General features: G+C 38.2%; 6 protein-coding genes and 1 pseudogene across 8 annotated transcripts in view; 4 read left to right on the top strand and 3 right to left on the bottom strand.

Moving 5' to 3' along the window:
* Positions 1 to 2677, top strand: part of LOC132155729 (interleukin-12 subunit beta-like) — a 3354-nt gene extending 677 nt beyond the window's left edge. Inside the window, exons 3-6 of the mRNA XM_059564445.1 lie at positions 942 to 1044; positions 1130 to 1293; positions 1987 to 2150; positions 2460 to 2677. Of these exons, the coding sequence (XP_059420428.1) occupies positions 942 to 1044; positions 1130 to 1293; positions 1987 to 2150; positions 2460 to 2594 (566 nt within the window). The 3' untranslated portion in view covers positions 2595 to 2677. The remainder of the gene's footprint in view (positions 1 to 941; positions 1045 to 1129; positions 1294 to 1986; positions 2151 to 2459) is intronic.
* A 3096-nt stretch (positions 2678 to 5773) lies between these two features.
* On the bottom strand, positions 5774 to 6934 carry LOC132155778 (cilia- and flagella-associated protein 161-like; annotated as a pseudogene).
* A 1602-nt stretch (positions 6935 to 8536) lies between these two features.
* Positions 8537 to 15565, bottom strand: LOC132156335 (major intrinsically disordered Notch2-binding receptor 1-like). The gene is made up of 5 exons (XM_059565305.1): positions 15070 to 15565; positions 14257 to 14633; positions 12050 to 14110; positions 11022 to 11210; positions 8537 to 10120 (listed from the first exon to the last, which is right to left on the bottom strand). Exons 3-5 carry the CDS (start codon positions 14009 to 14011, stop codon positions 9938 to 9940), a joined length of 2334 nt encoding a protein of 777 aa, XP_059421288.1. The 5' UTR covers positions 14012 to 14110; positions 14257 to 14633; positions 15070 to 15565; the 3' UTR covers positions 8537 to 9937.
* A 1216-nt stretch (positions 15566 to 16781) lies between these two features.
* LOC132156334 (CD9 antigen-like) lies at positions 16782 to 26142 on the bottom strand. Of its 2 annotated transcripts, none has more exons than XM_059565303.1 (8): positions 25851 to 26142; positions 20090 to 20192; positions 19903 to 20000; positions 19735 to 19809; positions 19561 to 19662; positions 19241 to 19330; positions 18019 to 18102; positions 16782 to 17255 (listed from the first exon to the last, which is right to left on the bottom strand). In XM_059565303.1, the coding sequence occupies exons 1-8, from the start codon at positions 25917 to 25919 to the stop codon at positions 17190 to 17192; spliced, it is 687 nt and encodes a 228-aa protein (XP_059421286.1). In that variant the 5' UTR covers positions 25920 to 26142; the 3' UTR covers positions 16782 to 17189. The 2 variants fall into 2 exon arrangements, with proteins under 2 accessions (XP_059421286.1, XP_059421287.1); XM_059565304.1 differs by lacking the exon at positions 25851 to 26142 and adding an exon at positions 22206 to 22413.
* Positions 26143 to 46597: 20455 nt separating this feature from the next.
* On the top strand, positions 46598 to 75564 carry LOC132156333 (von Willebrand factor-like). The gene is made up of 52 exons (XM_059565302.1): positions 46598 to 46728; positions 47281 to 47344; positions 47906 to 48052; positions 48337 to 48439; positions 49074 to 49282; positions 50331 to 50452; positions 50536 to 50752; positions 50855 to 50977; positions 51448 to 51559; positions 51671 to 51717; positions 52087 to 52223; positions 52303 to 52441; positions 52578 to 52678; positions 53370 to 53565; positions 53819 to 54034; positions 54689 to 54929; positions 55127 to 55221; positions 55334 to 55488; positions 56156 to 56259; positions 56367 to 56505; positions 56583 to 56717; positions 57076 to 57222; positions 57932 to 58072; positions 58164 to 58262; positions 58380 to 58536; positions 59305 to 59460; positions 59554 to 59689; positions 60587 to 62010; positions 62924 to 63034; positions 63112 to 63255; positions 63356 to 63499; positions 64161 to 64325; positions 64424 to 64470; positions 65569 to 65746; positions 66088 to 66302; positions 66384 to 66573; positions 67696 to 68025; positions 68316 to 68563; positions 68677 to 68779; positions 68904 to 68975; positions 69384 to 69485; positions 69578 to 69783; positions 69898 to 70047; positions 71158 to 71241; positions 71341 to 71524; positions 71981 to 72021; positions 72123 to 72230; positions 72682 to 72780; positions 73718 to 73846; positions 74072 to 74111; positions 74824 to 74921; positions 75004 to 75564. The coding sequence occupies exons 2-52, from the start codon at positions 47281 to 47283 to the stop codon at positions 75193 to 75195; spliced, it is 8442 nt and encodes a 2813-aa protein (XP_059421285.1). The 5' UTR covers positions 46598 to 46728; the 3' UTR covers positions 75196 to 75564.
* Positions 75565 to 78151: 2587 nt separating this feature from the next.
* On the top strand, positions 78152 to 111064 carry LOC132156332 (anoctamin-1-like). Its single transcript, XM_059565301.1, has 26 exons — positions 78152 to 78374; positions 79456 to 79622; positions 80573 to 80878; positions 82943 to 83035; positions 85505 to 85656; positions 85756 to 85810; positions 86512 to 86563; positions 86662 to 86717; positions 86831 to 86878; positions 87062 to 87126; positions 87949 to 88083; positions 88261 to 88421; positions 88551 to 88633; positions 89720 to 89797; positions 92601 to 92666; positions 94031 to 94105; positions 94181 to 94382; positions 94527 to 94638; positions 96374 to 96431; positions 96519 to 96619; positions 96844 to 96995; positions 104949 to 105101; positions 105204 to 105256; positions 105384 to 105565; positions 105669 to 105774; positions 108231 to 111064. The coding sequence occupies exons 1-26, from the start codon at positions 78338 to 78340 to the stop codon at positions 109314 to 109316; spliced, it is 3834 nt and encodes a 1277-aa protein (XP_059421284.1). The 5' UTR covers positions 78152 to 78337; the 3' UTR covers positions 109317 to 111064.
* A 6750-nt stretch (positions 111065 to 117814) lies between these two features.
* On the top strand, positions 117815 to 124102 carry LOC132156331 (ceramide synthase 2-like). Of its 2 annotated transcripts, none has more exons than XM_059565299.1 (11): positions 117815 to 118041; positions 119218 to 119385; positions 119670 to 119787; positions 120721 to 120839; positions 120955 to 121012; positions 121702 to 121752; positions 121968 to 122060; positions 122399 to 122527; positions 123027 to 123133; positions 123212 to 123365; positions 123481 to 124102. In XM_059565299.1, exons 2-11 carry the CDS (start codon positions 119222 to 119224, stop codon positions 123589 to 123591), a joined length of 1104 nt encoding a protein of 367 aa, XP_059421282.1. In that variant the 5' UTR covers positions 117815 to 118041; positions 119218 to 119221; the 3' UTR covers positions 123592 to 124102. The 2 variants fall into 2 exon arrangements, with proteins under 2 accessions (XP_059421282.1, XP_059421283.1); XM_059565300.1 differs by having other exon boundaries at positions 117817 to 117964.
* Positions 124103 to 144179: the final 20077 nt, after the last annotated feature.

Genomic DNA, 144179 nt, shown 5'->3' with positions numbered 1-144179 from the left:
AGATCAGTGATCCTTACTAATGGTGTCCCCACAGTCATGAACAGCAGGAAAAAAAGATGCTCATCATATGCAAATCATAAAATACAGCGAATATCAAACGAGGAGAAAATGCTTTCCACACAGTTAAAAATAAAGGTTCAAAAGGGTGTTTAACAACAATGTCATAGAAGAACAATATTTTGGTTCCTGAAAGATCCTTCCAGTGAACAGTTCTTACAATAACCATTTTTCTTGGTGCGAATACCATTTTAATAATCTAAATAATCTTCTTCCAATATGAAGAACCTTTTGTGGAATGGAAATGGTTATGGAACCATTGATCTTAACATCAAACCTTTATTTTTATTTTATTTTTCGTTTTTGACATCAAAGACTGCATTCAAAACAAATTGTACAAAATTTTGTGCAAATTCTGAAAAATCTTGCTGTAATCAAGAACCTTTATGGACATTTTCATTTTCTTGCTTCACCTATCTGAATGTAAACATCTGGGTTCTGAAGCAAAACTAGTTGGGAACCATTGATCTTAATAATTATGCTCTTTAAAATATATTTTAAAAGTGGTGTAGCCTTCTTTAATGACATCAATGCCCCCTTGAAGAACCTTTAACATCCAACATTTCCTTTTCGTTATAGTGGACAAATGTTTGTTAGATCATGTTCTCACTGGCTCTATTTAAGAACAGTTCACTGAAAGATTCTTCATGGAACCCACCTTTCAAAACTTTATTTTTAAGAACGTAGATGTGATTTTATGGTTTTGGAATACAGTTTTGAAACTAGTTTCCTAGTGACTTCATAAAAAAGCTGCATTGAGTCATTGTCTAGGCCACAAAGCAGGAAGACAGTTACTTTCGGTTTTGGACATGGTCAGAGTACTCAAGCTTTGTCTGTTCAGTGTCAGGCCCAGCTTTTCAGTGTATTTCTCTCTTGCTTTTCAGCTTTTAAAATCAACTGCACAGCTGAAACCTTTTCCTGCACTCAAAAAATCAAATGTGCCTGGACATCAGATGAATTTACTGCCTTAAGACTTCGCAATACAAGGTATCAGAAATACAAACACACCCACAGATACATTGAGCTTATTTTAGCATTGACGCAACCAAGTATGCTAATTGTATCTATTTAGGGATAATGGTGACTGGGTGTCACAGTCCGTGGATGGGGATTTTTTTCTCCCACATTCCACCAATTCATATTCTGAAGAGTCTGAGCGGCTGCTGATAACAGGGGAGGCAGTTTCCACATGCTGCTATATGAAAACGGACTACAGCTTCTATCTACGAGACATTGGTGAGTGTGTGGGTTAAAGGAAATTATGTCGCTTACTCATAAATATGAATTAAGAAAAACAAACATTAACTATAGCATAACAGAAACTGGGAGAAGCTGTATATAAAGGGGGCATTTATACCCTGATGCAAAGTGTAGGTGGAGTTATGTTTACACAGAAGAAAGCCCGGTACGGGTTGAGTCGAGCTTTTCGTTAGTCTAGTTGTTCAGTGAGTAAAAGATGAAATGTAAGTACAATAATTGCATTAAGAATCCATACAACTGCAGCAGTGGAGGACTATTATTCTGCTGCGCAAAACTGAGGAAGAGCTGATGATGGCATAGGTGTTCGGGCGTTTCAGGACAGAAGTATGCTAATACGGGACAGTCCGTTAGTGGTCGTCGCTTGATAATTTAGACTGTTTAGGATTTTTTTGGAGATTAAAAAAAGAGGAGTGAATGGATTCTAGTGTGGTTGTGTCCACACAATGCTAAGACACATTTATATGCAAACACCGTGTAAAAGGGAATTTAGCATCCAACATCCCCTTTAAGAACTGAGAAAAAAAATTCAGTTTACATCTTGATTGTATATTTTGATTAATATTTATATCAATCATTAATCTAAATTTGTTGAGGCCCTCTAGTGGCTCTCTAGTTGAAAACCACTGATCTAAAGCACATCTGATTGAATGTTTTCTCTGTTTTTCCTAGTTAAGCCAGCAGATCCAGGCATTTCAATCTGCTCTATAGAAAATGAGGGGAGTGATGAACAAATCATTGAATTAGAGGTGAAGCCGCCCTCGACCTGGCCGCAGCCCCACAGTTTCTTTCCTCTTAAGCATGAGATTGAGTATGAGATACGGCACAATGGGGAGGTACGACATGCTCTCCTGCACACACACACACACACACACACACACACACACACACACACACACACACACACCCACACATAATGAGAATGATTTCATCTCAAACCTAAATGACTTTCTTTCTTCCATGGAGAAGTTTATTATAATATTGACTTACTTAAGATATTCAAATCACTGGAATTGTGTGAGGAACAAACAAAAAATTCAAGTCATGATTCACTGGAAGTCATCATTTTTATTTTAGGATGAACTGTCCCTTTAAGAATGTTGCAGTAATTAATTGTCTTGTTTTCTGCTTCTTTGTCTTCTCAGCTGAAGACTGTAGAATGGGAAGAGGGCTCAAAGATCAAAGTTCAGGACTCCATCACGAAACTAAGGGTCCGCTGCAGAGACCTGCTACTCCTCTCTCAGTGGAGCGAGTGGAGCAAGTGGAAAAATGTAAACTAGCGATTTCCTCCTGAACCCTTTATTTATATCTCCTGTCCCATTTTTCTATTCCTTATTTATTATTTTTTATACGTGTTTATGTATGAATGTTGGTTGCATATGACTGATTGTATGTACCATTTCTCTGTCCTATTAAAAACATTTGCTCCTCTGTTCTGTCTCTCGCTTCCTTCAGATTAAGCAATATCACAGTTGCGATCATGGTGTCGCATGGCTGTGATTCACTGGCCATGATTTACTGACAGGAATTACAATGAAATGCTGATTTTTGTGCAAAAACGTTAAAAAACTTCAACATACTTCCTCATATCGTTCACTAAATCCTAAAACCACAAACTTTAAAGAGCTTCATTCTATTTACACAATTCATAAATTCATTTCATAAATCATATTCATTCCTGTAATGGAAAAATGTCTTTACCTGTCTCTGATCAGTTTACTGCATCCTTGCTGAGTAAATGTATTCATTTCATTAATCTTGCTGACCCCAAACCTCTGAACACTAATGAACATATGAGAGAGAAGCTCAGATAAACAGTATGAGTGTGTGCTTACAACAGAATGCACATGATTTCTTGTTCTCCGTATAGGTGCCCAAAAGGACAAAAAGAGGCTGTAACAAAGAAAATAAAGTGGAAGCACACTCAAATCCATGCAACAAGAAGAAAAATAAACAGAAAAATCGGCAGAAGAATTGGAAACGCCTGAATTGGGCATTTTTTTGATTTTCTAAAAGCATACAGTACAGACCAAAAGTTTGGACACACTTTCTCATTCAAAGAGTTTTCTTTATTTTCATGACTATGAAAATTGTAGATTCACACTGAAGGCATCAAAACTATGAATTAACACATGTGGAATTATATATTGAATTATATACATAACAAAAAAGTGTGAAACAACTGAAAATATGTCATATTGTAGGTTCTTCAAAGTAGCCACCTTTTGCTTTGATTACTGCTTTGCACACTCTTGGCATTCTCTTGATGAGCTTCAAGAGGTAGTCACCTGAAATGGTCTTCCAACAGTCTTGAAGGAGTTCCCCGAGAGATGCTTAGCACTTGTTGGCCCTTTTGCCTTCTGTCTGCGGTCCAGCTCACCCCTAAACCATCTCGATTGGGTTCAGGTCCGGTGACTGTGGAGGTCAGGTCATCTGGCGCAGCACCCCATCACTCTCCTTCTTGCTCAAATAGCCCTTGATGCCTTCAGTGTGACTCTACAATTTTCATAGTCATGAAAATAAAGAAAACTCTTGGTTCCAAACTTTTGGTCTGTACTGTATTTTATATGCTGATTGAAACATTGTAAATAGAGACAGTGAATGTGTGTATAAGATGTCTTGAATAAATTCTATAAATACTAATGCTGAGCTGAGCATGTTTATGAAACTTTTAGTGAACAGCAGGAGGCATAAGTGAGGATGGAGGGGATGCCGCCTCCTTTTGGGAGCTTTATGGAACTTGTAAGAAATACAATATTGTATTTTCAAACACATTTATTGGTATAATTGTTATTTAAATATACAACCCGAATTCCGGAAAAGTTGGAACGTTTTTTAAATTTTAATAAAATGAAAACTAAAGGAATTTCAAATCACATGAGCCAATATTTTATTCACAATAGAACATAGATAACATAGCAAATGTTTAAACTGAGAAATTTTACACTTTTATCCACTTAATTAGCTCATTTAAAATTTAATGCCTGCTACAGGTCTCAAAAAAGTTGGCACGGGGGCAACAAATGGCTAAAAAAGCAAGCAGTTTTGAAAAGATTCAGCTGGGAGAACATCTAGTGATTAATTAAGTTAATTGATATCAGGTCTGTAACATGATTAGCTATAAAAGCTTTGTCTTAGAGAAGCAGAGTCTCTCAGAAGTAAAGATGGGCAGAGGCTCTCCAATCTGTGAAAGACTGCGTAAAAAATTGTGGAAAACTTTAAAAACAATGTTCCTCAACGTCAAATTGCAAAGGCTTTGCAAATCTCATCATCTACAGTGCATAACATCATCAAAAGATTCAGAGAAACTGGAGAAATCTCTGTGCGTAAGGGACAAGGCCGGAGACCTTTATTGGATGCCCGTGGTCTTCGGGCTCTCAGACGACACTGCATCACTCATCGGCATGATTGTGTCAATGACATTACTAAATGGGCCCAGGAATACTTTCAGAAACCACTGTCGGTAAACACAATCCGCCGTGCCATCAGCAGATGCCAACTAAAGCTCTATCATGCAAAAAGGAAGCCATATGTGAACATGGTCCAGAAGCGCCGTCGTGTCCTGTGGGCCAAGGCTCATTTAAAATGGACTATTTCAAAGTGGAATAGTGTTTTATGGTCAGACGAGTCCAAATTTGACATTCTTGTTGGAAATCACGGACGCCGTGTCCTCCGGGCTAAAGAGGAGGGAGACCTTCCAGCATGTTATCAGCGTTCAGTTCAAAAGCCAGCATCTCTGATGGTATGGGGGTGCATAAGTGCATACGGTATGGGCAGCTTGCATGTTTTGGAAGGCTCTGTGAATGCTGAAAGGTATATAAAGGTTTTAGAGCAACATATGCTTCCCTCCAAACAACGTCTATTTCAGGGAAGGCCTTGTTTATTTCAGCAGGACAATGCAAAACCACATACTGCAGCTATAACAACATCATGGCTTCGTCGTAGAAGAGTCCGGGTGCTAACCTGGCCTGCCTGCAGTCCAGATCTTTCACCTTTAGAGAACATTTGGCGCATCATTAAACGAAAAATACGTCAAAGACGACCACGAACTCTTCAGCAGCTGGAAATCTATATAAGGCAAGAATGGGACCAAATTCCAACAGCAAAACTCCAGCAACTCATAGCCTCAATGCCCAGACGTCTTCAAACTGTTTTGAAAAGAAAAGGAGATGCTACACCATGGTAAACATGCCCCGTCCCAACTATTTTGAGACCTGTAGCAGAAATCAAAATTGAAATGAGCTCATTTTGTGCATAAAATTGTAAACTTTCTCAGTTTAAACATTTGCTATGTTATCTATGTTCTATTGTGAATAAAATATTGGCTCATGTGATTTGAAAGTCTTTTAGTTTTCATTTTATTAAAATTAAAAAAGCGTCCCAACTTTTCCGGAATTCGAGTTGTACATCTCTGTTCTTTTTAACTGCACTCTTTTATTAGCTTCTTGTTTGTCTCTGCTCATCTGTTGTTTCTGAGTCTTGCTGCAGATGCATTTTGATCAGCAGGATAAGTCATGAAAAACAGCCAATGGTCACTGTCCCACTCAGCTTTATGAGAGTCCAAGAAGGTGTGAGCCGTGACTTTCAAAAGGAGTTCTAAACACACAAAACACAAACAAACCAAATAAATGAATTAACAATAGCAATTATTCTTCACAGAATTAACATTAAACTAGACAGACCTGTTCTTAGACTCAATCGAGTATTTTTCTATATATAAAAAATATTTAAAACAATATTATACTTAATATATCATATTATTATTTGATTGCTTTAAATCTATACATATATATATATATGAGCAATGACATATGTCTGAGTGAAACATGATTTATAACAAGAAAATGAGAACGGGAGAATTGGAGTGGATTCATTATGAACTGAGTTTTTGACTGTCTGTGATATTTAGCTGTTTCCTGCTCACTTGAACATAATCACTTACTCTCACAATATGAAATATAGCATAATACCATAGAATGTGACTGCACAGAGCCGCCAGATACAGTATTGATTGGTCTTACAGTGCGAAATCAAAACCTTGCTGTTGCATTGACTCCACATTATTATATAACATCAAGGACATCTGAAAAAGATTTAATTAAAAGTGTGTGAATCTGAACAGGGTATCCTTCATTTTAAAGCCAATTTTGGGAGTCAAAGCAGATCACCATCCACAAGCACAGGAAATCCAACTCAAGCTCAACTCCTGTAGTCGAGACTTCTTAGCACACTTCAGGAAAGTTTTGTGATCACTGGCGAGGAACAGCTATGTGGAGTCCAACAGATTGCAAGATGAGACTGAGCAATTACATAAAACTGTGCATCGATGCCATTTGTTTGTTTGCCTCTCCGGCAAAGCCTGCAGTCATTCTCAGAGCAAAGCTGTAATCGTTTCCGAGCACCTCTCCTTCTGAGGTCACATCAACACTGAATCACAGACTACAGATGATAAAACTGGTGAGCAACTTTGTGTGTGCGAGTGAGTGAATTTGAATGCACATGCGTGATACTTTGTAATGATAAAGACATTTCTAACAGAAGGTGTCATGCTGCGGGCTCCCCCTACTTGGAGGGGCCTGAGAAGGTGGGGGACTGAATTATTGTCAGACTGTGATGCCATTATGGCTTATATATATTTCAGTCAGTGAGTTACTTGCAGTTTCTCTGTAATTATTTGTGAAATATACACAATTTCTTTTTTTTCTTTTTTTTTTATAAATGTGAAAAATATTTTGCAAACAGTAAAGCTCAATGAAATCTATTTTTGGATGTTGAATATATATTACGTTTCAACCCTCATATACCAAAATCTATTTCAAAATGTATTTCAGGGGCAAGAGTACATTTGTGAACAGAATAGCCTTCTAGAGGGGATTGTTGCCATTTTGCTCCATGCTTATGCGTTTTAAATTCAAGTGTTATAGAAAAACAAATAAAGTTTTTCTTAAAATATGACATGTTTTTTTCTTGGATTGAAATATATAGAGGGTAAAATATTAATTTTTTAATACATAATTATATTTTTAAACTGTATTTCCAATATGGTTGCAAGTATTTTTACATATATTTACACCTTTTGAAAAATATTTTAGATTTGTTTTTTTATATATATTTTTAAATATACTTAAAAGGGTGTAAATATTATGCTGATTATGGTATTTATTACAATTTCCAATATTTTATCTGATGATTTATTCATATTGCAACATTGTTAAAAACACTCTCATATAGCAGAAAAAGAAAAAAATATGTACTGGTTTCAGGATGTTTTGTCTCAGAGCTCCTCCTTTCTGAACTGTGAGTTTTTTTGCAAGATAAAGTTCTTTCGAGATTCCTGCAGAGACACTGCTCATTTACACATGTGCTCTCGTGTAATTGATTTTAAATGCAATAAATGTAAGTAATAATTTGTATAATTATAACTACAAATGAATCATTTTAAATAAAATAAAAAATACTAATGCATCCCTTTTTATGTAACATTACATCACAATTTAAAGATTCAATACTGGCGTCCTGCAGAAATAGAAAAACTAATCTGCATTTAGATAAATTTAATAATTATAATTTAATAAGCTTTCTTATAGTACACTGGCTTATAAAACAATCCCAGTGATCACTGTTGTTCCCAAGATATATAGCATTGAGGTGCATGTCTTCACTAAAAACTAAATATTATTTTATACATTTATAGAAACTCCTTCATTAAATGAACACATCAGTAAAATGCACCCAAACACACACAGATCAGCTGAAATTCAATTATGAGAAATTATCCAATAATTATGATTCAGAAAGACTCTAATTTAGTATAGTTTCATTTCAATATCTTTTATATAATATTGGATTTTATTTGATTTTCACTCTTCAAATACAAAACCAAATCACTTTCATGGTGTGTATGCAGAAAGAAAAGGGCAGTGGAGATTTTAGATAAACTACATTAGAAGGAAGAGAGACTGTGTAAGTGCGGTTAAGTGCTTTCACGTCAATAACGGAACTGACAGATCATAAATAGATAATACACATTTATGAGAGCTGTGCTCTGAAATATTAAAACTGCATTGGGGAAAGCAACAAGCAGCAGTGTGAAAAAGTACTGCTGATCTTATTAAAGAAAAACTCTCACTCCAATCAGATATTACAACTGACATGATCCACCTGCTTCCTTTGCAACTTCCTCCTTCTTTAACTGGCGTAAGAAATAACACACAAGACACGGTCCCATTGAATAACCCAAACCAGATTTATGAAGAAACAAAGGAATATTTTCACAGTCGAAGGTGCCCTGAAAAAGGAGGAATCCCAATCCAGAAATGTATGTGTTCATACAGTCATAATTGAAAAACAAAAACAGGTATGATGCTGAGGAGAAATGCATCGGCTCTTTCTACAAGATGAACAGAAAAAAATATCAAACAAAATAATGTCAAAAGTCAAAACTTTTCCAACATTGCCTCCTTAAATTAGGACATCTCATTCAATTGTCTTCACATTGCAGTATTCAGATAACTTGGTGCTGCTTAAAGCATTGCCCAGGCTTTCTATTTGCTTGCTAAGTTGGTCTGAGCGCCTGTCAGTACTTATGCTGTGCATGGTTGCTAAGATGTTCTGGGTGGTTGCAAGGTGATCGCTTACTAGCCTGTGATTGCAAATCTGATCATTTAGAAAAGTAATTGATTGAGGTATCATTCATTCTGTAGTCTGTAGCACAAGATGAATTACGATTTCATGGATCATAGATCAAACTGCATGTAAAAAACCCATCGGTTCCAATTGGAAAATCACTCATTAATCATCCACATCAGACAGAAGTGGGACTAAGAAAACATCAGGCTCAAAGTGGACAAACACTCCTTTCTCTCGATCTCTCCCCTCCCGCACTCACTCAGTCCCATCACAGCCCATTAAAAGTTGCATGCTGTTGTTTGTCAGCAAATGGAAAATGCGTGCTGGTATTGATCCACCATCATGCATCCATTCTAGATCTCTGGAGGCTCATTTTCCTTTTCTTTCAACCTTTTGTGAGGGAGGATATTACGTCTTGGAGCACTGTGATGGAGTTCACAACAAGTTCAGGTCAGTAATAAAGAATATCAAACTAAAACAGAGACGAGATTCATATCACTCACACATTAGCATTTCCTCCAAATACGGGGACATTTAGCAGATTTAAAGGGCAGTTGCATGCAAGTTTGCAACTACTAATGGATTTTCCAAGCATTTAAATGGAAAGAGAGCAGAGGTGTGGGAGAGAGAAATGTATGCCGCTGTGCGAGCAAGTGGATGTCGTCTCAGGTTTCAGCAGAATTAGATTAGACTAATGGGAACTCCCCAGTATCCGTCAACAAAGAGGGGATACCGGAACGTCTGCAGGTATGCGACTGCCAAATAAACATTTAACTGAGAAACTGCTTAAACTCAAACAAAACTAAAGGTAAGGAAACTCCAAAACGGCCCACTGAAGGTTTCAGGAAATGTAGTCTTTTTTGCATATGTTTTAAAGTCTGCCATGCTTCAAGCTTGTCAAATTGGGTTCCTGAAGAATTCATGCATTCTTTAAAATCTTGATAATATTATCAAATAAACACATATAGGTCCATTCAATGTGGCTGCATGTATGTTACATGGTGCTGACTGGAATGACGATGATGAGGATGAGGATGATGGTGGCAGTGACGCTGAGGGCAGCGATGCGGTACGCCTGGTTCCTGCTGCAACGTGTGTACGAATGCGAACGCCGCAGGAGCGTGTCGGAGGCCGGCGTGTAAATCTCATCCGTCCAGAACTCCAAAGACTCAGGGGCCTGCAAAATATATATAAAAAATATCAGAGTTTGATATCAGAGCTGGTTTATCTGTATTAATGCATGTTTTGCAAGGTTTCATCATCGGTTTTCTTTCATGTTCTGTTAAAATTGATTTAATCTTTAGGGTTCCAAAGAACCCAATAATGTATAAGTAAAAACAATTATAATGATAATTTTGATAATAACTATTATTATTCTTATATGATCCTCTGAAGTGAATGGGTGCCGTCAGAATTATAGTCCATAATAGTAATCCACAAGTAATCCACACCACTCCAGTCCATCAATTTACATCTTATAAAGTGAAAAGCTGTATGTGTAAGAAACAAACTCATCATTAAGACAACTTTAAACTTTTGCTTCTGGCAAAAACACGAGTCCATAATCTATAATAACCCTTCCTCCAGTGAAATACTTTGATGTGCTGTCCTCTCACATCAAAATTAAAACTGTTAAAACTTGTAATTGGTGCTTAATCTGTGTGTATTTCTCTCCTGATTCAGACAAGACAACTTTTTCACTGGAAGAAGCAATATTATCTGATAGAGGACTCATATTTCAGCCAAAAAAGTCTAGACTGATTTGTTTACTAAAAGTCATGTGGATTATTGTGATGTTTTTTTTATCAGGCTCTTGATCAGGTGAACTGTTCCTTTAACACAGATTTATAAAACATGTTTTGCTAACCTCATAAGAACCTATAGGTTAATATATAATGTAAGCACTTTAGAAAACTATATTGCCATCCAATATAAAAATGTTATTCTAGTTTTGGTCTATTTGAAGCTAGCAAAAATACACTGTAAAAAGATACAGATTGTTATCAGGTGAACTGTTCATGAACCTGAACCTGAGGTTACAATGATTTCAATCAAAACATTACATTTGGAGGCGTTACCTGAAAATCCAGCGGTGTTAAGTCTGACTGGCTCCAGGTCACTTTGGGACGTTCAGTCATATGCTGAGTAGTGCTATGGACAGATGTGCGGCGTGGTGCATTCTGGGTCTCAGGTGGCATGAGGTGAAAGCCCGTCACTTCCTGCACTACAGAGCCCTCTCTTTTATGCACTCCACCTAAATGATCTAACTGTGGAGCCAAAAAAGGTTTATATTATGACCAAATATTCACCCTTATATCTATACATATACATTAGGTCTAAAAGAGACTACTAGTCAAAATACATAACTAAATTCCGTATTCAATTTTAATACAATTTCATAATATTCTGCATTGCAATTTGAGTGCAAAGTTGAATTTCTTTGCCTTTTGCTTTAATGACAGCAGCACTCACTGCATAAAATCCACAAGTTTGCATAAAACCTGTTGATCATGTTCATGAAAATGAGGATCTTGTGCTTCAGTTCAGTGTAGCAGCCCTAAAGTTAATATTATCCTGGTTACCCCAGCAAAACCCAAACAATTTGTTTTCATTAACTTTCTGATTATTTCAGGTAATAAGCTCTGTGACCAGCAAAAGTGTAAGATTCTTACAATATAATCTTGTGAAGAAAAGGAGCTGAATATTTAAATGTGCTATAACCAATTTCAGCTATTTTGCTAACTTAATGCACAAAATGATTGACAAGCATAGAGCATTTCTGATTAGTTAGTTTCCTATTGATACAGACTTTCTTATTGGCAATTGACTCTTATTTTGTTGTTTACAGGGGCTAAATTCAGAATAACATACTACTCTTACTGTTTTTGTCATATGTTATATACTGTACCTTTATGTGGCAGAAATAGTGTTCTAACATACTAGTCTGAATTCAATCAGAGTCTAGTTCTGCCACAAAGACAAGTATGATTTCTCAAGACACATATTTCAGTGATTTAAAGTCATAGGGACATTTAATGTGGAAGAGATATCACTAATAGCACATTTAAAATATGTTTAAATATGTCGATGTTTCTTATCCTGTTACCTTAGCAGGCTGTATGTGGGGCTCCTTGCTGAAGCTGATGCTCCACTCTCTGGGGGCTTCTGATCCGCTGCTCTCCGTGTGGCTCCTTGAGGTCCTGCGTACAAACAGATGCCTGCGTTTCGCCGCTGCCTCGTTGATGGCCTCTGTCCCTGGATTGGTCCTTGGGGACCCCTGCTGTTGCTGCACACTAGGCCGTGCTGTGAGCTGTGGCTGTATGTGCATTTGATGCAAGCATGCGACCTGCTCCCGCTGCTCCAGGCGGTTTAATGTGGAGAGCACGAGGGCCAGCTGCTCACGTAGCTCTGCAATTGGCTCTAGCTGTTGCTCCAGTTCCGTGACCCGTTGGAGCAAGCGCCCCACGCCCCATCTCACGCCCTCTTCTGGTGCCTCCAAGGAGTGAAACAACCTCCGTAACTTTCCCAAACGTTCACGCCTCTCTGGCAGCCCAGCCCCGCCCCCTTCCTGAGCCCCTCCTCCTTCCCCTGGCAGAACTGCCATGGAGCCACACATGCTAATATCATCTAGGAAACGGAAGATGGCGCTGATGTCATCCTCGCCGATGTCAGGGTTATCAATGGAGAGTTTATCGGCAAGCATGAGGCTTCGTAAAGCGCGCCGATCTGCAGACTCTGTTTGGGTGCCTACGCTTACCATGCCCTCGATGCTTGTTGACCAATCGTACCATGTGTCCAAACTCATGCCGCTCAGCCGTTTGAAAGTATCCTGCACAGTATTGATGATGCGAGGATCAAAACCGGGAATGTCGAAGCTCGATCTGTCGATGCTAAGTTTAACAGATCCTGGTTTTCTTAATCCAGACTTCTCTAAGACAGACCGCTCTGATCTGGGTTTCTGCAGGCCGATCATTTCAGGCTCAGGTCTTTCGTCCGCTGTCCTGCTGTCGATGTCCAAGCTGTGGCTTTTGATTTGAGGAGCGGAGGTTTGGTGCTTTCGGCTGGAGACAGAAGGGCCGAAGTAGGTGGATGTCTGTAGTTCATCCAAACTCTCATGCTTTGCCTGATGCCACTGAGTCTGAGGGTCATAGGGGTTTGCGGAATCATTGTACGATTGCATGTCGGCCACGTGTGCATCCAGTTCAGGTGCATTTGAATGAGTCATGTAAACATACGAATGCTCATTCGCATGTGATGCCGGGTTGTGGTGGTCTTTTGCGTATGTTGCAGGGTCTGGATAGGGGTTCTTTTGGGGAGCGTAAACCAAGTCCTCTCCATCTGATCTTGGTCCATCTGGGCTTTGATCTGACTGGCCACCGCCTTCCATGGATGTGAGTGGAACATTGTGGATCCCTTCTTTAAAGGCACTCCTCTTCTGCGAGCAGGAACGAGCAACGTGGATTCCCTGATTGGTCACCGGTGTCTTGCCAGCCTCCTGATTGATTTCATCAATGGAAATGTCCCCAGAATGTGCGTTCTGCATGCTGTCCCGTTTGTGTATATGTGAGCGAGGCTCAGTGACCAACGCAGAGGTGGTCTGAGCGTGTGAAGCCTCTGTGTTATGACTGAACACTTCACAAGGGAGGTTCTCATATTTACAGTCCTCAGAGGCGGTCCCTCCTCCTGTGACGGGTAGGGCTGCTGGCCAGTCGTAACGCACAAATCCCTTCCCACAGACCTGACAGGGTGTCGGAGACTGCAGGTTCTGCGTGTATGTAGGAGCAGTACGGGTGTGCATGAGGAGGTTGAACAGGGAGACAACATCGGCGGCAGCTGAGAGCCGGTTGCTGCAGGGCGGGTGAAGTCGCTCTCGGAAGAGTGTGGAAGGGAAGCAGGGGTCTCTACAGGCAGTGGAGTACAAGAGACTCCGTAATTCTAGAAGCGGCTGCAGGCTGAAGCGTCCACTCAGATAGACACAAATGTCTGCGTACAACACGCTCCCACGGCATGCACCTAACACCTCCAGGATCTCCAACAATACAAGGGGGTCTTCAGGGTTTTCAGCCATATTTGCACCAGATTTGAGCTTTTAATCATGGATACTACATATAGAAATTTAAGCCCACTGTCCTTTGCTTTCCGCCCTTTGTCAAAGGCAAATGCAGCTCTGCAAAAGGGAGCACAGCCATAAAATCAGGTCAGCCAGAGGAGGATTTCCACAAAAATGACTTTTGCATTGACGTACATATAAATACTATGCAAGTTAAAACAGTCCAAGAAAGGAAAATGCAATAAAAAACAACAACCGGTTACCTCTTGCAACTGGGATATGGTGCTGAGAACAAAGCTATTCATTGCTGACCTTATTCAAAGCCTTAATATAGCCGCTGATCGGAGCATTTGAAAAGCGCAGAAACCATTAGTGATGGTATGAAATCATCCATCTCCGCTGATCAGGGTCCCACCAGAGAGACTATCATAGGTAAAGCAACAGTCAGTGGTCAGGCAGCAGTCAATCCTATGGTTAGTGCATAAAAAAGGTTGTTTGGGGTCTCAAGGGATTTTATGAAACCCGGTTCTCATCCCTCATGAGCTAATGCCCTGCACATGAGAAGCAGCATGGATAGTTTCTGCTTCATGTGTGACAGGAGTGTTGCATCCTCTAGTTGGTGTGTTTGCACACGGAGCTGCTGTGGTGAAAGTCACGCATGACGTTAGTGACTTTTCTAGAGCAGGACAATAAACAGCTAACAGAAGGAGTGCATTATAAAGTACAGAGAAATGCATAGAAGAAACCTTTTATTATTAAATATTTCCTTTGTGCACTTTTTTGTTTATATATATATATATATATATATATATATATATATATATATATATATATAAATTAAATTACGGTAAATTAACCAGTTATTTACATATTAAATGGTTAAATAAAATGGCATAATCATAATCATATTTGATTCCTAAATATATTAGCAATGTATTTTTATTTACTAAAAAGCCTCAATATAAAAAATGCATTAAAAAATATTGAAACCAAGCATAGTTTTACATACAGCACCTTTAAGCATACAGCATTTGTTGAGTAAAATCTTAAGAAATAACTTGAAAATAGAAGCCTACCTGTACTATCTGAGGATTTGTCCTGATGCACACAGACTGTCCTAAATCTCATGCAAACAAAAGCGGAGAAGTCAAACAGTCCCAGCATCTGCTCAGTATCTTACTGAAGTGGATGAAGAGAGATTTACAGACGATAACACACTTCCTCTCTCTCGGTTTTAGTATAGCCTACAGCTACATTAAAGTGATCAAACCTTTTAAAAGTGTAATGGAGCTTGTTCCCTTCAGACATCAGATAGTCTGCACTGTTAAGACTCATCAGGAACTCAAAGTTATTTCTCTGTATCTAATTGATGAGCATCTGAAATACATCAGGTTTGACTTCAGGACTTGAAAAAGTTTGTTGTTGAATAAAAAAGTTTGTTTAGTCGTCTCAGGTTAAAAATAATTCATAATAAAGACCACGAGGGGGCAACAAAACTCAGATTGCATATGAATAGGAAAAAATCTTTGAAGGAGGAAATACTGACTACTACCAATAAGCAAGAGAAAAAATGTCACATTGCTACAATACTGTTCAAGTGAAATAATGAACAGTTAAATTATAATAATTAATCCTGTATTTTTGCTGTAATTCGTTTTGATAGACAAGATTGTTATTGCATAATTGCATATAATACGTCAATAATTTTTTGTAATTTTTAATAGCAATAATATATAATAACATATATATATATATATATATATATATATATATATATATATATATATATGATATATATAATAACAAAATATCAAACCAAGTGGCAATTTTTCCTTAAAAAAATTCACTTTTTAGTATGTTTAACTATTTCACTGCACTTTTATTAACTCAAACCAAAACCATATATATATATATATATAAACTTATTTCAGCTAGTTTATTTCTCATTTGGATTTAGTTTAACTTGAAGTACTAAAATAACAAATTTAATAAATAAAAAATATAGACATTTTAAAAACAGTTACATATTAAAAATGGGGGTGGGGGGGGGGGGGGGGGAGTCAACAAAAAAACTAAAAATCAAAACAAATTAAAATCTAATTCGAAATTCAAAACTATAACTAAAAACAGCATTAGTTAACGTGGTACTCAACAACAGCCACTTGGTTTATGATTATATATATATATATATATGTGTGTGTGTGTGGAAGGAGTTTAAGTCATATGTATGAGTGCATAACTCTTCAGAATTTTGATTTTGATAAATTTAAAGTAAAGGAAATGTTTTGATGGGTGTGCCTCTGCGTGCTTTAATATAATTTTGCACTCTCTGATCTCTTTGTTGCTCAATCAGTTTGGGTTTGTTGGTGAGTCATACTGTTACTTATTATGAGAGTCACTGTTGTGTTTGAGAAACACAGAGAACACATGAAATCAAAGGGAGGGAAGAGATAGATGTGGTTTGTAATTATACAACCACTTTTCCAGTGTACAAACTCGGCATTAGGGTGGCTTTGCCAAATTTTGGCCTAATTGAGATCAGGCAAACAGGAAGAAGTGGGGAAGAACGGAAAGAGAAAATTATACGGACAAGATTAAGGAAACTGAGAGGTTGTGCATGGTCACAATGGATTGACGCTGTGTTTATGGGAAACGGGATGATGTTTTGGGTATCAGCCCCTTCACAGTGACTCTTATCATCCTGTTGAGTGAAGGCTGTTAAAACAGATCCATACAAACACACTTCATCCTGGATACTGTAAAAAAACATTCCATCACAAAATTCATTAAATCATTTGGCTTTTATTTGAGTCATATACACTGATGTGGGTCGATTAATCGACCTTATTCACAAATCATAAACAAAACATAAAAAAAAAATAATATCAAGCAGTACTGCAAGTACATTAAAGCGAACAAATCATTAATCTTTCAAATCTATTATGAACAATAAAAAAATATAAAAAGTCAGATTTAAAGGCCTTTTCCATTGGGTTTGGAATGCTAAACCAACCCTTTTCTCTCATTACTGACAGCTGCACTAAGAAAAAGAGTGAATTCCAGTCAATCAGAGTTGTGAAGAGATTGTGTGCCTGATGATGTGGTCTAACTGGCTCTTAGCTGATGAGGTCAGGCTGCTTTGGGACAGACATCATGCAACACAAATATACTGGCAGTTTCCCAGGCAACCGGACCCTCACACAATCTCCCGGGTTTTCCGGATGGCACAGCACAGCATCATGCTAAAGATCATGCCGAAGATCTGCACACACGGAGAACACATTCCTTCAGTGACACGTCAATCAAGTGACAACTACTGTTTCCTAAAAGCCTTATGATCAAGGAACATAATATATACTTTTTTTTTTTTTTTTTTTTTTAAACCATAGTTTGTAATCGCTGCACTTTTAGCATTACTCAAAAACATACATGCACAACATTTAAAAGTTTGGGCTTCGTAAGATTTTTATATTTTTGAAAGAATGCTCACCAAGGTTGCATTTATTTGATCAAAAATACAAAAAAACCCAGCAATATTGTGAAATCTTATTACAAATCAAAAGAACTGTTTTCAGTTTGAATATATTTTAAAATGTAATTTATTTCTGGGATGCAAAGCTGAATTTTTAGACTTCAGTGTCACATGATCCTTCAGAAATCATTCTAATATGCTGATTTGCTGCTCAAGAAACAATTATTATTACCGGAAAGTTCAAAAGAACATGATTGATTTGAAATAGAAATCTTATGTAACATTATAAATGTCTTTGCGGTCACCTTTTGATCAATTTAATGCATCCATGCCAAGTAAAAGTACAAATTTCTTAAAAAACAAAAACGAACCCCAAAATTATAAATGGTAATGTTTATATATAAATTGTCATTCAATTAGGCATTTTTAATTTATAATATATCAAATAAAGCTTTTACAGTTATAACATGTATATATCTTTATCTAAGGTTGATATGCTGAACAAGTCTTGACAAAAAAATATCAACACACAGTGAAACTAAATCTAATTTACCATGATCACTCCAATGCCGATTCCAATGCTTCCAATAATATGAAGTTTGGAGTTAAGGAATTCATCAATGGCGTCAGGGCAGCTCTGAACACATAAAACAAGACAAAAGGATTTATGGTCTTAAGGTTTATCAGTGGTTTATGCTCTCTTGCCATATATCTATGCCCAGTTAAACTGAGCCAAGATCCAAAGAAGTACAAGAATGAATCTTTATTTGGTGGAAAACATTCTTATGTCTGATGTAACAGGGCTGTGTAAACACTTTACTCATTAGCTTACTTACACCCTGCTGGATCTTTAGCACAATCTTTGAAAATAAACATTTCCTTTCACTTAGTAAATGCTACTCTTTTCTCAGTTTTGTGAACAATAACTACATTGCAATCACCTCTTACTTGACCTTCTACTGGTAGAGTAACAGCGTGCTTCACTGACTCGTTCAAACTGAGCCGTACACAGGCTGCCTCAGGACAGAAACATTACCAGTGCATGAAATCTGAGCTAAACTGGTGTAAAAGCACTCCAAAATCAGACCTGCTGCCTAAAAGAATCTAGTACAGTACGGTCAACCGTAAATAACTGCTAAACAATCGCTGACTGATATTTAAAGGAAGATATTTAAAATATGTGGACAAGAAACTTATAAACTGAATCACAATTGGAATGAAATACTAATTTGCCCTGCCTTGGCAAAAACCAGGTGTTATTATTAACTAAAACTAAAAGTATGTAGCAAAACAAAACAAAAATGTAAAAAAAGTAAACTTAAGCTAAAGCTAAATATACTTTTTTTTATATATATATCGTGAATATTCAATATTTAAAATATTAAAATGACAAAAGACAAAAAACTAACATTTAAAATTAAAAATTAAAATCTAATTCAAAATATGAATAAACACTAAAAGTATATAAAATAACACACATTAAAATAATTCCTTGAATGACACTTGTTTAATTTTGGCTGCACAAATATTAAATAAAGTTCATATTTTGTTTTTGTCACTTCTTTATTTCTCACATTTATGCTTTTTTTTTTTTTTACATCTAATTCTGTATTTTTACATTTATTACATGTTTTTTCTTAATTGAATCAAAGTCACCATAGTCTACATGGATTTTGTCCAATGATTTAGTACAAAACTCAGTTTTGTCAGTAGCATCTACATATCAAATATAATAACTACCAAAATGCAGCATTTTAGTCTGTAAACGCTGTTACCTTTGTAATGAAAACCTCAAGCTTCTCTTTTTTAGGGCAGGTCTCATCAGGAGCATTCGGCTGGTTTCCTGATGGTCCACAGCAGTCAAGCTGAGAGATGAGGAACAGACGTCATCACAAATTAGCAAGGCTTCGGAGTCAACAAGCTAGGAATAACTAGTGTTTTAGAGACCATCTGATGCATAGAGCACATAAAAGCAGCAAGTGCTTTCTGAAGATCTCCCAGGCTGTTACGACGAGTGCTTCTGAGGAACAACTAGCAGTTGATGTTCACAAGACTCACAGTATTGTATCTTTGCAAGAAAGAAAAGAGATCTTACTCCATGATGGATGAGACTGATTGTTTCTTTCAGAGCTTCTTGATTCGTTTGTTGGTATTCATTGTATGTTTTCTTGTAGAAATTCGTTACATCTTGAGTAACCTATGGGCACAAACATGAATTAGGAACACCACTGGTGTTTGTACGTGTGAACTGAGCATTTGGGACGCCCACCTTGGTCTGGTTTGAAAAAGCCCAAATTCCAGCAGCCACCTCGACCGCAAAGATAACCAACAGACAGGAGAAGAACTGTGGGGAAAACAACAACAGTCAACCCCCACAGCTGATGACATCATAATACTACAAAGTGATATTTGAGAAGATAATAATGTGGGGGATTACCAGTCCAAGCAAGCAAGGGGATTCCTGGATTGCACCACAACATCCAAAAAAACCAACGACCATAATCAGCGCGCCGACCCCAATGAGAATGTACAAACCTACAACACACACACACACACACACTTTACTTTAACAGAATGATCATCACAAGCAGCAACACAAAAAAGCATGTTAAAAAATGACTTACCTGTATAGAAGATGAAAGATGAGTCCTCTCCATCAAACAAGATTTTAGTCTTGGGATCAAGCCTCAGCCAGAGTCCAACAGCCATGACGCATGTTCCTGCAATCTGCAAAAAAAAACAACAAAAGATAAATCACAATGAAATGCCTGCAAATGGAATAAAATGCACACAAATCAAAATGATTTATTTAATATTAGAAAGACACAGCTAAAAATTAGTGCACTAAATGATCTCCGCAGAGGTTATTGATTTAAAGAGATCTAAAAGCCATCCGTTTACATTCCCATTCATCTAAATGGCAGTCACTTGGCTGGCAAACCTGCTTGCTAACATCTTTGCTTATGGGTCTTGGCCTAGGCTTTTTTTTATATATATTGCCATGAAGGCATTTCTATAAAGCCATAAATGCCACATAGAAAAATCCTGCCACAATAAAATTACATCCTGACTACCCTGATCACACAGTCCCTAACCCTTCACTAGCAACTATTCATCACGTAAGTGTAATAGAGATTAAATTAAAATACAGTAAAATTAATACAATTAATTAAAATACAGTACAATTAAATAGGATTATTATCATATTATCTATCATTATACACAACCAGTCAAAAGTTTGGGATCAGTAAGACTTGTGTTGTTTTTTAAAGAAGTTTCTTATGCTCATCAACTGCATTTATTTGATCAAAAAAAAAAAACTGGCAAAATATTTTTACACTATAAAATAATAGTTTCTATTTTCTTTAAAATATTATTTATTTCTGTGATGCAAAGCTGAATTTCCATCAGCCATAACAGGCTATCTTTTTTTTTTCTCGCAAAACTGAAATACTTTTTTCAGGATTCTTTGATGAATAAAAAATAAAAAAGAACAGTTTTAAATCGTTTAAATCGTTTCTAACAATATAAATCCTTGCTATCACTTACTACTGTTTTAATAATTATTTATGTAAGGATATGTAAATGTAAGGATTTTAAGATGCTCAAGTCAGTAAACTAAAACATGATGGAATCGTATCGTGAGGTGACTAAAGATTCCCACCCCTTGTGTACAAGTTCAGTAAAACACAAAAGTCCCAGAGTCCTTGATCTAGCTTTCTGAAACCAGCAAGCAATATTACGTGACAGAATCCAATTATAACTGGCAGAAGTTTTGCCAATCTGTCAGACGTGTGATGCTATATACAGCATGTACAGGTGCTGGTCATATAATTAGAATATCATCAAAAAGTGAAACTTGTATATTAATATTCATTCATTACACACAGACTGATATATTTCAAATGTTTATTTCTTTTAATTTTGATGATTATAACTGACAACTAAGGAAAATCCCAAATTCAGTATCTCAGAAAATTTGAATATTGTGAAAAGGTTCAATATTGAAGACAATATTTTCTTAAGTTGTCAGTTATAAACATTCAAATTAAAAGAAATAAACATTTGAAATATATCAGTCTGTGTGTAATGAATGAATATAATATACAAGTTTCACTTTTTGAATGGAATTAGTGAAATAAATCAACTTTTTGATGATGTTCTAATTATATGACCAGCGCCTGTGTGCATGTTTATCTGCCATCTTGGCAAAACTAACCGCCGTCACGTGGAAACCCCCCCCCCCCCCCCCCCGCTTGCCATCTTGTTTAATACATCACATATTGCAGTATGTGCAACTCATTTGAATACACAAACAAACCGTTGCATCACACCGTCCAATCAACTTTAATCGTTTGATTTAAAAATCTGCTGAACTTTCACACATGCTACCGCCAGTTTCCTCATTATATCATGACTTGTCTCATTATTCTTTCTAGTCATGTCCTGCTCATACACTGAACACAACAGTTTCATGTTTACAAGGTTCATGTCCTGCTCTTTGATACATTCTCCCTGACCCAGATCTTTTGTTTGAAAAACTGAAGGTTGACAAATCTGTTCCAAATCTCCAATGCCAATTCTTAACTAAACAAACACCCTTAAAACAACCCCACTTCACCTCCTCTCACCCCATTCCACACACAAACTCCACAAAACATCAAAACACTAACAAAAAAACATTGACGTGCTACTTTCACACAATCACACACAAAAACTAAAATATGAAATTGCACTTACCCAGAAGATTAAGTTTATGATAAACATGGCATATTTAATGCATTTTGGACATCCATAAACACCCATTTTGCTGCTGTTCAAGTCACTTTTGTGTTTAGGGAAACAAACTGTATTTGATCACCTGCACAGTCACAGCTAAATAGATCAATTTCAGGAAAGTTTGCTCACAAACGTGCTGTTTTATGTCATCCTCTCTTTGTTCGAAGAGAAAGAGAAACTGAAAAATGTTAGCAATATTCAGTGCGTGTCAGTGGGAGGAGCTCATAGGTATGTGAGAGTCAGCATGCTGTGCGCTCAGTACAATTCTTGAGGAGACTTTACACTGCATTCTGTTCTAATGCTCTAGCTGGGACAAATTTCACACCAGAAACAAAATGTATATGTGATGTATATTTTGCTTTATAAATAAGATGCATGTTTTTCACTGCAACATTTTCATGATGATTAATCACATTTACCTCTCAATTCCCACAATAATAATAATAATAATAATAATAATAATAAAAGAAAACTAAGAAATAAAATCTCATGCTCATGACTACGATGTAATTGAAATAATTATCTGAGGAAATTAATAAAAATTTTATTAAAATTAAATTCAGTACAACACATGCTACCATGATGTATAAATACTTCACAGTATTTATATAAATAATATATAATAATAGATAACATATATAATTATATAACATTTAATATTTTTTTCAAGTTGTGGTAAGAAGAATTTAGGCAAATTTAGGTGCTTAATTTCTTGAAAAAAATATCACAGATATTTAAAAAAAATTATAATAATAAAAAATAAAACCAAACCTAGTTGTACATGGTCTTAAAATATGTTTCATTTTATATATTTTTCTTCTAAAATATAATTTTAATATAATTATCTAGTAAAATATTAGTCGTCACACGTGTGGTATATTTAACATACACATGTATAATTATTTATATTTAAATATTACATTATTCACTTTGCAATAATTATATATATATATATATATATATATATATATATATATATATATAATTTATACAATACATAAATATAAATGAATATTACACATATTTTTATAATATATTACACTTGTATGTGAGTGTATTTAATCAATTTGACAGAAAATTTTTTAATTTTTATATTAAATATTACATAATGCACTTTGCAGTAAAGAGAATGATGCCTTTTCACATTATTGTACTGTGAAGTGGAGGGTGAATGTTTAATTATATTGAAAATATAATTTTTTTTAAATACACTTTATTGTCTTTATATAAACTATAATCTAAACTATAATGTAAACAATATACAGTATATATATATATATATATATATATATATATATATATATATATATATATATATATATACATATCACTACCAGTGTAAATAATGAATTGTTCAGTGTAAATGCATTTTATCCTATCTTAAAAACATTATGTCACACATATGATAAGTTAAAATTTCTGGTCACTAAATAATAGGGCAGTGAAGTCTCTATCCAGGCAGGAAAGAAAGCTGAAGAGCCTGTGGAGAGCATAATTTCCTCATTAATGCAACGGTTCAATAGACCTGCAGGTTCTGTGTGTGTGTGTGCGTGAGCATGCTCAGAGAAGGTGTTAAGTAATGATGATATTACGCAATATTTACAGAGAACAAATGAATGAGACCAAATCCAACACACACACACACACACTCACACATACACACAAAAACACAATTTTATGATGTACATATTATTCTCCCATAAAAACCCAACAAATGTAGTTTACAATGAGTTTATCCATGAGATTATCATGCTCTATAAATAGGCCGGCAGATTAAAGACAAATCTAGGACGTGTGCTCACATAAACCCTCGGCCTGGACACACACACACACACCATACGGCTCTGGGTTGTGTTCACTGTGTTGATGAAGTAGTGATTCATTTAGAGAATCAGTTCACTTCAATGGAATGGTTCAATAATGAATCTAGTCTTTTGTTTTACTACAATGTTTAAAAATATTTTTTTTTCAGTTTAAAGTGAACAGAAAACAAAAATAAGCTATCCGTAGGCTGGCTCTCCCGTAATGTATAAACACTATGGAGAGACCAAATCATTGGTCTGTTTGCAGAGCTCCAGACTATGAGTAAAAGGCAATGTTTTGTGGCAATTTTCCACTGGTGCAACTTTATTTTATTTGAGATGAGAGTACAAATATTCTCCATTCATTTTGATTAGGCATATGCTGCAGTTTGCTGAATTCTGGAATGAAATGAAATATCTGATTGAACATTGCAGTATGATGCGATCTGTATTGCCAAAAAAAAAAAAAAAAAACAGCAGAGCAGACCCAACTGAATTTAGGCCCAAAACATACTGTGCAAGCTTGATTGCATGTGGTTGCTTTCTGAAATATAACATGTTAGGTGACAATTTATAAGACAAACTGCATGCTGTATGAATTATGCGCATTTGATTTTGCAATGATATGTAGTGGCAATAATATAATTTCTTTGAATTTTTAATGCAGTTTTGAATAAAAATGTCTTAATTGTTTGAACAAAATTGAGTCAAGAAGCAGATTTCAGAAAGTGTGACATATTACTTTAACTGTTCATCATATCACTGAAAATGGAATTAAAGGTCAGCTGCATTGCATTGTGGGATACATTATTCTAAAGTGTGCTCTGGTTGCATACTGCACATGGTAGCATGATGCAGTGGTTCATTCAGGCATTCTATGCAAAAAGAGTGCATTAATGTTTGCCCACTTTTTGAACTATGTTTCTCATTCATTTTTTCCAAAGGAATTCGAGTTTTCGTTAAAACATTATAATCCATGAATTAAATCAACCGGCTACAAGGTTAATCACAATTGCAATAAATCTAAAGCAAAACGTATTTGGAAATCAGCACACTTTGTTCACTGTGATTTTCTGAGTAATGTTTTTCACCAGAAATTTTGCTATTTAAAAATGCAAAATTATTTTAAAATATAATTCGAAATAATGCAAATTAATGTCTTCAACAAAAGCATGGATCAACAACCTCGGAGCTCATAATATGTGTTTAGAATCAATTTGAATATGTAGAAAATAAATGAGATTTTACTTCCAGAACCCAACTGCTACGCACTATAAAAATCTGGATACTGTGTACAATATACAAACTGTGTAAGAGTAGTACGATAAATCGAACGCTAATTCGAATTCGAGATTGAACACTTGGAGAATCGGTTCATTCATTAAGAAGAACCGGTTCAAAAGGATTTGCTCACGAGAACGTTCACGAGAACGCGTCTGTCCAGTCGAGAGAGGGAACAGCTGACATACAAAAAACGAACAGTGGGGAGTCAAAGGAAACACTATCAAAATGCAGTGCTTGTCCCACACGCACGCTGACTCTCAAAACAAACACAGTAGCCTATTTTAACTACACGACCAGGGTCCTGAAATCCGAGCTGAAAACCTTCAAATTAGGTCAGCCAAATGGTTGCAGTCCCGTTGAATCGCTTCACACAGGCGTCTCTACGTCATTAATTACAGTCTAAACGGGACGCTGTGTGCACACGGATTTATCAATGAACCTTTGAGGAAAATCTTGAGCAATCATTAAACAACGTCCAGCGCGGACCAACATCTGCACATATCAATCATTTCTCACTCACCCAGAATATAAAATTGAAGACGAACATCAGATACTTGACGCACATCTCTCCCCCGGTCAACGCCGCCATCACAGCAGTCTGTTCTTCTCTCACACAATGCTGAATGAATGAGTAGAGAGTCCGTCCGTGTCCCAGTGTCTGTGTGTGACTTTACGCGCTGTGAGTGTGTAGAGCGCGTGCACGGAAAAACTCCCGAAAGACAAACTCACTGCATCATCGAATGACCAGAAGATACACGGACCCTCATCCCTCCTGCCAAAGATCAACTTTGCAATCGTTTGCTCGGTGAGGCAAAACCGAGCGTGCCAAAGGTCGAACACCTTTTGCATCGACCCAGTTGCAATTTTTGGAAGATTACTGAAAATCGTACATACGCTTTATTTAGTTATATTTGTTGGGGTTTTGCAAGGCAACCTCTTTTATTATTATTATTATTTTTTTTTTACAATTTATTTTATCGTAAAATCCACTCTTTATTCTATGGGAATTACGTCATGGAATGACGTCACCACAGTCATAGCAAAGCCCAGATGTTTTTTTTCTAGATAAGTTTTTTTTATTTTCCTAAATAAGTTTTTCTTTATAAATGCATTTTTTTGGTATGTTATACCTCTATTTAGATTTTGTTTATTTTTTGTAAAGACCTGAAATAGTTGGATACTATCTCTTCTTCCAGCAATGTTAAAGCCATGGGTTGTGCATGAAGTATAATACTTATGCTTTTTTTATAATATGCTATTGACTATGTGTTGGATGTGTAAGGGAGGCAAGGATTAAGCAAAGGTTGTTTTCTCTCTCTTTCTTGTTTGTTCTTGAATTAAATTGAATTTGAATTATATATTACCCCTGGCTTAATGTTTTGTATATATATATATTGTTGTAATCAGTTTTGAGCTGTAAATGTATTTATTAGTGGTGGGCATAGATTAATTTTTTTTAATCTAGGTTAATCTCACTGTGATCTTGAAATTAAACTAGATTAATCTAGATTAAAATGGCTCATTCGAATTCTGCCGAAGGCATTCAGAATATGTGTGTTACCCAAATAAAGTTGTCAAACAGTAAGTCTTTGAGAAGAGGTTTTATCAAGCTAGGTGGTGCATTAGAAAAGGGGCTCATCTCCTGTTTCCAAAATGCATCACAAAGTGCTTGAAAAAGCTGTAAACTAATTCCACATTGCACAAGGTGCAAACAACCTTATGCATGTTTCAAACATACACTTGTACCAGTGGGCCATGTTTGAAATTGTTTAATTTGTATGTTTGTTTATTTGTATTTATTTGTGCTATTTACACAATGTTTAAGTTTTTTTCAAGTTTGTAGGTGTCAAGGTACAGAAACCAAATAATTAAATGTAAAATAGCACTGGATAGTCTTCAATGTAAAAATGAAATATACAATCAAACCTACATTTATTCAGACACCTTCAACATTTCTCACATTATTACAGTTTTGCTATTTATATAAAAAAGTATATGTGGTCTCTGCATACTGCATATTAGTTTGACTGTTAAAACTGCAAAGTAATTCAGTCAAGAGCAGTGAGTGATTTTCATTTTCTTGGATTAACATTACAGCAGCCAGTAGCTAAATTAGGCGCGGTCACTTTAAGAGACGATGAACGCATCCAATATAATACACATCCCAATTTTTCCTCAACTGTTTACTTTCACTTAAGAAATAACTGACAGTTTTTTCGAGCATAGTTTCCAAGGTGGATATTTTGACACATTTTTTTGTATGTATTTGTCGGCACAAGAGCAAAAATAAGCAAATTTGATGTTCAAGTGTTTTGAGACGCCTTTCTCTGCGTGAGCCCTGAACACCAGAACACTGCGAGTACTGAATTGGGCTCTTTCACATCTTTTTGTTTGTTCAAACTGCGATTTGTATTTGTTTGTTCAGGTGCAGGAGGGACTTCGAGGAGAACTTCGCAGAAGAGAGCTCGGTTCAGTGTCGCTGTCCGTGATACGCGGCTCTCTCTCTCGTGCTCACCGAGCACAGCGCGTGAGTAACGTAAGTTATGACTATAACTATGGATTTATGAGACCGAATGATGACCGTCACCACGGTCTTACCTTGAATGACGCCATTCTGCTAGCTCTCCTCGAGACCTAATGTAAACAATGTCAGATGAGTGACCCCTAGTGGTTGGTTCCCTATAAAACATCCGGATGAACCGAACACTTCCTCTTGCCTGGAACGCCTCAGTTCATCCCGAGTGACAAGAAATGGTGACGGTCATCATTCGGTCTCATAGATCCATAGTTATAGTCATAACTTACGATCTATTTTGACCTCACTCAGACCGTCACCACGGTCTTACCTTGGATGACTAGTGCCATCAAGGTCACGAGGGAATGTAAGCCTCTCCTTCTTCACATCCCTGCTTAGCGGCCGAGAGCAGAATTGTGGACCCAATCATAACTGGGTCCGTCACATTGACACTGTAATACCAGGCAAAGGTACAAGGTGAGCTCCATGATGCCGCTGCACATATGTTCGTCAGTGCCACCCCCTTCAGTGCTGCTCAGGATGTGGCCAGACTCCTGGTAGAATGAGCTACCAGGTTCCCTGGGACTGGTAAGCTCTGACTGGAGTATGTGTGTGCAATAGTGTCTACTATCCAATGTGATAGGTGCTGTTTCGAGGCTGGTTTTCTGATACTTTTCTTATCGAAACACAAAAACAACTGAGTGTGTAAATGTCGTAATGACTGTGTCCGCTCAATGTATGTGCGAAGTGCTCGAACTGGACATAAGGTAGCAAGATCAAGTTCTGTACAAGAGAGATCAGGATCAGGTTGAAACGCTGAAAGTTCGATTACTTGATTGATCGTGCAAGTATTAAGAACTTTAGGCAGTAAGGCGGGTTCGGCCAAAGAGAGACACCTGAATAGTTTGCTTTCCATCTCAGACAGTCTTCACTTACTGCTGAAGAATGTAACTCACCCACTCTCTTTGCTGAACAGATAGCAAGAAGAAAAACTGTTTTCCACATCAGTGATTTAAGATCCGCTTGGGCCAATGGTTCAAATGGGGCTCTAGTCAATGACTGTAGAACCATGGGAAGATCCCAGGATGGTGATCTCAGCCTTTTTTCTGGATAGAGGCGATGTGCACCTTTGAGAAATTGAGTAACCAACATGTGTTTACCAACTGATAAACCTTCCACAATACTGTGGAAATGAGAAATAGCCGCCACATAAACTCGTACTGTGTTGACTTTTTTCCTGAGTCTAAAAGTGACTGAATAAAGCATAAAATAGAATCAAGACCTCAATTCATGGGATCTAAGTTTTTTAGATCCACCATTTTGAGCACTTGAGGAATCAATGGTAGGGGAGGAAAAGCGTATAATAAACCTCCCAGCCACTCGTGAGACAGTGCATCCAGTCCCAAAGGCTCTCCTTGGCCGCTCAGAGAGAACCACATCATGCAATGTGTTGTCTCGGCTGATGCAAACAGGTCGGTGTGGGCTCTTCCAAACCGGGTCCAAATCAGATGCACCACCTCCGGGTGTAATCGCCATTCCCCCGGGAGAGGTCCAGTTTGGGAGAGGAGATTGGCTGCCCTGTTCACTTCTCCTGGTATGTAGATTGCCCTGAGAGAGGCAAGTCTCGGGTGAGCCCAAAACAGAAGTCTCCTGGTTTCCTGGAGGCAGCGCAATGACCTGTTGCCTCCTTGGTGATTGATGTAATAAACTGCCGACATATTGTCGGTTCTTACAAGGACATGCCTGTCCTGTAGGAATGGAATCAAGTGTCTCAAAGACAGATAGATTGCTCTCAGCTCCAACACATTGATGTGTTCCATGGTCCATGGAAACATCCATGAGCCTCTGACTGATCTTCCTTGCCAGACAGCCCCCCAACCTTTCAGAGAAGCATCGGTTGTCACCACCATTCTCCTTGCTGGTATATTCCCCAGAGGAACACCTTGATCCAACCTGCTTTCTTCTTATCCATGGACGCAGAGCCTGAACACATTTCTGTGTGACCTTCAACTTCACTCGCCTGTGTAATTTGGGGTGGAGTTGAAATTTGTTGATCCACCATTGCAATGGTCGTGCTTTGAGCAGTCCCAGAGGCACTACCTTTATTGCTGCCGATATCATCCCCAGTAATCTTTGGAACTGTGCCAACTCCATCCGCTTGCCTAAGCGGAAAGATTGTGCCAGGGCAGATAACCTTGCTACCCTCTGTGGGGACAGAGATGCGGTCATTGTTAAGGTGTTCAAAACTAACCCTACAAATACGGTTTCTTGCCGTGGTTCGACATTGCTTTTTTCGTGATTCATGCAGAACCCAAGCTCTTGTATATGGTTGATAACAGCCTCTGTATCTCTTAAAACCTTGTGACGGCTTGGTGCACAGATCAGCCAGTCATCCAGGTATGGGAGGATCTTTATACCTACTGCCCGAAGAGGGTAAAGAGCGGCTGACACCACCCTGGTAAATACATGGGGAGAGAGGGAAAGGCCAAAGGGAAGGACCTCGAATTGATATTCAATTCAATTCAAGTTTATTTGTATAGCGCTTTTTACAATACAAATCGTTACAAAGCAACTTTACAGAAAATTATGTTTCTACAATATTTAGTAGTAGCTAGTAGTTTGTGCACGTTTGACAGGATTTTAGAAAAATAAAAATAATAATAATAATACAAGACGTAGTCAGCTAGATGATGAACTATCAATATTATTAATTAATAGTAATTATATGATGCAGTCACACATGTAGCAATAATTGTTAGTTCTGTTTGTTGATTCAAGGTTAGGATCATCTGGGGTCCTCTGAGGGTCAGCATCATCTCTTCTCAGGTGTTCTGGATCCAGACTGGAGCTTGTGTAAATCCTAGTTACCACGGGATGTAAATCCCGTGGCAAAACATAGAAACAAAATAGAGACATCATTAGCAAAGCTGCTGATCCAACAAAGTAAAATTAGTTTAACCCAAGCTAAAGAATAAAAATGCAGATGCAACTACACTCACAATTTAAGAGATACATTATTCGAATGCTTGGCGAAAGAGATGAGTTCTAGCTCTAGCTAGAAAAAAAAAGCTCTACCTCCTTTAGTGGACTTTGCTATCCTAGGAACTACCAAAAGTCCAGTGTTTTGTGACCTTAGGGTGCGTGATGGGTTGTAGCGTGGTAGAAGGCTAGTTAGGTACGCAGGAGCTAAACCATTTAGGGCCTTATAGGTAAGTAATGATAATTTGTAACTGATACGGAACTTAATAGGTAGCCAGTGCAGAGACTGTAAAATTGGGGTAATATGATCATATTTTCTTGACCTGATAAGGACTCTAGCTGCTGCATTTTGGACTACCTGTAGCTTGTTTATTGACGAAGCAGGACAATCACCTAGAAGTGCATTACAATAGTCCAGTCTAGAGGTCATGAAAGCATGAACTAGCTTTTCTGCATCAGAAACAGATAACATGTTTCGTAGCTTGGCAATGTTTCTAAGATGGAAGAATGCGGTTTTTGTAACATTGGAAATATGATTTTCAAAAGACAAATTGCTGTCCAATATAACACCCAGATTTCTGACTGTAGAGGAAGTAACAGTACATCCGTCTAGTTGCAGATTGTAATCTACAAGATTCTGTGTGGTGTTTTTTGGTCCAATAATTAATATCTCTGTCTTATCCGAATTTAATTGGAGAAAATTATTTGTCATCCAATCTTTTACATTTTTAAAACACTCTGTTAGCTTAGATAATTGGGGAGTTTCATCTGGTCTCGTTGAGATATATAGCTGAGTATCATCAGCATAACAGTGGAAGCTAATTCCGTATTTTCTAATAATATTACCAAGGGGCAACATGTATATTGAAAATAGAAGGGGACCTGGACGGATCCTTGTGGCACTCCATATTTTACTGATGATAAATGAGATGACACCCCATTTAAGTAAACAAAATGGTAGCGATCGGACAGGTAGGATCTAAACCATCTTAGATCCTGCCCTTGAATACCTGTATAGTTTTGTAATCGATCTATGAGTATGTCATGATCTATGGTGTCGAACGCAGCACTAAGATCAAGTAAGACTAGAAATGAGATGCAGCCTTGATCTGACGCAAGAAGCAGGTCATTTGTAATTTTAACAAGTGCAGTTTCTGTGCTATGGTGGGGGCCTAAAACCTGACTGAAATTCTTCATACAGATCATTTTTATGCAGGAAGGTGCTCAATTGAGCAGACACAACTTTTTCTAAAATTTTAGACATAAATGGAAGATTTGAAATAGGCCTATAATTTGCCAGTACACTAGGATCTAGTTTTGGTTTCTTAATAAGAGGCTTGATAACCGCCAGCTTGAATGGTTTTGGGACGTGACCTAAAGATAACGACGAGTTAATGATATTGAGAAGCGGTTCTTCGGCTACAGGTAACAGCTCTTTTAGTAATTTAGTGGGTACAGGATCTAATAAACATGTTGTTGGTTTAGATACAGTGATAAGTTTATTTAGCTCTTCCTGTCCTATATTTGTAAAGCACTGCAGTTTATCTTTGGGTGCGATGGATGAAACTGAAGTGTTAGACGCTGTAGAATCTACATTCGCTATTGTATTTCTAATGTTATCTATTTTATCAGTGAAGAAATTCATAAAGTCATTACTATTTAACGTTGGTGGAATATTTGAATCAGGTGGCGTCTGGTAATTTGTTAATTTAGCCACTGTGCTAAATAAAAACCTTGGATTGTTTTGGTTATTTTCAATGAGTTTGTGGATATGCTCTGCCCTAGCAGTTTTTAGAGCCTGTGTATAGCTGGACATACTGTTTTTCCATGCAATTTTAAAAACTTCCAAGTTAGTTTTTCTCCATTTGCGTTCAAGACTACGAGTTACTTTCTTGAGAGAGTGAGTATTACTGTTATACCATGGCACAGTACGTTTTTCTCTAACCTTTTTCAATTTGATGGGGGCAACAGCTTCTAATGTATTAGAGAAAATAGTGCCCATGTTGTCAGTATTTTCGTCTAATTCATGTGTATTTTTGGGTACAAATAGCAGTTGAGATAGATCAGGCAGGTTATTTGCGAATCTGTCTTTGGTGGCTGGAACAATAGTTCTGCCCAGACGGTAACGCTGAGACATATAGTTAATATCAGTTATACGCAGCATGCACGATACAAGGAAATGGTCTGTAATATCATCACTTTGGGGTACAATATCTATAGCAGTAAGATCGATTCCATGCGATATAATTAGATCTAGTGTATGATTAAAACGATGAGTGGGCCCGGTGACATTTTGCTTGACTCCAAAGGAGTTTATTAGGTCAGTAAACGCAAGTCCTAATGTATCATTTGCATTATCAACGTGAATATTAAAATCTCCCATGATTAGCGCCTTATCAACTGTAACTAGAAGGCCTGAGAGGAAATCTGCAAATTCTTTTAGGAATTCTGTATACGGCCCTGGTGGTCTATACACAGTAGCCAGAACAAGAGATACATTAGATTTCTTTTGCATGTCTGACAGTGTAACATTTAGCAGAAGTATTTCAAAAGAGTTAAACCTGTATCCTGTTTTCTGGGTAACATTGAGAATATCACTATATATTGTTGCAACACCTCCGCCACGACCAGTCTGACGGGGCTCATGCTTATAACAGTAGTTTAAGTAGTTTAACAGTTAAGTAAATCCCTGAAAACGAAGGAGGTCGTTGCCGGAACTGGATTCTGTATCCGCTTTTTATCGTAGCGAGTACCCAACGATCTGAGATTTTCCTCTCCCAGCTGTCCAGGCATAGCTGAGAGCAGATTTCGGCATCTCTTCCAGGATTGCTACGCAGTTCCCCCATAGGGGCCTGAGCCCCTGGGGTTTCGCTTCTTTTGTGGTGCATCTCTAACTGATGTACGAGACCGAGCCATTTGTGAACGCCGTGGTGCTTGTCTGGCACTTTGGCTGCTATCAATAGTGATAGTATCAGGTAGGGAAGTCTGTGCTAACCAAATCTGTCTACGAGAAAGGATTGCAGATGACATAGAAGCCCCAATGTCTCTAGTGAGCTGGGCGTGTGTAACAAGGGCTGCATCGACCAAACCCATAATGTCCCGATCCTCTGGATTTATAAGTTTCCGTAAAGAAGCCAGAATTATGGCTAAGGCATTACCAGATCGGGCTGCACGTGTGGCTGAGTTGTAGGTTCGACACACTAGGTCATCGGTCTTCTCACACTCTTTCCGGGGACAGCGTGGGTCATCAGTCACTCAGTCTAGACCAAAGGATGTTAAAGATGCCATTTCACGCTCCACTGCTGGCATACCGCCCATGCCGGTTTCTGCAGCATATTGTATATTAGCAAAGCATCTACAACCAGCATTGAACTGGGGTACAGCTTTGGGATGATTCCAGGCTTTGCTTAGCATTTGTGAATAGTCCTCCCTAACCCCCTATCGTGGGGTCTAAAATTATCCATTTTCCCAGCCAAATCCAGTAAAGTTGCTAGCATTTGCATCTGGGTGTCAGCTTGAGGTTCTGAAGCCCTTGACCTTCTTCCATCAGAACAGCTAGGTCCATCATGGACTTCAACAGGAGAATGTTCCCTTCTCCATTTAAGAGAGCGTGCATCAACCACTGATCCTGAGCTGGCCGTTCAAAAAGGCTAGCTCTTTGCACCCTCTCTTGTAGGAAGAACTCAGCTGCGGCCGGGCATGGTTTTCCAATGTCCTCCAGTAAATGGGCCATACCCAGACATGATGGACACTCGCGATGTCCATCCCGAGGATGCATAGTAGCACGACCATAATGGCACAGAGGTTGACTCATGATTGTTAGACAGCTGCGTACAGTTGTAGCTCGGATAACACATAAAAATATGAATACTCTACTTTGCCAATGATATGTAAATGTGTGTATACACAATCAAAAATCATATATATATCTACTTAATTTCACTGAGCCGCTGCGAACAGTGGAGTCAGTGTGATAACTACATTCCTTGATTCAAAAAGAAAATATATATATATTTTGTTTTTTATGCAACACCATGCGCGAACGCACAGATCAAGACAGGTGACTGAGCTCAGTCTCTCAGCTGCGAACAGCAGATCAACAGGTAAACAAATAAACCTCCTTTCAACAGATGTGAATATAGAGCAAAAAGTTATTCACCACATCCGTCAATTCTTAAGTGTCGGAATACAATCCCTACAAAACAAATTTTAACATGAATTAAATTCGTTAAAATCTAAATAATACCAACCACTCACCTGAAATATAGAAGAAAAAGGAAAAAAATACCGCAATCCTCAGGGTCACCAGGCGCCTGCACTATAGTGATTGATTGAATGGGTAAAGATTTCCAAATAACAGCGTTATGATCAGCAACCAATCAGATATCTCCCTTGTTTTAGCCAATCACAAGAACGCACCCCAAGCGGGGGATTGTTTACTTCTAAGCCAATCACATGAACGCGTTCACACAGCGCGATATGCCTGTGTCACGAGCGCGAGCTAGCGCGGTGGAGTTCTGTCTTTTAGTTGGTTGAGACCTCAACATGGCTTCTGGCAACGACAGGGGAGCGGTATAACTTAAAGTGTTTAGCTAGTTATCTCCTTGTTGTGAGATGTTGTTTAATTGTTAATGTTAACCGGTTTAATTGTGCAACTATCAACATAAGCTAGCGAGCTAGGCTAGGGTCAGGCTAGTATCTTTCCATAAAGTTGACATTCTTGTGAATTAAGTGACTGTTTGACAGGGTCTGCCGTGCAGGGCTTTTGTGCAGTTATTGGCCCCAATTTTGTGTTGTAACATTAACTTATGTGAAACAGGTGTTTCTAATTCTGACTCCCCTCGAGTGCACGCGCATGGCGTCATACAATGTCGCCAGTTGCGAAAACAGACAGTTGTAAGTAATACATTGCAATTTGTGTATCGGTGTTTGATCGTGTTTTTAACTAAACGTATCTGATTTACCTTTTGGACTGTCTACCTGTGCTTTTGTCGTTTGTGTGTTTTACTGCAGTAAAAAAAAAAAAAAAAAAAACTGCTCGTTTTCTCTATTGCAATATTCCTTTTCATGAAACAAAATGTGTTTGTTAGAGAGCAGAACAATTTCAAGAGTTTTGTTAATAAATAGAATGTCATATGAATACAGCGAATTCATACTTCCCTTTATTAAATGCTTATTATTGAATCTAAAAACTTTTTTGCAGATATTCTGCAGGATGAGATGTGTCTCCAGAATGAGTTTATTTGGCTCCTGACCCAGTAAACTTGATGCTTTTTTATTTATTTTATAGTTTTATTTGAAAATATTATGTTTGCTTATTGTAATTTCTACTTGATTGTAAAACTGTGTAAACTGTAAATAAAAACACTTAATGATTTTCCCATCTCATGTTATTCACAACAGAACTGTGAAATCATAAAAATATGATGAAAAGGTGGTACTAAAAGTACATTTATTATGATAACTGCCAACAGAAGAGTAACATAACATGAATTGGGGTTGTGTAAATGGTTCTGTGATGGACAGTCAGTGTTATCAGTGTTAGTAGCAAATAAAACAGCTTTTGCCTGAAAACAATTCTAAATAGTTAAATATTTTATAAGGGTCATCAGGACACTACAGTCTATAGTCAGAGGTAGCAGAAAGACCTTTATTGCCAAATATGTTTGTAAAGATAATTAAATAATTTCTTGTAACAGAAAGTGCTTTCAAGTACACAGGTACAACAACAGCAGTACACTGAACCAATTACAGTACAGTAAAATAAAATACACAGATATAATGTACATGGTTGTATGCACGTGTGCTTCCTACAGCATAACAATATAATTTACATGAAATGCATTATTTGACATTTGTCAACTGCCAAATTCATAAATAAACTCATTCTTGAGACACATCTCATCCTCAACACCATCAAACACCAATACACAAATTGCAATGTATTACTTACAACTGTCTGTTTTCGCAACTGGCGCCATTGTATGACGCCATGCGCGTGCACGCGAGGGGAGTCAGAATTAGAAACACCTGTTTCACATAAGTTAACGTTACAACACAAAATTGGGGCCAATAACTGCACAAAAGCCCGAGCTGCTACCTCGGATTGGGGCGAGAGACCCTGTCAGTCACTTAATTCACAAGAATGTCAACTTTATGGAAAGATACTAGCCTGACCCTAGCCAGCTCGCTAGCTTATGTTGATAGTTGCACAATTAAACCGGTTAACATTAACAATTAAACAACATCTCACAACAAGGAGATAACTAGCTAAACACTTTAAGTTATACCGCTCCACTGTCGTTGCCAGAAGCCATGTTGACTTGAGGTCTCAACCAACTGAACATCTCGGTTACATATGTAACCTTGGTTCCCTGAATAGGGAACGAGATGCTGCGGTGAAGTCACCACTATGGGAACACCTTCGGTGTGACAAATGTCTGAAGCCCTATACCATCCCGCCAATCCTATTGGCCAAATAGCGCGTGGCACCGCCCATGCATGCGTACGCATATATATACCTGGTGCCGGGCGCCATTTCACTCAGATTTCATGACTGAAGAAGAATGCTATCAAGGTACGGCACGGCCAGAACCGCAGCATCTCGTTCCCTATTCAGGGAACCAAGGTTACATACGTAACCGAGATGTTCCCTTTCATAGGTCACTTCAATGCTGCGGTGACGTCCCCACTATGGGAACGCTATACCATAACGCCTGACGTACCTGATAGCTGGGATCCAAGGAAGCATCTGCTCAAACGGAGAGAACCCGGGAGCCAGGAGCCATCCTCACATCCAGACTGTAAGTCTTGATAAAAGTGCTCGGTGAGGACCAGCCTGCCGCAGCACAGATATCATCCATAGAAGATCCACTGAGAAAGGCTTGAGAAGAAGCCACTGCTCTCGTGGAATGACCTTTTACTCCTAAGGGCGAAGCGAGCCCGCGCGCCTCATAGGCTAAATATATTGCCTCCACCAGCCAATGGGACATGTGTTGTTTGTAACCGCATGGCCTTTATTCCTTTGTCCAAACAGACAACAGCTGGTCAGACTCAACCATGGGGCAGTACGATCCAAATAAGTCTTAAGCTCTCACAGGGCAAGACTTAGATCTCCAGACTTCGCCACAGCAGGGGAAAAAGCCTCCAGGACCACCTGCTGAAAGCGAAAGGGATAGATGCGATCTAGGGACATAATTAGGCCTTGGTCGCAACAACACTTCCACAGAGCCCGTGTTATAAAAGTCAGGATTATCCGGAACAAATTCCAAGGGCTCAAACAGATGCCCTGATAAACCATGCAACACAATGGAAAATCCATGAAGAAACTCGCACGGGGCGGAAAGGCCTCAGCCGTCGCGCACCCTGTATGAACGAGAAACCAGTGGATGATGGCCCACTGAGGCACCATTTATATATTCGTGGTAAGCTGAATGGCTGCCACGTAAACCTTAGGGTAGCTGGTGTCACTCCATCTGAAAAACGTTCCTGAAGGAACTCCAGTACTGACGCCACTGGGCAGTAAAACTGGATCCATATTATGAGTTTCACACCAGGTCGTAAACAGTCTCCACTTGAAAGCATATAAGCGTCTCGTAGAAGCTGCTCTAGAATTCAGTATAGTCTCGGTAGTTTCAGCAGAAAGACCGGGACATATGAACTCACTCTGCTCAGAGGCCACGCCCACAGATTCCATAGATCTGGCCTCGGGTGCCAAATCATTCCCTGTGCTTGTGATAATAAATCCTGTCTGAGGGGAATCTCCCATGGAGAGCCCGCTAACAGATTGATCAGATCCACAAACCACGGCTGTGTGTGTGCCACCGCGGAGCCACCAGCAGCAGCTGTTCCACCCTGTCCACCCGTATTCTGCATAATACCACCGAAATCAGACGGTTTGGGGGAAAACGCATACAAACTGGTCCTGGGCCAGTTGTGGGCTAATGCATCCAAGCCCAGGGGTGCTGGAGGGCATAGGGAGAACCAAAGCGGGTAATGCGTAGTCGTGTTCGACGCAAATAAATCCACTTCGCTTCCCCGAAAATCTGCCATAGGAGACTCACCGTTTGGGGGTGCAATCCCCACTCCGCTTGCTCCAGAGTCTGCCTGGATAGCAAATTCGCTCCGAAGTCCAACGTCCGGGGACATGAACAGCTCGGATCGATAGAATTTAGTTCTGAAACCAAAAGAACATGTTTCACCAGCCTGCACAGGGGGCGAGAGCATAATCCTCTCTGATGATTCAGGTATGACACAACCGCTGTGTTGTCTGATCTGAGCAGCACATGACGGCTGATCAGCAGATTCGAGAAATACTGGAGAGCCAGAAAAAAAACCGCCAGTAATTCCAACCTGTTTATGTGCCAACTCCCTTGACAAACAGCTCCCCAGTTGGTCAAAGACGCATCCGTCGTGACAGTCTCTCGGGAAGCGCAAATCCCCAGCCGAACTCCGGTCAGGAGAATTCGGTTGAAATACATAGTTTTAGCGACATCACACACCGCCGTGTCACCGGAATCGTCCGATGCGGAGACAACGGGGTGAAACAGTCCATCTTTTCGTCCACCACTGAAAATGGCGCATGTGAAGTAATCCCAGACGAGTTACAGGGAATGCCATTGCCATAAGACCTAAGTCTGAGGCACAATCTCACTGTCACTGTGCGACCCGCTCTGAAGCGCCGCATGCATGATGCAATCGACTGAACGCGCGGGAGAGAAAGCTTCGCTGTCATCGCGCGAGAGTCTAACTCTAATCCCAGAAGGTTATCCGTTGAGAGGGGATTAAAACACTTCTCTTGGATTTCATGCGTAAGCCCAGGCTGTTAAATGATTCAGCACAAGATCCCCATGAGAGTGTGCTTGAGTCTGCGATTGCGCTAACACCAGCCGATCGCCTAAAATAGTTCAAACACGAACGCTCTGGGGCCACAACGGGGCCAGAGATCCATCCATGCACTTTGAGAAGTACTGATACGCTTTGCCCTCTAAAGCGAATCTGAGGAACTTCCTGAGTCTCCTGATGATCATCAAAATCTTGAATTTCCTCGGCCTGAGTGCAAGATTCAGATGGTGTAAATCCAGAATGGGTCGTAATCCGCCGTTTTTTTTTTTTTTTTTTTTTTTTACCACAAAATAACGGCTGTAAAAACCCCGCCTCCATCTGAGAGGGGTGTACTTACTCTATAGCCCCTTTGCTCAGCAGAGTTGACATCTCCTGTCGCAGCACCGCTATTTCCATCGGTTTCGCCACTGTGGAAAGAATTCTGTGGAAAGGAGGCGGGCCTTATTGAAACTGAATGGTGTATCCGTGACAAATCGTGCGTAACACCCATAGAGAAATGTCGGGCAAGCGTTCACACACGGCCCGAGACCATTCAGTGGGCTCAAAATTCCCGCTTCCTGCAACGCTGTCATACATGTTAAAATGTCTGGGCACGAAAAGCTCGTGGCGTTCGTGCACAGGGGAAGTGTATGCATAAGAGCCGTTGCGTCTCGTTGTGTATAATCCTGAAACGTGTCCACGGCAGGAATTAGGCCAACAGATTGAACACCGGGCTCTGCCGCTAGCGAAAAGCGGCGGCTGTGCGAGCCGTCATAAATGGGTCGTCTGTGCAGGACCCTTGAATCGCCCCTCGAATTCTGAAAGCTGGATTGTGCAGAGTGTCTGAGGGAACGTTTGGCATTACAGCTCAATCCAATGCTGCTCGAAGCACTGTTTGCTGCGAGGCAGACAATGTAGAGTGTGGGGACTGCAGTGAGTTAGATGTGCATTAGTAATCCAACAGCACTCTCTGGTGGAGGGCACAGTCCCTGGCAAACATTAAGGAAAACGCATGCGTCAAACTCGCTGCGTTCCGTTGTGTATAATCCTGAAGCGTATCCACGGCAGGATTTAATCCAACAAGATAAACATCGGGCCACGCCGCTAGCGAGAACGCGGCAGCTGTGTGAGCCATCATACACTGGCCATCTTTGCCAGCCTCCGCGCTGTCCCTAAAACTCTGAAGGCTGGATTGTGCAGAGTGTCTGAGGGGGCGCGCGAATGATAGCTCAGTTCAATGACGCTCGAGGTGTCTTTGCTGCGAGACAGTCAATGTTAGAGAACATGAAGGAAAACGCATGCATCAAACTCGCTGCGTTTCGTTATGTATAATCCTGAAGCGTATCCACGGCAGGATTTAATCCAACAAGATTAACATCGTGCCACGCCGCTAGCGAGAACGCGGCGGCTGTGTGAACCGTCATACGCTGGCCATCTTTGCCAGCCTCCGCGCCGTCCCTTAAACTTTGAAGGCTGGATTGTGCAGAGTGTCTGAGGGGGTGCTCAAATGATAGCTCAGTTTAATGACGCTCGAGGTGCCCTTGCTGTGAGACAGTCAAATTTCAGAGTGTGGAAACTGCAGTGAGAGGATTAGATGTGCATTAGCAGTCCAACAGCGCTCTCTTGAGGCGGGCACAGTCCTTGGCAAACATGAAGGAAAAACGCATGCGTCACACTCGCTGCGTTTCGTTGTGTATAATCCTGAAGCATATCCACGGCAGGATTTAATCCAACAAGATAAACATCGGGCCACACCGCTAGCGAGAACGCGGCGGCCGTGTGAACCGTCATACGCTGGCCATCTTTGCCAGCCTCCGCACCGTCCCTCAAACTCTGAAGGCTGGATTGTGCAGAGTGTCTGAGGGGGCGCACGAATGATAGCTCAGTTCAATGACGCTCGAGGTGCCTTTGCTGCGAGACAGTCAAAGTTAGAGTGTGGGGACTGCAGAGAGAGGGTAGATGTGCATTAGCAGTCCAACAGCACTCTCAGTGAAGGGCATAGTCCCTGGCATATTAACATGAAGAAAAGCGTGTGCGTCAAACTCACTGCGTTTCGTTGTATATAATCCTGAAGCGTATCGACGGCAGGATTTAATCCAACAAGATAAACATCGGACCAAGCTGCTAGCGAAAACGCGGCGGCTGTGTGAGCCGTAATCCACCATGCGAGTAGCCACATAATAGCTCACTGAAGAAGGAGAGGCGCGTTTCTCCTGTCCGCTCGGAGGGAGAGAACCGCGTATGCCGGCCAGAGCCTACTCAGAGTTCGAGGCCGCAGCTCGGACAACATATTTTGAAGAGCAAACTGCTGATTAACGCGCTCGAGTGGGGGAGAGCGAGCACATGGAACTCCAGTGCATCACTGTATTCGTACTGTATTTTTTATTTTACTGTAGCCGTAGGCTATCAAGGAGAGAACCTGTAGAGAGGCTGCAACGAACCTCTCATAAGTGCCTCCTCGTGATAACCCATCATACGGCTCCTACCTTTCGTTGACTCATCGCGTCCGCGGTTGAGGAGTATACTGCTCGTGACGATCGCTGTTGAACGCGAGATAATAGGGCACAGAAGATTCGCTTCGTTACTGAAGGAATGAAATCTGAGTGAAATGGCCCGCAGCACCAGGTATATATGCGTACGCATGCATGGGCGGTGCCACGCGCTATTTGGCCAATAGGATTGGCGGGATGGTATAGGGCTTCAGACATTCGTCACAACGAAGGTGTTCCCATAGTGGTGACGTCACCGCAGCATTGAAGTGACCTATGAAGGGAAAGACAGAACTCCACCGCGCTAGCTCGCGCTCGCGACACAGGCATATCGCGCTGTGTGAACGCGTTCATGTGATTGGCTTAGAAGTAAACAATCCCCCTGCGTGGGATGCATTCTTGTGATTGGCTAAAACAAGGGAGATATCTGATTGGTTGCTGATCATTCCCCGTTTAAAAAAAATGCATTTGTGTGTCGAGCCAAGTCAGGGGAGTCTCAAAATTCACACACAAATGCAGTGAAGTTCACAGACAGAGTGTGTGCATCAGAAATACAATTCTGAATCTTGTCCTGTGCATTTCTAAATCTTGAGTGCATTTGTAAATGTTGTTTGCATTTCTGAATTGTGTGTGTATTTATGAATTTTGTGTGCATTTGTGAATTTTGTATGCATTTGTGAATCTTCTGTGCTTTTTACATTTTGTGTGTGCATTTGTGAATTTTGTGTGCATTTGTGTATCCTGTGTGTGTATTTATGAATCCTGTGAGTGCGTATGTGAATGTAGTGTGTGCATTTATCTTTTTTGAGACTTGTCTAGCTCCATACTCTCTCTCTCTATAAATATATACACACTAAACAATAAAAAAATATAGAACGTGTCCTCATTCAAATGTACCATCTGTTTCTGTTTCCATTGACACTGGGAACCATGCAGCTTTTTTTTATTATCTTTTAAATATGTATTATATAAAATAGGATGCTGCGCTACGGCTAAAATTAGCACTTCCTTCATTTTTTAATTTCTGTACAGAGAGGTCACGCAGTGACGTATCGATCATCTACTGGTCACAGGACTTAACGTCATGCGAATTCGCAGGTCATAGTTCACCAAACTTGAACTTTCGAATGCAGCGAAAGAGAAGAGCCTGCGTTTCCGGTCTGATGCATTCGCATGCGTATGAATGGAAGTCAATGGAACGAAAAGTGCAGTGTGACCGCCCCTTAAGACCGTGGTGACGGTCTGAGTAATGTCGAAATAGATCCAGCTACTCTGTTCAGCTTTTCCTTGTCTTGTGTTTGGATGCTTTAATGTTTAAAAACACGTGAAAAAATAAGCTTTCGTGACAATGTGCAGCAGTGGCCCGTCAACTGTCCTGAGCATCTTTTTAGGCTGGCCTCAGCCAGTCGGTTATATAAAATATCAAGGTGAAAGTCATCATAGCTTGCTTAGTATAGACCCAGCTCCCAACCCAACTTTGAGAATAGATTAACGGCGATATTTTTTTTTATCGCCCGATAAGAGTCTCACGTTAAGGCAGCACGTTAACGCCAATAACGGCCCACCACTAGTATTTATCTTTATATATGTTTAATACAAAAATAAAAAAGGTTTCTTCCACTGATTTTTCTAAATGAAGATTAAGTGAATATTAATGTATAATAGAAAATAATTTAGTTTTACTGAATCACTTCAGATAGATCATTGTGATTATGTCCATTTCTTCATTTTATATCATACATTAGTTTCGCATTTGTCTCACTGACTTTCTACTCTTCTTCACTTTTAATTTAACCAGACTCATTTCTCATACTAAAAAAATAAATAATAAATAACAACTGGAGCACCACAGCAGCTCTCATTGAGTCACAATTTTCCCACACATGAATTCATAATCAAGAATTACAGCATTATTAGAGTCATATGCATCCACTCACATTTTATATCTGATGATCTGGAATGTGCAAATATACACACACACACACACACACACATATTGGGACGAAAGAGACGAAATACAGGGCATTAAGTAGGCTGGTGGAATGAGCTGCAGCTGCCGCTGATCAGATGAACAGCGGTAACACCCAGATGAAACAATCAACATGACGTAACATGAGACGAGCAGGAAACGGTGCATTCATGAACCGTGACAGTACCCCTCCTCCTAAGGACACCTCCTGGCGTCCCCAGACTCTCTTACCTGTCGATTGTAATCATCGATAAGAGAGTGATCCAGGATGTCTCTAGCAGGCACCCAACTTCTCTCCTCCCGACCGTAACCCTCCCAGTCCACCAAGTACTGAAATCCGCGTCCCCTCCGTCTTGAGTCCAGAATACGATTGACCGAATAAGTAGGTTCCCCATCTACAAGTTGCGGCCGGGGTGGGACCGGGGCAGGCGGATTAATCGGAGAATGAAATACAGGCTTTATTTTAGATACATGACAGGCGGGATGAATTCTCCTGTACGCTGGAGGAAGTTTAAGGCGGACTGCCACCGAACTAATGATCTTGGTGACAGTGAACGGGCCAATAAATTTGGGAGCCAGTTTATTAGAGACAGAACGGAGAGGAATGTTCTTGGTAGAAAGCCACACTTTTTGACCCACGACGTATACGGGAGGCCTAGACCGGTGGCGGTCAGCTTTAGCCTTGGTGCGCGCCCCCACTTGTAGTTGAGTCTCGCGGGCTCTAGTCCAAGTACGGTGACACCTCTGGACAAAGGCATGAATGGAGGGGACCGCGACTTCGGATTCCAGACTGGGAAAAATTGGTGGCTGGTATCCTACACTACACTCAAACGGAGATAGGCCCGTAGCTGATATTGGTAATGTATTGTGGGCGTACTCCACCATTGACAGTTGTTGGCTCCAGGAGGAAGGATTCTTGGAGACCAAACATCGCAACACCCTTTCCAAATCTTGGTTGGCTCTCTCGGTTTGACCATTGCTCTGGGGCTTAGACAGACTTACAGTCGCTCCCAGTAATCTACAAAACTACGCCAAAATTTGGACACAAATTGGGGTCCTCTGTCGGAGACCACGTCTGTCGGGAGGCCATGTAAACGAAAGACGTGATCTATGATGGTAAACGCTGTCTCCTTGGCTGAGGGTAATTTGGGCAAGGAAATAAAGTGGGCCGCCTTCGAGAAACCGGTCCACCACGGTCAAAACTACTGTGTTGCCTGGGAGGGCGGTGATAAAATCTAGTGCGATATGGGACCAGGGTCTCGAAGGGACCGGCAGCAGTTGAAGTAACCCATCAGGGGGTCGATTGGAAGTCTTACCAGTGGCGCAAACCGAGCAAGCCAAAACAAAACTGTGAATGTCGCGAGCCATAAGTGGCCACCAGAATCGTTGCTTGACCAAAAATTTAGTACGGTTAACTCCTGGATGACAAGCCACATTAGAGCAATGCCCCCACTGAATGACGTTGGACCGTAATCCCTCCGGCACAAATAATCGATTCAGTGGGCACCCGGGCGGAGGCGTTACCCCTTCTAAGGCCGTCTTGACCTTTGATTCGACCTCCCATGTGAGTGTGGAGACCACTAATGTCTCAGGTAAAATACACTCTGGAGTAGACGGGCGTTCAGAACGGTCAAAAATGCACGACAAAGAATCGGGTTTGATGTTCTTGGAACCCGGGCGGTACGAGAGAGTAAAATCAAAACGAAAAAAAGTGCCCACCGAGCCTGCCTGGAGTTCAACCTTTTGGCAGTACTAATGTATTCTAAATTCTTGTGGTCAGTCCATACTATAAAAGGAACCCCCGAGCCTTCTAACCAGTGGCGCCATTCCTCCAATGCCATCTTGACTGCCAACAATTCTAGGTTACCAATATCATAATTGCGTTCGGCAGGGGATAATTGATATGAAAAAAACGCGCATGGGTGCATCTTGTCGTCTGAGGGAGAACGTTGGGATAACACCGCACCTACCCCCACCTCAAACTGACATGATGGATCAGGGGTGATTAGGATAGGGGCTGAAATGAAACAATCAACATGTTCATATATTGTTAGGCCTTTGTTTAAATTACTATTCAGTACAATAAATAATCTGGAAGCAAGGATATGATGTAAGACTTGAACTCATGTTTTTTCCAGTAAGTTCAGGGTCAACAACGAAAGGTAGAATGAAACATGGACATGGAGTTCATGTGAACATGCTCTGATTACGCTGTTGCAGTGAGGTTTTTCAAACAATTAATCAATCAATTTCAGAGAAGGCTTAAATCAGAGAGGCTGCGAACTCACTTCATATGCTGCGGTTTGTGTGCGTGTGTGTGCTGTTTTGCTTGGCACTAATGTACTCTTTTAGTTTGTCTTATCTGTCTTCACTGCCAGACTAATCCTTCAGTTGCTCCAGTGCCCAGACTTCCTCCTATTGTCCTCTCTAAATGAGTTTAGAAACGGAAATCACACCATCCCTCCCTCTCTCATTCTTATAAAGCAGTCCTTTCCTTCTAGACTGGATTCCAGTCATGTCTTCAGGATTGTAAGACACTGGACACCGAAGACCTTGCACAGCGAAGAACTTCAGAGAACCTGTTGCTGGGAGCCTGCAGCTGGACAGAGGTCAGAGGTCAAAGGTAACAGGTGTCACACTATCAGCACACTATCTTAAAAATGCATTTGTTTCTGTGATTATGTCAAATTCTTGTATCAGCAAGTCTGAAGCATTGCACATCTGTTTTCTTATTTAAGGCTGCTGTTTTGCTCTTTAAGCATGTATGGTAATATACAGTGCATGTTTGTGAATATATTGTGATCAGTTTTCCCATTCTAGTCTTATGCTCAAGAATAACAGCATTCTTTCTGTGCTAGTTGTCTAAAACTCTCTTGACAGATTTGTAGGTGCTCAGAGATTTCTGCTTTGTTTTTCACTTCCAGCTGAACTCTTGCTTTGGCTCCTGCTCTTATTTTTTACTAAATGAAACCCCCACATGCTCACCTCAGTATATTGTTGATGGCCAGCAATTGTGCTGCAATTAGACTTTGACAATTTGTGGGAAAAAAGTACAGGGTCCCTTAACATTGCAATGCAGGATCTATTGTATGCTTTCTAGGGTGTTCTGGGTAGTTGAAGGTGATTACTAAATTATGATTGACTCTTTTGATTATTGTTTATTTCTTTAATCAAGATGGAACCGTGCAGATGGAAAGGATGGAGTAGAATCCTGTGGGTTTTCGTCTTGAATTTTTCAGGTTAGAATTGATGCTCATGCATGTTTTTTATCTCCTGACTGTTGATTTTGTGTAGATGTTTCTTAAATATTACAGTGTTTTTTTTGTTTGTTTTTTTACTTTTACTTTTGCAAGGATGCATTAAATTGATAAAAAGTGATAGTAAAGACTTTTTAAGTAAATGCTGTTTTTTTATTTTCTATCCATTATTCAATCCTGAAAAAATATATCAAGATTTCAACAAAAACATTAAGCAGAACAACTGTTTTTAACATTATAATAATAATGCATTTAATCTTGAGCATCAAATTAGTCTATTAGAATGATTTGTAAAAGATTATTTGACAGATCGCAGTAATAAATTACATTTTTTTAAAAAAAACATTAAAATAGTAAACGGTTATTTTAAATTGTAATATTTCCCAGTATTACTGTTTTACTGTATTTTTATCAAACCAATCCAGGCTTGGTTCTTTCGAAAACATTTCAAATCTTACCGACCCCAAACCTTTGAACATTAGTTGTTACTTTGATTAAAATGGTGTGCAAGTGCTCAACTCTCTTTACTTCTTTGATCTGTAGGATTGGTGTCAGTCGAGGGGTCTGGTCGCTGTAGTCTGTTTAGCCGGCAGCATATACAAACATTTGATGGTGTGATTTATGAGTTCCCTGGAGACTGCAGCTACATGCTGGCGGGAGACTGTCAACACAGAAGCTTCTCCATACTGGGTAAAAGCCAGTCTCTCTCTCTCTCTCTCTCTCTCTCTCTCTCTCTCTCTCTCTCTCTCTCTCTCTCTCTCTCTCTCTCTCTCTCTCTCTCTCTCACACACACACACACACACACACACACACACACACACACACACACACACACACACACACACACACACACACACACACACACACACACACACACACATATAAACATAGTTTTTTATGAATTAAACAAGCTATGGCAAAGCTTGTACACTGTCAGTAATAAAATGCCTTCTTTTGTGTATGTTTATGTCTAGGTGATTTCTCTCATGGAAAGAGGAAAGGAGTGACTTTATTTCTGGGAGAATTCTTCGAGCTTCACCTCTCTGTTGATGGGACACTGTCACAAGGAGCAGAGAGGTACAAGTTGTAAATTTCCTAAAACAAATATAAAACAAAATGCTTCAAAAAGGTGATTCTACACTGAAGAAAAAAATGGTGTAAAATTTAAACAGTTCGCCAGTAAATTTCCACCAGGTTGTAAATTTCATGAATAATTAAATAAGTAACACACTCAATTAAACATGAAATTTTGAAGAAGAACGACTGAAATAGTATTTTCGTTTAAAATGTGACCCTGGAGCACAAAACCAGTCTTAAGTCACTGGGTTATATTTTTAGCAATAGCCAAAAAAAATCTTAATAAACCATACATCAATGGAAAGCTTATTTATTCAGCTGATGATGTATTAATCCAAGGTCCAAGGTCACACACACATTTTTACTCATCAAAAATTCTTCCCTTATTTGATTTTTATTTTAGTTAAAAATCACGATAACAATTAATTTGGCATTCTTTTTATATACATTTTATACCCCTATACCCTGCTGAAAATACCAGTTTAAAGGGCTGGTTTATTCTGGTTAGTGCTACTGTTGCTGGTTAAAGTAGTTAAGCAGCCTGGTTTGTGGTACCAGCATATAAAACACTACTAGTTAGTCTTTTCAGCAGAATAGAGCATATCAAATATAATTCAGAATTTTCCCCCTTCAGGCTCCCATTGCCGTATGCATCGAGCTCTGTGTTCGCAGGCTATGAGCTGGGGTATGTTCGGTTATGGAGCGAAGAGTTCGGGTTCTCCATCCGTATAGATCCCTCGCATAACATTCAACTAATGCTCGCCAAGCAGCACAGCAACCGTACGTGCGGCCTGTGTGGAAACTACAATTATTTGATGGAGGATGAATACACAGCACAAGAAGGTGAGACACAAATTCAGGAAAGATCCAGAAACATACCTTTCAAACTCTCTTTCGGTAAGATCATGTGTTAACACAGGATGCTGATTAATAAGAGCTGGGGAAATAGGTGGCGTCAGTGTTCATCCTGAAGACAAAACATTAGAAAGTTTTAGTAGAGAGCTCTTTGTTTCAGAGCTTTGTGTGTGTGTTTGAAGGGTACAGTATGTTAGTGCCCTGTCATTATTCTTTTGTAGTTGATGGTGCACTTATCAGCTGTTTAAATTTAGAACATAATCTTTCACATGAGTCAACCGCATGATAAGGAGAGCCAGGGAAACTAGAGATAACAGAGCTGAAAGATAACACGTTTGAACAGGTGAAAACTAATAAGGTGTTATGGTCAAATTTCACCCTAAATATAAAGCATATTTTTGATTAGTTGACTTCTAAAAACAAACAAACTTATAATTAACTTAATGCGTCTGGATAATTTATTTTTTAGTTTTCCTGTATGGACTCAATCAATTTTTTTAAATTAAAATGAGCACTTAGTTTTTATTTTTTTAAATATTTATTTAATTAATTAGCGATTTTTGTTTGTTTGCCATCCCCATCCCCCCTCTTTCCTTTTCAGTAGTGGTTGTGTAATATCTTTGTTTTTGTGCTAATATTGTGTAAGAATTTGTTTTCTTGGAATGTTTGTTCTAATAAAAAGTTTCAACATAAAATTAAAATGACCATAAATGAATTAAACAAATTGTATAAAATACTAAAATGAAAATAATAAAGTGTACTTACCTAAGAAAGTACTGGTAATACAAGGTAACTACATGGGTAGGGTTAGATTTTGGGCTAGGTTCAGGGTTAGCACCTAGTTATTACCTAGTTATTGTAATTACTATAATAAGTACATAGTATGTACATGAGAAAAGGGACTGTAAAATAAAGTGCTACCATATATATATATATATATAATATTTCAAAAAAAAAAAAAAAAAAAAAAATTCACATTATGGCAATGAAAATAAGAATCAAATATTAAAATACTAAATATAGCTATGTATTTTAGGTTTTCTGGCAGATGAACCATATGACTTTGCAAACTCCTGGGCCATGAAAGGAGCAGATGAAGCTTGTAAACGCGTCTTGCCACCGTCTCAGAGCTGCAACAGCACCGGAGAGTCAGCTAAAGTCAGACGCTTGCCAGCAAAACATTAACAACCCTCTGTGTGCCTTATCATATAGATTTCTAAGTGTGTTTGTGTGTGTTTCAGGATCAGATGTCACGGTGTGAAGCCTTGAGAAGCTCTGCACTCTACCTGCGTTGTGCTCACCTCGTGGATGCGGCTGCGTTTGTGTCCGTGTGTGAGTCTGATGCCTGTCATTGCAGTACAGAAGATGACTGCGTGTGCCAGGCCATGCTGGAATATGCCCGTACCTGTGCCAGTCGTGGCATAACACTGTCCAACTGGCATGTACAGAGCCAGTGCTGTGAGTAATACAATGATACTTACTTTCACAATTGTATAAATACATTTCACATAAGTCTGATATTGACTGTGTGTAAATAAATATATGGTTCCATTTGCTCAGCCCCTAAGTGTCCTATTGGCATGGAGTACAGCGACTGCACCCCGACCTGTTCCACTTCCTGTCAGAATATAAACATCCAGGAAGTCTGTAAGGAGGAGTGTGTTGATGGCTGCAACTGTCCAGGTGAGAGAGACATTTGTCCGCCAGTCTAGAAGAGTTTAAATAGTAAAGTGACAGTAAAGACATTTATAATGTTACAAAAGATTCCTAATTCAAATAAATGCTGCTCTTTTAAACTTCCTATTCAAGAATCTTAAAAAAAGTTTCTACAAAAATATTAATCCACACAACTGTTTTAAACATTGATAATAATATGAAATGTACCTTCAGCACCAAAAATCAGAATATTCAAATGATTTCTGAAGGATCATGTGACACTGAAGACTGGAGTGATGATGCTGAAAATTCAGCTTTAAAAATTCAGGAATTAAAATTTTCCTTTCCTCTGATGCAATCTTTTGAAATTTAGCTTAAGTAAATGTATCTTTAGATATTTCTACTGAAAAACAAGAAACAGATACTGACCACGAAACGTTATTTTTGTAGTGTGGTTTTTCCTGCTCAGTGTTGAATGTGTGAACTGTGTGTGTCAGCGGGTAAGGTGCTGGATGGAGATCGTTGTGTTGATGTCTCTCAATGCTCCTGCATGCATGCTGGACACCGATACCCTCCTGCTTCCTCCATATCACAGGAATGCAACACATGGTGGGACACACACACAAACACATACGTGCACTTTACAAAACAATGCATTCAAATATTTGTGGCTGCTGTATCTGTACACATTGTCTTAACTTGACTGACCTTAACTTTTAGCGTCTGTCGCCATGGATCATGGGAATGCACCAATGAAGAATGCCCTGGTAAATGTGAATTTGTAACTTAACTAGTAATTCAATGTAATTTACAAAAATACTAAATATCGTATTTCACCAGGAAATATAACACAATATGAAACAAAAGTGTATAGAAAATGCAGTTTCATATTGACGTAAAATATTTCAGAATGCCTCAATTAGCAAACATTACTACAGTATAGTGTTATTATATATACTGTATACAAGTAATATAGTTATAGTTATATAGTTTTTCTGTAATATTTTGAATTAGATTTAATTGAAATAAATACTTTTTTTATTTCAGTTGAACTTTATTTAGTTTTAATTAAGAGAAAATGTTTTTTTTTTACAAACACTGTTATCTAATCTGTTTCTTGTTCTGTGTCTCCTTAGGGGAGTGTCTGGTGACAGGACAGTCCCATTATAAGACCTTTGACAATAAGTTCTTCACCTTCAGTGGTATTTGTCAATATCTGCTGGCCAAAGACTGCCAGAGCAACTCTTTTTCTGTCATCATTGAGACTGCACAGGTCTGAAATCTTCCCTGTGGTATATGCACTTGTGCTTGTTTGTTAGGATGTCTGCTTATGTTTGTATTTTCTCTTCAAGTGTGCTGATGACCAAGATGCTGTCTGCACACGATCAGTTATACTGAGGTTCCATGATCTGTCCAATCAGACGGTTCGCCTCAAGCATGGGGGCGTGGTCTCTGTGGATGGAATGGATGTGCAGACACCTCTAATAAATGGTTTGTCAGCATGAAATACACAGAACATACAGATGCTGTTTTCCTTTCAAATAAAAGAGCAGTGTAATGTAATAACAAAGGTGTAAATATCATAGCACCTTATAACAATAATGTGTTTTTGTGTGATTGTGTGTAGGTGCATTAAGAGTTCAGAATACTGCGTTGTCATCTGTGAGACTGCGTTATGGTGACAATCTTCATCTGGAATGGGATGGCAGAGGACGTGTTTTACTCAGAGTAAGTGCGTTCTGCTGGTAAAACCAGGCTATACCAGCTTAACATGGTCAAGCTCAACCAGCTCTAACCAGGTTAAAAGAAAAGTTTACCAAATAAATGAAAATTGTGTCATCGTTAGTGTTACCATTGTTAAAAAATCTAAAAATAAAACGACCAAAGCTTTTGTGCAGAATTTAAAATCTTTTGAAACCATATGATTGTTTTGTATGAGGAAATGGCCAATATTTTTTGTAATGGATTTATACTGGAATACATTCAAATATTGCAGTTTAATGGACCACCTGTATAATAACTATGATATCAGTTTTATGGTGATTTCTTGTCTTTTTTAAAGTTTTTTGCCTCTGTTTCCATTAATTTTCACTGTATGAAAAAAAGCAGTGTGAACATTCTGCTGAGCATCTTCTTTAAACCAGTTTAATTTAGATAACAACCACCGACCATCTAATGTCCTGTAAATCAACCTACCACCTTGAACTGGTTTTAGCTGGAATTTCCAGCAGTCAGGATCAGATGTGTATGAGAATGCTGGAAGCTTTAGGTGCTGAACATAATGTATAAATATATCCCTATGCGCTTATAATAGAATCTGTGTGCGAAAAGCAGACTCTGGGACGTGTATCAAATACTTCTGTGCTGCAAACCTGATATGTGAGCATATGTGTGTGTGTGTGTGTGTGTGTGTTTGCAGCTAAACCCAGCCTATGCCGGGAAAACGTGCGGTCTGTGCGGTAATTATAATGGTAACCAAGGAGATGACTTCTTAACAGTGGGCGGGCTGGTGGAGACACGCGTCGAAGGATTCGGCAACGCATGGAAGATGAACGCAGACTGTGACAATGTTCAATTGCAACCCTCAGATCCCTGTATTTTAAACCCTAAGAGAGGTATAAACACTCACACACTCATACAGATACATGTATATGAACAATGTTCAAAATCAGGGGCACCACATGTAAAAGTTAAAGAATTTTCATACAAAAACACAACCCTGTAAAGATGCATATTTAAAGCGCATAAATGCACTTTTAGGAATTACCATCTAACTTCAATGCTGCCAGTATGAAATCATGATTTATATATGCACTGAATACTAGAGGGCAACATAGACCATCAGATAACGTGTCGTATTGTCAACAGTACGTTTTGCAGAAGAGGCCTGTGCCGTGCTGCTCTCTGTGAAGTTTGATCCCTGTCATAATGTGGTCAACCCTGAGCCATATGTAAAAAACTGCCGCTATGACGTCTGCTCCTGCGCAGACGGCCAAGTGTGCCTGTGCAATGCTGTTCGCAGCTATGCAGCCGCCTGCGCAGCCAAGGGAGTGGTAGTCAACTGGAGGGGACATGGATACTGTGGTACATCTCATTCTGTGTCTAAGTGCCATACAAAATATGTTTTTATTTCTTAGTATTTTATATTATTTTTCAGTACAAATATATTTTCATTCTGAAATTGAGAACTGAGAAAAGATATTATGTCTTGTTATTTGAAAAATATATCAAAACTAAGTAAAATTTTGATTAGAACATGAAATCTGCTAATGTGGTAAGAAAAATAATTGTAAATGATTACATATTATTAAAATATATTTATTATATATTATTAAATTATGATTAATGTATGATTAAAAATAATTAAATAACTAATTTAAATATATTTTTTACTTTTTGAAAGTATTATTTTTTTCTTTTGTTTTAATAAGTATAAAATTACTTTAGTTGTTTTTTCAAAGCAAACTCATTATGCTTCTAGAGTACTGTAAATGCATGTTGATTTAAGAATGTTTAGATATTTGTTCTGGAAAACAAGACAAAAATACTGAACAAGAAAATCATTTTTTGCAGTGTATTGTATGTTAAGACAGCAAAACAGCTGAATAAACATACTAAATAATATGTTATTGAAAATCTAAAAATGCATTTTGAAGGTTTACATAACCAAAGTCAATGGAAGGTCTCCTTCAGGACAGAGGAGCAAACACGTGTGTGTTTGTGTGTGTGTTTGAACAGAACTGACCTGTCCGGATGACCAGGTGTATGGGGTGTGTGGGAGTGTGTGTAATCAGACGTGCCGCTCTCTGTCGCTGCCTGACGATGATTGTGGTGGCTTCTGTGAGGAAGGCTGTTTCTGCCCCAAAGGACTGTTCCTCAGCGACGCGGGCGAGTGTGTGCCTCCCGAACACTGCTCGTGCCACCATAAGGGAGAGATCTTTGAGCCAAATGACATGATTGGGGACCATCACTCTATCTGGTTAGCTGGAAAAAACAGCACGGTTATTGATTAAACAGATGCACAACAGTTTTCATGTTTGGTCAAATACCTGTAAAAAAAAATTTATTTCACATATTATTGTTTTTACTGTATTTTTGATCAAAGATGTGTGTGTGTGTATTCATTATTGTTTTAAATGTCAGTGGTAATGTTTTTCTGTGTTTGTTTTCTTGTAGTGTATGTGAGAGTGGATCCATGAAATGCACTTCTAACGAAGCCACTGGATCTACTCTGTCTGACCTCTTCTTTGACGAACATTCTTCTTCAAGAGGTATTCCTCCTCACTTTCACATCTCTGTGCACTTGCTCAGTTGCACATCAGTGATACAAAAGTAGACATATACACATATAATGAATTCTTTGAGTGTGTTTTTCACCTGTAGGGCGGCGCTCTATCACTTGTCCTCCTCCACTGCAGCGGTTTGAGTGTGAGAGTGTGAGGGATACTGGGATAGAGTGTGCCAAGACCTGCCAGAATCTGGACCTGGAGTGTGTCAGTCAGGGATGTGTGTCTGGCTGTATGTGTCAACCTGGAATGGTTAGTCTGAGAGTGAACACTAGGAAACACTGCGATGAACTGTTGGACATTTTCTCTCATCAAAATTGTGTTTACATTAATGAAACTCATTAATATTCATGAGCCAGGGTTTCGACTAATTCAGATCAGAACAGCTTTATGTTTCCTTATCTGTACTACATTAACTACAACCTTTCACTGTTTTCATAAACATTTCTGAAAATACTTTTGAAAAATACACTACAATTCAAGAGTTTGGCCATTTTTTTTTAAGAAAAAACCTATTCTCACCAAGGCTGCATATATATGATCAAAACTAAATGAAACAGTAGTATTGTGAAAAATTACTACAATTCAAAATAACTGTTTTCTATTTAAATATTTATTAACATGAAATGTATTCCTATGATGCAAAGCTGAATATTTAGCATCATTAATCCAAGTGACACTTTTGAACTTTATATCTATCAACTTCATTGCATCTTCCAAATACATAAACTCATGTGTGAAGTTTGATATAGTATGTCAAATGCCTGCAGGAGGAGCACAGGTTATATCATGAATGCACATCATAAGAAATTCATATTTTAATATCCGATAAAGTTCAGTTTGCAACTTTTTAATGGAATATACTTCTGAAACCATAAAAAATAATAATGATCAGGATTGATTTAATGGTTGTTTGCAGGTTCGACACAAAAAAGAATGCATTCCTCAAGAGCAGTGCCCTTGTTACCATAACAACCGTCCCTATGCCTCAGGACAGAGCATTAATGTGGACTGCAACACCTGGTAAATCAGCCAATCAGGGCTCATCCTGACACTGTAACGTCATTTTGTTAAATGTATAAACATTCCGATCATTCTATTTCAATTACATTTCCCTTTGTGTGTCCCAGTGTTTGTGAGAAGCGTCAGTGGAAATGTACGCAGCGTGTGTGTGACGGTGTGTGTCGTGTGATAGGAGAGACACACTACATCAGCTTCGATGGACTGAAGTTCTCCTTTCCTGGACCTTGCCAATACGTGCTAGCTCAGGTAAAGCCAATATTCTCTCTCTCTTCCTCTTTCCCTCATATTCTCGTTTTGCCTCATTCTTCTGTCTGTCTGAGCAGGATTACTGTAACGGGTTGGACGGCACATTTAGGGTTATGGTGGAGAACTCGGCTTGTGGGATCGCAGGTTACCGCTGCAGTAAAAGCATCACAGTGTTGTACATGGGAGGACTAATTGTCATGGAACACAACGAGGTAAAACAAACACTTTCAGTGAGTTATATTTTACATTAATAAACAGATATCTACAGTCCTGGATGATGACTTGTCAACACAATAGCAACAGCTTTTTTTGTTGGAAATTGTCTGAAATTAAAATATATTATTTAAATAAATAAATAAATAAATAAATATCTGTTGTATAAAATCACACTTATAATATCAGAAAGGTTGTGATTAAATAATTACTAAAATATTGAACATATTTTGTATAGTGCACTGATTCTGTTATTCTTCCACCATGTTAACAAATATTACTTACTGTAAGCATTATATGTGAAGTAAAAGCATACAGGTTTTGTCTTTCTTACGCTGTTGTCATCTTCTTCTGTAGGTGAGGATGAAGAGGCCTGTGCTGAAAGAGACAGCGGTTGAGATTGTGCGCTCGGGACAGTTTTACATCATCCTTCTGGGTAAACACATCTCCATCACCTGGGACACAGGAACCCGAATCTCACTGCAGATCAGTGGACAGTACAGGGTAACACACACACACACATACACACACACACACACACACACACACACAGTCATACACACTCATCTGCCTAGCTATCTTAATGAGCACATACCATAGACTTAGTTATTTATGAATATTTTTAGCAAGAGTTAACTCAATTAAAAATAATTTTAAATTATGTTAAAATATTTTTTTTTATTTATGAATCCAATTTTTTGAATAAAAAATATTTATTTATTTTATCTTTAAGCATTTCCGATTTATTAGGAGTTCACACAAATAAAAAAAAATTGTTAAATAAAGACTTTTGAATTAAATTTTATGAATAAAAACTATTTATGAATGATTTCTTTTTACTTTGGTTTTTGACCTCGGTTTTTATTAAAGAAAATAATTTATGAATAAAATTTTATGAATAATCGTTTACCTTTGAGCATGTCCTTTGTCACGTTAACTCTAAAAGGTAAAAAAGATTTTATACGTGAAAAAAAGTGAGATATAATAATAAGCAAAAGGCTAACCCTGACAAAAATCATCTATGAATCAAAATGTATGAATTAAATATTATTTATAAATTATTTTTACCTTTGAAAATGTTCCAGAATTGAAACAAATCCAAGTTGTTTCCGTAGTGCAGTTAAATGAAACACACACACACATTCTCTGGTTACACAAACTGCGTCTCTAATTATGAATAAGCTTAAAATAAATTTATGTATGTGTGTTTAAGGGGAAAGTCTGTGGCCTTTGTGGAAATTTTGATGCCATTCAGAATAATGACCTGTTGAGCAGCGGTAACCAGATGGAGGTGGATGCTGCAGACTTTGGAAACTCATGGAAAGTTCGACCCAGCTGTGCTGATGCTGTTCCGGTGAGTTCATGGTCTGAACTTAAGTGTATTCTTACAGCGACTCAGAATATAGAAGCATCAAATGACCTCATATTTTGACGTGTGTGTGCAGGTTGTGTCTCAGTGCAGCACAGACATGGTGAAGCTGGTGACGGTGGAGCAGTCCTGTCGTGTGCTCACTAGCACCATCTTCAGGGAGTGCAATAGTGTGGTTGGTAACATTTATACTCAACAGTCAGTCACAACTAAAACTAGGAAAATACATTGCCATGTGGTCATTACTCCTATTGCTTACTCTTTTTTTTGCTTATTTCTCTGTCTGTGTCAGGTGGACCCTGAGCCGTACTGGGACATCTGTACTCATGACACATGCTCGTGTCCGTCTGTGGGTGATTGTGCATGTTTCTGTAACACTATTGCTGCCTACGCTCACGAGTGTGCTCAGAAGGGACTGGTGGTGAACTGGAGGTCCAACAATTTGTGCCGTGAGTCTTACTACTCATTTACTCACCCACATGTCATTTCATGTACATGACTGTTCATATTCTGTAATACAATAAAAGTGGATGGTTATAAAAGCTGTAAAGCACCAGAAAATGACAAAAACAGTAAATGTACCCTAAAAGTAGTTCAAATCTATCATTCACAGTGTTCCAAGTCTTTTAAACTGTTAAATAGTTCTGTCGTGAAAATATGATTTTATTAATAGCAAATTAAAGGGCAAAATAAATTTTAGCATTCCCAGTGTTTGTGCGAGTTCAGAGTATGATTTACAGTTAACTGTAATATATATTTCAGAGTTAGACATTATTTTTTTAAACAAAGCTTTGACATTCAACTAATTATTGTAATCATTTATATATATATATATATATATGTGTGTGTGTGTGTGTGTGTGTGTGTAAAAAGTGTAAAAATTTTGTTTTATGGAAATAAAAATATATAGAACTCTGTTGCTAACTGTATTGGCCTATACTACAATATAATAAAATACGAAATAATTAAAAAAACAAACAAACAAAAAAAGTAAATACAATTATATAAATACATAAAACTGCAGTAAACCTGTAACTGTAAACTGTATAGGCCTAAATGCAATGACAAATATCTAATGTTGGCTCATTTCTGAGCCTGGTGAGAACAGATGTTTATTGATGGTTAAACTAGCCCTTTAATCCCAAGGGGCAAAATAATGCTATGTACTGTAAGTCACTTTGTAGAACAGTGTGTTGTAACTGACTGTTTACTTGCAGCACTGAGCTGTGAGGAGTTGAATAAGGACGCAGGGGTGGAGTGTGAGTGGAAATATAACGCCTGTGGAAGCGCTTGCCCTCCCAACTGCCAGCACCCTGAGTCTCTGAGCTGTCCTGTCACATGTGTGGAGGGATGCCATGCTGTCTGCCCACCTGGTAGTGCCAATTCACACATACTCGCGAGTAAATGAACTTCATAGACTTCTAGTTCACTTTCATTCACACATTCTGTCTGCTTCTGTCCCTAAGGGCAAGTTTTAGATGAGATGTTGATGAAGTGTGTGGAACCGTCACAGTGTCAGGTGTGCATGCATGACGGAGAGAGAATCTCCCATGGAAAACATTTCATCATTAACCATGACGATCCTCATCTCTGCCAGATATGGTACGCCATGTTTATAATCTCCATCACTCACTATTGTATGCAGTGTGTGGGAGAATCTCACAAAGAAAAGTTTTAATATCAAACTTAAAAAAAAAAACTACAAATATTACTCAAGACAATTTTTGTTGTTGTTAGGGCCATGAAATAGTTTTGCATTTGTACATTATTTTCATGATTTCACCACAAATTTGCATTAATATAAAGCAAAAATACCATTCAGTATCATTCTCTGGAATTATGAGTTATGAATCATGATGTTTAAATATTTTACAATTTAAAGGTAAATTACATTATATATATATATATATATATATATATATATATATATATATATATATATATATATATATATAATAATGTTTATTGATATCTGATATTTTAATTCCAGTTTAAGCTTTAGTAATTTTATTGTGGGCTTTTGCTTTTGTATTATTTTTAAATAATATTTAGATTTTTTGTTTTGGTTGCAGTCATTTCAGTACTTAAACTTTTCTTTCAGATGTTTTCTTCTAATATTTATATTTGATAAAAATATACATGATAAATGTTTTCATTTATTTTCTTATTTTAATTCAGTAGTTTGCTATCAATAACACAGATATGCACACAATAAAGCTCTTTCTGATACACACAAAGACAAATATTATATTAATAATACACAATATTATTTAAATATTTCATTAATATTTATTGTATCATTTAAACGTGTGTTCCATTTTTAATATATATGGTTTTCCACATTACAATAATGAGAATTGTGGCTTATTGTCATGAAAATAATTTTAAACATTATTTAATTTTATAATATATATGATATATTTATAATATATATATATAAAAAAAAAAATAATTAATCCATTTAAGTGTATAATATTGTCATGTTTGCTATGTTTTCAGTCACTGTGAGAGCAACACGTTGACGTGCGGCCCATGTCCTGTAACTGGTTTTGCCTCCACACTAGCACCAACCACCATCAGCAACACCCCCACGCCGCTCCCGTTTTCCACCCCGGTGCCTGCCGATGCCTGCGACAGAGCGATGGACCTGGCCTTCCTCGTGGACGGCTCCTCTGCTCTGAGTGAAGAAGACTTTGGCTTGGTCAAGCTCTTCATCCTCCGTGTGGTGGAGCGTTTCCGCATGGGTTCGGCCCACACTCGTGCTACGGTCCTGCTCTTTCACTCCGGCGTGAAAAGTTATGACATGCAGGTGCAGAAGTGGATTTTCAAGAAGATGGTGCGTGAACTGCATTACACCGGAGGCGATGTTGCATTCATGGACGAGGCCATAAAATATCTAGCCGTCTACATTTACGATAAAAACAAGCGTGAGCATGCAGGCCGCGTTGCTATCTTGCTGACGGCAAGTGCAAATCCTCGGCCGATGCGTAGTACTCAGCGTCTGCTGCGTAAAAAAGACATCACCATCCTCACGGTGGCTCTAGGGCCTGACGTTAACATGGCACAGGTTAATGAGATCACCAAAGCCACACCCAGCAGTCGCTCGTACGTGATGAGCAGCGTGACGGATCTGGACGACGAAGCTCTGGCCATCACAGACTATCTATGCACTTTGGGAATGGATCCTGAATCCCCAAAGAAACCCTCTACCACAAAGCCCAGCACCACTTCGGTCATCCCAACAACTACCGCCACCTCGATTCCACCAACTGCTGCCATTGTAAACACATTCCCCAGCATCCCCAGCCCTGGAACAACATTTCCTCCACCTACAGTAACAACATATGAGGTCGTCTTCCTGTTGGAAAGCTCAGATGCAGTTGGCGAGGAGGGCTTCAATAAAACACGTGATGCTTTGGTCGATGTCGTTGCTTCGCTTGATCAAAAGGAGGTGGAGAATCTACGGATCACGGTGATGCAGTACTCCTACACGGTTACTGTGGTAATCAGCCGCATGGAATTGCAGCACAGGGAGCAGGTGTTGCAAAGAATGCGACAATTACGTTGGACCAAAGGTGCGGAGGTCAACACAGGCCATGCCATTCGTTCTGTGTATGAGACTGTCACTACAGACACACCCAGTAATACGCCAGACCAGATGGTGTTTCTCATCACACAGAGCCCTCCAACGGACGTCATTCAGAGGCCTCCGAACTCCGCTCATAAAAAGGTGTATCCGATTGGGATCGGCCAACAGATTCATTATGAGGATCTGGTGCAGTTGAGCTTCCCGGATGAACCGATCATGCTGGATAATCCTTCGGATCTTAGGAGACTGCGGCCCATGCTGATCAATATCAGTAAAACCATCAGAAGGCCTGTCCTGCCCACACTGCCACCCAGAGCCACGCTGCCCCCTTCAGGTCAGAGACAACAACGCTACACTCTTTTTGTATAGTCACATTCTAGGGCTGCATGATTTAGGGGATTTAACTGTGGAAAAAAGCTATTTAAGTTTTGCTCTACTTTTTTTTAGGCCTACACATTAATATAACTGTAAAATAAAAATGTATAATATATATGTTTTTTTTTTTTTACTAAATTAAAAAATTATTAATATTAAAATATTAATGTAACTATATAAAAAATGAATATATTTATATATAAATAAATAATATTTTTTCTTTACAACAGTAAAAATTTGACTGCGATTTTGAGAACCACACTAAACCAGTAGTTATCAACCATTATTTACAATAATATTGAAAGACCCCATTACTTTTACATACATTAGTTTTTTATGATTTACTGGATTATAATTGAAATGTTTTTTTTAAATAAATTTTTGTGATAATAAGTTTTACTCAGTAAAGTATTTAGCTTGGAATAATCACACTTTTATTTTTCCATATTATATATAAAAATGCAAATGAGCTATAAAATGTAATTATAAAAAAAATAAAAAATAAACCCTTTAAAATTAGGCTACTGCATATATCCTGGTTTTCCAGTAGTGTAAGCATGACAGATTGTGCTGTCTTGACTATCTGTCTGTCTAACTGTCAAGAAACCACAAAAAACACCTAAGCAACCATCACAAGTAACAACGCATAACTCCCGACCAGCCACCTTGCAAATACTTAAATTTTAGAAACCACTCTGAACGCGTGATTGCCTAGCAAGCACCCATAATATCATAGCAACAGAGCCTAGTCATCACTCAGAACACTGTTGCAAATATCTAGCAACCACTGCCAAGTAACCAACCAGAACAATGCTTAAGAAGTGAATACATAGATGCTCTCTTTGTAATTCTATCTGTGTGTGTTTGATCAGTGCCCTGTTCAAAGCCCATGGACGTGCTGTTCCTGCTGAGAGCCTCTTCTGATAACCAGTTGGAAGACTTCAAAACATTTGTGAGAACCTTTATAAAGGGCACAAATATCGGTAAGTCTCCATAAGATATACATGTATATTATACATTTTGATGGTTACTTCTAGAGTTGTACTTATTTGTGTTGCAGGTCGCAATGACACACAGGTGGCGGTGATAGTGTATGGGGCAAAATCAGCAGTTGCGGTCACATGGAGGGATGAACAGACAGAAGACAACCTTCTCATGCTTTTAGAAACCCTACATAGCAAGACAGACAACACACCGAGACTGGGTAAACATGCTGCGAAGACACAGCAGATACAGTACAGCCTGACAGTTAAAATATATGCCTCGCTACATAAATGTGAGCGTTCCTTCCTCTGTCTCTGCAGGAGCTGCACTGCGATTGGCTGTGCAGACAGCCATTTCCTCCACCAGCGGGGGTCGGATGGGCATCCCTAAGGCTGTGGTTATGGTGGTGACTGACAGGTCAATAGACTCAGTGCAAGAGGCAGCAAACGAGGCTCTGACCGCTGGTGGGTGAAATTGTTTTACCGCTTTATCAATGCACTCTTTTAAGTGGTCTTTAAAGTAATGTTCAGGATTCAGTAGAAATTTAACTTTATTAACAGTATCTGTGGTACATTGTTGATTTCTACTCCAAATTAAATTCCATCAGATTGTAAAAAACAAACCTGTTTAATGCATAAAAGCCTGTGTTACAGTAATGCATATAAAGTCTATGGGGGCACGATATTCCAGATTTAAAAGCAAGAAGCAGCTTGTATTTTTGTTTGGAAAATTTTACTGTATGGATGAAATGTGATTTATTTCTATTTATTTTTAAGTTGTACAATTAGGGATTATTTAAAAGCAGAACTGTTCATCTTATTAAGGTTTAAACATGCTTGATTGGTTTTACTTCTTTACTATTTACAAAAAATATATATATTTTTGAGATGTCTAAAGCAGAGGGATGAGTTATTATTTATTATTGAGAATTATTTTCTTTATCATTATTAATAATTATATATAGAAATTATTATTGCTGATGCAGCAATAAACCAAGGATTTCTTTGTTAGTAAATACTACATATCTACTTTATTTACACAATATTATGCATTTAAAATCCTACTTTCATGATTTTATGCACGCAACATTATGACTTACAAGAAGCTTGTGTTTGTTGCATGCAGGTGTGTCTGTGTTTCCTATTGGAGTGGGTAACCAGTATGACCAGACTGAACTGAGCACGCTTGCGGGACGGCACGCTCAGGACAACATCATTCGGCTCAGCAGCACAGAGTACCTGCTCGCCATGGCTGCACTCGACCAGTCATTCACAGACAAACTCTGCAGGGGTGAGACTCACGTCTACACACACTCATACACATAGCACAATAAAACAGGAATACTGTAGCAGTTTGATTATAGTGATGATGATGATGATGTCCCTCAGCGGGTCCTCCTGGAGTGTGTGTGGATGATGACGGGAATGAACGGAAGGTGAGCTGTGTTTTAGTAGAATGCAAAATTCCCATCATTCCATCAAACTCTCATTAAAACTTAATTTTAATTTTAATAATTAAAACCTTTTGATTTTCTACCATTCAAACTCTTGATCTGATGCAAACCTTCCAAAAACAGTCTGTCTTTCACTGGATCTCGAGATCCATAATATTTTCACTGAAGCAGACATTATGGGCCATTAACTTCATCTCTCAAAAAACCTAAGCTAAAGCTGCTCGCTAACGAATAATTTAATAATAGGCTTGTAACATATTCGATGCAAGGATGCAAACATGAATGCTTGGCCAATGCATTACAAGCATTGGCAATGGCAGTACATAAGCTATGAACTCAAGGGGGCGATAGCGTTCCATTTAAATGTTTATGCCATTAAACATCAATGTGATTTTATTTAGAAAGCTATAAATGTCAACACTTAAACCAACTTGCTTTTAAAGAGTCTCTTCAGTCTGTTTTTCAGTAGACTTCCTGAAAGAGAAAACTGACAACAGAAAAAAGTTAATTCTAATGCCCCCTATAGCACCACATTTCAGAATGCAACAAATGCACACCGTAGCTTACATCGACAGAAGTGTTTGCAGTCACTTACTTGCATAGAGTATGTTTTAGCCTGTCTAGGGCTAGACAAATTGGGGCTGTTTGAGGTTTTTCTGAAATTGCAATTTATAGTGCTATAAAACTCCAGGTTATAAAGTTCCAGGTTTGCATAAGCACTTTTCTTCACAAGTTTGGGAAGAAGGTTGACTTGTGTAGCGTTTTCAAATGCATGTTACAAATGACTCAAACTCAAGAGCAGATGCAGAGATGGTTTTACTGTGAGCCAAGCCGCTCTGAGACAATGAAAACACTGGATCATGAGTAAAAAACACAGTGCAGCACTTCACTCTGAAATACACAGCACATTTACTTTATGAAAATAAATGGCTGCCTTTCTATTTGATATTTGCTCTTAGACATTTAGTGATTTCGGTTTTATTTCGATTAATCGTGCAGCGTGTACCGCAGACTAACAAAGGCTCCTGATGTTCTGGTTTGTACATCTAAGTATCTATTTTGATTATTTCTTTCCATCAGCCCGGTGAGACGTGGTTGCTCCCAGACGGCTGTCACTCAGTGCTGTGCAACCCATCAGGCACAATAACAGTGCAGAGCCACCGCATCAACTGTGAGAAGATGGAGCCACCCGTCTGCAAAAACAACCTCCCAGCGCTCCGCTACAATCACACCTGTGGCTGTACCTGGACCTGTCCATGTAAAAACACACCCCTCACTATACAGAAACTAATCCTGTTACTAATCTCACATTCCGCACCTGTATATCACCTGTATGCAATGCAACATAAGCAATATCACCTGTTGGTGTCATCAGTTGTTTTCTTGTCTCATTATTTGATTTGACTGCCAAAAGTAGTGTCTTAACAAACTTGAATTAAAAATGCAAAATAACTAGTTGAAGATTAATTAAATATACATTGAAGTCAAGTGACTACAATTTAATGTACTACTGTTTAAAAAGTTGTTTGCTGACTATTGCATTATATAAACTGAATGAAAATGCATGAATTGTAAACATGCATACTTCTATTCCTACAGGTAGTTGCATGGGCAGCTCCACTAGTCACGTTGTGTCATTTTCGGGTGCGCCTCTGAAACTGAAAGCCGCTTGCTCCTATTTGCTGCTTCGCTCAGGAGGGCTGGAGCTAGTGTTGCATACAGCTGCCTGTCAAAGCTCACCCAATCAGATCTGCATGAAGAGTCTGGAGATGAGGGAGGGTGGAACGAGTGTGGTACTACAGGATGATATGAAGGTTGATACACTGCAGAAGCATGCAAAGTGAAAGAGTTCACTAAATTAGCAAAGAGGGTCAACATGTTTCTCTGTACTGCAGGTGACTGTGGGCGGTGTGATTACCGCAGTGCCATTCAGAAGTGAGGGAGTGACTGTGACACAAATTGGTGCAATACTGCACCAGCTGAGATCAGAGCAGCATGGTTTCACACTCACCTTCACTCCCCACAGCAATGAGTTCCTGGTCAATATGGACATCTCCATGAAGCCCAACACCACTGGCTTATGTGGTAAATACACTTCCTTTAAGATTTTGACTTTGATTGCTTAGGAGGATTAGTCTGCCTGTATCAAGTCACGTGGTATTTAAAATTAATTATTTTAAATTTCATTAAATTTTTCTAAAAGTGATTTAAGATGGAAAAACTGTCAAATACAAATTTGAAGAAATTATCGAATTAAGAAATTGAAAGAAATTCATATATCAGCTCTGTGGGTTTTTTTAATGATTTTGTTGTTTTTCGTAATCATCTGGGTCATTTCTATTAGATGATATTAACACTTCTGTCATGACAACTCTCAGAAAGTTTAGCATGGTCAGATACATGTCAATGTAAAATAGATCTGCTACGCTGCTGCTGTCGAGGCTTGCCACTGCCAATACATCCACAGGCATGCTGCTGTGAGCGTGTAGGAAATAGTGCTGCAGCACAAACATGAAATAACCCCCATATTTAACATACATGAAATCACCCCATAGCAGATCTATACAGGTGGAGCTGGGGAAGGTGGGGGGTTTCTGAAGCGCACTGCAAGTGTGACAGCAAGCACTAGACAATTATTTGAATATTGAGCAGCAAGCTCATTGGCTGCAGATGTGAAAAGAAACCAATCAGACATATGAATAATGATGTGATATCTGATTGGTTACACCTAAGTGATATAAAAATAATCAATGTAATGCCACCTGTAGGAGTTTGTATTTAAATCAAGAGATCAAATGTATATTTCTTTAAAATTATTATATTTAACTTTAACAATAAGATATATAATATTGTATTATATGTAATGTATTATAAAATACACACACACATATATATATATATATATATATAAACATGCTAGAAATTGATATTTTATTTATTTTAAAATATTTAAATGTGTATTTCTTCAAATGTTTAATTTTCATTTAATAATTTATTTTAAAAAACAAATAAAATGTGACTATACCGAATTTCTTTGAACTGCACATCCTCTTCCTATAATTCTAATTTAAAGTCCAATTCAACATCCTGTGGTTTAACGTTAAACATGAATCAAAATAGGGCCTTTATTATTATTTTTTTTTTTACATACAATTTTTCCCAACAACCCACCGTGTGATGTATATAACTGGTCCGTGTCTCTCTCAGGTTCCTGCTCTGATGATCAGACAGGTCTGGTGTTATCTGACGGCAGTGTGACCACAGACCCTGACACGTATCTGAAGGGATGGGCTCTGGGCGAGTGTGTCCAGCATAAGGAGGTTGTGTCGTGTGCTGCAGGTGTGTCGAAGGGCTGCGATGTGTTAAGTTCTGAGGTATTCAGCCACTGTCACGCACTGGTCCCCCCGCAGGACTATATGCAGATCTGTCGGACCGTGGCCTGCCAGCCTAATGCGGTGTGTGACCTTGTTACTGCGTACAGCAGTATGTGTCGTCAGCAGGGAGTGTGTGTGGACTGGAGGACGCCCACCCTCTGCCGTGAGTCTTCTTCATAATTAATTGATTAATTGCAACCAAGTCAAACATGTGGGAAAATATGATATTGCAATGACGTAATATCCAAATATTTATTCTCCAGATGAACAAAATCAAATCTCTCCCCACATAATTTCTTACTGTATATTCTCTTTTTTTTTGACTGGAAAATGTTGCATTGACAGAATTAAATACATTATGAACAGTATTTCATGTCATTAATAATTTTGTATTCTACATGTAATTGGAATCAAAGTGTCAAAATACTTGAATTTCACATTTTCTGTGTGTAGCCATGTCATGCTCAGACTCAATGGAATATGCCGCTTGTCGAACCGGATGTTTGGAGCAGTGTAGACGGAGCCAGTTCAGTCCTGGTGACATGATGGGTGATGGTTTAATGAAAGGCAATGGATCATTGTGCTTGAACACTCCCACAGAGGGCTGTTTCTGCACTGAAGGGTCTGTGTTAATGGGAGATAAGTGTGTAAGCAAAGAAACTTGCAGCCAGTGTGTTGACCACAACAGGAGAACTTACAAGGTATGTTGATTTTACCATTTATTAAACATCATGCCTTTATGATATTGCTATTGCCACCACTTTACAAAACCAATAAGCCTCTGTCAGTCTCCTGATATTAGTGTGTGCTTCAGTTTATGGAAAGCTGGAATCCTGAGGAAAACCCCTGCCTTCTGTGTGTGTGTCTGGATCAGCAGCGCATTAACTGCACAGCGTTACCCTGCACCAACGCAAAAGGTAAAGACACAGTGTGTATAAATTCTCTCTCACTATCGCTCTTGTGCACTACACGATTAACAGCCTTATTTCTTGAAGTGGTTTCTCAATGTGTGTTGTCATGGCAACTGTTGCTGTGCTGCAGCCCCAGAGTGTGGACAATGTGAGGTTCTTCAGGAGAAGACGGAATCTAAGTGCTGCCCTGAATATGAGTGTGGTGAGCTGAGAATACACATCTAACACAGAGAACCCAAAAATAACATATATAAATATATATATATATATACAAACACATACACATATATATAGTATACAAAACCGTGCCACACAGAGAGATGCAGAATATGCAGTCTTCATATTTAAACAGAAGTCTTTTTGTGCTTTCATATTTAGACACTACTCAATATTGTGATTTACAAGTATACATGCCTACCTTTGATTCATTCATCCAAAATTTGTCTTATACTTTAAAACCATTTTTATGACTGGATTCCGTGATTCGATCGGCATTTTCTGCATCATAGGGCCCTAGATATGTTATGTTTTCACTGCCCATACTCACAGATATGATGACATCTGATGCCACTACTTCAATATTGCTACGCTCTGTTGTGTGTGTTTGTAGTGTGTGACCCGAGCTGTAAGCGCCCAGATCCCCCTCACTGTGATCACGGGCTCAGTGTCGTCCTCACAAACCCTGGAGATTGTCTGCCAGTTTACCAGTGTGGTGAGAGCACACACATACACACACACACATTCTCATTCGCTTCACAAAGATGGTTTTCAATCACATCAATCTGTTTCACCGCCCTCTCTCAGTTTGCAAAAAGGATCAGTGTCCTGTGACAACAAAACCATCCTGCCCTGCATACAAGAAGCTGTCGGTCACACCGTCGAAGTGCTGCGATTCATATGAATGTGTGTGCAACTGTCAGAACATCACTCGCACCTGCCCCCCGGGTTACAGCATGAAGACAACTGCCAATGATTGCAACTGCATAGAGGTCACCTGCACGCCTGACAAGGTTGGCACGCTTTAGCGGTCTCGCTGTGCATGTGTTATTCACTTGGCCTTGCAGCTCCAGGGTCTGATGAGTATACTCTACAATCAGCATGTAATCGACTATTTAATTGTGCAGGTGTGTGTGGTGGACACTGTGGTCTACCAGGTGGGCAGCAGGTGGGATGAGAAGTGTAAAACCTGCACCTGCACAGAGCAAACAGACAGACAGACCGGCCTGCACATCGCTCAGTGTGTGGACCCCGTCTGCAACCAGATCTGTCCTCTGGTGCGTCCTACACAATTTATTTTCTAGCGTTCTGTTTGATAAATATCACTGCCCTGCATTATATTTGCTGGATTAAACCCAATATTTGTTTCTTTTTAATTTTAGGGGAACTTTTAAAAATTGACTGCTTTTGTTATTTTGATAAGTGCATTAATAATGATACATATGCTGTATATTTATTTATTTAATATTTTGCTGTATATAATAATCTTCATATATTGTGAAAAAAAAAACTGTCATGGACAGTTTAATCAGCATCCTCAAATTAGATATTAGGTATTTTTGCAAATCAAGAAGCAGGGCTGCGTATATTGGTTAACCATTATGAAATTAATTTTTTATAAACACTGAATATATTATAATGATCATAAGTCACTTTAAAAGATTACATGTAGTGGCATTTACAGTGCATTTAACTTCTGTATTGTGACATGCTGTATGAACATTCATATGGACTAGATTTCATCAGTTTATGATATTATAAGGCATTCAACATTATTATGCATACTTTCATAAGGGATTGGAATTAAATCTTAACCTTAGGTATTACATTTTTCTGCACTTATGAATTGACAAAAACCATTAAAATTAGTTTCATTCAAAGTCGCAAATGAAATGGAATTAAAAACACATTTTCAATATTTTGTCGTACATCCAAGTCAAATGGATTATTTGAAAACTAAAAAATAAAAAAAATAAAGGGTGGGGACTTCGAGATGTTGGTGTTGCACTTAAAAATGGGAAAAACAGGTAAGAACGAGACAGGGTTTAAGTGGACTAAATGATCTGATTTGAGTTATGTAGATTTGACATTAACAAACTAGTAAAAAAATAAGAATATATCAATCATTCACATTAAGACCAATAACAAGCATTTAGAAAATAGACTAGAAAAAAGACAGGTTGACTTTTCATTTATGTTGGAACATTTTGTAATATAACCCCATAGACTCCCATAAAGTACACTACTATTACATTTTGATGAAAGAAACAAATACATTTCCCCTTACAATAACTGGCAGTGATGAGTCATCCACAATAAGTCCATGGACATTTATAGCTAAAAAAATAAGGGCTGATTATGATTTCAGATTGATTTTGTGTATGTAGGGAACCACATACTCTCACTCAAATGATGAGTGCTGCGGTCACTGCCGTAAATCCAGCTGTGTGGAAGGAGGACATTTGAGACAGGCAAGTATTTAATGTCTTTTTCCTCCTACTCTGTGTCTGTGTTTGAATACTATGCATTTACATCTGAAAGACATTCTCTTTAACTCCACATGTGTGCAGGTGGGAGAGCAGTGGATGTCTCCGCAGGACAGATGTATGTGGAGCCAATGTGTACAGATCAATGAGGAAGTGTTCGTCCAGCATATGAACGTGTCCTGCCACCTCATGGACACGCCATCCTGTCCACTGGGCACAGAACTCCAGTGCAATACAGTAGATGATTGCTGCCCGACCTGCCACTGTGGTACACAGTTTCACACACATCAACACACATCAATTATATATACACAATTGTTTAATTGATAAACAAAAGACAATATTGGATATATTGAATATAAATGGAGAATCTCAATTGAGTTTTATTTAAACAATTTATAAGAAACACATCCGATTCTTGTTATTATTTTATTTCTTGGTTTATTTAATGCCAAATAAGCAGCAAAGGCAAAGTCATAGTTGAAATGTAAAAATTAAAACATAACAAAACGTCAATAAATAAAGAACATTACATTGAACATTGATGTAATATAGCTATTGTATGAGCTCTTTCAGGTTGATAATTGATAAATATTTTAACTTTATTAAAGTCTTTATTTGCTTTGAAGTATTCATTTTGGACCCTGCACACACACATTGCCCATTCACTGCTGCTCTCGGTCATCTTTTCTCAGATTTTAATGCTGTTTTTATCTTTCTGCAGTTCCAATGGATGTCTGCGTGCGGAATCAAACTGTTATTGCGGTAAAGACGTTGAGTTAACATACAGAATACTAATGTGCCATGTGCAGATGTCTTGGTGCATAACAGATTGACTTTGGGTCTTACTCTGTGTGTGTGAGTAGGTTGGAGAGCGAGTGATGCTGGATGTGTGCACACACTGCGAGTGTGTGAAAGATAAGAGGAGTTATCGGCTCTCTTGCAGGAAGATGAGCTGCACACCCTGCTCAGAGGTAAAACCCTTGCTCTTAAGATTATTAAAGGGGTAGTTCACCCAAAAAATGAATGAAAAAATTAATCATTTACTCACCCTCATGTAGTTTAAAACCTGTATGACTTTCTTTCAACTATAAAGCACAAAAGCAGATGTTTTGCTCATGTTTGGAGATGTCCAAAGCTGCTTTTGCATGCAATGAAAATACAATAAAAGGAGCATAGCTTTTAAAAAGCAGCTCTTCAGTTCCATTCACATTTTTATGTTGGATATGCTTCACCAAAATGTCTCGGGTTTGACATCCAAAAAACCCAAAAGGCATGGTTCTCAAACGCCTTTTGAATAAGAAAAATGAGATTCAGACAGTCATTAAATATGGCATGATGACGAGTCTTAATTTCTATGGAAACCATCTCTTAAAAGAACTGTCAGCCCTATATGTATGAATACATGTGTGTTTTGTTTTATAGGGATATACGCTGGAGCCAATACCTAATGCTTGCTGTGGCCGTTGTGTAGCAACTGAATGTAGCATCCGACGACCGGACGGACAGCTGGTCACTCTGAAAGTAATAAATATGTGCAGACAGAGTCACGAGTCAATGTCACAATAGCCAGAATAATCAGTGGGGAAGATTCAGGTTTGAATCCCTCCTCTCACCAAAAACTACCTCTATGTGCCAATGAACATGGTTGATGGCCAAAAGAATAAAACGGCCATATGTTTAGCAAGCTTAAGATCTGCAGCTTTGCTTGGAAGAGCTGTTTCAAACATTTCAAATGCACCCACTGAGTATATACACTATCATTTAAAATAAATGTTTGTTTGTTTTATCAAGGATGCATTAAACTGTTCAGAAGTGACAGTAAAGACGTTTATACGGTTACAAAATATTTCTATTTCAAATAAACTCTGCTCTCTGGAACTTTCCATTCATGAAAGAATCCTGAAAAAAAAACATTCAACACTGATTATAATCAGATAAGAAATGTTTCTTGAGCAGCAAATCAGCATATTAGAATGATTTCTGAAGGATCATGTGACACTGAAGACTGAAGGAATGATGCTGAAAATTCAGCTTTGATCAAAGGAATATATTTTAAAATATATTAAAATAGGACACCATTATTTTAAGTTGAAATATTTCACAATATTACTGTTTTTACTATATTTTTATCAAATAAATGCAGCCATTGTGAGAAAAGGCAATTCAAAAACATTTAAAAATATAGCTGACCCCAAACCTTTGAATGATTTATACAGTATATTATCACTGTTTATCAGTCATTTAAGAAAACTACAGGAAAACCAAACCAAAAAGCAGAAAGTGAAGTGATCTGCAGTCTACATTTAAAAATCAACTATTAACGCTTGAGGAGGAGTCATTTGAAACTATCTTTCGCCGTGGGCCGGCAGTTTGAGACCCCTGCTTTAAATGCTTCAGATGTTCAGATGATCAATTTTCAGATAGTGTCATAAATGTGTACATTTGTGTGTGTGTTCAGGCAAATACAACACGTACAGATGGCTGCACTAAACACACATGCAGTGTGAATAAGGATGAAGAACTGGTTCTGGAGACGCTTGTGACAACATGTCCTCCATTTGACCGCAAACACTGTCTGGAACATGGGGTACGCACACACACACACACACACACACACACACAGAGACACACTCTACTTTGCTAATCCTAAACCGGCAACATTGCTATCAAACGATTGCATGCCAAACTCCATTACTAATCCTAAATCTACCAAACCCTAAACACCAATCCAGGAACATATTCTACTTCTAATAAACCACATTTAATGTATTGCACAATAACAAAAGTGAAAATATGTATTCTTTATCCACAGGGTAAAATAAGCCAGATTGGAGACACCTGCTGTGAGATGTGTAAGAACAACCACCAAAACCATCATTCATACATCCTGCTCACTTTATAAACCATCCTATGGCTGCACGATTAAATTAAAAAATTGAACCAAAATCGCAATATGGATTAGTGAGATTATCAAAGACAGCCACTTAATTAAATATATGCACGTGTGTTTAAGAGTAAAACACATCACAGTGTTCATTTACACATGGTCATGTGTTTTTCAGCTTCTCAGAGCTGCTCGGTTCGCTCTAACTCATTTCTACACAAACTCCATTGCTGCTCTGAGTTTGAGTTGCCCACTTTAACTTTCCAGACTTGTAATGAAATGCTCATCAATAAAAGAGAAGCTCCAAGTTAAATACAGTTAAAAACAAATCCCCACAGTTATACGTCAAAATAAAATTTTGATGGTTTAATAATTATAACGAATGTTAGTATTGTAATTTTATTTGTAATTTAAAATAAAAACAATATTTTTTTTCTTAGATACTTTTTTCTCTTACAGTGAAATAGTATGAGAATAATATTTCTTATTTTGTTGAGTGGTTTTATTTTATTATTAATAATAATTATTACTATTATTGTATAGCAATATCTATAATATATAATCACTTTTGGGCCAAATTTTTTTTAATCAATTGTTATCAGAAAAAAAAATCTGCATTTTTCTCTGAGATCAAGCAGCCCTACTCCATCTGAACATGATGTGTGGATATGTCTGTTTAGGTACTGAGCCAGAATGCAAAAGGACTGTGGGTTTGCTGAATTACATTAGAGTGGATGACTGCCAATCAGAAGAAAAGATAGAACTCACTTACTGCGAGGTATGTTGATACATTTTAATAACAATAACAATACCATGAAGCTATGAAAGTATTTTTTATCTGTCTTTTTTCTCACCCACAGGGAAAGTGTGGCAGCAAGTCTATGTACTCTCTGGACAAGCACAAGGTTGAGAGCGAGTGTGTGTGTTGCTCGGCTACAGGCACCGTGCCCATGAATGTTCCCCTGCGCTGCGCTAACGGCACACAAACACACCACCAAGTCCTTGCCGTCACTGGCTGCGACTGCATGTCACACGCCTGTCCGACCGACTAAAAGCAGACACACACACTTGATAAAATAGCATACAAGTGAAAAATTGCCACAATACTTTTTTATACTGTATATGTATCTACATCTGGTATGTTGCTTAGTGGAGTTTGCTCAGTTGCTCAGTGGAGTAACAGATGATAACTGAGCACTTTATCATACATATCTGTTTTTATTTCAACATATAGACTATTAAGACTCATCATTAATCAATAAACAATAATTTCTGATTTCTGCTTTCCCATTTTGCCATAAAAAATCTGTCTATACAAATATATTTTTGATCATGAACGACTATTGTGTTGTTGTAGTTTATGGGCGTTTATAGACTGACCTACAATAAAGAACAAGAATTCGACTTGTACCACTCAGTGTTGCTCTAGATACTTGAACTCATTTGTGTGAGAGTGTTTGTGTGCATGGAGAATACTGATCAGTCAATTAGTTGTGAATGGTGTTGAATGGTGCAATTCACACATGTGGAGGACATGATTCACAAATAAATGTGAATCTGACTGACTGTGACTGAATAAGCATTGTAAAATACACATAATTGAGTCTGCTAAGGCTAAAAGGTTGATAACTGCTAACGCATAACTGCAGGTTCAGTTCAGAGAAGATATGAGCCAAGAAAATGTCAGTGTGCTTTTAAACAAAGCACATAACCCTAGCTTTATCCAAGCAGACAATAGGCTACAAATCAGTTTGGACATAGAAAGCATAAGCTAAATAGAGACAATTACTGTTTAAATGTCAACAGCCTTTAGATATTTATTCCAAAGTATATCATAACTCTTTATCTTTATAGACTCAGTTCACAATTAATTCACAATTAAAGTGGTTAATTAAATTTAGTTATAACATTTAATTAATACAATTATCAAATATTATTTAATTATATAAGTCAATTAGAAATAGTTCCCATTCAATGAAAGTAAAAGGTTGCCAGAGATGCCAAACTCGAAAAGATACAATAAAGCACCATACCTGCCACTAAAGTAGTCCATAGGACTCATGCGCTATATTCCATGTCTTCCTTTACAGCATTTAAATCTCTTTTGCATATACATATTCAAATACGGTGCATGAAAACGACTTTATGCTACAAGTCAGTTCCCATGTATACCATAGTATAATGCAAGCATAAAGTAGCAAATAAAATAAGTAACATCCCACTATGTGGTATTTGAATAGTACAGTAGTAGGCGAACAATATCCGGATGGTGTGCTAGCTAGAATTATGAAATCCCTATATCATAAAGCCATATGAGAGGAGCTGTCAGATTTAAAAAGTTTGTGAAAATATAGAGAACTGTAAACTAGGAAACGATCTCAAAACTCTGGCCATTTGATAATCAATTGCGGGTGATAAATCATTTTAGTCATTTAATCATTTAGTCCCCAAACTCTGGAAGAACATACCTAAGATTTTGATAGGCTACTTTAATTAGGTCACCGGGAACTGGGAACAGTACCCATAGCACACTTCAGCAGAGACCATGTCAACTTGATGTGCCCCAGAGACAGATCCCCTGCAAAGACCTTGTCACCTAGACAGCCATTGGCACAAGACTACTGGAACCAGACAAGTCCTCTGCACAATTCTGACTTGTGCTGCAGCCTGGAATAAAACCATGCCATGCTGAGTTTGTCTGTTCAGAGAAGAGCTGACCCTCCGACTGAGTCTGGCTTCTCCCAAGGTTTTTTTTTTCCATTTCTTTCACCGTTGGTAGTTTTGGTTCCTTGTCGCATTTGGCTTGCTTAGTTCAGGATGCTTAATTTCCAGGGGGGCAGGGTTTCATATTTTTTTTGAAGCACCCCTGGGCGCCGCCATTGGCTACCGGCCCCCACCTGCTGTTAGCATTCCATCGACTCACATTCATTTTGGCGTCACTTTGACCGCGAATAACTTTACATCTGAAGCATTTAAAGACTCCATTTGTCCATTAATTATTTCTAAAGAAACACGAAAATGTATAAAAGGCTCCATTACTTTGTACCTTACGTTATGGTCCCGTAGAAGCAGTTTTTGTAAAAAAAAAAAAATAGGCTAACGATTGCGTCATAACCAGCGACTCTCTGTCGCACAGTAGAGAAATTACAGTATGGACAGGAGGAGAAGCTCGCAGACAATCTTTTACTGTCTGTGAGCCTATCGGAGGGACGTGGAGGCATAAAGTCAAGGGAGATAATTAATCAGAATACTTACCAAAATCTGCTCCTGTTCACGCTCGCCTTCTCTGCAAAATTCGGTGGGTGATTCAGATTTCTCTTGGCACAGCGGTTAAAAGACGCGTACAAACTGTGCGTGTTAATGCGTCCAAATTTCACTCGTTGCATACAATAGGAATTGTCCCCAACGGCGTTCCATAGTTAGAAGGCTTACAGGTTGCTCACGTGACATCTACGTCATCAAGCTCAGTTTGAGTCTGCGCAGTACGCCCGACCCCCAGGAAGTGCGTGCTTCTAATTGACTCTCCGTTGAATCCAATGGGGTCGCTGTGTCCATTTCTTTTACTGTCTATGTTAATTTCTGGCATTATTGTCAACTTGATTGCGCAGACATTATTTGAACTGAACTCAGCTGGATGATGACATCACTGATCAATGATGAACTGACTTGAACTGAAAAACTGAGTGTTTACTATTGTTGTCTTGAATTATCGACACATTCTTATTTAACACTAAAGCTGCTTTGACACAATCTGTATTGTGTAATGCGCTAAATAAATAAAGTTGACTTGACTATTTTAATGAATCAGTTGATTGAGACTCTGATTCTGCCTAATCAGAACAACGTGAGGGTGAGTACATGATGACAGCTTTTTCATTCCTTTCTACACTGTTGCTTTATATATTATATGAAGCTTGATCATAATAAAACATATTACATGTTATTTTTAAAATATTTAGTTAGTAATAATTAGACTTAAGCATTTAGCGTCTGTTTGTGAGAGATAGCTACCTGTGTGTGTGAGGGGGAGGGCGGTTGTGTCGGCTGTCACTGTTCTCTTGGTGCACGCGCGCTGTGTCCGACTCTCAATGGAAGTTTGAGCGTCTCGAGCGCTCCACGGAATTAACGGCAGCAGCACGAGCGCGTTAAGCTGAACGGGGCCGCTAGCGGATTGTCAACCATCTCACCGGGAACATGAACATGGCACTGAACAGGTCGCCCTCTGGCACGGGTGAGTACCAGCCTTGACATTCCGGTTCATGTTGTTTGTTGATGTTGTTTTTGCGCGCGTGCATTGGTTTTGCTGAGCCAGAGGGAAAATGCATTTGGTGTTTGTCTGTAAAAATTGACACTTCAATAAATTGGCTTGTTTGATTATCGATTTTTATTCAACTGTTGCAAACGCATGCATGCTATTTCATGTACTCGGACATTTATAGTCAATTAGTCTGATGTGGTGAAAACTGAAAATTTGATTGGCACCAAACTGGTCGTTCATGTTAATTGCAGTGAGGCGCGCGCCATTATTTGCCCCTTCAGACGGGCTGTCACACTTTAACACTCGTTAACGTTGTAACTAATTGTGTTAGAATTCATCATTTTGCTTTGGAAAACAATAAGAGGGCTAAGTGTTTCGGAGGGGGTTTGTATGATTAGCTGGGGCAATAAGCTGGAGCTATTTCAAGCGCCATCTGACGCCATGTGTTGTTTCATCATAACAATCAAAAAATGTATGATCTTTTTTTTCTTTCTTTTTTTTTACATTGACGACAGAATGGAAACTGATTTGATATGAAAACACTGGGAAATAAATGCACAAATAGACTATGGTGTGATGCATGGTTTGGTCAGGTGGTGTAAATGCGCTTAGATTTATCCAAGAGTCATGAATCCCGGTTTTTGTTTACCTGAAGGCATGAGGCATATTTAAGTGACGCTTTAGTCGGGGTGTGAGAATATTTAAAAGGACTACAGGTGTACGTGTCGCTGTTTCTATCATCAGAGTCAGTATTAAAGCATTGACGCACAGCCTTCAATTATGTCGCTGTCCTTAGTGCTGAAAGCTTTTGGTCTCTACATTTAAATAGACTCTCTCTCTCTCTCTCTCTCTCTCTCTCTCTCTCTCTCTCTCTCTCTCTCTCTCTCTCTCTCTCTCTCGCAATTCCACTTATATTTCAGAAATTTATTGGCATGATTGCTTTGTCAATGAACACACAAATAATCTGACATAAGAGAAAAATCCCATAAAAGAAGACTTTCAGCAAGATATTATAAGACATCAAAATTAACTTGTGAATATCTCTCTCTAACAGACAATTGGAACGGGGCTCCAGAGCGCATGCGTGTTTCCGCTGTCAAGAGTGAGTCCTCTTCAATGCAGAGCGAGAAACTCCGCTGTATTGCCCGTGATATCTCTGAACTGGGCCAGCAGGGCAAGGCCAGCAGCGGGCATGATGCCAATGACATTGCTGAGGACACGGTGCGTTGTCTAATGCTGGATTTCAGATGAAATGTTGGTATTATTTTTATAGCACGTTATATTAAATTATCAACTAATATTATTAAATTAAATAATGGTTGTGGTTAGATCATATTAAAATATTCACATTGCATATGTTATGTACATCTTTTCAATGGACCCCCTGCAGTACCTTCACGGACCCCCAGGGGTCAAGTAAGGTGAAGAAAATATCACGTTGGAAAGCACCTACTAAATGACAGTTTAATATTCACACCAGACTTTCTCATTTCCTAGCCTGTAGAGATCCAGGGCGGTTTCTTTTAAAAACATTCATATTCCAATCTACTTGGTTATTGTAAAGTTCTTTATCATACAGTAAAACTCCCGTAAATATTACCACCTTAAAACTGTGAAGTTTTTTCAAAATTATATATTTTTTAAAAGACTTTTAGTTATATAGATTTGTATTTTTATTATAAAAAATATAATTGAAAAAAAATCTTACTCTCATAAATTAAATACATATGCATATTTGCAGTAAGCTGTCATTGCTTTTTTGCTTTTAAGTAACTATTATTAGTTATAAAAAAAATTGCTTTCTTTTTATGGGAATCGGGTGTATGTAAGTAATCTCATAATGCAAAAAAAAAATATATATATATATATATATATATTTTTTTTTTTTGCAAAATATAAGTTTTCATTTTTTCTTTTATTTTTTGTGGGGCAAACCACAGGGACCCTCCTAGTTATTCACCTTGCTCAAAAGCAGAATTCTAATGAAACATGAGTATGACAGTAAACATCCAACTGCTTTGAACCACCCGCCAATCAGTGGATGACCCAGATCCTCAATTTTTATGCTGAAACTGCCAGCTGCATGCTCTGAGAGAGCTCCAGGAATCTGTACAGCTATGCAGTTGTGTCTAGATGTTACTGAGCTGAAGAAAGCTTGTGTGTCTTTTCAGGAGGAGACAGGCCCTGGTCCAGGAGGAGGGCTGTGTTTTGCAGACGGCTGCAAAAGAGTGGACTACGTTCTTGTTTATCACTGCAAGAGACGTCAGTCCCAACACCGCCACTCTGTTGTCTCTAACGGTAACGTGCCATCTCAAAGCCAGACCCCATCACGCCGGAGTACGAAGGGCGATATTTCAGAGGTGGTGCTGGAGGCGGGGCTTGGGATGGAACCCCCCAACGAACTACAAGATAAAATCAGGGAGGAATTTGAAAGAAGACTTCAGGAGGAAGGCTTGGAGATTGAACATGACAAAGAGGTTTGTATTTATGTGTGCATGGTTATGTTCAGAATGCTAGAACACTAGCCCACTGCACACTATGCAGTACACACTAAATACCGCCTACTATTTTTAGTTATTAAATAATATGTGCAACATTTCAAACAGTAGTATGCTTAATTGTTGTCATATGATATCTTTATATGCATACACAATGTTCAAAAGTTGGTAAGATTTTTAAAATCTTTTTGAAACACCCTTATATTGTAAAATATCTTTACATTGTTAAAAATTTTCAGGATTCTTTGATGTGCAGTATAGACAGTTCAAAAGAACAGAAATTATTTGTAATATAAAGAAATATATTTACATACAGTCATTATAAATATATATTAAAAATACATTCTAAATATATAAATGTCTTTCAATGCCACTTCTGATCAATTTAATGCATTGTTATTGAATAAAAGCATTAATTTATTTAAATTACTGAGCCAAAACTTTTGAAATATAGCTTATGTACAAGTTGTGTCCAATTATAATCTTTGGAAATTATTATTATTATTATTTTATTATTATTATTATTTATTTTTTTTTGCATTAATTTAAAATCCATTTTGTGGATTACATTACATTAATCCGATCAGATAATGAAAAAGTTGCTTAAAATAGGCCAATGCATATTGCAAAATTAGTGTGAGTTGCATAGAAGTTCAGTATGCTATTCTGAACACAACCTGTGTGTGGTACTTGTCTGCCTATGCATGTCTCTATATAATTTTCCTGGTAAACAAATTCAGTATTCATCTTATCTCATGTGCCGAGCCATGAATAATCAGGGATGAGCTCGGTTTTGAGTATAATACTTACAGAATGAACACAATCAAGAGATTCCCAAGGTGACATTGGAACTTAAGAATTGGGGACCCAGTTTAGAAAAAGCCCAAACCCTCCCACGCTAAGAAAAGTCTTATCTTTTTGAAGGGGGAGTTATCATTTTCAAGCAATGCAGCATATTTCAGTACTAGTTAACAGATGCCAAAAAAAAAATTATTTGCTGAAGTAGTTGCCCCCCAGCATTATATCTGCGACAGATGCAACTGTGGTTATCACAAGAGATGATCAGTTCCCCCTGCATCATGGTTTTTCCCAAGTTGAAGCAGAGAAAGCTTTGTACTTCTGAATAGGAGTAGATTGGGTATTTCATGCAGCTTTTTTCCACAAAAAAAAAAGAAAAGCTTATACTCAGGCAATACCCTCATGAATCCAAATAGAGTCAAAGGTATTATTATGCAGGTTTGAGTACACCTTAAAATAAACTACATGCTTATGCGTGAATTTTTATGAAGAAATGTCTGTTTATTTCAACCTAAAATAAATTATATTTTGCATAAAGAATATAAAGCCCATTTTCAGGACCTCTATGATTTTTAGTTTTTGTTTCCATGATAATAATAATAATAATATAATGAAATTAAAATAATTTTCCTGAACAGTGTTTTTAATTAATCGGCATGCATTTAATTTAAAACAAATTCTGCCATGTTGTATACTTGCAAATTATTTCATAAGTGAAACACGTTGTTGTTTTTGATATTGCATAACTAGCTATAATAGTAAATTAATTCTGAAATGCAAAGATTTTGTTCCTATCTCTGAAGTCCGTATGGATCTGATATGAAATTGGCCCCAGGGTTCATTTTAGCATAAAGATTGACTGATGAGAGTGAAATCCTGAGTGAAAGCTGTGACGTGGGTGTACGTTTGATTGTTGGTGGTGTGATGGTGGTAGATCAGTTGTGTAATGTTAGTGTGGATTAAATTTGAGTGCTGCTGTCTCCAGCCTAAAGGCAGATTATGGTTGATCCTCATTGCCAGAGGTGTTTGTGTTTGATGTGTTTGTGTGTCTTTCATCTACGCTGAATAAGACCATTTTAGTAACAGTTGCTTCTTAAACTCTGTATGTGCGTGTTTGCATCTCTGCTTGTGTTAATTAAGGCCACTAAATCACCTTATCTTTTCAGTTTTCAATTGCATCCTGCAAACCAAATTGACTGCATTATTCAATGGTGTTTAACTCTTTCAACTAATTTTATTTTTAAGATGAGGACGGTCCGGTTTACCCGTCTCCATGTTCCCTGGTCCGTTCTCAGTCGTGAGGCAGAACTTCTTAAGATCAGAGTGCCGACTAAAAAGGTGAGTTGCTATAAAAGGAAACAGACACATAAAAAGGCTGCCATTTGAGAATAAAATATAAAGATGTGTCAGAGCTTTGATGCAGTGTGTAATGCGTGATTGTGAGGCTCATAAAGCTCTCAGGGACCTAAGGTCCGCATCATGTCCTGATTCCATTTACCCTTGCCTCGCTTTAAAGAAATTGATACTTATAATAAGCAAGGATGCATTAAATTGACCAAAAGTGATGGTAAAGACATTCAGATGCTTTTATTTCAAATATATTCTGTTCTTTTGAGCATTATATCCATCAAAGAATCTTGAAAAAAAGCATCACAGTTAACATCGCACTTAAATATTAAGCAGCACAACTGTCTTCAATATTGATTATTAATAAGAAATATTTCTTGAGCAGCAAATTAGCATGTTAGAATGATTTAATAATGATGTTGAGTTGAGCTTTTGCATCACAGGAATAGATTACACTTTAAAATATATTAAAATATATATAGTTATTTAAAATTGTAGTCATATTTTAAAATATAAATGTATCGTTGGTCAAATAAATGCAGCCTATGTGAGCAAAAGACTTCTTTAAAAAAAAAATTATAATATATATATATATATATATATATTTATATATACACCCTTTAATTTATTGATTTAATTGATTACTACAAATTTTGGTTTTTAACTTCTGATATTTCATCAAAGCCAGCTTATGATGCCTCACAGACTTTTAAAATCATCTTTTGAGAAAAAACAAACAAAAAAACACTGCTATTCTAAAATATGCAATGTTCATTTAGAGACCAATATCTTGAAAATAAAATAAAGTTGAATATTAAGTTTAACCCATTTTACTGATGCTGAAGTCTCGCTTCTAGCTAACGGCTGATTGGTCTGTTGTTCTGACAGATTCAGGCTGTCACACTGCAACTCATGGTCATTTGCAATGTAGGTACAATGTTAGGATATTTCACATTGTATTAGTGAATGGGAAGGTTTTTAATACCATTCAATAACTGAAATAAAATCTGAATGACCAAAACTTTATACATGTTATCAGTGGCGGCTCCTGCTAATTCTCTCAGGGGGGGCAAAAGTTTTCTTGATTAATGAGGAAAGGTCCCCCATTCAATTGATTAATTAATGGCTAGATAAAGATGTAAAGGGAACTGAAAATAAACTGACATTAGGAATCAATCTCTTGCTCTCTTTCTATATGCGTGTTAACACAATTTAGCAGCAAATGAAGACTGACGCCAGGATGTGGTTTTTCCAAAAAAAACTTTTTACTTCGATTTTAGTTTAATAAGAAATAACTGAAGTCACATAAATCACTGTTTACACAACTCACTTATAATACACTGCTCATTTATATCACATTCCTCACTTACATTACACTGCTTACTTAAATTACTCACTTATATTACACTGCTCCCTACTATCCATATGCATCTTTGCTCTTTTTGTGTTTTTTCACCTTCTCCGAGAGATGATGCATGTCGGTGACACCTGTAGTTGTCCATGCGATGTCCGTAACGCTCTCGCAATGGAACAAAATGCATCGGTAAATTAGCAGAATAAAGTATCAGCTACTTCACAGCCTATTAGCCTTTTTCTTCGCTCATACCACGTCCTCGAAAATCCTCGTTTATACAACTTCCTGCCCTTTGTAGATAGTTGTTTGATGTTTAAATGTCATCTTGGTTGTCCTAATTCTTTAATTACCAATTTATCATTATTGGTACAACGAATGAATGTTATTTCTTTCAATTACACAATAGAATTATTCTGCGCTGAGGTAACGTTCGCCGTGATGTCGATCAAGTTCAGCCCCGTCTCTCTGTTTTATTTATTTATTTATTCACATTTGATAAAAATATTGAAGTATTTTTTAATTTTTTCTTGTTTTTAAAATTCCAAATAGTTTTTAAATATTATTGGATGTCACTGTTCCCACCAGTTGTTGCACAAGTTAAGGTTACGCACGATGACGAAAGCACGTTAGGGCTAGCCCTCCAGGAACTCATTGAGATTGCATTGCAGTGCCTGCAGTTCGAAAAAAATTATTATCTTTGAATGGAAGTCTATGAGAGCACTCAGGGCGATTCTCAGTTTAAGCGTGACTCGATACTGATTGGACTATTTAGAAGCAGCACAAACAGTCTAGAATAGTGAAAGCTAGCTTAACACTGTGGTTGAATGTAAAAGGAAAAAAATCCCTCCTTTCCTTTGGTGGTGCGTCGCCCAATCGCCCTAATGGAGAAACTGCCACTGCATGTTATATACACATATATGTAGATATATGGACCCACATCCCACATTTGTTTGTTTGCCCACAAAACAAGATATTTCCATTCTACATTTGTGGTGTTAAATCGTCTGACCCTGGTTTCAACTTCTAGTGTGTCTCGTCTCTTAAGCTCTGGATATAAATTGATTAATCTCTGTTTAATTTCAATACCGTTATGGTTGTTTTTCCAGACATATCAGCTGAAACAGATGACGGGGCTCATGGGCATAATAAGCACGTTTTGGACAAAGATCAATCAGCCGTTCCAGCCGGGCGTACCAGAGCCCCAAGACCCACGCACACGTGTGCTATCCCAACCGTTCAGCAGAGACAAGCTGCACCTGTGAGTGCCAACATTCGCAGACAGCCAGACTGTCGTAAAAGAGCATTTACAATTAGCAAGCCTGCACATCAGTCTAATTAGTTTTCTTTCATTTTGCAGATTTGATATAAAGTCGAAAAACAGCTTGTTCAGCAATGCAATACGAGGTCGAATTGTAAGTATTGGTATAAACAAAACAGAATGATTATACACATCTGGACACATTTTTAAGCAACAGTTCAGCCAGAAATAAAAATTATGTCAAATTATGTTGTTCTAAAGGTTTGTTTTTCTGTGGAACACAAAGGGAGAAATTCTCATACAGTAAGAAGGACTGAGGATAGAGGACTGAAGGCTTTAAATCTTAAAAAATGACACAAAAACACCTCAAACATATCATTAAACCATTTGTATGCCATTCATTATCAGACAAAATGTATGTCTGTATTGAGTCAGTGAGCTGAATGAATCAAGATGGAATTATTCAAATCAGTTTTGTCACCCAATTCACTGTAAAAGAACTGAACAATTTATGAATGAGACATCACTACATAGCTCATGAACTCACATGAACATGCACAGAAAAACATCTTCAACTTTAGTCTGTCTCTCACACAAAATGTATATATCTTACGACTTTATACATATTCCATATTGGCCATTTTTTAAATATAATGGATTTTAGTAATTTTCAGCTTGACAACCACGGTCCATGTTCATTATATTAAAATAGATATCAAATAAGAAAAGACCAAAATTTACATTTTTGGATGAACTATTCTATTAATTAATGTTCGGTTTTTTATTTATTTATTTATTCATAAAATTCTTTTACTTTTTAATGTATTACTGTGTTGCATCCATGCTCTTCCATAGGTTTATGAAATTCTGAGGCGCACTGCCTGCACACAGACCTGTCAAACTATGGGTATGTTCCTGGAGATGCCAACTCCACAAATACACCATAATTTGTTTAATTAAATATTTGACTACAGATATTCTAATTCCCTCTCTTTTGTGTCTCAGGTGTTTCATCACTGCTAGCTAAAGGGGTTTATGATTCTGCCTTCCCTCTGCATGATGTAAGTAATGCATTTTGCCCAGTTTAATACAGCTGACTTGTAATTCGTCTGTTAGTTCAGTGTAAATGTGTGATGTGGTTCAGGTAAAGCTTTGTTTGTTGTCATTGCTGCAGGGAGACTCTCACACCTCAGAAGATAAAGAGCATCGCAACGACAGACAGGTGAATCCTGAATGGCAGCAAGACACACAACTTTTATTTGATTGATAAAATAAAAATAATCTGCTTATTACTGTAAGATATACTTGTGTGTGTAATCTCTAAAAAGATACAAATAAGTTTTATTTTTATTTTTTTTTATATAGAATAACTGAGCAGGTATTGAATGATATTTGTGTATTACAGATGTTGCATGAGGAATGGGCCAATTATGGAGCTTGCTACAAATATCAGCCAATGGACCTTATAAGGTATCAGGAATGATGCATCACTAGGTGCATCACTACCATCTGGTTCTGTGAAAGATGTTATTCAGTACACAGATGGTTATTGACTGGTTCTCCTTTCTGAGAACTATCAGATTTGTGTTTGTGGACTGCTATAAATAGTATGACCTTGAATCATATGGCTTGTTGAGGAGAGGTGTGTCACTTTTCATTTTCAAGATTTTCTCCTGCCTGGGAGGTGATAAAACACCTGGGAAAAAAGAATCTTATTCTGCCTATCCCAAAATGCTTATAAAACAAGCATAGATGTTTTCATTTATCAGGATAATAAAACATAAAATGACCTATAACAGCTTTTTTTTAAGCTTCAGTGAAGCTGCATTGCATCTGGTGAATTTAATATGCCATCTGGATATCACAAATATTAAATACGTGCCTACTGTATAGCATGCATGCTGTGTACAGCACAACAGACAGTATGTCTTTAACAGTAAAATAGTCAGATTATAGTAAACGTATTACTTACCAAGTAATGGCAAGCTGCAAACTGATATTTTCCATGGTGATTGTGGGGAAAATCTCCAGATTTAGATGTGGTAAAATGTAGCTTCCACTTTTATTGGTTGCTGAAAGCATAATCAAAGTAGCCAAAATATTTTAATAAATAAATATACAAGAGGTGGAGGATATGTGAAGCTTTGTGAATGACATTCAATTTCAATTGCAGGTTCAGATTCAGAGCAGTCATTTTTGGAAAGCAGTGTTTTTGCATGTGCTGGTGTGTTATGTGTTGTTTACCAAGTCAAATTCATAACAGTTCTGTTCCCGTTTATCTGTGTATAAAAGGAAGTACTTTGGAGAGAAGATTGGCCTGTATTTTGCCTGGTTGGGAGTGTACACACAGCTGCTGATTCCAGCCTCGGCTTTAGGAGTCGCAGTATTCCTGTACGGTTGCCTCACCGTAGACACCAATGTGCCCAGGTAAAGTTTTTTTTTTTTCTTAATATAAGCTAAATGTTTTAAATAAACCGTAACTCTGATATTTATTTTGGATTATTTATATTTTAATTACATTGATTTATTTGCTTTAAGAAGCCAAAATATGCATTTCACTAGAGTAAAATTTTACAATCGATAATTTATTTCTCTCTCTTTCAGTCAAGAGATGTGTGATGAGCATCTTAATTTCACCATGTGTCCTCTATGTGATCGTGTGTGTGATTACTGGCAGCTGAGCAGTATCTGCAGTACGGCACGTACCAGCTATCTGTTTGATAACCACGCCACCGTGGGCTTTGCCATATTTATGTCCCTCTGGGGTATGAGCTGTATGAATATGTGCATTTGATGCTAAACTATGTGTTTACTGTACATTTATATTAACAAGAAATAATGTGTTATAAAGTGGAATAGATCGTTTTGTGATAATTGTGTGTGTGTGTGTTTAGCGGCAGTGTTTCTAGAGCACTGGAAGAGGAGGCAGCGATGTTTACAGCACAGCTGGGATCTGACAGGCATGGAAGACGATGAGGTGAGAAAAGTCCAAAGCATTTAATCAAAGTCACAGAACATCTCTAACATTAATGAATTACCGTATTTTTCTTGTTCTTGAGGGTTTGAACCATTCACCTGGGAACTGATCCAGTCTCAAGTGTGTGTGTGTGTTTTGCAAGTGGTGGGAGATGGTGGCGTGGATGTCTGAGTAATGAGATTGTGTTCTGCTTAAAGCATTGAGCTGAGTGGATGAAAGACTTCGCTTTCAACAGATCATGAGCAACATGCTAATGTGAACGATAATGAAGTTCAATTACTCTGCATATTAAATAGTGTAAATATGTGTCTAACGCCATGTTATCTTTGCTTTCATGCGCACCGATAGGAAAGGGCTGAGGTAATCCCATCTCTTGCTCTCTTTCTCTTTCTCTGTTTCTATATTGTTCCCGAAACGCTTAAGTGCACATCATATTTCTCTCCGCGTCCCCCACACGTCCCCCACCCTCATCAGTGCTCCATCTCCCATTTGCATTTTTCTGCTCCGCAGGAAGGTTAATTGTGTGTATGGAGCACGGTGACGCTGTTTGATGAATCAACCCTGAATTCGTAGGAAGAGGGGAGATTTACAGTGGATTAACTTTGTAGTAACCTGTGTGTCAGCGAATCCTTTACTCTGATTTTATACCATTAACCTCGATGCCATAATCCTGACCACAGTGTTCTTGCCAGATAATCACAACCTTATTTATTGAGTTGAAAATGCTAACTGTCTGCTTGAAACACATTCTGTTTCATAAATATATCAGCTTAAGAATTGTGTGTTGAATGTACAACTACAATATATACCCCAATGTGTTCATACATTAGCCAAAAAAGCCCTGTGGGTTATATGCTTTATAATGAACTTGTACCATATTGGCGTCTTTGCCTCAAGACAAGAAAAAAATGATTTAATGTGGAACAAAGATAATTATTTCTGTTTGTGCATGTGTTTGTGAATCCTGTTTCTATGGAGACCATTTTACTTATGCATGTCTATGGAACTGATGTTGAATTTGCTGCTTTTTGACACTTTAGTCCTTTATCACTGAGCTTGATGTTTATGTGTGTGTGTATATCACAGAATGAGCTACGACCAGCATATGAGGACTTTCTCCTTAAGAAACAAGAGAAGAAGGCAAAGAATAAGAAGAAGGAAGAGGTAAACTGCACAATTATGTACAAAACTAAGGTTCTCGGATGCATTTGACCAATGCATTTACATGATTTTTCCTAACATTTTCAGTTGTTTGTGATTACTGAATAAATAAAATGCTAATTTTATAAAGATTGTACTCAGAAAGAGTACTAATTATAATTATAAAATATTAAATTTGTAATCATTATTAAAATCATCTAGTTAGTTAATGACTTGTATTCAAACAAACAGTGTACACTATTAATATAGTGAACTTATAGCAAAATTTGGTATTTATCTCTTCTCAGATGTTCATTCATCTCAGATCTTTGTAATTGTTGAATCCAGAAACAGAGAAGCAAATAGAGAAATTTTCAAAGTAGCATAGCTGCTGTTCAAATAAAAAAACTATAATGTGTTCAAACCAAGCAAAGAATGATAATGTGCATTTGACCAGATACAACTGAAGTACAAGGTTATGATGAGATACATTATGTGAATGCTTGTCTAAAGAAATGTGTCTTTAATCTAGATTTAAACAGAGAGAGTGTGTCTGAACCCCTGTTCCAGAGTTTGGGAGCCAAATGTGAAAAAGCTCTTTATCTTATAGACTTTGCTATCCTACCAAAAGTCTAGAATTTTGCGACTTTAGGGAGGTGATGGTTTGTAGCATGATAGAAGACCAGTAAGGTATGCAGAAGCTAAAACATTAAGGGATTTAGGTAGGTAATAATAATTTGATAAAACTGATAAGGAACTTAATAGGTAGCCAGTTTAGCGATTGTAAAATTAGGGTAATATGATCATATTTTCTTGACCTGGTTTTGGACTACCTGTAGCTTGTTTATTGAAGATGCAGGACAACCAAATTATTTCTATAAATAATTTTTTTTTTTAAATTCTTTAAAAAAATTTCTCGACTCCTTTTTTATAGTTACATTAGATTTTATTAATCAAAAAGCATGTCTAATTAATTAAAACCATGAAACTTATGCTTTTTCACATCAATTTATTAAAAGTTTAACAAAAATTAAAAAGAAATGTTTAGGGACCTATGAAATGTTTTATTTTTTCTTACCATATTTTTTATTGTTACCAAATTCTGTGTTTTAGCATGTCTAATTACTTAAATGCATGAAACAACTTAATTTATTCATTTTTTTTCTTAGGTAGCCTTATGAATTTTTTTCCTCTGAAGTTTTGTGTTGTATTTACATTTTTTTGGTTAACAAATGAAGGCATAAAACATTAATTTCATTTATCTTTTCATTATTGAAAATTAAGCAAACTTTATTTTTTGGCAAGTTGAAATTAAAACGTACGAAATTTTGTGATTATTTCTTAAAAAATTATGTTTGTTTCATTTTAGTACTAGTAGTAGTAGGCTATGTACATTCTACTGAAAAATAGTAATAGGCACAATGTCTTCAAATCAAACCGGACTTTTATTTTGACGGGTTGCCGTGAAAACCCTTTACAGTTCTGTGTATGTTATATGACACTAGTTTTACTCAAATCAGTTTACTCGAGTCAAATGCTCATTAAAGTGACTCACTCTCAGAGCAGTTCTGGAGATGTTATCCATGTGTTTACATCCTCATTTAGTGAGACAGCAGATGCTGAAATCACCGCGTGCGTCACACGTGCTTCAGTATGTTATACAGGATTCACAGACTTTTGTGGCTTAATACTTAAAGATACTAGTCCATATCTTGATTCAATTTAAGTGTAATAACCTACTTTTAAATAATTAATGAAAATTTGACAAATTCTGTGACATTCCGTTGTTAATTCAATTCAATTCAAGTTTATATGTATAGCGCTTTTTACAATACAAATCATTGCAAAGCAACTTTACAGAAAATTAAGTTTCTACAATATTTAGTAGTAGCTTATCAGTGGTGACTATCAGTTTATGTGCACATGGCAGAAATAAATGGAAAAATCAATAAAAAGACATAATCAAACATACAATGAACACTATTAACAGCAATTATTTTATGATGCAATCAAACTTACAGCAATATTTGTTAGTTCTGTGTGTTGTTTCAGGGTTAGCATCATCTGAGGTCCTTTGAGGGGTTTGCGTTATCTCTTCTCAGGTGTTTTGTATCCAGACCGGAGCTTGTGTAAACCCTAGTTACCACGGGATGTACATCCCATGACAAAACAGAGAAACAAATAGAGACATAATTAGCCTAGCTGCTGTTCCAACCAAGTAAAATTAATTAGTTTTATTTTACTGTTAAACTGTGAATTCCATTTTTATGACAGGATTCTGGGATTCCGTCCGCTTTTTCCGCATCGCGGAAACCTAGAGGGACTCTTAGATCCTCTGATTCTTTTCTACTAAATCTAAATCATAGCAGAACAAAACATTTGGAGATGCTGCTTTTAGCAGTTATGCTCCTCGCCTCTGATACAACCTTCCAGAGAACATAAGATGTACAAAAAACAATAGTAATAAATCTAAATTAAAACATTTTTTTAGTCTGGCCTTTCTGTAAAGACTTATAAAACCTCTGTATATTTCATGTCTTTTGTTTTGCCTCGTTTTTAAGCTTTTTGTTTTTTGTATATTTCATATTTTAATCTTTATATCTTTATTCTTATGTGTATTTTAATGGGTCTATTTTATTTTTTGTTTTATTTCTGTTCATTTTCATTTTCATTTTGTTCCTTCTTGTCTGTAAAGCACTTTTTGCGTAATTATTGCGTAAAAATGCACTGAGCTGAAGTACCTGGAATACCTTGCACATTTTTCCAGGTAGATGTAAGAGAATGAGTGCGTGTGCACATTGCTTTTAATCTCTGCTCTGTGTTCTAGCCGGACACAGGAACGGATGACAAAGGAAGAGAGAAGCTACTGTCTGCTAAAGGAGGACAGTCACCGGTGAGGAGGGGGGAGATAATTTGACAGTTTACTGTGTCTGTCTATGAGAGAGTGAGCTAATCAACTTAACCAGAAGAGGCAGGGCTTCAGGGATAATGCAGTTCGTTCTCAGCTGTCAGTAATCGAGTGGTCACTGCACTGACCTCCATAGGACCCCTCCTGTCATACCTGTCTTTCTTTTTCATCACACCCTACTTTAGCACTCTCTTATCTTTTTCTTCTCATTCTTTCTGACAATTTAATTAATTAGATAATGAACTGCACAGTCCGTTGGACAACACTTTTTGTCTGAAATGAGCAGTTTGGTGGAAATTTCACTTGATGTGATTTTGTGGATTTTTGTTACTGCCATTATGCCCTTGTACATAGTGTCAGGCTTGCGGTGCGTACAAACAACACACGTATGTGCTCAAACAATATCTGTGGAATACACGCTCACTACACACGGCACTCAAAGCAGATTACCTCTCTGGGTATTCCACACTAGATTATGCAGGATTAGAGTCAGAGCTGGATTAAAACACACAAGTTAGAATAGTGTCCTTCTTCTAATCAAAGACACATGTTCATTGTGTACGTGTGTGTACCTGAGAGAGTATTTAGTTTTAATTCAGATTTCTGGGGGAGGATTGGATCCGTACTGTTCATTAACTTCAGTACTTCAGTCATCTCACCTGTACTTAATACCAATGATTAGTTCGTTCCAACTACTTCCTGTTCTGATGCAAAAAACCACTACAACATCTGTAGTTTTTGTAAACCCATATTTAATAGTGTTAGCTTTTTAACTGAATAACTTACAAAATATATTGGATGCCATGTTGGTAATGGTCAATATTAGCATATTTTTTTTATATATTTTTTTTAGGCATAAGTAGCAAATTAATAGGTTGATTTTACCAAGAATTTTGCTAAATATTTAAAAACAAAAGTTCATTTATTCTAATTTTCTAAAATTACATTTATTATTACATTATTTTTTTACATTATTCTGATTTAAAAGAACAAACAAATATAGAACAGTCCTGTTCCTGAAGATCCAACTGCCTGCAGAGTTCAGTTCCGACCCTGATCAGACACACCTGTCTGTAATTATCAAATGCTCATTGATTATCTGGTTGAGATGTGTTTAATCAGGATTGGAGCTGAACTCTGCAGGTACAGTAGGTAGATCTCCAGGAACAGGATTGGACACCTTTGGTAAAGACTTATAGTATAGACCATCATATTGTTTATTGCCATAACAAAAATCATTATTGCTTACAGGTATTAGTTTCAGGCAAAATGTGATTATGGTAGTCAGGTAGCTAGTGTATAACCAGGTGATATGGTAAGCATTAAGTAACATCCTGTTGTTCTTGTAGCTTGCATCAGAGTCTTTGTCATGGACAGACCGGCTGCCAGGATACTGCATAAACATATCCTCTATCCTCCTTATGGTGGGTACCTTTCCCCATAAGAGTTTTTTCGACATTGCTTTTATGGTTCAAAATCTTATTTATCTGTTTTCTCAGATTGGGGTCACGTTCTCTGCCGTGTCTGGAGTGATTCTTTACCGCATCATTGTGTTTGCTGTTATGTCAATGAACCCTGATCACGAGGCCAAGGCTAATGTGCGTGTAACCGTGACAACCACCGCTGTCATCATCAACCTGCTGGTGGTTCTGGTGCTGGATGAGATCTACGGTGCTATAGCGGCCTGGATTACAGAGCTTGGTGTGTGTGTATTTACATGACAAAAGAAAAAATGTGTTGCATTCAAAAAATGTTTTCTTGATGAAATGGTGACTCTATCGAAGAAAAGATCATGCATTACCAATGATGATTATTATGAATATGATATTAATGTCACACTTGCAGAGATTCCAAAGACTGAATCGACATTTGAGGAGCATGTGATCTTGAAAGCTTTTTTGCTGAAGAGCATGAATGCATTTGCACCTGTCTTCTATGTGGCCTTCTTTAAGGGCAGGTAAAATGGCATCCCATTAGCATACCCACCCAAACTAACGTGACGTTTTGTCTCTGTTGTGAGCAATGATAATTGGATTATTATAATGTTCTTTGTAGTTGTTTATCATGTCCAGTGTGTTAGAGTGTAGTGATGCGCTTACTGTAGTACTGTGTTTGTATGTAGTGTTGTGTCTACACTAGTGTCTACTGCAGTGTTGTGGGACTGTCCTGTGTATGGCATTGTTGAGAATGTTATATATGTTCATCTGTATTATGTATATCACTTTGTAGTGAGCATTTGTTTCATAGGAACATTTATATAAAAAAAACAAATTATATATATATATATATATATATATATATATACAGTACAGACCAAAAGTTTGGACACACTTTCTCATTCAAAGAGTTTTCTTTATTTTCATGACTATGAAAATTGTAGATCCACACTGAAGGCATCAAAACTATGAATTAACACATGTGGAATTATATATTGAATTATATACATAACAAAAAAGTGTGAAACAACTGAAGATATGTCATATTCTAGGTTCTTCAAAGTAGCCACCTTTTGCTTTGATTACTGCTTTGCACACTCTTGGCATTCTCTTGATGAGCTTCAAGAGGTAGTCACCTGAAATGGTCTTCCAACAGTCTTGAAGGAGTTGAAGGTTCCCCGAGAGATGCTTAGCACTTGTTGGCCCTTTTGCCTTCTGTCTGCGGTCCAGCTCACCCCTAAACCATCTCGATTGGGTTCAGGTCCGGTGACTGTGGAGGCCAGGTCATCTGGCGCAGCACCCCATCACTCTCCTTCTTGCTCAAATAGCCCTTGATGCCTTCAGTGTGACTCTACAATTTTCATAGTCATGAAAATAAAGAAAACTCTTTGAATGAGAAGGTGTGTCCAAACTTTTGGTCTGTACTGTATTTATATATATATATAAATTGTTACCCTAAAATCATGCAACACTGAGAAACAAAAAATGTTTACACACACTTTACAGTAAGGTTCCATTTGTTAACATTAGTTAACTACACTAGTAAACATGAACTAACAATGAAAAATAATTTAGTAATCTTATTTAATATTTCAGCATACACATAATAATATATTATACAAATCAAAAATTGTATTTGTTAATATTATTTAATTGACCTAAACTAACAAGTATTTTTTATTAATGTTAAAGTTTAATAAGCACAGTCAGTAACAAATGTATTGCTCATCTTAGTTAATATTAACTAATGGGAAATTATTGTAAAGTGCTGCCAAAATATGATACTGTAGAGAAATGTTCTATATTTCTATATTTTATACATGTATATATATTTTTTTACTATAACTTCCTTGTTGAATATGATTTTTCTAATAATTATTGTATACAAGTCCTATGTTGTGCACTTGAAAATTAATTTTCCTCAAAATTATTTACCCCTTTTTTACTCATTTAAAAAATATATAATCATATTTTATTAATACATTTTTTTTTATTCATGTCTAAATTCTAGATGCAAATTATAATTCTATAAACACCTGTTTTGTGGTGTCTGTGTGTTACATGTAGTGTTGTTGTATGTCTATATAGTGTTGTGTTGCTGAACAGTACACATACATTATGTTGTAGTTTAGTTTGTGCGGCTTTAGTGTCTAGCACCAAAATGCTGAATTTCTGGGTTAGAATTGTTTACTCCAGTAAATAGTAGCGTTGTCGGTATTTTAAAATATCCCTCATAACTCTAGTGTGCTAATTTAGGTTTGCCGGTCGTCCGGGTGACTATGTTTATGTCTTTAAGGATTTCCGCATGGAAGAGGTAATTATTCAAATGATAATATGTTTGTCATCATTGTTTTGGCATAATGTAACTAACAATTTGCATGTACATATGTTTTTGGTCTAGTGTTCTCCAGGTGGCTGTCTTATTGAAGTGTGTATTCAGCTGGGAATCATTATGCTGGGAAAACAGCTCATTCAGAACAATGTGTTTGAGATTGCCATTCCGTAAGTATTTTACACTCATATACACATTCAAAGTCTTCCCTGTGGTCCCTCTGCTAATTTACTTGGATTCCGCAATGTACCCCCAGTCTATTAGAGGAAACCCTTAACTCTCTTGTTAAATTAAAATTAAATTCTCCACACCGTTTAACAATACCAATGCAGTGCCCAGTGAGTGATGGAAGAAGTGTTTAAAACAACACAGCCAAAATCTGTTGACATTATAGAAAGCTGAAGAAGATGTATCGCACGTATAAGGAGGAGAAAGATGGATCGGCAGATGAGGAAGACAAAGATTCCAAACGAGAACCACAGCGCTGGGATTTGGACTACGACCTGGAGCCATATGAGGGATTGAGCCCAGAGTACATGGAGATGGGTGAGTATGGGGTTAGAATTGTTGCTTTATTCCAAATAAATAGATTATGATCCACAAATAAATGTAACAAGATTCACAAAAATATATCAAATTCACAAATAAATGTACAGAGTTTCACAAAAAAATATAAAACTCACAAATAAATAAAATGAGATTTGCAAATAAGAAAAAAATATATTTACAAATGTGTTTAATGTCACAAACACAACTCTACCTGGTATTTATTTGTGAACCGCTGTCTGTGCATTTGTAAATCACTGCACGCATTTGTGGATCGGTTCCTGTGCATTTGTGGATTTGAAACACTTCTAGCGTCGACGTGCAGATAAATCCACAAATAAGTGGACTCCACCCACCGTTTACTCAAGCCAATCAAATAACGGCCACATTGAGCTGACCAATCGTAGCACGTTATCGCTTCAACCAATCACGTTTTGGCTTAAATCCGGGGGGGCGTCTTGCCTGATCGGCCATGTTGTGCGTACTTGTCTGTAACGTTACTTGTGGACTTGTGAAATGTCATCAGTCGCTGCCCAAGTACTGTTTCCCTTTTCAAAGTTCACATCTAGCCAAGTCCAGTTCAAATCCCCGGATGTGTTCTTGCTCCGCTCCTTTTACCGAGGATGCATGGAGAGGTGACTTGTGCGGACTTGATACGGGCCATAACCCAGAATTCAGCTCGAACCAGGTTAGCATCAATGGCGGAGGAGAAAACTCACAACTGTAAGTTATACATTTCGAAATACTATTGTTGTTTTATCACAAAATGTAACGTAGTTCTAAGAGCTTTGATGCCAGAATGTTGTTTAAACTTCAAAGCTACCGTCGAATTTTAAGGAACTATTTGAAAATTTGCTCAGACGATTTCTTTACGAGTTGAAAAGTAGCCTAACCCTCGGCAAGTCCTCCTAAAAAGTAGCTAGGCCCTGTAACATTTCTGTAGTGGATAAACATTTGATATATTTTGCTTTGGGTATATCTAATGGGCAATTGTTTTGCCTGAGGGAAAAGTTTCCTAACTAACGTTTGCCTAACGATACTTATATCAAATGCAAACCTTATTTTAGAGTGCTCTTGTCATTTTAACCAAATAGTTTGCTTGTCTTTATTTACATTTTTTTTACAAATTCTTTTATAATTGTATTATTTTTCATCAACTTAAATTAAGCATTATTTTTTATCAAGGGACTGCTGAGGAAACTCGGGCCTTGATAGAGTGGCGGGCGGCCAACGAAAGGCTTTTCACCGGGAGGCGCAATTCCTCCAAAAGTTGATGGGAGTGAGTATTCATTTTGAGTGCTTGTATAATTCCCTGCATGTCTGAAGGTTTGGAGCTAGATTTGGACAGTCTTCATCCATAAGAATGAATACGTTATTGAAGTGGAATCATGTAAATCTTTATGGGTTTGTTTTGCCTATAGGCATTTTGTTCCACTTCTGGTTTGGCCATAACTGCCAAACAGGCAAAGAAAAAATTGAATAACCTAAAAGATAAATACAAGGTAATCTGCCTGTTTCTCTACTTTCTGTTACTGAAAGAGGCTTACCAAGATGTGTGTAAAGACTTTCCGGTCATATTTGAAACCTAACATAGATGCATTGGCCCTTACATTTTATTTTGTAAAATGTAGTTTACTCCGTTTACATTGTTTACTCTGAGACTGTAAAAAGAATAGTTCACCCCAAAATGAACATTCTGCCATTCACCTACAATTTTAAGTTGTTTCACACCTGTATACACTATTTATTTATTCTTTTTTTTTTTTTTTTTGCTTTACACAAAGGAAGAATATTTGTAACCTAAGAGTTCTGGGGCACCACTGACATGTGTAATTTTTTGGTGCCTCAAACTGTTAGGTTACAAAAATTCTTAAGAATATCTTCCTCTGTGTAGAGCAAAAATAAAAAATGTCTAAAAGTGTGGAACAACGTGAGGTGAGAACATGACAGCATTTTGCTTTATTTCAGGAGCTTAGGGACCCACCCACAGGAAAAGGGGTAGAGGCCGGTAGTGTGACTGCTGCCACCTGGCAGTGGTACACTGCAATGGATGCTGCACTCCAGGGGCAGCACTCGAGTTGTTGCATCAAACCCACTGCCACTACAGGTGGCTCAGTCAGCACACCAGGTTCAGCCCCTTCTGTGGAAGCCAGGAGTAGCCAGCAGTCAAGAAAGAGGCGACGGGACAGCCAGGCTCTTCTTTAGTTTCTAAAAGAACAGGCAGAGAGGGAAGAGGAGAGGGAGAGAGAAGCATTGGCGAGAGAAGAGGAGAGAGAGAGGGCAGCAACAGCCAGAGCAGAGACATATTTCTCTTTTAGAAAAACTTAATAAATTCTAAATTAATGTTGTATTTAATGATAAATGATTTTATATAGATTATTTGAATAAAAAAAACAAAAATGAATGTTTCAATTTCAACCCTGGCAAATCATTGTTATAGCAACAGTGTATTCTTTATATTTACAACAAAAACACAAATAATATAAAATAATGTAATATCCAATGTCTATAGTGGTATACAATTATTTACAATCATGCAGTTAAATCTCAAGAAGAACATACCAACATTAAGAAAACGTATAAATGTATCTATACCCATCTACTTGCACATTTATTCATACCTATCTTTCTAATTAATGTCATAGCTATTTCAACTGTTTATGTTGCTCTTTTAATGAACATGACAACATCTGGAAAGGTTTACTGTCTAGATGTAGTACTGTTCAGTTAGACACCCAGGCAGTTCCACGGGAGAAGAAAGCTGAGCAGCCAGACGTCCTCGGAGATGGTTCCCTGATAGGTCCCTCTCACCCACTGCTGCATTCTCACCATCCTCGCTGTCTTCTTGTCCTTGGCTTTCCTCCTCCTCCTCCAAGAGATCACCTCCCATCACACAGATGTTGTGGAGGATACAACAGGCACCAATCACCTTTGGGGCGAACAGTGGCCTGATCTCTAGGGCCCGCAAGAAAATTGCACGCCAGTGAGTTTTTAACATCCCAAAAGTGCGCTCGATGATGTTCCGTGCTTGTGCATAATGCCTGTTGTATCGGGCTTCAACTTGGCCTGTTAATCAAAAATCGTGTAGAAAATGTGTAGTGTATTGCAAATTCATAACAGTAAAAATTTGGTTTATCGTGTGTGTGTGTCTGTCTGTCTGACATAAAAAAGTGTTCTTACTTGCGACAGGCTGGCGGTATGGGGTCATGATTGCAATAGGATGCTGCAAGCAAGGGTATCCCCCATCTCCCAAAAGATAGTATCCAGCTGGTGAATACAAAGCCTGCTGGTACATTGGTGATCTGTGCAGCACAAGGGCATCCTGTACAGAGCCTGGATTGCCAATATACACATCTATAAATATGCCTTTAGCATCACAGGTGCCCTGTAGAATGATGGAAGGGAAGATCTTTCTATTTATGTAGCATCTTTTTTGTGGCATTGCAGGAGGAACAATCCTGATGTGGCACCAGCAGCACAGCGGAATGCCTCATGGCCAGCAAGGCCCCCCACCTCATCCATTTCCTCTGCTTTTGGAAAATGAATAATTTTGTGGAGGATGGTCATCATCTCCACAACATTGTGAACAGTCCTACAAACTGTTGAAAGTGGCATGCTGAAGTCATCTGATGTGACCCTGTAGGATGCTCAACAGGCAAGCCAATAAACCGTAACAAGTACTTCAATTTCACGGCTCCATCCATGGGCTTTTTGACGGGGCAGCATCTGTACCAGCATGTTGATGCTGTTCCTGGAGAGCCTGAAAGCTGGCTTTAAATCCTCTCCAGAAAAAAACTTGACCAGGATTGGTACCTGGTCATTGATCTGTGAATACCTGCGAGTGGGACTTTGTTCCTGTTAAAATATATAGATAATATATTAAGAATGTTTTTACTTTTGTTGTATTATGTATTTGTTATATGTATTGCTTTTAAAAAGTTGTTACTATATGTACTGTCGTTGCATTGTATTTATTATATTTTTGGATTTAATATAAGCTATATACTCAGTTGTTTTAAGGATTTTGTCTAAAATTTACTAAAATCTGCCATAATTAAATCTCCCTCTAACATTTGCTCTTTTCGTGAAGTATTTCTTTATACTCTATTTCGGTTTCATTCATTTATTGATAAGCTCTAGCACAACATTCATCCCAGAGTCTAAAAGTTGTAGCCTATATGATTATTATAGATATTAAATTGTCCTGTTTGTGTTAATGCAGTAATATGATGTGCACCTAGCTATATAAAGATGATAAACTATAAACTTATTTGAGCACCACAAAGACAAATAAAAGGTGTGTGAAGTGTAAGCTAGTTAATTTAAATGTTATCAACTGTCAAACCTATTGTTCTTGTCAGTTTATTTGGTATACTGAAAAATCTAATGTTGTCTCATTACATCCCTGCAATAGTTTACATAACTTTTTGTGAGATAGTACTTTGTAGTCTGTTGATAGGGTGCCTATATGATACATTATAATAAATTTTTATTATGACTTTTCATTTGGATATACCTAACTAAGTCCACATAAGTATATGGGCAGTTTATGAAGAAAGAATCATTAGAAAAACGTACAATGCTAGAGAGACATGCTAATATGGCACGTCTCTTCGCCATCCTCCGCTGCATCCTGGCTTTTCTTTGAAGGATTCGTCTCCTCCGTTCGGCAGCCTCCTCTTCAGCATCTTGATAAATAGCAATTGCAATGGCAATCCTAAGCTGTTCCATTTTGATTTACACTTATTTACAATTGATTTACACTTTTCAACCGTATTATTTAAATTGTAGCTGAGTGGGTTTATTGCTAGATTGTTCTTAATGAAAAGAGGCAGTTGTTTCCATATATTTTATTTATTTTGAACGACGTAAATATAATCACAGTATTAATGTTACCTGAACCACATATTAATGTTTAATAGTTTTTAAAATAAAAAAGAGACAGTCGTTTAATATTATATTCAATTTCATTATAAATATAAAGTGAAAATAATCAGAGTAGGTAAATATTAGTTTTTTAATACTAATATATTTAATATATTGAAAATAAAAAAGAAGTTAATTCAAGTAAAACATGCATGCTGAGTGAAGCTATCAAGTACGCTGCCGTTCCATTTGTAGAATGACTGGACTCGCGTCCTCCCGTCCTCGAGAGTTCGTTCTTCTGAGTCCAACTTGGCATGTCCAAACTCGGAAGGACGGAAGTCCAGACTCTGCGAACTTGGTATTGAGAAATGCCCTGACTGTCTGTTGTTGGTCTCAAGTTCGGTGTCTATTCCCGCAGTTCCCCTGGCTGTAAGCCAAAACGTGATTGGTTGAAGCGATAACGTGCTACGATTGGTCAGCTCAATGTGGCCGTTATTTGATTGGCTTGAGTAAACGGTGGGTGGAGTCCACTTATTTGTGGATTTATCTGCACGTCGACGCTAGAAGTGTTTCAAATCCACAAATGCACAGGAACCGATCCACAAATGCGTGCAGTGATTTACAAATGCACAGACAGCGGTTCACAAATAAATACCAGGTAGAGATGTGTTTGTGACATTAAACACATTTGTAAATATATTTTTTTTTATTTGCAAATCTCATTTTATTTATTTGTGAGTTTTAATTTTTTTTGTGAAACTCTTTATATTCATTTGTGAATTTGATATATTTTTGTGAATCTCGTTACATTTATTTGTGGATCATAATCTATTTATTTGGAATAATGCAACAATTCTAACCCCATAGGTGAGTACTGCATCGCCTTCATTGCTCTATGTGTTTTAAATGCAGTCCACCTGCGACTTTAACACTTAATTTGTTTGTTTAATGACAGTGTTGTGGCTTAAAGGGGTTTTTTCCCCAGAATTGCTCTTTATTGTCAACAAAACATTTATTTTCTTAATACATGTTCCTTGTCTTATTTTGAGATTCATCAGTGTACTTAATTCCTAAGATTTCTTCAAAACGTTTGATTTGCTCCATCACAAAAGTACAGTGTGAATACCAGGGTTGCCAAGTTTTCACAACAAATCCCACCCAATTACTACTCAAAACTAGCCCGAAACTTGCTCAAACACATTTCCAGGGGGGCTCCCCATTAAATTTCACCCCGGGGGGTAAATGACATGTTTTTGGTGGGTTTTCCCTGTTAAAATTTGCACTCATGGGCTAAAGACCACGTTATTGGGGTTGCTTTAACCTGCGGACATGAAAAACAACACGCGGCACAAAGCCATTATGTGAACTAGATTGACCAACCAGCAATAAGACAAGAGATAATCGGTCTTACTTTTCCGACTTCAAACAGTTATGACCCGTCTTGATAAAAAAAAAAAAAAACTTTGATGACAAGTTTGATGACAAGTTTGATGACAGTAACTTTTTAAGACTAGTATTAACAGTTTATGTAGCCAGCCCCTGAAACTGTTACATAGCTGTTAGTAGCCTGGACAACTAGTTAGCTAGAAGCTTACTCTAAATTTGGTTTAGAAAATGTTGATATTGAAAGCAGGATCTGGCTCCTAAAACTAGACAGCTTTGGCTGCGTGGATAATCTAGTGGGCAGTGCACTGACATATAACGCTGTTGTGCTTCGGGTGTCCTGAGTTCAAATCCCGGCTTGAGGACCTCTCCCGATCCCACCCCCCTCTTGCTCTCTCACTTTGCGTTCTGTCTGCTCTTTCATAATAAAGGCAAAACACCATAACAAACATTTGCATTAATCAATTAGGCAACCATTTTTTAAATCTCTACACAAAGGTTGCCCAACCAATAAGATTTGCGATTTCAGTCACATGACACTGCAGTAACATAAGACTGCTACTTTGTGTATTTTGCTAAGTGAACTTCTCTGGATAAGGAACATGGGGGAAACAGAATCCAATGGCCTGCAATTAAACTGTCAAAATCTGTTCCCCACCTCCATGGAGAGACATTTTGAGGTAGTTGCTTGTTGTTGTTTTTATCCCATATAGTGATGAATCTTAACCAGTATCTTGTTCAGAAATATTTGAACCTCCTATTATTAGAAATATTGGGTAAACAGAATCCGATGGCAAGCAATCCAGCTGTCAGAATCAGATCTTCCCACCTCAAGGGTAAGATATGTTGTTGTAATGGCTTAAAAGTTGTTGATTCTAATTCTTCATTAAGATTCTGTCCCATCTTGGGATGGATCTTAATCAGCATCTTCTTTAGAAATATTAGAATCTCCTTGTACAAGAAACATTGGGTACAGAATCTGATGACATTCAGTCCAAGTTCAAATTTGTTGATTCTGTCCCATATGCTGATGTGTCTGTGCATTTTCAGTCAGCCTGTCTGTTGTTTTTTTCTCATAGGTCTGAACAGACAATTTGTACATGAAAACCAGACCAAATTTTAGTTTATGTAGGTGTGAACAGACCTTAAGCTTTGTGTTACTTAAGGAATAATCTTGATTAGAGAGAGTCTAGAGAGAGCATAGACACAGTTTGGTTGAAGGAAACAATACAACAGTATCATATTGACAGTGTCCTATGATAGATGTAAATAAATGTTAAACGGGTTAACCCAGTAGTGCTATATTGGATCGGTCATGTTGGTTAACAGTTACCAAAGCCAATTCTGTGAGTCAATATGCTTTGTACACTTTAAAGATTGACACATAATATGTTTTCTTTACTTTTCTGTCTATCACAACATCTACTTCAACTACAACTTGAGAGACTCTGACAGTGGTTGGTAACCTTGTGTCACAAAGGGAGAGGAATATAAACATATTCATTTATTTAGTTGTTTACATTGAAATCCTACACATTTGTATGGCAAAATATGTTAGTAATCCTTCACTGTAGTCACACAGCTATATAGGATAGGTTTAGCAACTGTGTTTAAAGAGGCCCACGATGACTTTGAGGAACTGGGTTTGATTAAGGACATGGATCATATTTGTATGTGTGTGTGTGTGTGTTTGTTTGTCTGCAGTTATTCAGTATGGATTTGTCACACTCTTTGTGGCCTCCTTCCCGCTGGCACCAGTCTTCGCTCTGCTTAATAACATCATTGAAATCCGACTAGATGCGGCAAAATTCGTCACTGAAATACGCCGGCCTGATGCAGTCAGTGCTAAAGAGATCGGTATGAAATTTTGCACCTAATATGTATGTGTGTGGTTACACTTAACATAACTGTTATTTAATAAATGTTCTCACTATCACATATTTATTTTCCCTTTCCCAGGCATATGGTACAACATCTTGAGTGGAATCAGCAAGTTTGCTGTCATTACAAATGTGAGTGTTGTGACTCATGATGAAACAAAATTCATATTTAGTTGCTGGCTGTGTTTGATATATGATTTATCTCATTGCATGCAGAGATTTTAAGGTTCTTCCTCCTGCTATTTCTCTTTCCCTCAAGGCATTTGTGATCTCCTTTACATCGGAGTTCATTCCTCGGATGGTGTATCAGTATTTGTACAGTGAGACAGGTACCATGCATGGTTATACCAACCATACACTGGCTTATTTCAACACGAGCAACTTTAAACCTGGTACTGCCCCACATGATACAGACTTTGACAGACAACTCCGTATTTGCAGGTACACACAAAACACACTCAATACCCTCATACTCATGAACTCTACTCACCTATATTATCTGATATCATTCTTTTTTCTGCTCAACAATTCATCGTCTTCCCAGGTACAAAGACTATCGAGATCCACCCTGGTCTCCCGAGTCTTACCAGCTTTCTAAGCAGTACTGGTCTGTGCTCGCTGCACGCCTGGCTTTTGTCATTTTTTTCCAGGTCAGTCATTATTAAACTGCTTTTCTTCTTGTTCAGTGAACATTGCAGGTTAAATACAACTTATGCTCTATCAACTATTAAAATGTAGTCTTGCTTGCAGTGCAGTGTTTTTGTGTCATGGCCATGTCATCTGCAATAAGGGTGCTCAAAGTCTAATTTCCCTTCCTTTACCCTACAAGTAGGAGATTAAAATAGAGCTGAAATATTAGAAATAAAGGTGGAGGTAGGGGAATGCCAGAAGAACTGTGACATAAGTGATAAAAGCAGCTAAATTAGATTTACAGATTAGATGAACATGCATATTTTAGAATTCCATATGCATACCCACATGGAAAAACCTATATAAACATATATGTTTCAATATAGGTTTTGATATAGGTTTTTAATTTATGTGACATATTTAAATTTGGCCGGTTTCCTATATTATATGTACATATATGTACACATATATATATGTGCATACATATACCTATATAGGTACATATATGCACGTATATATGCACCTACAGTATATGTTCACCTATAATAGTAAAATTAAATCCATAGCTGCTAGGCAACATAAATAAAAGTCCAAAATGTAGAAATGTACATTATTTATTTACTTAAGATCAATCAAATAGTAAAAAAAAATATATAGTACAAGAACAAACATAAGACAAAAAAAACGTTTTTTTCAAATGAGATATGAGCTACAAAATGACCAGATCCTGCCATTAGCTATATAGAAGACATATCTTGTACGGTATGTATAGGGCTTATATGTGGATATGAAGAAGCAATACAGGAGACCTATATTTCCTGTATATGCACATATATGCACCTCAATTTTGCAGTATATATACGGCATATATGCAGCATATATGCAGCATATATGCGCATATATATGCAGCATATATATGCAGCATATATATTATCATATATGTGCATATATGCAGCATATATGTGCATATACACTGCATATAGGTTTCATATATGCGCATATATCCACATATAGGTTCTTTCCATGTGGGTATGCAGCAAACTCCCCGGGTGCCGCAGCAGAAATGGCTGCCCACTGCTCTGGGGTGTGTTCATGCTGTGTGTGTGCACTTTGGATGAACGTAAACCACCGGCCCTCGGTGGTCAAAAAATATATATATATACTACTAACGTCATAAACCTTGCAAAATTATTTTAAATATATTAAGAAATATTTAAACATTTACCCATAGTCCCATAAAAAAACCCAAAGTCATGTTTTGTGAATGATTTAGTTAATCATTACTAATCACTTGTAAATTACTTGTAACGGAATTTTCAAAACATACATAAAATGTGAGCATATCACTTGCTAATCATTTATGAATGTTTTTGAAAATTATATAGTTTATCATAAACTAACCACTTATAAATTACTTACAACTGAACTTTTATTATAAAGTGTTACTGATTATTAATTGGCGTTGGCGACGTCATTATAGTATGAATATATATAATACACACACCACTGTCTACCTACCACTAATTAAATTAGTCATTATTATTAGGCTACCAACATTTACTAGCTTGTGCTAGTTCACGGGCGGCTAGCAATAACGTACGTTAATGCTTGAGCGGCGCCACTGTTTTTTCTGTCAATTCACCTGTTGAAGCCTGATTTCGGAATAAATCCGTAATTTTTGAACACTTTGATGCATTCTCCTCCAGCATCCGCTTCTTCTTCATTCTGGCCTTTTCGGCCCCTCCTTTGTCCTTTCTCTTCTTGCCTTCCATGGGGGTATCGTTAAATGTTATGCAACCACGCTAATCCTTCCTGACTGTCAATTTTTTTCCTAGAATTTGCGCGCTTTCTCTCTCTCTCTGTTAATTTAAGAACAAACAAATGAATTAAATACTCGTTTTTTGTTTGTTTTTTTGTGACCATGAAAGTTCTGTATGAAGAATATGACGGGGGAGATGAGATGAGTGTGCAGGGGGGTAACTATGACTGAGAAATACAGTACAGTGCCGGCCGCCGTGCTCCCGCTCCGGCCACTCTCACGGCCGTTATGAATCATTTATAATGGGCCGATCATGAAAATTCATCAATCGACTGGGAAAAGTCCCGATCGTCCCGATTGCCACTCCGCCCCTGGTCACTATACTTGGCTGTATGTCACATCATCGTCATCTTAGGAAATAAAACCTGCAGAAACCATATTTTTTAATTAAATATATCTGGTTTGTTGATGAAGTAAAAAAAAAAAAAAACCTTGGTCAGCAAACATTTCACTGACAAGATTAACACTGCCTACAGACTTCCACTGTAAGTGCATAGTTGTATAGGGCTTTTCTCATTTTTTTGTACAGTAAACTGACAGGCAAATCCAAATTGTCCAATTGGTCCAAATCCAAATCCGAGTTTAAGTTGTATATAACACTGAATATTCCTGTAAAACCGGACTGGATGTTTGATTCTGTATGTTGTTGTGTTGTAGAACTTGGCCATGTTCCTCAGTATGCTGGTGGCATGGTTGATCCCAGACATGCCCCGTTCTCTGAAAGAGCAGCTAAAGAGAGAGAAAGCACTCCTCATGGATCTTCTGCTCACTGAGGAGGCAGACAAGCAGTGCACCCAGTCACACCCAATGACTACTACCAACAATGTAGTTGTCAAGGGTCTAGAGGAGGGATCACCAGAAGATCTGCCTGTCTGCAGTGGAGTAGTGCTAAGCCAGTCAGATGAAGAGCTGACCAACAGAGAGGAGGAAGAGCTTGAGGAACAGCCAATTGCATCCACCAGTGATCTGCCTGATAGACCTCGACCTTCGACCTGTGAAAGTCTCAATACAACTTCAAAGTCCCTGTCTAAGATAGCCTGTCATGATGAAACACTCAACACACCTTTAGCATGTTCAGACCAGTCCATTCATTCAATCAAAAGCGGCTCACTATCACGACATCGAGAGTTTGACTCGGATGGACCTCCACCTCGAGACCCCAGTTCCAGGGCTAAGAGCCGTTGCCAAACCCTTCCGCCAAGGCATGGAGGACCTGAAGCTGAAGCAGATGCAACCAGACCCAGCCACTCAACGACATTCACACATCTCTACCAGAGAGTTCCTCCATCGTCTTGTGAGCTCACCCGTATGGTTCCTAGAGGACCATCTAAAACCAAGCACTCTGAAAGCCAAATGTCTGTCTCAGATTCACTGGATTCAGAGCTTACCAGCAGCTATTCCATAGCACTTCCTCTCCCACCATCCAGACCGGAGCTTGCTAGCAGCCTTTCAACAGTCTTGCCACGTCCTCCTTCGAAACCAGAACTGGTGGCCAGCCAGTCAGCAGGATTACCACGCCCTCCCTCCAAACCAGAGCTGATGGGAAGCACAACAAAATGCCTTCCACCTCGTGATCTGGGCTCGAAAGTTAAGGGCCGATGCCAGACTCTTCCTCCAAAGTATAGAGGCTCAGAGACATCTGGGGAGACGGAGACCAGACCTAGTCACTCCACCACATTCAATAACCTCAGTCAACAGACCCCCCCCTCACCCAGAGATCTCAAACATAACACTCCTGTATGAGTGTGACAAGATGAAGTGGAGCAACACTCCACCTTTTCAGCACCTTGCATCCGATCACCATTCTCAGTGCCAGGCCACCCATGCCATCAACAACTCATCAATGTCTCATTAATGACCGAAGAAGCATCTTACAAACTCTGGATGTAGATCAATTGTTGGTGGCTTGGTGGAGGTTCACTTGGTTGATTAACTAGGGGGACTTCTTTTGCACAGAATCACCAACTTTATTGGAAGACCGAGTGCTGACAAGTCCAGCTTGTGCATTCTGGTATTTTTATGGAGCCATCTGACATGGTTCGATGACTCTTAGACATTTGTCTTATCAGTGACTTGCCATTCTCTCTTTCACATATAAACTCCTGTACAGACATACGCAGATATACACACACCAAATCTCATTAACCTGAACAGGGGTGAAAAGAGAGAGGCTTAGGAATATGGGCCAAAGGGGCTTTGCAGTCCATACGATTTGTTACTCAGCAAGTGGAACTTTCATTTTGTGGTGTGTTCTTTCATGAGTTTTGCTACATGTACTTAACTAGAATAACTAAATGTGATCTTATTAACACAATACGTCAGCTTCAAAATAAGCCAACTTGTTTGTGGAAATGTCTTTTTGTCTTTTGTGGCAACATCTGTAGTGTCTCATTCATACGCCAAGTTAGCACATAGCTTGGCAGCACACTCATGACATGATAAAGAAATGTGATGTTGAAATGGATTCAAAGCCAATTACATTGTACATTGCAAACACATTGTAGTATTTTACACAATCCCATTTAGCTCTATGCTAGCACAGCTAAAGCTAATGCAAAGCATGCTATAGTCACTGTGAAGAGGTTTTCAGGGATTTTGAACCAATCATCACTTTTAAAGTTGAAAGTGCACAGGCCACGTTCACACTGCCAAATTTTTGAAGTGACAAACACATTAATTTGCAGGAATAAATAGCTGAGTTATCATTCCATTTGTGCACGGAATACAAGTGTGAATCCTACTCAAAAACTCAACTTAAAAACAAGCAATAATTGATGTCTTGCAGCTATAAAAATGAAAGATATGTGCCAGCAGTTCAGTCTTTTTTGGTGTTTTCTATTTTTCCTCAAACTAATAGTGTTCTGAGATGTATTAGCATCTAGCCATTTTTAATGCTTCATTAGTTGTCACTAATAACCAAACTCTGTGTGTACAGAACAGGATTAAGAGATCAGTTTACCCAAAATGAAAATGATGTCATCATTTACTCACCCTGATGTTACCCCAACTAATACTGGTTTCTTTCATCCCTGGAACACAAAATAAGAAATTATGTTGAGAGTCCAGGCTTCTCTCATTGATGTAATAAAGTGAATGGCTATTTATACTTTACAAACTCAATAAAAGACAAAAACTACCATAACAGTAGACCAGATGACTCGTATGCAATATTCTGAAGCCATACAATAGCTTATGTGACAAACTCAAACTCAAATTTTAGGGTGAACTATTAAAACAACTTGAGTTGACAGCTGTATTTAGCTGCAGTGTGGACATGGCCTCTGTGTATTCAAGTCTATTTTGAATGACAGGTGTGTATGATATGCTTTGTGCTAACAGGGATCAATTAGCTGAGAGCAGTTACAAACCAGTGTTCAAGTAGAACTTTCATGTCCACGTTATTTCTAGAGGTCTTGAGAAACTCTGACAATATTTTGATATTATGATGGGGAAAAAAACAATTACTGTTCATAATAAAAAGTGGAAAGTAAGATGATTCAGTTTTTTATTTGTTTTGTCAGAATGCACTGCTACTTTTGAGTTGCTGTCAATGGATAATGTGCTTTTATGCCTCAATGTTGTAGTTACAGCATCTACCAGCAGGGGCTTACTGGATTATGCTTACCAGCAAAACCTTGACCCTGCATACTCATTCTCTAAGTGCTGTATTGTCCAACACCACTAGATCGAGACAACAGCAAACCTAAACAAAGAGACAATGAGTGGTGGGACACTAGCGAGTATTGAGACAAAGGACAAGGATCAGAATCAAATCATTCACAGACCAATGAGTATAGGTGGATTCAGCGATTCATACACTTTAACAATAATACATAAAAGTACAGATTTCGTCTGTCCTGTATTACCACATACGGGGCTTTCCCCTAGTAAAAATATTAAGGAACTGTTTAAAGGAACCAATACTTAAGAGGAATTTTCTCAACACGATCATAATTTAGAACCAACACTAACGTAAACTGATAAAAATTCAAAACTAGATCTAGTTACTATAAGCACAATTATGATAACCATTATAATAATACGACTGTGTAAGTTTTTAAAAGGAATTTAAAGAACAGTAAGATTTCCATTTAATCATTTAGCAGACGGTTTTAGACAAATCGACTTACAATGAGGACAACAGAAGCATTAGAAGATAATAGAAGATTTCCTTTATCTATCCAGTAAGACATGCTCTGATAAAGATTACACAGTATCCAGTAGGAGTTCAAGGATCGTGTATGATTTTCAGTTTGATTTGGTTCATTTCCATTGGAATCTAAATTGGTTCCAAATTACGATCCACAGAAATTCTTTAAACGCTTTGCTTGCTAATGTACAGATAAAAAATACCACAGGGGGCGCTAGCCATTTTAAAATCCTTAATTTTCTTTAAATGACTTTAAAAGATTTTACATGGGCATTTTATCTGACTGCTAAGAATAAAAACATCTCGGTTACGTATGTAACCTTGGTTCCCTGAATAGGGAACGAGATGCTGCGGTGACGTCACCACGTATGGGAACACCTTCGGTGTGACGAATGTCTGAAGCCCTATACCATCCCGCCAATCTTATTGGCCAAATAGCGCGTGGCACCGCCCAGCATGCGTAAGCATATATATACCTGGTGCCGCGCGCCATTTACCTCAGATTTCATGACGAAGAAGAAAGCTATCAAGGTACGGCACGGCCAGAACCGCAGCATCTCGTTCCCTATTCAGGGAACCAAGGTTACATACGTAACCGAGATGTTCCCTTTCATAGGTCACTTCGATGCTGCGGTGACGTCACCACGTATGGGAACGCTATACCATCACGCCTGACGTACCTGATAGCTTGGATCCAAGGAAGCATCTGGTCAAGCGGAGAGAACCCGGGAGCCAGGAGCCACCCTCACATCCAGACTGTAAGACCTGATAAAAGTGCTCGGTGAGGACCAGCCTGCCGCAGCACAGATATCATCCATAGAAGATCCACTGAGAAAGGCTTGAGAAGAAGCCACTGCTCTCGTGGAATGACCATTTACTCCTAAGGGCGAAGCAAGCCCGCGCGCCTCATAGGCCAAGGAAATAGCCTGCACCAGCCAATGGGACATGCGCTGTTTCGTAACTGCATGGCCTTATTCTTATGTCCAAAACAGACAAACAGCTGGTCAGACTCACGCCATGGGGCAGTACGATCCACATAAGTCTTTAACGCTCTCACAGGGCAAAGACTTAGATCCCCAGACTCCGCCGCAGCAGGAGAAAAAACCTTCAGGACCACCTGCTGAAAGCGAAAGGGATAGATGCGACCTAGGGACATAATTAGGCCTTGGTCGCAACAACACTTCCACAGAGTCTGTGCTATAAAAGTCAGGATTTATCCGGAACAATTCCAAGGGCTCAAACAGATGCCCTGATAAACCATGCAACACAATGGAAAAACCCATGAAGGGACCCGCACGGGGCGGAAAGGCCTCAGCCGTCGCGCACCCTGTATGAACGAGAAACAGTGGATGACGGCCCACTGAGGCACCATTTATATATTCGTGGTAAGCTGAATGGCTGCCACGTAAACCTTAGGGTAGCTGGTGTCACTCCATCCGAAAAACGTTCCTGAAGGAACTTCAGTACTGACGCCACTGGGCAGTAAACTGGATCCATATTATGAGTTTCACACCAGGCCGTAAACAGTCTCCACTTGAAAGCATATAAGCGTCTCGTAGAAGCTGCTCTAGAATTCAGTATAGTCTCGGTAGTTTCAGCAGAAAGACCGGGACACATGAACTCACTCCGCTCAGAGGCCACGCCCACAGATTCCATAGATCTGGCCTCGGGTGCCAAATCAGTCCCTGTGCTTGTGATAATAAATCCTGTCTGAGGGGAATCTCCCATGGAGAGCCCGCTAACAGATTGATCAGATCCACAAACCACGGCTGTGTGTGTGCCACCGCGGAGCCACCAGCAGCAGCTGTTCCACCCTGTCCACCCGTATTCTGCATAATACCGCCGAAATCAGACAGATTGGGGGAAAACGCATACAAACTGGTCCTGGGCCAGTTGTGGGCTAATGCATCCAAGCCCAGGAGTGCTGGAGGGCATAGGGAGAACCAAAGCGGGTAATGTGCAGTCGTGTTTGACGCAAACAATTCCACTTCGCTTCCCCGAAAATCTGCCATAGGAGACTCACCGTTTGGGGGTGCAATCCCCACTCCGCTTGCTCCAGAGTCTGCCTGGATAGCAAATTCGCTCCAAAGTCCAACGTCCGGGGACATGAACAGCTCGGATCGATAGAATTTAGTTCTGTAAACAAAGAACACGTTTCGCCAGCCTGCACAGGGGCGAGAGAATAATCCTCTCTGATGATTCAGGTATGACACAACCGCTGTGTTGTCTGATCTGAGCAGCACATGACGGCCGATCAGCAGATTCGAGAAATACTGGAGAGCCAGAAAAACAGCCAGTAATTTCAACCTGTTTATGTGCCAACTCCATTGACAAACAGCTCCCCAGTCGGTCAAAGACGCATCCGTCGTGACAGTCTCTCGGGAAGCGCAAATCCCCAGCCGGACTCCGGTCAGGAGAATTCAGTCAGGAGAATTCGGTTGACATATATATTTTTAGCGACATCACACATCGCCGTGTCACCGGAATCGTCCGATGCGGAGACAACGGGGTGAAACATTCCATACGTAAGCCCAGGCTGTTAAATGATTCAGCACAAGATCCCCATGAGAGTGTGCTTGAGTCTGCGATTGCGCTAAACACCAGCTAATCGCCTAAAATAGTTCAAACACGAACGCCCTGGGGCCGCAACGGGGCCAGAGATCCATCCATGCACTTTGAGAAATACTGATACGCTTTGCTCTCTAAAGCGAATCTGAGGAACTTCCTGAGTGCAAGATTCAGATGGTGTAAATCCAGAATGGGTCGTAATCCACCAGTGGTTTTTTTTTTTTTACCACAAAATGACGGCTGTAAAAAACCCTGCCTCCATCTGAGAGGGGTGTACTTCCTCTATAGCCCCTTTGCTCAGCAGAGTTGACATCTCCTGTCGCAGCACCGCTATTTCCATCGGCTTTGCCACCGTGGAAAGAATTCTGCGGAAAGGAGGCGGGCCTTATTGAAACTGAATGGTGTATCCATGACAAATCGTGCGTAACACCCATAGAGAAATGTCGGGCAAGCGTTCACACACGGCCGAGACCATACTAGCGGTCTCAAAATTTCCGCTTCCTGCAACGCTGTCATACATGTTAAAATATCCGGGCACGAAAAGCTTGTGGCGTTCGTACACAGGGGAAGTGTATGTATAAGAGCCGTTGCGTCTCGTTGTGTATAATCCTGAAACGTGTCCACGGCAGGAATTAGGCCAACAGATTGAACATCGGGCTTTGCAGCTAGCGAAAACGGTGGCTGTGCGAGCCGTCATAAATGGGTCGTCTGTGCAGGACCCTTGAATCGCCCCTAAAATTCTGAAAGCTGGATTGCGCAGAGTGTCTGAGGGAACGTTTGGCATTACAGCTCAATCCAATGCTGCTCGAAGCACCGTTTGCTGCGAGGCAAACAATGTAGAATGTGGGGACTGCAGTGAGAGGGTTAGATGTGCATAGCAATCCAACAGCACTCTCTGGTGGAGGGCACAGTCCCTGGCAAGCATTAAGGAAAACGCATGCGTCAAACTCGCTGCGTTTCGTTGTGTATAATCCTGAAGTGTATCCACGGCAGGATTTAATCCAACAAGATAAACATTGGGCCACGCTGCTAGCGAGAACGCGGCGGCCGTGTGAACCGTCATACGCTGGCCATCTTTGCCAGCCTCCGCGCCGTCCCTCAAACTCTGAAGGCTGGACTGTGCAGAGTGTCTGAGGGGGCGCTCGAATGAGAGCTCAGTTCAATGACGCTCGAGGTGCCTTTGCTGCGAGACAGTCAATGTTAGAGAACATGAAGGAAAACGCATGCATCAAACTCGCTGCGTTTCGTTGTGTATAATCCTGAAGCGTATCCACGGCAGGATTTAATCCAACAAGATAAACATTGGGCCACGCTGCTAGCGAGAACGCGGCAGCTGTGCGAGCCGTCATACACTGGCCATCTTTGCCAGCCTCCGCGGCGTCCCTCAAACTCTGAAGGCTGGATTGTGCAGAGTGTCTGAGGGGGCGCGCGAATGATAGCTCCGTTCAATGACGCTCGAGGTGCCTTTGCTGCGAGACAGTCAATGTTAGAGAACATGAAGGAAACGCATGCATCAAACTCGCTGCGTTTCGTTGTGTATAATCCTGAAGCGTATCCACGGCAGGATTTAATCCAACAAGATAAACATCGGGCCACGCCACTAGCGAGAACGCGGCGGCTGTGTGAACCGTCATACGCTGGCCATCTTTGCCAGCCTCCGCGCCGTCCCTCAAACTCTGAAGACTGGATTGTGCAGAGTGTCTGAGGGGGCGCGCGAATGATAGCTCAGTTAAATGACGCTCGAGGAGCCTTTGCTGCTAGACAGTCAAATGTTAGAGTGTGGAAACTGCAGTGAGAGGCTTAGATGTGCATTAGCAGTCCAACAGCGCTCTCTGGAGGCGGGCACAGTCCTAAGCAAACATGAAGGAAAAACGCATGCGTCACATTCGCTGCGTTTCGTTGTGTATAATCCTGAAGCGTATCCACGGCAGGATTTAATCCAACAAGATAAACATCGGGCCATGCCGCTAGCGAGAACGCGGCGGCTGTGTGAACCGTCATACGCTGGCCATCTTTGCCAGCCTCCGCGCCGTCCCTCAAACCCTGAAGACTGGATTGTGCAGAGTGTCTGAGGAGGCGCGCGAATGATAGCTCAGTTCAATGACGCTCGAGGTGCCCTTGCTGCGAGACAGTCAAAGTTAGAGTATGGGGACTGCAGTGAGAGGGTAGATGTGCATTAGCAGTCTAACAGCACTCTCAGTGAAGGGCATAGTCCCTTGCATATAAACATGAAGAAAAGCGTGTGCGTTAAACTCGCTGCATTTCGTTGTATATAATCCTGAAGCGTATCCACGGCAGGATTCAATCCAACAAGATAACATCGGGCCAAGCCGCTAGCGAAAACGCGGCGGCTGTGTGAGCCGTAATCCACCATTTGAAGAGCAAAACTGTTGATTAACGCGCTCGAGTGGGGGAGAGCGAGCACATGGAACTCCAGTGCATCACTGTATTCATAGTCAAGCCGCACATATCGCCCCTAACCAACACCTCGTGCGGGGCCTCGGCGACCGCAGAAGCGAAACGGTGGGGGTTAGACGCGAGGCGACTTAAGAAATACACTCCAGAGCACGGATACTTCCTATTGGCGTTAGTGCACAGGGGAAGTGTATGCATATTTTACTGTAGCCATAGGCTATCAAGGAGAGAACCTGTAGAGAGGCTGCAACGAACCTCTCATAAGTGCCTCCTCGTGATAACCCATCATAAGGCTCCTACCTTTCGTTAACTCATCGCGTCCGCGGAGAGGAGTATACTGCTCGTAGATGATCGCTGAGAACGCGAGATAATAGGGCACAGAAGATTCGCTTCGTACTGAAGGAATGAAATCTGAGGTAAATGGCGCGGCACCAGGTATATATATGCTTACGCATGCTGGGCGGTGCCACGCGCTATTTGGCCAATAAGATTGGCTGGATGGTATAGGGCTTCAGACATTCGTCACACCGAAGGTGTTCCCATACGTGGTGACGTCACCGCAGCATCGAAGTGACCTATGAAAGGGAACCCAAATAAAAGTATGTGTTCTAAAAGATAAAGATTCTGGTTCTGTAAAGTCCTGTAAAAAAAAAAAGAAAGAAAAAAAGAAAGAAAAAAAAAAATCATTTTCAGTTGGATTTTGTAGGATTTTGGCTAGAGTAAGTAGATGCTTTCATACCAAATCACTCACAAGTTACAGAATACCACTCGCAGAGTGTTGCTGTAATTCAGTTTGCATAGTAATAATAATAATAATAATAATAAAAACAATGTTAAGATTGACCACACCAAGTCGTTCTGAATAAAAGCACGTCTACCGGATGCATAAATGTAAATAAGAACTTAAACACTAACTGACAGTAAGAATGTCACAACAAAGAGAACATTTCTCTAATTAAACCTGTGAGTTATTAACTTGTTTAGGGCATGCAATATTTCAAGGTTAATGTCCTCTCTCTCTCCTTCTAACTCAGCCTTTCTTTGACTATACCTGAGGTGATTGTGGCCCCTCCCACATATCCAGTTCTCTGGCCCCCTTTCAAGACACATACAGACGGTTCAATGAGCTCTTTGTGGGGGGTTGAGGTATGCAGTGAAAGTGTTTGTGTGTGTGCATGAGAGGGAGAGAGTTTCCTTGTTCTGTTAGTACCTAGTGGATTCATCAGGACTGGCACAACTCTGGAGGATCAACTTAAAGGTGTGTGTGAACTACGACAGAAAAAGCAGAGAGTGTGTAAAACAAGAAGAGGACACAAATCTGAGAGAGGAAAGAAGGTATGGGTGGATTCGTTTCTGTTTGGAATGTCATTGGGGACGTTATGTGTATGTGTTTGTCATGGTAACCATAAACCGTCAGTACTTACTATTTAGAATACATGCAATAACTGGAGCTACACTGCTTTATCTCTAATAAAATACTACTTGCCTTATGTGTAATACAAAATTAATCATATACTATTGTTCTACTGAGCTGCCGGCTTTCCAGACTGGGTCACTTGGACTTGTGGGTCGGAATGACTTTATGTAAGTCCAGATCCGTACTGCAGCTGGATACTCCCAGTGAGATTCATAAATGGCTCTTCTTAGAGCTGTTCAAACATGTTTTGGGCTCTTTTTCACAATCTGTTCCTGCTTATAATTGTAGATTTCAGTATTTGTATGCCAATTATCTTTAATTAATTAAGTCTGCCACTAATGTTTCTGACACTGTTAAACAAGTCACATTTTCCTTGTTGCAAAAAGCCTTGGGGTTCTGAAGGACTAAACTTGTGGTCCTGAAGTGGTACAGAAACTAGTAAACAGAATTTTGCAGGTCCCAGTGTTCATTTTTTGTCTCTATTGTGTATTCTGCTCAGGTATTCTATTACAGGAGCTAATGTCTAACACTATAATAGCCTGGGAAAATGGACCCAAATATTCTATTCTGTCTCTGTCAGTCTATCTATCTGTCTGTCTGTCTGTCTGTCTGTCTGTCTGTCTGTCTGTCTGTCTATCTATCTATCTATCTATCTATCTATCTATCTATCTATCTATCTATCTATCTATCTATCTATCTGTCTGTCTGTCTGTCTGTCTGTCTGATCACTGTATCCACCTAATGCCTTGATTTATCTATTTATCTGTCTGTTTGTCTGTCTGCAAGGCCTATAAATGTCATGTCTTTCAAGCCTTTTCTAAGTCTGTCTTGACAAACTTAGCTTTTCTAGTTAAAAATGACAGTTACATGAATTTATTTGCAAGTCAGTTCATTCCATTAATTCTTTGTTCTGCTTTCGTAAATTTAAATTACAGATTTGAATTCCAATTCTGCATCATGTTTCCATTCAAATTCAGAAACTGGAAAAGCATTCTCTTTCAGATTTGAATGACACAAATCTATTACTCACAAATATGGCATTTCTTCATCTAAATTCTGTAAATATTGTTGTTGTTTTTGTGTGTTTTTCACAGGGCGATGCTCAGTGAGTGGTTTTGGTGGGATCGGCTGTGGTTGCCGAGGCCGGTGATGTGGGCGGACCTACAGGACAGCGAGGGGCGTGTCTACGCCCGTGCGTCCCATTTGTACACCACTCTACCTGTAGCAGTCCTGCTGCTAGGCTTAAGAGCTTTTTATGAAAGGTACACACACACAAGCTAAATGTTATTGAAAAGACCATCTTACATCAGCATCAATTTACAAGCTGGTTTTGGCTGATAAGTGCTGGTGGAATTGTATATCCATGCTTTTCATCAGGAACACTGAGCTGGTAAAGCCAGTTATTCAAGGAATCTTTACTGCTTAAGCTAATTAATAAGTCTGGTGAAAAGGCCAGCTTTCAAAACACAACATATACTGTATTATGTGTTCTCATAATTGCTGAAGTGCACTCTGTCTCACTCATGGCCTCTCCCTCAATCAACAGGCTGATCGCGGTGCCTGTCGCTGACTCTCTTGGGGTAAAAGACAAAATTCGCATGAGAGTGTCACACAACCCCATACTGGAAAAATACTACAAAACCCACTCTAAAAATCCAACACAGGTAACCCCTAAAACATGTATTTTTAATGCATTCATATAATGTATTTATTCTCACCAATCGCATTAAATCTCAGAACATGTTCGGATCACACCCCACCCTAATATCAGAAGAAAAATAAGTTTGGTGTAAAAAAAACTAAAACTACTACTAAGGACTACTTTAAAGACCTTAAAGATTTTTTACATTATGATATTATTTTGACAGTTAAGAAAATTACCCCCAAATTTTTTAATCTTTGTTAACTTCCATTTATATGTATTTTGATGACTGATTTTCTTATGGGAATCACAATTAAGAATAATTATCAAGTAATATATGCCATGTTTCTGTGAAATTTACCCTAAAAAATTATTCTATACAGTATATAGTATAATTATATACCTTATAATAAGTTTTATGCTCTCATTAATTATTGTAATAGTATTAGCAATAAGTTATAATAGAAGATTAAATATATAATACATTAAAACACATGATCAAATTCAAATATTAAATCCAAGTTTTAAAATGCATTAGATTCTTTACAGGAGTAACCATGTACATACTATACTGTATAATAATCATAGTTCAGTTATTTCTGAAAATATATAATGTCTTGCAATATGTATTACAAACACACTGAATTTACAAAAACACTGATTTTCATTCAGAAATTGATTGAAATTTTATTACAAAGAATGGCAAACAGCACACTGAATTAAATTTACAATTTTGAAAGACTGAAAACATACCTTGTTGTTAAATACCCTAATAATCTTTGTTTTATTTACAACTTTGAAAAACAATTTTTTACAGTGTACCTTTGGAACACTTTTTGAACACATTTGTAATGCATTACAAAAACAGGCTTCAACAAGCACCGCTAATAGAAACATATCCTATTGATATGTAGGGACAGGACATATTGACATAATAATGTACTCATGTACTTAGGCAGATATAAAAGGTGTGTGTAAAAAGTTGGGCTGGTCGGAAAGGCAGGTGGAGCGCTGGTTCCGCAGACGGAGGAACCAAGACAGACCCGGACTACTGAAGAAATTCAAAGAAGCCAGGTATATTTACACACACTAAACAAACTTTCAAGATTGACTCATTCGTATTTGGCAATATTTGACATTTGAACCCTCTGTAATGTCTTTTATTAACAAAAGTATTTCCTTTCTGTAGTTGGCGGTTTGCCTTTTATCTGTGTTCATCTTTCGGGGGAGTGCTGGCTTTATATGATGTAAGTGTTTGTGTGTGTGTGTGTGTGTGTGTGTGTGTGTGTGTGTGTGTGTGTGTGTGTGTGTTGTAACACATGTAGAGATTCTCAGGACAGACCTTGAATCAGCATGTGTGTTTGTGAGAAATGCCTTTGGGGTAATTAGTAACATTTTCCCAACTGTGAACAGCGCCAGTCTGATAGAAAGATCCACAAACGGGGACAATAACAGGCATGGGCAGGCCCGGCACACACCCAAACACACACAGACATTAATTTGTTAAGACAAGCATCACGATTACTATACTAACGTATTAAATTTAGGCATGTTATCCCATATCCCATATTGCTTTTATACCACAGTTCAATAAATGAGAAGGTAATGCTGAGTAACTTACAATTTAGACGTAATATTGACGATTACTTTGATTATTTTTGTTCCACCAGGGAACTGTTTTAATCAAAAGTCGAGTATTTCCGAATAACACACACCATAGTATTTCATTCCCATTAAATGAATCAATGTTTTGAACGAATCTGTTGATTCAAAGATTCATTCACTTGACGCCACCTACTGGCGAAACGATGCAACTACGAGAAAAAAATCCTCATCTCGAACACACAGACTGAAATATTAATGTTTTAATTTTATTCCATGGGATTATATGAAAAATAAATAAATAAACTCTGAATGATGTTGTTTTGTGCGACAGAAACCATGGTTTTATGATCTACGAGAAGTGTGGGCAGGATTTCCCAAACAAGTAAGTGTAACCTATGGAAGAAACACTACATTCGAGTTTTATAATCAAAAACAAATATACTGTACGTAGCACAGTAAAAACCAGTCTGAAAATCTGCATGTTGTTCTGGGAGGGTTGTGTTTGTGCAAGCATGTTTGTATGGTGGTTGGTTTTTTAATATGTTTGTTTTGTGTGTGGGTGTGTGTGTGTGTGGGTGTGTGTGTGCGTGTATACAGTCACTGCTGGACTCTCAGTACTGGTATTACATCATTGAGATGAGTTTTTATGGTTCTTTACTGTTCAGTGTGGCTGCAGATGTAAAACGTAAGGTAAGGATGCACAATTTTCATTACATTAGTTACATTTAACCTTCTCTAAAAGATTTTGTATATGAAATTATTAAGGTCACATCAAGGTCTGCAGGTAGCACAGCTATAAAACAGTCAGTAAGCAATAATTCAATAAAGCAATAATTCATTAAACTTAGTAAGTTTTAATAAACACATATTTTGCTTTCATTAGAATAATACGGTTTTAGAAATTTTTTTTTTTTTTTTTTGGAATTTGTAAAAAACTGAAAACTTGATGGGAATATGAAGTTGCCATATCTTGAGAGATACTGTATCTAAGCAATACTTGCTCTATTTCTCTCTGTGTCGGTTTGTAGGACTTTAAGGAGCAGCTGGTCCATCACTGGGCCACATTAACACTGCTGTCCTTCTCTTGGTGTGCAAACTACATTCGCATTGGCACACTGGTCATGCTGGTGCATGACACATCGGATGTCCTACTCGAGGTGAGAGAGCGATTAAACAGTGAAAGAAAAGTTAAACATGTCTTAAAAGGAAGTATAGTTCACCCAAAAATTAAAATTGACTTATCTCCACATTGTCCCAAACCTGTATGACTTACTTTCTTCTGTGGAACACTAAAGGAGATAATTGTATGTATAGTAGGAGATTTTTTTCTTGTAGTAGATATATTTTTCTATTTCAGCATATCATCGATGATCAAAGCAGCATATTAGAAATGATTTCTGAAAGATCATGTGATACTGAGGACTGAATTAATGATGCTGAAAATTCAGTTTTGCATCATAGGAATAAATAATATTTAAAATATAATATAAAACAGTTATTTTAAACTGAAATTATATTTTACAATATTTAGGTTTTAACTGTATTTTTGGTGAGCACAAGATTTCATTCAAAAACGTTAAAAAAATCTTACCGACCCAAAACTTTTGAATGTCAGTATATGTATAGGGTGTGTTGTTGCTTTTCTGTTTCTCTAAGTCTGCTAAGATGTTCAACTATGCTGGATGGGAGATGACCTGCAACAGTATCTTTGTGGTGTTCGCTCTGGTCTTCATGGTAACAAGACTCATTATATTCCCCTTCTGGTAAGTGTGTGACAGAGGTAAATGAGTGGGAGATTTTAGGGTTACGTTTGTTAAATTGTGTGTGTGTTGTGAGTACAGGTTGATCCACTGCACATGGGTGTATCCTCTGGACCAGTTTGAACCCTTTTTCGGCTATTATTTCTTTAACGTCATGCTTGTGGTGCTGCTGTTATTGCACATGTTCTGGGCTTCCCTGATCCTCCGCATGGTCAAAAAGTTTCTTTTCGGCAAAGTGAGTATATTGTTCTTCATATTAAATAATTAATAAATCAGTATGTGCATTTTAGTAACTTTATTAAATTTAAATAACTAAATGCACAATATTAGTTATCTCTCATTCTCTTTAGCTGAAGGGCGATGAGCGCAGCGATGAAGAAGAGGATGAAGAGGGTTCTGACGAAGACTACAAACACACCTACTCTAATGGATCTGTTAATGGACTGTCTAATGGCCATTGACACAGGGAGACCTTCCACAAATAGCTTTTTGATGCCATGCATGCATGTCCATATTGGACACAATTCATCTGTGAATTTTCATTTTTACATAGCCTTTCATATTAAGGTTTGTATATGTACAGATATTATAAATGAAATACAAATTATTACTCATGTTAACAGTGATTTAACATTTGTAAAAAACAATTTATGAATTAAAACTTGTCAGCATGTGCCAATCCAAACAGTAGTTACATTTATCCATATGAAGTCTCTTATTCTCATCAAGACTGCATTTTGATCAAACATACAGTAAAAACTGTAATATTGTGAAAATAGTAAAATCAATGTTGAAAATAGTTGTGCTGCTTATTTTTGTGCGGACTGTGATACATTTTATCAGGATGAATAGAAAGTTCAAACAAACAGCATTTGTTTAAAATAGAAATCCTTTGTAACATCATAATGACTTTACTGTCACTTTTGATTAATTAAAAGCATGTTTGCTGAATAAAAGTATTAGTCTTACTGACCCTGAACTTACTAATTGCACTCTACACTATGCAATATACAACACTGCATACTATGAATTATATGAAGAGTAATATATAGTGGCAAACACTATTAACAAACACAAAATCTCAGTATTTCACTCAGATTCACAAATTGTCATTCTATAAACAAGGCAGATACTCTCAGATACTCCATGTAGCGCTCAGGTTGTTGATGTACTCTTCATCATCAGAGTTTTCAATATTCAGGCCCTCATAATAGTCTTCAAACTCAGCGTAGGGCAGCCTTGGTGACCTTTCCTGCTTCCTGTACAAAGGCCAGGAAGTCAGGGTTCAGACCGGCTTCTGTCAACAGTTTAACAGAAGAATGGTAATATATTCATAAACATCAATCATTAATGTGGTCAATGCAGTATTATTACTCTTATAAAAAGTTTGTTCCAAGGGTGAAGCTCAGATACGCTTATGCAAGAGCTTCCTAAACGTATCTGTAAAATGACCTCTGTACAGCCTTTTTGGAAATTAATACTTATGGTACTTAAGTTTAACACTCAATGTTTGTCATGTAATATTGACTGACACTGAATAAACTACTGCCTTTAAGCCACAGACTAAATTATAGGCTAAGTGGCTCAACAGGAGCTGTGTCAAACTCTCGTTTGCCTCTATAGAATTTTTCAATATCACTCAGGAAAATGAAGCCGGTTTTATTTTGGTCAAGCTTTAAATAAACCAAAAAAAAAAAAAAGAGTAGGATAAAATATTCAAAACAGCAGCAAATGTCAAGAATGGAAACTCAATGTGCGCTTTTATGATGACCTTACTCCCATAAAGAAAACAGGTTACCGCGTTTACATGACCACTTATAAACTTTACTTGCATGTAGGCTATACGCGGTTTTCTTTATGGGAGTAAGGTCATAAACGGCACAAGCATAAACCGATCGACAATTTTTTTTTTTTGCCTTTTACCCCAATTTCGCTCGGCATGTGAACGCAATAACCCGCTTTCTGTCGGCTTAAAGCCGCCTTTCCACTGTCTCCGACGAATGACAAGCGACAGACCGGAAGTCATTCATTTCCAATGGAAAGTAAAGCGGGAGCAGCGTGGAGTTCCGATCACATGCGTATGCGGAAATTTCGGATCTGTTTTGAGCCTCGGATACGTTCAAATAGTTGAACTTCTGCGACTAACGCCCGACCGGATGTGATGTATTCTAATCAAAACTATCGGTGCGAGGTCAGAATTACCAATATTTTGTTAACATTAACATTATCCTTTAAACACTATTTCTGTCAAATGGGGGTTTATAATACTTATGGCAGAAATAATTATTTAATAATTATTAAACCATTATTTACGTTGATTAGCCCCATGAAACCTACTGTTTTTATTTTGGGGGTCACCTGATTTGTGACGATGCATTCATAAATTAACTATGTTCATTAAAATTATTAATTTTACCATGGTGAATATGCCAAGGTAACGGTTGCTGCACGACCAGTTTGAAAGTTCTGCGCGACTGCCGCTAGAGGGAGAAATGCGACAATCGTGTCCGAATGTCGTGTGCAGTGGAAAGGCGGCTTAAAGCGGGCGTACACGGTGCGATTTTTGCTGTCGTACAAGTTCGCATGCGATTTTTTTCAATCGTGTGGAAATTGCGTATGCTCGTATGGTCGCGGCTCGTATCATTTGCGATGAATTACGAGCCGAGCAGAGTAGCTTAAAGCCGCCTTTCCACTGCACACGACATTCGGACACGATTGTCGCATTTCTCCCTCTAGCGGCAGTCACGCAGAACTTTCAAACTGGTCGTGCAGCAACCGTTACCTTGGCATATTCACCATGGTAAAATTAATAATTTTAATGAACATAGTTAATTTATGACTGCATCGTCACAAATCAGGTGACCCCCAAAATAAAAACAGTAGGTTTCATGGGGCTAATCAACGTAAATAATAGTTTAATAATTATTAAATAATTATTTCTGCCATAAGTATTATAAACCACCATTTTACAGAAATAGTGTTTAAAGGATAATGTTAATGTTAACAAAATATTGGTAATTCTGACCTCGCACCGATAGTTTTGATTAGAATACATCACATCCGGTCGGGGGTTCGCATACGGTCTAGTCGCAGAAGTTCAAATATTTGAACGTATCCGAGGCTCAAATCAGATCCGAAATTTCCGCATACGCATGTGATCGGAACTTCACGCAGCTCTCGCATTACTTTCCATTGGAAATGAATGACTTCCGGTCTGTCGCTTGTCGTTCGTCGGAGACAGTGGAAAGGTGGCTTAAGAGCACTTCCCAACCTCCCGATCATTTTTAAACATGTCTAAAAAGTTCGTGAGCTATCGGTTTGAATTCGTGACGTGTGCGGTTGAACGAGCATATTTGTTGATTTATCTGAAGTTGACCAATCACGAACTAGGAAAACCACAGGAGAAAAAGACGTTGTGGTTAGTGACTAACACCTTGATATATAATCTGCAACAATCTCCACAAACAAACTGGAAGCATCATCCTTGCAGCTGATGGCTTGGACAGATCACACGAACACTTCAAACAGCGGCAGCTCAGCAAAATACACTGCCCCCTAACGTCTTACTATACTATAACAACTCTGGTTTCATAATAAAAGTCCCTCTTACAGGAGCCTTTAATACACTCTCTCTCTCTCTCTTACATACACGCATATGTAGTTTACAGGGACTCTCCATAGACTTAACGGTATTCTATACTGTATATCCCCATAAACTACTGTACCTCTATCAATCACGGAAAATGCATGCTTAAAATTTCTATTAAACACCGTATAGTATTTTTTAAAGCCATTTGGTTTACGAGGGCACATGAATTGTCCTCACAAACCATGTTTACATTGTAATACCTATTTTAGATAAAACCATATACAAGAACACACACACACACACAGGGTGACCAAACATCCAGGTTTCCTATTGCTGAAAAATAACCTGTATGTTTAGGAAACAGTCACGGCTCGTATCAATATTTTATATGCAGTTATGAGAGAGGGAGGGCAGTTATATTAGGCGCGTTCGACTTGAAGCAGCGCTGCACAGAATGATCACCTGTATGACATCAAAGTACCGCGAGAGCGATTCGAATGCATTGGATATGTGTGCTCTCTTATCGCTCTTGCGGTACTTTAATGTCATACAGTGATCCTTCTGTGCGTGCAGCGGTGCTTCAAGTTGAACGCGTCTATCAACTTCGTGCGATTGCTTCTGGAATTCGCAGGTTGTAAAATCGTGTCGTATATCATCTCGTCCGTACGATTTTCAGATAAACTATGGAAGGCCAAGAGGGTCAAATTCACGTGAATTTTAACGCGTCAACAACACGTTAAATACGTGTATTTCACGCGTAAACAACACGTATTTAACGCGTTAAATACGTGTTGTTTACGCGTGAAAAAAATCAGCGCGTATTTAACGTGTATTTCACGTGTTAAATACACGTTAATATGGAAGGCCATGAGGCCATCAACAACACGTTAAATACGTGTATTTCACGCATATTTAACGTGTATTTCACGTGTCATTGGCAGAGGTGGGTAGTAACGAGTTACATTTACTTCGTTACATTTACTTGAGTAATTTTTTGGGGTAACGAATACTTTTCGGAGTATATTTAAAGATACTTTATACTCTTACTTGAGTAAATTTTTGGGGAAAAATCTGTACTTTTACTTCGTTACTGTGTGTTACGCTCCTCTCGTTACTTTATCTTAATGCAATAAATGTTATAATGCTTCAGTTTATTCCAAACGCGCCGTCTACTTTTCTCTGGGCAATGAGCGATGCCCATTCGCGAATGATTCATTCTTTTGAGTCAATTCTGTTAAAAGGCTTGATCAAACCAATTGGCAAACGAGTGAATTGGTTCATGAATCAGTTTGAATGAGTCGTTCAGTTCCCTGCCGCACGCGCTGAGCATCTGAAGTGGTTCACTCGGAGTTGTAACGTTTAAGAACAGAAAGAGCGTTGAAACGTGGCTGGAACTGCACTGAATTGAAATCGGCAAAGGTTATTATTTGCTAGCGATGGAGATCCTTATTAGATGAACACCGCGTGTGCTGTCTACTGTTTAACAGGTAATAACTTGGGCTACATTCGATTACAGTACACGATACCACTGTGACATTAGTTTGTTGTACGTGTGTGGCTTATAACAGAGGGGAGTCAAGTTGAATGCAGCTTCCAAAAGACAAAAAATAGCCGATTAAGATTTTATTAATTTTAATACAATCACACCTGTGCAAGTACGCTCAGCGAGTCATATTATCAGCTGCTAAATTCAGATCTGTGATTGCTTGCTGGGGCTTAGCCAGAGATAGATGCGTTTATACAGCGCTGCGCATTATAACCAATCACACATGATTCTTTTGAGCTTATTAAAGCATTGGCCAATCAGAGGTGTTCCGATGAGTCATCGCTAAAATGCTGGTACTTCCTTCACTCGCTCACTGACTGGAGACCTCTTTCTGGCGAATTCTCTCGCAGGAACAACAAAGTGCAGATGTGTGTACGAATCTTTAATTAAGATATTGATTTCACAGTGTAAACAGTTTCAGTGATTTTAATGGGAGTTTCTGAGAGTGATTGAAATCTAGACTGTCAGTGAAAATTATCTTTAATAATGTAAATGTTATTTGCTCTCTTTCTGAACAATGAAAGATTAGTAGCAATATTTATATCACATTAACTTTCAATGTTAAATTCACATTTAATATAAAGTCAGTCGTATTAAAAATATGTTATGGCATGACACCTATATCTGTTACTTAAGTAAACAGACAGGGTTTTATAATAAATTACATAAATTGGAGTAAAGGCTGATGAAATATATACATTTATACACGCACACATACATTACATACATTTTATCTATATATCTAAATAAAAATAGGCTCAGTACAGTATATATGACCCAAAGTAACTAGTAACTAACTACTTGAGTAGATTTTTTATCCGATACTCTTTTACTCTTACTCAAGTAACTATTCAAGACTAGTACTTTTACTTTTACTTGAGTAAATATTTCTAGAAGTACTTTTACTTTTACTTGAGTACAGTTTTTGGGTACTCTACCCACCTCTGGTCATTGGCTGCTGAGGACTTGGGTCAAACCACTTCTGTGAGCTTAGAGGGGTGTACCATTCATAGACAGGCAACCACCATTTAACATGCTATAGATCAGCTTATTCAGCCTTATTATCTAGTCTTTTTTTCTTTTCTTTTTTTATATAGCCTATAGAAATAATATATTTAAGTTTCAGTTTTATGAAAAAATTATTTTTTACCACTCATGCCGTTTTGTAAATAAACACATTAGTGGATATTTTAGCTTTAATAGTGGTCACTCTTAAAGGGTTAGAAGTAAAGCAACAAATCTGTTTTATGGATGGTAACTGTAAAATTATTACTGAAATATAATTAGTAATTAGTTACACTACTAGTTAATGCAAAAGTAATATAATTAAAATAACTAAATTACTAGTAACTACTTACTGCTCAACTCTGACTTTCAGTAAAAAAAACTATATATATTTGGACATTCTCCTGCCGGGGTGGTCCCTAAATCCTCCAACACCAGAGCTGAGGAGGAGATGAAAAAGTACCTGGAAACCTCCCCATTATCACTCTCAGAAGACACCCTCATCTGGTGGAGGAGCCATGAGACTGTCTTTCCCCTCCTGGCTAAGTTAGCTAAGCGCTATTTATGCATCCCTGGTACTAGTGTTGCGTCAGAAAGAGTGTTCTCAACTGCCGGAGACATAATAACTGCACAGCGGAGCATGCTCACTCCAGAACACGTAGACCAGCTTCTGTTTCTACAAAAGAATTTACACATTTCAGCTAGTGATGGACCATGAACTGGTTACACACACACACATACACCTAAATGTTGATCCTTTATGTGATTCTGATACATCACACAAGTTCTGTTGAATGGACTGTATTGCCAGAGTTCTAAAAAAAAAAGGGCCTAGTTTTATAAAGTTCAATGTGCCCAGTCGAGTTAACATTTCAACAGTTAACCTAGTAGCCTACAGCACTTTAAAGCTAAATGAAACTTGAAATGTATTTGAAAGCTGGCCAAAGCTTGGCACTTTGCACTTTTTAGTTAAAAAAGCTTTTATTTTTGCATGAAGACAAAGTAAAGTAATATCAAACTACATTGAGTTTTTTGTGTTTCTTTTTCTTTAAAATTGTATGTCTACAATCAATCACATAGGAAAAAGTAAACTACATTTACATACTGTGGATCGTATTTTTTTAATCGAAAATCGATTTTGAATCGAATCTTGAGCCTAAAAATTGGATTCGAATCGTGACATTTTCTGAATCGTGCACCCCTAATATATATATATATATATATATATATATATATATATATATATATATATATATATATATATATATATATATATACACACACACACACACATATACACAAGCTTTAAATAACTACCTAACAAAATAAAAGAAACCAAAAACAAAAACTTTCATTATTGTCACGGCTTACGCTGCTGGAAGGAACACGGAGCCGAGGGATAAACGAAACAAGGATTTATCAAATCAAACATAGGCAAGGTAAGTAGAAAATAACAGGTGGCAAGTGGCAAGTAACAGGTAACAAGTAGACGAGTTGACGAGTAGACCCGACAAAACAGAACTGAAAGGACAAGGCTTAAGTACAAACGATAATTGGGAAAACACAGGTGGATGGCATGACTAAATTAACCGGGACATGGAACACATGGGGAAATAGAATAGACACACCTGGGAACTAATCAAACCGAACACGGAAGACAGAAACTGGGTCACAGGGGCAAAAACACACAAAATGAGTCCAGGTGTGTGACAATTATGATCATAACCCATAAAGATGCACTTATCTCTAAAAGTGCTTCTAATGAGGGGATGACAAGTCGGGATTGCAACTTCATCCTTGTGACACAGATTCAGAAAACACTAGTTTATTAGTAAATAATTAAAATATCTTCTTCTTAAGCCTATTATTTGAACGCAGAACTGTTCAGCTGCGCTGCTGCGGGACACAAAATACCGTCGAGCCACTCTTTACAGTCATTGCATCACGGTCTCGTGTTGTTTCCACCAGCGCAGCAAGTTTTTTTTTCATCGCTAATTGATGAATGTCTAAAATATTAAAGTAATAAGAAGTCTAAACAGACTGGAGGCCCGGCCCACATCGGAACAATCGAAGCCCGGCTCGAAGGGGTAAAAAGCCCGTCGGGCTCAGGCTAAAATGCAGGATTCTAGTGTCTGTTGTTGAACCACAGGGAGACCTTCAGAGTCGCAGAGACTTTTTTTCCCCTTGAATGGCTCGTTGCACCGGTGCGACCTCAGAGTTTTTTAGTCGCACCATTGAGAAATTGTTTGAGGCTTTGAATAAACTGGATCGAGTTTTGTACAAGAAGTCAACCCCAGACCGATATAATAATAATAATAGGCCTATTGATGTCACCGTTTTACTTGTAACTTCATAAAACAAGATTTCAGTGTAAAATTATGCACCAGAATTTTATAGTAGATTCTCCTGATTAAAAGAGCCCAAAACTATCGGTCAAATCTGTCATTTATATCTAAAGATTTCTAACACACATAAAACTGCACAGAGAGCATGTAGTTTAGCCAAAAATCTATGGTAGCTGTCATGTAGGCTTTTCACTCATAACTTCATGGAAAAAGCATAGGCTATATCATAAAAAAGATACGTCACTATTTGCAGATTAAAAACTGTCGAAACTCACCATAAAACATCATTTAGATCTAAATATATATTTCATAAAGCTATAACACATAGAAAAAAAAATTAGGTAATGTATCTTAGCAAAAAAAAAAAAATCAGAGGTTTCAGTCCCGTGCCGCTTTACCTCTTAACTTCACCAAACATACATAGATCCTTTGATCAGATCGAAAGATTTCGTTCATAGAGCTGTGACACATGAAAGCAGACTGGCGCACTGAGGCTGCAAAGAAAAACAGCTCGATACTTCACGTTTCGTTTTCATTCATAGCTTCAAGAATCATGCATAGATCATTATTTTCAGAAAATTATCCCAATTAAAATGAGCCCAGAGATACTGTAATCCGTGGATGAGATCCAAATATATTACTCATATTGCTATAACACATAAAACCCAACAGGCACAGCACAACAAATAACTTTAGTTTCACTTTGCGCTTTTATTAATAACTTCATGAAACATTCATATATCATGCAAAATCATACGTCATTTTTTCAGAAAATTCTCCAGATTAAAAGGAGCTCAAATTCATCGTAATTTGTTCACTTGATCTAAATATATTACTTACGATATTATCACACACATGAAACCATTCAATTGAGAAAAAAACAGGTTACGTTTCCATAACAAAAAAAAAACAAAAACAACTCCAAATGCGCACATGCTGCAATATTCTCATGGTTTTACCTTTATAACTTCATGATCATGAAACATGCTCTGATTGTGAAAAATGACATATCATTATTTACAGCAGATTCCAGTCCAAAATAAAAACAATCCATTACGATCTTTCATATGTATGCATGGGCGGATCTACAGGGGGGCACTCTAGAGCCTTGCCCCCCCAGCTGCCCCCCTAACTTTACTGATCCAAAAACTGTACTAACAAAAACAACCCACCACTATGTCCAATACATTTACCAAAAGTGAACAATTTAATTTTTAATTTTAAATGTATTATTCGCCCTTCCCCCCTGCCCCTCAAATACTTAGTTACGTCCCTGATTCAAACGTGCAGAGCGGCGTTCGCTCAGTCTGGCTCATACACACAGCGAGTCTGCTTCGGTGCGGTGGCCCTGCAACCAGAGACTGAGCTGCCCCGGACAGATCCTCTGAAGGTGAAGCGAGTTTCCCCAGGTGTAGTTTAAACACACGTTTAACTTAAAGTTACATTTGTAATGAATGTATTGTATGCTAAAGACGATTCAGCATCAGCAAAAACAGCGAGTCTATTACGTTAGGCAAAATCAGCGGTCAAATCGCTCCCTCGTGATTTGTAAGAGCACTCTTCTCTTTGATTATCCTGATTTTGATTTTAGTAAAGACAAGAACAGCTTAATAAAAAATATAAAATATTGAGGGGCAGCGCTAGGGCTGGGCTAATGGGGCTTAAGCCCCGAAAGTTTTTAGTAAAGCCCCGAATATTTTGTTAAATTGTCTTTCTCACAGAGCAAAACAATTCATCAGAAAAACAAATGTGAATAAGATTACAGCGGCCGCGATTAACTAATCATGAACAGTGCATATTACATTTTTATTTATATTTTTCCCTTTGCATTAAAAGGTACTTTTGACGTGCTTTTGCAACGTTGAGCATTGTAGCCAATCACAGACATGTCTGTTGATCACATCGGCCAATCAGAGGCGTTTAAATGAGTCGCTGTGCTGAAGATGTGTTTTGCGCGAGCTCACCGAGTTCACGTTCGCAAACCTGTCATTATTATTGGCAATAAACTTAAGATGCAGATAAGAGATTCACTTGATATTATTATTGATGCTGCTCTGATGCACTACATTACGCAACGCTCTGTTTGTTGTTAGGAAGACTAAAAGTTCAGCAGTCTAGCTCATCAATGTCAAAATTATTAAATAAGTTAACAAATGCCTGGTAAAATGTAAGTAGATAATTTAATATTTGATTGTTTTACAATAGAAAAGTTCAACTTTTTTTATTTATTTATTAAATTTTGCCTTTTTGAATTGAAAATATGCTATAATTTCCTTGATTCATTTATGTAAATTAAAAATAAAATATAAGTTGCAAATAGTTACAATTATTTCACTAATACAACAAGCCTTTCTATTTCTTTATTCCCTTAAATCGCTTTAATAATTAATTAATTACTTTAAATAAAAATACTCAATTTTAGTTTGGGCTGTTACGTTACAACACACAATACAGTGCCAGTTAGGAGATCGATCATTTGATTAGCTAAGCCTAAGCAGTCCTATTAAATCCATTTCCTCTCAGATATCACAGCAATGAAACCAGGTTACAACTGGAGAAATAACAAATACAATAGAATTAAGTAGTCTAAACATAACTGGTGTGTGTGTTGTGAATTAAAAAACGTTGTAGTGTGTAAGGGCATGATTAAACAATAACTACTGTAGTTTAAAAGTGTTTTTGTGTGTGTTTTTTTTAAAGCAATTTTTTTTTAAAGCAATATATAGGGATTCCATGTACCCCTGCCACCCTGCCAAGACCTCTTGCCACCCCTTTGCCCCCCAGCCCCCCCCCCCCCCCCCCCCCCATGCAAAATTTTCTAGATCCGCCACTGTATGTATGTCATGAATCAGTTGGAGAGCTCTATTAAACATTTGACAGAACGTAGTGTTACAACCCCTTGGCTCAAGGAGTAGCAACATGAATGGAGAGTCCATACAACATAATCAAATTTGCACAAATATGTATTTTAATCAGAAAACAGACATAACTACATTAAGGTAAAACATAAAAAATATAAAGATACAAAAACACAACATGAAGCCTTGGACTGGAGAGCGTGAGAAAGTCCGCCTGACCACCAAACAGCAAGACCAGCAGAGACCAAGCCCCAATCTCCTTCCCTCCCGAGGGTAAGAAAGCCAGCATCTTATAAGCAGAATGGTTAATCACAATCAATTTTCCACACCTGCATCACAGCACTTAACCTAAAGACACAAAAAGTGTTACCCCATGACACCTGCTGGACAAAATAAAATACTACAGCCCCTTGGATCGTCACAGTAGAATCAGACTATAACTTTTGACTCTCCTTGCTATATTCGTGGAGTTATGAGCAGTGTTGGGAAGGTTACTTTGGAAATGTAATAGGTTACAGATTACAAGTTACCCTATTTAAAATGTAATAGTAGTGTAACTTTTTTAATTACTTTAATAAAGTAATGTAACTAATTACTTTTGAGTACATTTTGATTACTTTTATAAATTTCTAATGAATGTTAATTTGCAACTGTTAATCATCTTCAACCATTTTACACCATGCAGGTTTAACCTTACAGTAGTGCTCAATACTGTCAGACTTTCACCATCCTTCATCACTTGAATTAAGATGATCAAATTTGAACACATCCACCACACAATCAGACTTTACTTAGAGATTGATCTGAAGTTCAAAGCAGATTTAAAATCAAAAGAAATAGTTTATAGATACTGTTTTTGAAACCAAATCTTTGCATAACTACAGGCATCTAACTGCATCTAACAATGGTTTGGGGAAAAATAGTTAATAAAAAAATAAAAGCATATACATCAACTCAAATACGGTTATCTAATAAGCATGTGTCCTATTTTGTGTACTAAACTCCTGAAACGTTGGTGTCTTTTTGAAACACTGCTGTCTCTTTGTATATGATATGATGATAGTTTCTCAAAATAAGTAAAAAATGCTCATGAAGTGACTGTTCTAGAGATTAATTTCCATGAGGGGCGGACTGGGAAAAAAAAAATAGGCTGGGAAATCTTACACTCATACACCCACAACCCATTCTGAAACATGGAAAACCCAATTTTTTTTTTGGACCTGACATCAAAAAGATTTGAATCCTTAGGTTGGGGGACTTGCAACGTAATCAAGAGTTCTCTCCTAAACTGCACATTCACTTCCATTATCCATCCATCTCTCTCATGACTTTAATACTGAAGATTTTTATTTGACTTTTACCAGGTTTTGTAAGTGCAATTTTGTTTTTTTGGCAAATGAATTACCACTTGTATTTATTTTTACTACAAATTCCATAGTTAAACCACGGTTAGTGCCATACCATAGGCTACATTAATTTTCCTTTTACATTAAAGCTCCCCCTAAACCTATGATAAAATATGAAGTGAAGTGACGTGAAGTGACGTGACATTCAGCCAAGTATGGTGTCCCATACTCAGAATTTGTGCTCTGCATTTAACCCATCCGAAATGCACACACACAGAGCAGTGAACACACACACACACACACTGTGAGCACACACCCGGAGCAGTGGGCAGCCATTTATGCTGCGGCGCCCGGGGAGCAGTTGGGGGTTTGATGCCTTGCTCAAGGGCACCTAAGTCGTGGTATTGAAAGTGGAGAGAGAACTGTACATGTACTCCCCCCACCCACAATTCCTGCCGGCCCGGGACTCGAACTCACAACCTTTCGATTGGGAGTCCGACTCTCTAACCATTAGGCCACGACTTCCCCAAATATGATGATTTGTCTGCTAACTTACTACTGTAACATTACAAAAGATAATAATGACGTCGTTTATACAGTATTTTGAGTGATTGCGAGCAATGTGCTGCTGCTGCTTGACTAAGTAAACAAAGACAAAACTACATTAGCATATTTACAGATGAAACTGACCTGCACCTGAAACGCTGAACAGAAGTGTCGCTTCTCTGCTCCAGCTGTGCGCTTACACAGTTCACTCCGGTCTCTCTCTCTCGCATTGATTACTCGGAGTCTGATCCAAACCGTTCGGCGGAGGCGCGGAGAGCGCGCGAGCCCAACCATTGCCAGTCACGACTAACCGATACATGATTTATTAGAGATTTAATTATCGAATGGCGGATTCGGAAATAATCGCTTTAGTATATTCGGCCTGCAATTATACAATAACAATATTAAAGTAGAAGGCCAAATCGTCTGCCAGGCCACCGGGAATAGTCCCGGTTCTCCCGATGACCAGTCAGCGCCTGATTTCCACAGACACGCAGAACGTGCAGGATTCATATTCAGTCTTTTTGCGGCTTAATATTCACAGACATCAGTCCATATCGGGTTTTGATTCAAGTGTACTGACCTACTTTTGATTTATTCATCCAAAATGTGGCATATTGCGTCCGCGTTATAGGCTGAATTCCATTTTTTATTACTCGATTCTACGAATGTGTTTTCCGTGTCTCGGAGATTATGGGCCATATGTCTTAGTGCAATTTGGGAAAGAAATAAGCTGTATGTGGATGTGTGTAAATATTCAAATGTAATCCTCTTTGTAATCGTTACAATTTTCGTAAGTAACTGTAATTTAATTACTCATTTTTTCTTAGTAACTGTAACTGATTACTGTTACATTTATTTTGTAATTAAATTACGTAACGCCATTACATGTAACTAGTTACTCCCCAACACTGGTTATGAGTTGGTATTTTTGTGTATGGCACTCAGAAAGCAACAGTATTTAAATAGTATACTTCGGCGAGTCAAGAGCTAAACAAAAAGTCCTGTTTCATTACAAAATACTGTAACTTTTATAAACTTTATACTATCACCACAAAATTTTAATGAATATTTATTAAAAAATAAATATTTCATAAAACTGCTATTTAAATATATTATTTCTATAAGCTATAAAAAAAAAGACTAAATAATAAGGCTGAATAAGCTGATCTATAGCATGTTAAATGATGGTTGCCTGTCTATGAATGGTACACCCCTCTAAGCTCACAGAAGTGGTTTGACCCAAGTCCTCAGCAGCCAATGACATTGACCCGTTCAAACTGATTTTCAACGCGTACTTCACGTGTATTTCACATGTATTTAACGTATGGAAGGCCAAGAGGGTCAAATACACGTGAATTTTAACACGTCAACAACACGTTAAATACGTCTATTTCACGCGTAAACAACACGTATTTAACACGTTAAATACGTGTTGTTTACGCGTGAAAAATCAGCGTGTATTTAACGTGTATTTCACGTGTTAAATACGCGTTAAATACACGTGAAATACACGTGAAGTACACATTAAAAATCAGTTTGAACGGGTCAATGTCATTGGCTGCTGAGGACTTGGGTCAAACCACTTCTGTGAGCAGTGGCGGACTGGGACAGTAAATCAGGCCGGGAATTTGACTCCACCCCAGGCCACCTCTGTTGCTGCAGTCACCACTACCCAATTCATGTGTCCACCAGACTGCTAAACTCTTTGGCTCTTTCAGTTGTTTGAATTGGGTGATACTTAAAAAATAAATCAAAATCCTTAGACTGTGGACAGGCAAAATAATCAAATGGAGTATCAAGAAGTATCAAGGCATTCACTGTCTCTATCATCTTTCCCTTAATCCCCCTCTTTCTCTCACTCTGCACATCAAGTTTCCCTGCAAAATGAAATAAGCACTTTCAATAATCTATATTAATTATGCAGCCATCAATTGTATGTCCCAATGATCACAGTCCTACTACTGATAACCTTATAAATCATAAAAGCACATATTTTTCTAAGAGTATAGCCAGCATGTTTAGTTTTGCTTATACTGTAGCTTAAACTTTACCTGAAGGTTCCTGCTCTGACTCAAAAGCTGAACTGTCAACCCCCTCTTGTTCAACAGCAGGAGCACTAACAGCACTAGTGCTATTTTTGCTTCCTTCGTCACCTTCAAAATAAATAAGCATTGTAGACTAGGCTACATATTGTAGGCTAGTAATGGAAAATCAAAATTTCTGTATCCCATATGTAAAACAGTGTGCTAGTTTGAACTTCTATCATTATATACATTTGTAATATTATTTTTTGAATAGATTTTATCTATTGTAAGTCGCTTTGAATGAAAGCGTCCATCTGCCAAATGATTATGTAAATATTATTATCCGTCCTTCGGATGAGACGTTAAACCGAGGTCCTGACTCTCTGTGGTCATTAAAAATCCCAGGATGTCTTTCGAAAAGAGTAGAGGTGTGACCTCGGCATCCTGGCTAAATTTGCCCATTGGCCTCTGACCATCATGGCCTCCTAACAATCCCCATGTCTGCTGATTGGCTTTATCACTCTCTCTCCTCTCCACCAGTAAGCTGGTGTGTGGTGGGCGTTCTGGCGCAATATGGCTGCCGTCGCATCATCCAGGTGGATGCTGCACACTGGTGGTGGATGAGGAGATACCGCCTGACTATTTAAAGCGCTTTGAGTGCATAGAAAAGCGCTATATAAATGTAATGAATTATTATTATTATTATTATTATTATTAGGGTGGAACAGTTCAACTTTTTCACAGTTTTAGAGTCACAGTTTCGGTAGCATTGTACTGTAAGTGCTATGTTTATGGAAAAACTACACTTTCAAAAAATATATATTTTATCATATTATTAAGAATATTCTAACTACAAGAAACAGCACAAATAAATATAATAGAGTAAAGATACAAATAAAATAAACTGACTTTCAGGCTTTTTTTAGGTAGGTCTTGCATTAGTTTTTAGGTACAGAAATTGAATAAAGTAATCAGAATGAGCTTTATTGCCAGTTATGTTTACACATACAAGGAATTTGTTTTCATGATAGAAGCTCCACAGTACAACAGAATGACAGCGACAGAACATAAAACACATAATAAAAGAATAAAAAATACAAAAAAAAATACACAAATAAGTAGGTAAGGAATGACAATGTTAAACAACATTGCATTTTGGACTATAACTTAATGATTATTCTTTATTAAAGTTACAAAAGCTTTTTAATCAAGAGCAGTTAGTGATTTCTTTGTTGTTGCTGTTCGATTAATATAAAGACTGTCACTTTAAAATAATGCACTTATCCAGTGTTGGTATTAGTATTGAACAAGAGTGAATGATTTGCCCAGGGAAATGTCTGGGAATCCAGAATGCGCATCCATCAACAGAAACATATATTAACGGAATCCTGTTTGTTTTACGTGTTAATATTACAGATGCTTTGTCAGATTTAAGCTGAACAGCGGTCCCAGCATGTGCAGAACCGTGTGTGGAGAACCGAACGGTTCGGTTTTTTCAGTGAACCTTCCCATCCCTAATAAATATAAATGTAATTCTCACCGACCTGCTCCTTGGCGAACATGGCTGGGATTTTGCAGCAACTTGCTGCGTCTGTGGCCAGGGCTTTTCTCATTTTTATACGTTCCCTCCCTGCTCCTCCTTTGCATTTATGCTCCATTTTCTGTGCGATTTTCTAAGATAAAGCCTGCCTCTGGATATAGCCAATTAGGCAGTGCTTCCCTGATGTTTGGTCATGTGGGGGTGTCATTTTCGCTTGATTCGTAGATTCATAAATCCGTCAATTAATTTGCATTTGCATACCAGCGTATTGCACGTCAGCCTGATCAACTGCACAGCGGCAGCCGGCAGACCAAAATGACCGTCAGGCCACCGGGAAATGTCCCGGTGCTCCCGATGGCCAGTCCGCCCCTGTCTGTGAGCTTAGAGGGGTGTACCATTCATAGACAGGCAACCACCATTTGACATGCTATAGATCAGCTTATTCAGCCTTATTATTTTGTCTTTTTTTCTTTGCTTTTTTGTATAGCCTATAGAAATAATATATTTACGTTTCAGTTTTATGAAAAACTTATCTTTTTACCACTCATGCCGTTTTGTAAATAAACACATTAGTGGATATTTTAGCTTTAATAGTGGTCACTCTTAAAGGGTTAGAAGTAAAGCAACAAATCTGTTTTATGGATGGTAACTGTAAAATTATTACTGAAATATAATTAGTTACACTACTAGTTACTGCAAAAGTAATATAATTAATATAACTAAATTACTAGTAACTATTTACTGCTCAACTCTGACTTTCAGTAAAATATATATATATATTTGGACATTCTCCTGCTGAGAAATAACTGATAAAAATTTAAGAAAAAATTTAGCGCTCAAGAGAAATTATTTATATCCGTCTTATTTGATATTCAATATCTCAGGACATAAATAAGGTAAGTTAAAGTGTATCTGTTTCAAATGTTTTGGTGATAGTACTGTATAAGACTTAAGTTAGCATCAAGCATTAACATTTGTGTGGGGGAAATAGTTACAATGGAGGTAAGCAATCAATTCAGGTTTAAGATACAAACCATTGAAATCAATATCTGTCTTCAGAAAACAATCATCTTAGTAATCAACAGCTTTTATTGTGCTTACATTTACAGCTATCGCCAGCAGGAGGCACTTATTGAAACCTCTTTTTGTTCAGCAATTCTGCACTTTTTGTTTAGCGATTATGCACTCATCAGACAATCAGTAATTAGGTACACAGGTGATGTTATAAGACATAAGCATTTAAGCCTTTCAGGATTAGAATGAGAGCTTGTACTAGGGTCAGGACAACAGAAGTATTCTGCTACCACAGTGAACCCCCCCAACCCCCCATCGCATCAATATTACTAATCATATTTTTCAAACTGCTGAATTAAAATCAAGAAAAAATAGATATCATATACATATATATATATATATATATATATATATATATATATATATATATATATACACACATATATACATATTTAAATATACAAGCTTTAAATAACTACTTAACGAAATAAATCAAAAACAAAAACTCATTATAATCATAACCCATAAAGATGTACTTATCTCTAAAGGCGCGTCTAATGAGGAGATGACGAATCGGGATTGCAACTTCATCCTTGTGACACAGATTCAGAAAACACTAGTATATTAGTAAATAATTAAAATATCTTCTTCTTAAGCCTATTATTTGAACGCAGAACTGTTCAGCTGCGCTGCTGCGGGACACAAAATACCGTCGAGCCACTCTTTACAGTCATCGCATCACGGTCTCGTGTTGTTTGTTTGTTTGTTTGTATACTTTATTGTCCTTTTTAAGGAAATTTGTCTTGGACTCAAGCTGCATTGATTCACAACATATACTGTACATACATACACATATACACACACAACCAATAAAAAGCTAAAATAATAACAGCAGCAGCAGTCACCTCTATCCACCATATAGGCAATAAAAAATAAAAAATGGATCCGATTCAACATGACTACATTACTACATCTTGCTATTTAACATATTAATTGATACAGGAACAAATGACTTTTTGTAACGGTTGCTCTTACACAATGGGACTCTATACCGTCTCCCTGTAGTAAGTAGTAAGTTAGCAGACAAATCATCATATTTTATCATAGGTTTAGGGGGAGCTAGTGCATACAAAAATACAACCCTTAGGAAAATTAATGTAGCCTATGGTATGGCACTAACCGTGGTTTGACTATGGAATTTGTAGTAAAAATAAATACAAGTGGTAATTCATTTGCCAAAAAACAAAATTGCACTTACAAAACATGGTAAAAGTCAAATAAAAATCTTCAGTATTAAAGTCATGAGAGAGATGGGTGGATAATGGAAGTGAAGGTGCAGTTCAGGAGAGAACTCTTAATTACGTTAAGTCCCCCAACCTAAGGATTCAAATCTTTTTTCATGTCAGGTCCAAAAAAAAAATAGGGTTGTCCATGTTTCAGAATGGGTTGTGGGTGTATGAGTTGTGGGCATGACTTGTGTAAAATAAATCTTTTCTTCTCAGGGCTCAATATAATTTTTTTAATTTTTATTTCTAAACACCATGTATGTGGTGGAGCAAAAAATCATCTATTTTCCTCTTCTCTCTCGGGAGCTGTGTGTGCAGCTTCTTATACCCCGAGCAGGGCCTAGGCTCCTCCCCTCTGTTTATTTTTGAATTTTTAAATTTTTAAATTTTCAGAGCCTTTTCTTTGAATATATCAAGCACATTTAAATGCACTTTTTGAATTCAAGCACTCCTTCATCTTCCCTTACACTCTTAAAAGTTTACTTTTTTGTTTTAGTATACACTTTTTTGTGTTACTATCCTCACAGACCCATTTATTTCTTTTCACACACTTATTTGTGTTTTTAAGACCCCTTTTGTTTTATTTTCCAACACATATTTTTGTGTTATCTGTCACTCACGGCACCCCCATTGTCTTTTCGACCGTTACTGTGCTTTCATTCAAAAAAATACACCTTTTTTGTGCTATGATACATCCCTCTTTCTGGCTCACTACTGTACATTTTTACCAACCAACTATATACAAACTCTTTTTACATGACTCTTAACCCATATGTATCTTTTTAGATTTTTTTCAGATGGAGACATCCAGTATGGTTTTCCGTAAAGGGAGACCAGCGAGGCCCAGAGAGAGAGGCACGGGCTGAGTCATTTTCCCAGTCCGCACCTCATGGAAATTAATCTCTAGAACAGTCACTTCATGAGCATTTTTTACTTATTTTGAGAAACTATCATCATATCATATACAAAGAGACAGCAGTGTTTCAAAAAGACACCAATGTTTCAGGAGTTTAGTACACAAAATAGGACACATGCTTATTAGATAACCGTATTTGAGTTGATGTATATTTTATTTTTTTATTAACTATTTTTCCCCAAACCATTGTTAGATGCAGTTAGATGCCTGTAGTTATGCAAAGATTTGGTTTCAAAAACAGTATCTATAAACTATTTCTTTTGATTTTAAATCTGCTTTGAACTTCAGATCAATCTCTAAGTAAAAGGCAGTACTAAAGTCTGATTGTGTGGTGGATGTGTTCAAATGTGATCATCTTAATTCAGGTGATGAAGGATGGTGAAAGTCTGACAGTATTGAGCACTACTGTAAGGTTAAACCTGCATGGTGTAAAATGGTTGAAGATGATTAACAGTTGCAAATTAACATTCATTAGAAATTTATAAAAGTAATCAAAATGTAATCAAAAGTAATTAGTTACATTACTTTATTAAAGTAATTAAAAAAGTTACACTACTATTACATTTTAAATAGGGTAACTTGTAATCTGTAACCTATTACATTTCCAAAGTAACCTTCCCAACACTGTTCGGTTCAGACGCGCTGTGAGTCAGTTGGATTCACGCTGAATCAAACATGCGCAGTATAATCAGCTCCTCGGTTTTTCGAATCGGACGCGTCCGAAAGAAACGGTTTTCAGTTCAGTGTACTGATGATCAGTGCCGGCCCGAAGGGTTGTGGGGCCCTAGGCGAGATAAAAAAAAAATTGAGCCCACTGGTGTAAAAACAGTGAGAAGAGAGCACATAAAATACAATTTCAATATTTAAGTGTAAACATTTTTATTACCTGTAACAAACTCAACATGTAATACATGTGTAAAAATATTTAGTCAGATTTAAATTTGGAAAGAGGAGGAGACCTTTTTTTTTTAGCATGAATTAGTGGGATGGATTATCAATTGATTATTTAATGAAACATGCTGAATGTGGCC

This window comes from Carassius carassius, chromosome 13 (genome assembly GCF_963082965.1).
Source record: "Carassius carassius chromosome 13, fCarCar2.1, whole genome shotgun sequence".
Classification (NCBI taxonomy): domain Eukaryota; kingdom Metazoa; phylum Chordata; class Actinopteri; order Cypriniformes; family Cyprinidae; genus Carassius; species Carassius carassius.
This window is presented reverse-complemented; position numbering and strand designations above follow the sequence as displayed.

Coding starts and splice junctions, on each gene's coding strand:
- LOC132156335 (XM_059565305.1), bottom strand. CDS start 14,011: ATGGCTGAAAACCCTGAAGACCCCCTTGTATTGTTGGAGATCCTGGAG. Junction 11,211..12,049: donor CCCACATACAGCCTGCTAAG/GTAACAGGATAA, acceptor TTGGCTCCACAG/TTAGATCATTTAGGTGGAGT. Junction 10,121..11,021: donor TAACACCGCTGGATTTTCAG/GTAACGCCTCCA, acceptor TATATTTTGCAG/GCCCCTGAGTCTTTGGAGTT.
- LOC132156334 (XM_059565303.1), bottom strand. CDS start 25,919: ATGGCGGCGTTGACCGGGGGAGAGATGTGCGTCAAGTATCTGATGTTC. Junction 19,810..19,902: donor CCCCTTGCTTGCTTGGACTG/GTAATCCCCCAC, acceptor TTTTCCCCACAG/TTCTTCTCCTGTCTGTTGGT. Junction 19,663..19,734: donor CTTTTTCAAACCAGACCAAG/GTGGGCGTCCCA, acceptor TTGTGCCCATAG/GTTACTCAAGATGTAACGAA.
- LOC132156333 (XM_059565302.1), top strand. CDS start 47,281: ATGGAACCGTGCAGATGGAAAGGATGGAGTAGAATCCTGTGGGTTTTC. Junction 63,035..63,111: donor TATAAAGGGCACAAATATCG/GTAAGTCTCCAT, acceptor TTTGTGTTGCAG/GTCGCAATGACACACAGGTG. Junction 63,256..63,355: donor AGACAACACACCGAGACTGG/GTAAACATGCTG, acceptor CTGTCTCTGCAG/GAGCTGCACTGCGATTGGCT.
- LOC132156332 (XM_059565301.1), top strand. CDS start 78,338: ATGAACATGGCACTGAACAGGTCGCCCTCTGGCACGG. Junction 88,634..89,719: donor CAGGCATGGAAGACGATGAG/GTGAGAAAAGTC, acceptor TGTATATCACAG/AATGAGCTACGACCAGCATA. Junction 94,383..94,526: donor GGCCTGGATTACAGAGCTTG/GTGTGTGTGTAT, acceptor TCACACTTGCAG/AGATTCCAAAGACTGAATCG.
- LOC132156331 (XM_059565299.1), top strand. CDS start 119,222: ATGCTCAGTGAGTGGTTTTGGTGGGATCGGCTGTGGTTGCCGAGGCCG. Junction 122,061..122,398: donor CTGCAGATGTAAAACGTAAG/GTAAGGATGCAC, acceptor GTCGGTTTGTAG/GACTTTAAGGAGCAGCTGGT. Junction 123,366..123,480: donor AAAAGTTTCTTTTCGGCAAA/GTGAGTATATTG, acceptor CATTCTCTTTAG/CTGAAGGGCGATGAGCGCAG.